This window comes from Sus scrofa, chromosome 6 (assembly GCF_054392235.1).
Source record: "Sus scrofa isolate SSC_HxYL_T2T_F1_AM1 chromosome 6, Sscrofa_HxYL_maternal_Yorkshire_Landrace_v2.0, whole genome shotgun sequence".
NCBI lineage: Eukaryota > Metazoa > Chordata > Mammalia > Artiodactyla > Suidae > Sus > Sus scrofa.
Genome location: NC_139388.1, coordinates 167,703,490 through 167,825,385, shown reverse-complemented (window position 1 = coordinate 167,825,385; position 121,896 = coordinate 167,703,490). Strand labels below are relative to the sequence as shown.

The following is a 121,896-nucleotide window of genomic DNA, read 5'->3' as shown; positions in this document are numbered from 1 at the left end:
CTAGATAAGATAAACAGTCAAGGAGATGAAAATAAAATTACAAGGTGATTAAGGCAGAAGATTCCTAGAGAGCGCCTGTCCTTGGACTTGGCAGCTAGTGATATGAGAGAGATGTGACAGAGTGTCCTCTCATATCGGCATAGGGGCTGTGATTGTGCCGCAGAGCTGTGACTTTTAGCATATTGCTCTCTTTTCTGTGACTGAAAAAGAAAGCTTGCCCATGATCATTTATCCTTTGAAGTAATACACTTACTCAGGTCTAACTACTGCACTCAATTAGAACCGCCTGTTTTTTTTTTTTAAAAAAAGGAATACAGATATTGATGACATCAAATGTTTTCATTGAGAAGTTGACAAGGACACTCATACAATTTACCGTGGCGGGTCTCAGAAGCTTTCCTGTGTGTGAGACACAGAACCACAGGCCTTTTTGTATAAGTTCCTGTACATCTTATCCATGCTGTTCTCAAAGATGGGTCGGTGAGATTTGCCTTTGTAAGAGGCTGCCCTGTTGGACCAGTATTCGCCATCATCCAAAGGGCCAGTGCCACGAGGCCGCTGAAATGAGCTAGAGACAAGGATACAGAAGATTAGAACACGGATGAAACCAAATGAGAGGTAGCACCACGCAAGTCAAGTATTTCCTAAGAACTTTATGGGATACGCTGGGCTCTGAGCGAGAAAATACACTGAGGCCTGGACCTTCAAAGAGTGACACTGTTTGCCTGAAACAATACAAAACAATAAAAGGAAAACGGTCTGTGAGAGTCAAAAAGTACCTCAGAGAAGAGAGACAGGAGCAGTCTGGCAAAAGCTGAGTCCAGATGGTGCAGGGTGGCTGAGTCTGAGAGTGCCTGGCCTCTAAAGTCAGGCAGATCTGGGAGTTCCCGTCGTGGCGCAGTGGTTAACGAATCCGACTAGGAACCATGAGGTTGCGGGTTCGGTCCCTGCGCTTGCTCAGTGGGTTAATGATCCGGCGTTGCCATGAGCTGTGGTGTAGGTTGCAGACGCGGCTCGGATCCCGCGTTGCTGTGGCTCTGGCGTAGGCCGGTGGCTACAGCTCCGATTCAACCCCTAGCCTGGGAACCTCCATATGCCGCGGGAGCGGCCCAAGAAATAGCAACAACAACAACAACAACAAAATAAAATAAAAAAATAAAGTCAGGCAGATCTGGAAGTGAATTCTGACACAACCTTCATAAGCTGAGGGACCCTGGGTAATTAATTGTCCAGAGTCTCAGCTTCCTTAACTGCATTTCTGCAGCATTGTTTTAGTTAGTTTGTTTGTTTTGGGCCATGCTCACGGCATGTGGAAGTTCCCCCGCCAGAGACTGAACCCATGTCACCGCAGGGACCCAAACTGCTACAGTGACAACACTGGATACTTAACCCACTGTGCCACAAGAGAACTCCATTTTTGCAACATTGTCTTAAAAATCAAAGAGAATATGTGTAGTGTCCACAGTACAGGGCCTACCTTGCACACAAAAGTTATTAAACATGAGGGACCAAACCACTGGGTACTTTATCTATGTTTATACATGTTTATAAAAGATCTTACAGCCCTCTGAAATTGCCATTGCGGAAACTGAGACACTGAAGTCAGGTGACTTGCCGAAGACTATGCAGCCAGCAAGTGGCAGAATGGAAAGGGAGCCGCGCCTGTGGCTCTAGGCCCTTCCCACCGCGGCGTATGCTGCGGTCCTCAAGGAGGAGGAGAAAGTTAGACTGACGATGAACCACTTCTGGAAAGTGGAAAACAACGTGGGAAAGTCTGTATTTGAAGTGATAGAGATGTACGGCAATTCGGCGGGTTCTGAAGGAAAAAGAGGGAGAGAACAGACAGGAAGCTATAAGATAGACCAAGACCAGACTAGTTGTCAGGGGACCAGAGAAGAAAAGACAACTCTTTCTGAAGGCTTGATGGTACTTTTTTTTATTTGCTAGAAATAAAATACTGACTTTTTCAAAGACGGAAATTTATTTAGTTAACTAAATAACCCACTTCAATAAAGTAAGTACATGTTATAGATAAGCTCTCTCAGGTGCCTTAGAGATTATGCGTTTTATACCATGGAAAACTGTCTGTCCTTGGCATCAAATGTTACGAATATTTTCTTCCTATGTTTGGAATCTCACTCCTTATGAAACAATTTCTTCCCTGACGTATAAATCCCATGATGTTACTTCTATTGTCAGTTGGGAAATAGGAACTGGTGGAGCTGTATTATCTGTACAAAGAATGTGCTGTTTCACATGAAGTCAATCTATCACCTGAACACTGTAAAAGGGGTCACGAAAAAAGGCACGAAGTGGCTGTGTTACTGTTCTTAGAGCCTGGCACAACATCAAGGAGGATGTAAAGTAATAAAAATACTTGTACATTCACTTTGTAAAAAAGTTTGGCCTGACTCAGGAAAGGTTAAATACGCAACTTCTACCCAACAACTCCACTCCTAGCAAAGTTCTGCCATACGGGTACCAGGAGCCATGGACAACATGTCCATAATAACACTCTCTGTCGTAGAGCTAAGAACTTCAAGAAACCTCAACATCCATCTACCTTAGAACAGAGACATCATGTTGTGGTGAACGCATACAATGGTATAGTACACAGCAGGGAAAAAGAACGGAAAAATCAACCGAGTAGACGAAAAGCAAGCTTCAAACAATACACGGTTATAATGACATTTCTATAAAATAGTTTAAGACAAGGAAAACGAAATAATTCATTCCTTAAGGATAGGTACATGGGCAGTATAACTATAATGAAAAAAAGAGAAGGGTTATCAGAAGAGTCTCTCGAGCAGTTATCTCTATGGAAAGAGATGCAACGGGTTAGGGACATAAGGCGGCTTTATTGGAGTAGATTATGTTCTATACCTCAAGCTGAATGATGAGTAAACGCACATTCATTTTGTGGTTGTGGCTGTTATTTCGGACAGAGTCTTAAGAATATTCGTCTGTTACAGTTGATATATTTTACTGTAAGTTTTTAAAAATTCACTTCCTTGAATCATGACAACCTGCCTGTTTCCTAATGGCTTTGCTAAAATGGGATTCTGCTTCATATTTTCCAGCACTATTTCCTAGAGCCTGTCAAACTTACTTTATCCTTGGTATCATCTCTTTCACCCTGGAAAATGTGGAAAAGGATTCGGTCTCTGCGGGACCAAACATGATTATCCTTACTTTTACCCTGTCCATTCAGCTTCAGAGAGGTAATTAATACAATTTCTAATAATATTAGGATCATCTTTAAAGCCTTTCCAAAGGCCTTAGCCAAGTGTCAATGCTTTCACATAGTTTCCACCTTTCTTTCATCAGCTTTGCTTCAGAAGGAATCTAGCCAACTGAACACAATTTCTTTCATACAATTTCTTACCAAGCCTAACTCCTGCTTAAAACCAGTCACTCAAAACTGTAAAAAAAAAAATTTTTTTTTTTTTTTTTTTTTTACCGTCTCCGTCAAGTGTTAGGGAAATCACACACACAACATACACAATATACATTAACAGAACATGTTCTTTACGTAGTTTGCACCTCTGTACACACAGCGACCAGCCTACGTGCCCGCCTCTGCCCTGTTCCCCATACTTCTTCAGGAGTCCCACATGTTTTGTTTAGTTCAGTTGTCTTTGGTTTATTCGTTGCTTTGTTCTGCTTGTTACAGTGCCATGGACTAATTACTATTTCACAAAACGCAGATTGGTCCCCTCTCTCCCTCTTGTCCATAGTCATCAACTTTATTCCAAACGGATGGTCAGACAATGCCCTTTTTTCAACTCTCTATTTTGCCAGGCATCTACTGCAATAAACCTACTCAACAGAAATGTGAATTTCTACAAGCCACCGTCCCACTCAGAAAGGTAAGCAACAGGAGGGTTGTTAACTTTAAAAATCATCGTGTAGGTTTTTCTGAGATTGTAGATCAAATTCCTCATCCTTATCATAAATTATTATACTTAATGGTATCAGGCATAGATTGGCTACTGCTTTGGTATCATTAGACAATACTTTTTTTTTTTAAGTCACAAAGCTACTTTAAAATATCATCTCAATGATATTTGCAATGAATAAAATAAAAAAATGAAAAAGCTTTTTAGGAGCAGCATGAACCAATAAGGTTTTGTAAAAAAGAGCTTAAGTGGCCAAAAAGACATTCTGATGCTTTTAAGATCTTGCAAAATTTGACAGGGAGTTTATTTCTATTTAAAATTGTACAAATTTTCTGTTTAGAAAACAGTATTGTGGTTCTCTGGAGACAATTTGGGAATTGGTTCATCCTGGACATCTGAACTGCAAAGCAGATGTTTGCAGAACAGGTCTTAATACGGTCCAGGATGGGTGCAAACAAAGAGTAGCAGAATCTTAAAAAGCGACGTGTATTCCAGACATGGAAGCACCGACTATTTAATAAACTGTAAACATACTGAGTCAGTTCTGATTTTCTATTACTGTGAATGTTAACAAGTTTAAAATGTGTAAGCAACACTTTTAAAAGCCTTATTACAGTAATAGGCTTTTAAAGACCACACTTCTATATTTTACCATGAGTACCCCCAGCATTCATTCACTCAGAGCGTTCAAAGTTCCTACATACAAATCACTGCATCAGGGCTATATAACAGAAAATGGCTCTCTTCAAAGCAGGACAAAACTGCTATTTTATTACATGCATTTTTTAGTAATTTATTCTTGCTACCTGAATAGGGAGCTATGTAATTATGACAACACTATTAAGAAAAAAAAAAAAAAGAACAGGCTCAGGATATTATCTGAGAACTGGGTACTTTCAAATCTTGTGTTGCTAAGGTACAAGTTACAAATTTATTTTTTAAAGCCTAGCATATATGCAAATAAGAGAAAAGTCCTAGGCAGCTTAGAATGGACTCAAATGCAAAGGGCATGATTAGCTTTTTGCTTAGAAAAGGGTGAACTCAGAGTTCCCGTCGTGGCTCAGTGGTTAACGAATACGACTAGGAACCATGCGGTTGCGGGTTCGATCCCTAGCCTTGTTCGGTGGGTTAAGGATCCGGCGTTGCTGTGAGTTGTGGTGTAGGTTGTAGACGCGGCTCGGATCCCACGTTGCTGTGGCTCTGGCGCAGGCCAGTGGTTATGGCTCTGATTCGACCCCTAGCCTGGAAATCTCCATATGCCGCACGGAAGTGGCCCAAGAAAAGGCAAAAAGACCAAAAAAAAAAAAAAAAAAAAAAAAAGAAAGAAAGAAAGAACAGAAAAGGGTGAACTCACTTGAAACCTTAACAATGTTTTCTACATCAGTATGAAACAAAGGCCAAGTATACAGTACTTCATACGTAGTCTTCAGATAAAATATCTGTAAGTTGATATACATGAAAAAGCAGGTAGAGGGTAAGATGGATATGCCACACAAAGAATATTAATTCCAATAAATCATTAGAAGGCCATGAGAATAAAAAAAATGGTCATTTGACATTTGTACTCAAAGAACTAGAGTTGAAAGTGACTTTATTTTTTTATTTTTATTTTTATTTTTATTTTTGGCCACACCCAAGATGTGTGAAAGTTCCTGGGTCAGGGGGTGACCCCAAGCTGCAGCACTGACAATGCCATATCCTTAACTGCTAGGCCACCAGGGAACTCCAAGTGTGACTTTAAAAGATGATGATGCATATTCTATACCTTAAACTTGTGACCTAAGATTCAGCATAATCACAGACAAAATACAGGAGATGAATTCCTTCACATAACACTCAGTAAAGGTTCTTATCAACAAAACTTTGACAAAACATGTAAACAGCACGGATGTGATGTATGTTCTATAGACATTGGATGGATGGATGAGGGACAATGGATGGACGGATGGAGGGAAGTAGTCAAAGTCCTGAGTTCAGAATAGATGATAGTGAGACTATATCGTGATCTAATAAAATCTGAAAAGAAGTTTTTTTTGTTTTTGCCTTTTAGGGCCACACCCACTGCATATGGAGGTTCCCAGTCTAGGGGTTGAATCAAACTACAGCTGTCGGCCTACATCACAGCAACATGGGACCTGAGCCATGTCTGCGATCTACACTACAGCTCACGGGAACACCAGATCCGTAACCTACTGAGCGAGGTCAGGGATCAAACCTGCAACCTCATGGTTCCTAGTCAGATTCGTTTCTGCTGCACCACGATGGTAACTCCTGAAAAGCATTTTTAATCCTTAAAGATACCACATAAGGGGAAAATGTCATTAAAGACATTAAAGTTTACAAATAACAAGTGCTGGAGGGGGTGTGGAGAAAAGGGAACCCTCCTGCACTGTTGGTGGGAATGTAAGCTGGTACAACCACTATGGAGAACCGTATGGAGGTACCTTAGAAATCTATACATAGAACTTCCATATGACCCCACAATCCCACTCTTGGGCACATATTCGGACAAGACTTTCCTTAAAAAAGACACATGCAACTGCATGTTCGTTGCAGCTCTATTCACAATAGCCAAGACATGGAAACAACCCAAATGTCCATCGACAGATGACTGGATTAGGAAGATGTGGTATATATACACAATGGAATACTACTCAGCCATAAAAAAGAATGACATAGTGCCATTTGCAACAACATGGATGGAACTAGAGACTCTCATCCTGAGTGAAATCAGTCAGAAAGAGAAAGACAAATACCATATGATATCACTCATATCTGGAATCTAATATACGGCATAGATGAACCTTTCCACAGAAAAGAAAATCATGGACTTGGAGAATAGACTTGTTGCCAAGGGGGAGAGGGAGGGAGTGGGATGGATTGGGAGCTTAGGGTTAACGGATGCAAACTATTGCTTTTGGAATGGATTAACAATGAGATCTTGCTGTGTAGCCCTGGGAACCTTGTCTAGTCACTTACGATGGAACATGACAATGGCAGAAAAAAGTATGTATACATGTATGTGTAACTGGGTCCCCATGTTGTACAGTGGGGAAAAAAAATTGTGTTGAGGAAATAACAATAAAAAATAAAATAAAAATAAAAAATAAAAGTTTACTGATAAATTATAGCACTAGTTATAAAACTTTGATACACATCAGAGTCATCCAGAGGGCTTATTACAACTCACATGATTGAGACTCACCCCCAGAGTTACTGAGTATGTCTGAGGTGGGGTCCAAGAATTTGTACGTCTAACAAGTACCACAGTGATGCTGATGCGGATGGTCTACGAACTACACTTTAGAAAGCACTTACATTAGCGGCTTTTCTACAGAATTTTAAAAGTGTAGAGGAAAAAAACTGCGTGCTGTCATTTTCTTTTATTATTCACAGAAACTACACAGTATACATCGATAGAGGTCTATTCAAAGGAATTTCCTGAAGACCGGTTACTTAGAGGTTACTTAAAAGGTCACTTGTTTCCCTTCCCCGGGTAAGGAGGTGCAAAAATGAGCCACTGACAATGCATAAGGTCTAATAGCTTTCGTTAGTAATTCCACTGTTCATTCATTATCTAGAGATGTTATTAAATATCAGACCATAAAATGAGTTTAAGTAATGCCTTAAGAGTTTCAGAAAATGCAATAGATCATTATTAATAAAGAACCCAATTTTAATATGTGAACTACTTTTTTTAAAATCAAGCTTCCCGTACATAACAGAGACCTTGTTGAGCAGCCAAAAACAAAAGTAAGAAAAACATCTGCACCCTCAAGGAGCTCTCACCTAATAGAAAGGGGCAGGACAGACTTGAAAAGACCATTTTGAGACAAATATTGCTAATTGAAATTATATTTGTGAGAGGGAAGTGGCAGGATGCAGGAGAACATGACTAACGGTCTGCTGAGGTCACAAAAGCTGTCTCAGAAGAGGGAATAATTTGAGCTCAGTCCTAAAGAATGAGTAGGCATTCAGCAGGTAAACAAGACCAGGGTTCTTCCAGGCATCATATTGCAACAACCACAGCACAAATTAGCCTGAAATATCATAAAACCAAGTATATCTGCAGAGATAAGAATGAAGTCAGATTTACCTCTTAAGAGTCCAACAGGGAATGCTATCCTGCAGGGAAAAAGGAACCTACACTGGGAGGATACAGAAGGGATGTCTACTATGGGCGGGAGACTACAATTGGATTACTTTAAAGTCCCCTTAACTTCAAATATTATTTGTAGTGTATATCTGGGTAAAGAGGACAAGTGCTTTTTATTTAAACACGCACTCACAAAATTAGGTTTTTTCTCTTCTGTTTATGGCCGCACCTGCAGCATATGGAAGTTCCTGGGCTAGGGGCTCAACTGGAGCTGCAGCTGAGGCCTATGCCACAGCCACAGCAATGCCAGGCCCACAGCCTGCAGCGATGCCGGATCCTTAACCCACTAAGTGAGGACATGGATCGAGCCTCCATCCTCAGAGACGACGTCAGGTCCTCGACCTGCGGAGCCACAACAGGAACTCCAAAAACCAGTATTTTTAAACTGATCTTTTAAGTCATCGTTCTGGTTTCACTAATGCAGGTTAAACACACTCTCATGTCCGTACCCACAGAGAACATCCCATTTGTTCTCATTACTCTTCTTTGAATCACTTCCCATGTGAAAAGCACTAGATGTAAAACTAACTCTAGTATGGACTACAGCCAGAATATTTCAGAGCATTTTCATGTCTCAGCCCAGTCAAATAAAATAATGAACATTTTTATTTCTAAAGACAGTTATCACTAAATCTTAAACAACTACACTTTTAATATCATGAAATACTGCTTATTCTGGTTCCCCAAGCTGGCTGGGGAAGCTGCTAACGATCTTCTCCGCTGTCATCAGGCAGCAGCCCACCACCTAATGATGTCTAGCTAAGACCCTAAGTGCCCATTTGTTTATGAGAAGGTCATAAAATCATAATCCTTACTGAAAGTTGTGTTTAATGTATTACGTGCTCACAATCTATGTAAAAATTGAATTATAGCCTGGCAAGAATGACTGGTCGTCAAGCCACATTCTGGATGCCCTGCTAACGTTCTTTAACGGGGCTACAAGTTGAACACTGGCTATGCCCTGGTACTTTCCAGATGCCAAGCATCAATATTAAGTAGGCTAATCTGTCAAGGTCATATTTTTGTCTTTAAAGATGAATACACCGTTTCCCTTTTCTAATAACCAGAAACTTTTCTAGACCCTTAAGCTAAAATTTCTACACTTTGGAAAAGTAACATAAATATGCAGCAAACCCAATATTTCTGTATATCAATATAGCTTCTAGATAAAAAAAAATCAAGTCAGAAAACAAAAAAGTCTTAAGTATTTAAAGAAAAAGAACATTATGATACTTGTTAATAACATAAAATCCATATAACTCAAAATAAATCAACATCTTCTTAGTTAAAACTGAAAGCTTATTCTTAGTTATTCAAGAAACTTTAAGTCCATCTGTTATTTAGATTTTTTTCTTTCATTTATTAATATTAAAGACAGGAGTTCCCGTCGTGGCGCAGTGGTTAACGAATCCGACTAGGGACCATGACGTTGCGGGTTCGGTCCCTGCCCTTGCTCAGTGGGTTAATGATCCGGTGCTGCCATGAGCTGTGGTGTAGGTTGCAGATGTGGTTCAGATCCCGTGTTGCTGTGGCTCTGGCGTAGGCTGGCAGCTACAGCTCCGATTAGACCCCTGGCCTGGGAACCTCCATATGCCGTGGGAGCAGACCAAGAAATGGCAAAAAGACCAAAAAAAAAAAAAAAAAAAAAAAATTAAAGACAGCTTTTTCACTAGGGTATTACATCTTGGTAAAGTCATCAAATTAATCAGAGCAATGATCAAGAGATGAAAACTACAGCCAATGTATGTTACTTAAAAATATACAGTCAAGAGGAGTTCCTGTCATGTCTTAGCGGTAACGAACCCAACTAGTATGCTTGAGGACTCCCTGGCCCTGCTCAGTTGGTTAACAATCCAGTGTTGCTGTGAGCTGTGGTTAGACCCCCCGTTGTGGTGGCTGTGGTGTAGGCTGGCAGCTTCAGCTCTGATTCAACCCCTAGCCTGGTAACTTCCATATCCCACTGGTGCGTCCCTAAAAAGACAAAAAAAAAAAAAAAATTATATATATATATATATATATATATATATATATATATATATAGTTGAGGGAGTTCCTGTTGTGGCTCAGCAGTTTAAGAACCCACCTAGTATCCATGAGGGTGAGTATTCGATTCATGGCCTCACTCAGTGGGTTAAAGGATTTGGTGTTGCTGCAGGTTGTAGAGTAGGTCACAGATGCGGCAGATCTGTCATTGTTGTGGCTGTGGCGTAGGCCAGTGGCTACAGCTCCGAACTGACCCCTAGCCTGGGAACCTCCATATGCCATGGGTGCAGCTGTAAAAAGACAATAAAAATAAAACTAAATCTAAAAAATAAAAATATATCGTCAAAGATAAATTATTCAGTTTGAGGTTCTGTTATAAATAATTTCAGAAGTAAAACATTTAGTTTGAGCATACTCCTACTGCTTGTAACCTGCAAAACATGCACAAGTGAATTGAAAACAGTTATATCAATAGCTAGTTCCATAAGAGAATTAACATATCTAAAAATTTGGGGTGATAGTCATAAAATGCCAAGTCACGTTCTAAACATGAGCTTAAAATTGTTTTTATCCTCTCTTCTCTCTTTTTGTGGCCAATTCCCATAGACACGAAACATCACTTCATGCCTGGACTTTAGCCAAGATCTCAAGCTCCCTCTTGATCGCTGCCGAGGGAAGCCTTAATGCAAGCAAGTGGGAGATTACTTTGCGTGGGTTCTCTCAGCCTTGAGTTGGAAAGTAGAATGGGAGGGACTTCTTGGCCTACTATATAATATAGGACTTGGAGATAAAACTAAAATAATACCCGATCAGTTTAGTAGCTTCTGGAGCTAATATCAAAGATACTCTTACAAAATGTATTAAAGGACTAACCACTCTCCTACTGGGCCAGGTATGTTGTCCTACTGGGCCAAGGAAAGTGGCAAAGAACAGAAAGGAATCTCAAAAATGGGTAAGCGGGGCTTTTCTGATGCTCTGCTTAACTCTCTCGCTTGAGAGGCACTAAAACCGTCTCAAGTGACCAAAAGTTTAGCCCCTGACATTGCTTGGTGAACTGGCAAATGAACTAATGCTAAAGTTTATGGCAAACTTTAAGTGGAAACTGCTTTTCAAAATATGGTCCTTACGCCAGCTGTACTAGAATCATTCACGATAGTTTTTAAAAGGCAGATTTCCAGGTCTCACCCCCATATACATAAGGAACCAGAATCAATGGAGGAAGAAAGAAGAAATCCACATTTTAAAGAAGCATATTATGCATATAAACGTTTCAAAACCAGACCCTTTGGTTTGTTAGCCCTACTCACTTCTTATCTGAATTAGAATTAGTGACATGGATACGGAACCCAAAGTTGGGATGCTAATCCATGTAACAGCAATCTAGGGATTAGAACTGTAGCAACAATAAAGGGTAAAAATTCTTCCTTCCTCAAGGTATGCACGTTCTTGGATCCTCCTTCTCCTGTTTGGATTGCTTCTTCTCCAAACTCATTTACAATATGCTTTCTTTCATGAGAGGCCCTAGGATGGGAAGCAGTAACTTTGGACAGGAGGCCACACTTACACTCTATACAAAGAAAAAAGGAGGGAAGTCCTCACACGTTCATGCAATGCCTAGCCTAGCTGACCAGGGCAAAGACCAAGATTTCAGTCCAAAACACCAGTTAGCAACAAAACGTATTTCATTATCTGCAGCTTTTTTCCTTATAATTGTTTTTCAGGGAACTCAGGAAGGTAGAAGCCATATCAACGGTACAGCACCAAAGGATTCAGAGACACTTCAGTTATATAAAGTCACAATTTACATTCGGAGGGTTTTTTTTTTTTTTTGGCCACATCCCACTGCATGTGGAAGTTCCCAGACCAGGGATGGAACCCACACCACAGCAGCAACCCAAAGCCGCTTGCAATGACAATACTAGATCCTTAACCCGCTGCGCCACCGGGAATTCCTACATTTGGTTTTCAATATCCCATTTTATGTCAATTAACGCAGAGGTCTCAAAAGTCTTCATGAGATTTGCTAGTATAATCTTGCAAAAATTTTATTATTACTAACATTTCTGAAACTTTAGGCTAGAAGAACTGAATTATTCTTATGTTATTTAAAAAGGCTCACTCAGGGTCTAAAGTCATGAAACCTGTTGTTTTGATGAGAATAAACCTGAAATAAGTCCTGAATACACAGATTTGCAAGGCAGCCAAATACACTATAAATGAGGATGAAAGGCATCACCACCAATTGACTATTTTTGTTTTCATTGAGAAGTTTCAGTAATGCAAACATTAAAATATTTCAATAGGATTTTATATAGTTAAAATATAATAACTATAAATAAATAAAGAAATACTGAGTCTAAATTTGCCACAAATCCTGCAGATTAAAAACCAGGCTATTTTTATACCAACTCTGAGAAGATCTCTACACACTGCGTTAATCAAGCTCATACCTATACTCTGGGTCGCTGTCATAGGCAGAGTCTCTATATAAAAGACCTCTTTTCAGTTCCGGTTCATCTTCTTTCTCTGGGTCTCTCTCATCCTGAAAAATGTAAAGATTTCCATTAATTGATTTTATAATAAAAATGACACCCATTGTTTTTTTTGGTAACTAGTCTCCCCCTCCCCTAGTGAAAGAAACAGAATTAAATGCTGGATTTCTTAGGGAAGAAACAAAAGAGTAAAAATTTACTATTCTGCCCAATAAAACTAATATAGTTTTATTATAGTTTTGCTATTACTGCTTATCAAAGAGTAGAAACACAGGAGATGTTTCTTGCATCAGTGAATGAACAGAAATAGATACTGTGTCAAGCTATGTAGTAAGATGTGTAATAAGTAATATCTAACACGCTGCTGTGTGGACTTCTAAAAGATTATACCTGTGCTCTGAAAAATAAGTATTTGGGACCATGTAGAGGTTAACACTTTAACAGATATCTATGACTTACAAAGGAAGTGACTTAAAAATATTGCTCACATGCCAAAATGCAATAACAAGACATAAGAGGGGGAAATGAAAGGCAAGGTAGTTGGAATCGACACGCCTTCTCCTCCTTCTGTTCTTCACTTCTGACAGACACACCTCAAGGGAGTAAGAGAGTTTAAAGGGATAGCTTTGTTGTGAGCCACACAAAACTCTACTTAAAAGAGACACATGCAACCGCATGTTCATTGCAGCACTATTCACAATAGCCAGGAAACAACCCAAATGTCCATCAACAGATGATTGGATTCGGAAGATGTGGTATCTATACACAATGGAATACCATAAAAAAGAATGGCATAATGCCATTTGCAGCAACATGGATGGAACTAGAGAATCTCATACTGAGTGAAATGAGCCAGAAAGACAAAGACAAATACCATATGATATCACTTATAACTAGAATCTGATATCCAGCACAAATGAACATCTCCTCAGAAAAGAAAATCATGGACTTGGAGAAGAGACTTGTGGCTGCCTGATGGGAGGGGGAGGGAGTGGGAGGGATCGGGAGCTTGGGCTTATCAGACACAACCTAGAATAGATTTACAAGGAGATCCTGCTGAGTACCATGGAGAACTTTGTCTAGATACTCATGTTGCAACAGAACAAAGGGTGGGGGAAAAAACGTAATTGTAATGTATACATGTAAGGATAACCTGACCCCCTTGCTGTACAGTGGGGAAAAAAAAAAAAAAAAAAAAAAGAAATAAAAGAAACAATGTTAATATGTTTTCAATCATTTTTTGTGTGTGTGTGTGTCTTTTGTCTTTTGAGGGCCACACCCATGGCATGTGGAGACACCCAGGCTGGGGGTCCAATTGGAGCTGTTGCTGCTGGCCCACACCAGAGCCACAGCAACGCCAGATCTGAGCCGCATCTGCGACCTACACCACTGGATCCTTAACCCACTGAGCGAGGCCAGGGATCGAAACTACAACCTCATGGTTCCTAGTCAGATTCGTTTCTGCTGCACCATGACAGGAACTCTGTTTTCAATCTTCAGAAATAAATTATATTACAGGAAGAACTGAATGAAAGAGATGCAAATAATGCTAAATTTTGGAGTTCCCATCATGGCTCAGCAGAAAGGAATCTGACTGGTATCCACGAAGATGCAGGTTCGATCCCTGGCCTCATTCAGTGGGCTAAGGATCTGGTGTTGCCATGAGCTGTGGTGTAGGTCTCAGATGTGGCTCACATCTGGTGTTGCTATGGCCATGGTGTAGGCCGGCAGCTGCAGCTCCGATTCAACCCCTAGCCTGGGAACTTCCATATGCCTCGGGTGTGGCCCTAAAAAGACCGAAAAAAAAAAAAAAAAAAAAGGTTGAATTTTAAAATTCTATCCTTGGAAAAGTTACTAATTTCTAAATCATATAAGTAATATCACACATACATAAATCAATATTCCTTGTTTAACTTTGTTAATTTAGTTGAAAAAATAATATTTGATCAAGAGTAATAAAATGTTGACTAAATTTTAAGTTATATATGAAAAAAACAAACGTCCCTTAAAAAACGGAACCTCATTTATTAAATACCCCTATTTTGAGCTGAGAACCTACTAGCCTAAGACTCTGAGGACAGAAAGATGACTAGGACATAAAGCTTGTACACATGTGGGTACAGTTTGTCTGTTCAATGAAGCTCTGTTGAAGAGCATGGATCAAAGAGTAGAATTATTAGGAGACACAGCAAAGGACAAATGAGAAAGGGCTTTCTACTTAACGGAGCATTCTAGAAACAGAATCACAACACTAAAGCTATTCATACAGAGCACTGGTCCCCATCTGGAATCAAGGAGCTCAGGGAGGGGAATTTGGTTTCAAGAAACAAAAAGGACTAGATGGTCTTCATGGTTACGCTCTTCAGATTTTAAGACTACATTTTGTGGAGTTCTCTTGCAGTATGGCGAGTGAAGGATGTGGCATTGTTACTGCAGTGGCTTGGGCTGCTGCTGTGGCACAGTTGCGTCCCTGGCCTGGGAACTTCCACATGCCACAGATGTGGCCAAAAAAAAAGACTACATTTTGGACATTTTATATATATTCAAACACATACATATCTCTTATAAGAGTCCTTGTGTAGACTTTTTTTCAAGGTCAAGTTATACAAAAGCAAAGAGGCAGCAAACATCCTACCTTATCATAAGCTATTAACTATGAGTAAAGCAGGTATTTGAAGAGAAGTATTGTTCTCATTTGTGCCAGAAAATACATTTCCAGAGCATGGCGAAGTGATTCCCTCTTATTCCTCACTAACATTCCCGTTTGCTCACATGTAAATACAGAAAAAGATGGAAGACACCAGTATTTTTTGAGTTCCTTCAAGATATCTAGGACTGAGTTAGGTATTTCTTATGTGACTATCTTGTAAGCCTTCAATAACCTTATGAAAAAGGCCCTCCAACTTTGAAAAATTAATAACTTGCCCAAAGATATAAGTTATCAAGTGGCAAAAGAAGAATTTAAACCCAGATCTATCTTGATTTATACTACACTGTCTCCTAGAATGCATATAAACCAGACTATAAAATCAAAATCTCCATTCCAAATTGATTATTCTCCTAATGTGAAAATTAAGCTTGAACTCTTTCAGCTAATACCTATTCAGTTAGATTCTTATGAGGGTATTCTGAAATAATTTAGCCCAGAAGAAACTTTTTCAAGATTTCCATGAAGAAATATTTTTCTTTCAGCAAAAGTCATGAATTAAAATGACACATTATTAAAAGAAGTTGTGGGCCTTCCTTCCTTGAAACTGGCAATAAGTTCAATGTTCTCAAGATTTCTGTCATCAGTGATCAGTATCTTACACATGTAACTGACATCATACTTAGAACATATCTGGAACAAAGAAATAAAAGCTATCCATGCTTTCAAACTGAAAAATTTATGACAAAAGTGGTTCAACAGCCTAAGATAAAGCCAGAACTAAGTCAGTAATCTCACTAATTACATAATATTTAATAAAACATACACCTGTCATTCTCAAATGAAATTCTCATAAATAGTGAAAATACCTATAAAATGTGTTCCTATTTAGTGTTTTAATTTTCCCTTTTTGTAGTTTATTTTTTTCACTGTTATGAATAGCAATTTTTTTAGATCTAACATTTTAAAAATTAAAGTATAGTTGATTTACAATGCTGGACCAATTTCTGCTATATAGCAAAGTGACCCAGTAATACATATATATACACTCCTTTTCTTACATTATCTTCTATCGTGGTCTATCCCATGAGACTGGATAAAGTTCCCTGTGCTATACAGTAGGACCCCATTGCTTATCTAGTCTAAACATAATAGTTTGTGTCTACTAACCCCCCAAACTCCCAGTCCATCCCAGCCCCTCACCCCTCTCCCTTGGCAACCATAGTCTGTTCCCAATGTCCACTGTGAGTCTGTTTCTGTTTTGTAGATAGGTTCCTTTGTGCCATATTTTAGATTTCACACATAAGTGATATCATATAGTAATTGTCTTTCTCTTTCTGACTTACTTCACTTAGAATGAGAATCTCTAGTTCCATCCATGTTGCTGCAAACGGCATCATTTCATTATTTTTTAGGGCTGAGTAGAATTCCATTGTATATGCATACCACATGAGATGTGCATTACTGTTATCAAATCCAAAATATTATTTATAATGATTGTGTACACAGATAAGAATTCAAATAGAATTTAATCACTAGTTCTAATTTGCATTATCATCCTGGGTAATTAATGGTTTTACTCTCCTAAATAATAACATAGAGACAATTCAGATAGAGTTGTTGAAAATCACAAGGATAAGAAGTTATAGAGCTTGTCTTGAACCAGGTTTTTCTCATTCTATAACCTGAAGGAAGACTGCCTAAAGACCACATCAATGGTAATTTTGACAAATTTCCAGAGGCAGAGTGTGAAGAAACATGTGTGATGGTCAATTTTATGTGTCAACTTGGCTCAGACAAGGTACTAGATATGTGGTTAAACATTATTCTGGACATTGCTGCGGGGATTTTATGGATGAGATTAACATTTAAACCACTGGATTTTGAATAAAGCACATTGTCTTCCATAATGGGGGTGGGCCTCATATAGCAGGTTGAAGGCCTTAACAGAACAAAGTCTGACCCCCCTCCCACCCCGAGGAAGAGGGAATTCTGCCAGCAGACTGCCTTTGGATTTGAACTATACCTCTCCCCTGAACAGTCAGTCTGCCAGACTATCCCCTCAGGTTTTGGACTTGTCAAGTATCTGCAATCATATGAGCTAATTCTGTAGAGTTCCCTTTCTCTGCTGTACACACACACACACACACACACACACACACACACACACACACACACCCTGTTTTTCTGCTTCTCTAGAGAACCCTGACTAACAGAGCATGAGAATGATAAACTTCTGCCACACATCAGTTGGAGGCTTCAGCACCTCACTTTAGACAACGGATAGAAAATCAGAAGACCAACCAGTAAACGGATGACTTGAGCAACACTATAAACCACCTGGACCCAACAGACATCTACTGAACACTCTACCAGACAAGAGCAGAACAGGCATTCCTCGCAAATACACAAGGAAAACTCTCCAGGAGAGACTATATTGTTTCGACTGCAAAATAAGGCTCAATAAATTCAAAAGAAATAAAATCATGCAGAGATGTTTTCTAGCCACAATAAAATGAAGTTAGCTAATTAAATCCATTACTGAAAACTGTCAAAGAAGGGCTTATTTAAATATTAAAGAAATAAATAATCCTACATAGACTCTTCTAAAGAATGAGTGGAAATACTTTCCAACTCATTTTTATGAGCCCAACCAAAACCTGAAAAGGACACTACAAGAAAGGAAACATACAGACCAACCACTATCATTAATTTAAATGTACAAATCCTAGGGAAAAAAATATATTACCAATGGAAACTAGTGATACATATTTTAAAAGGAATCCAAATTGGAAAGAAGTAAACGATCACTATCTGCAGATGACCTGATACCATGCCTAGAAAATCCTAAAGATTCTACCAGAAAACTGTTAGACTTGATCAATGGATTTGGCAAAGTCAGAGGATACAAAATTAATACACAGAAATTGACTGCATTTCTATATACTAACAATGAAAGATTAGGAATAGAAATTAGGGAATCAATCCCATTTACCATCACAACAAAAAGAATAAAATACTTAGGAACAAACCTACCTAAAGAAACAAAACACCTGTAGTATGAAATCTGTAAGACACTGATGAAAGAAATCAAAAATGACACAAACAGATGGAAAAAAAACACAATGCTCTTGGATTGGAAGAATCAATATTATCAAAATGACTATACTACCCAAGGCAATCTACACATTCAATGCAATCCCTATCAAATTACCAAGGACATTTTTCACAGAACTAGAACAAAATATCTTAAAGTTTGTTTGGAAGCACAAAAGACCCAGAACAGCCAAAGACATCCAGAGATAGAAAAATGGAGCTGGAGGAATCAGGCTCCCTGACTTCAGACTATACAGTCATCAAAACCATACGGTACTGGCACAAAGACAGACATATAGATCAGTGGGACAGGATGGAAAGCCCAGAATTAAACCCACGCACCTACAGCCAACTAATACGTGACAAAGGAGGCAAGAATATACAATGGAGAAAGGACAGCTTGTTCAATAAGTGGGGCTGGGAAAACTGGACAGCACATGGAAAAGAATGAAATTAGAACACTCCCTAACACCATACACAAAAATCAACTCCAAATGCATTAAAGACCTAGATATAAGACCAGACACTACAAAACTCTTAGAGGAAAACATAGGCCAAACACTCTCTGACATAAATGACAGCAACATCTTCTCAGATCCACCTCCTAGAGTAATGATGATAAAAACAAAAATAAACAAATGGGACCTAATTAAACTTAAAAATTTCTGCACAGCAAAGGAAACCCTAAACAAAATGAAAAGACAACCCATAGAATGGGAGAAAATCTTTGCAAATGAATCGACTGACAAGGGATTAATCTCCAAAATTTATAAACACCTCCTACAGCTCGATACCAAAAAAACAAACAATCCCATCAAAAAATGGGCAGAAGATCTAAACAGATGATTCTCCAAAGAAGACATACGGATGGCCAAAAAACACATGAAAAGATGTTCAACATCCCTAATTATTAAAGAAATGCAACAAAACCACTATGAGATGCCACATTACACCGGCCAGAATGGCCGTCATCAAAAAATCTACAAACAATAAGTGCTGGAGAGGGTGTGGAGAAAAGGGAACCCTAGTACACTGTTGGTGGGAATGTAAACTGGTGCAACCACTCTGGAAAACAGTATGGAAAGTCTTCAGAAAACTAAAGATAGAACTGCCATTTGATCCAGCAATCCCATTCCTGGGCATCTATCCAGAGAAAACCATGACTTGAAAAGATACATGTACTCCAATGTTCACTGAAGCACTATATACAATAGCCAAGACATGGAAACAAGCAAAATGTCCATCGACAGAGGAGTGGATGAAGGAAAGGTGGTACATATACACCCTTAAAAGGAAAGAAATACTGGCATTTTTAGCAACATGGATGGACATAGAAATTATCATGCTAAGTCGTCAGACAGTGAGACACCAACATCAAATGCTATCACTTACACGTAGAGTCTAAAAAAAAGGACACAATAAACTTCTTTGCAGACAGATACTGACTCACAGACTTTGAAAAACTTTTGGTTTCCAAATGAGACAGGTTGCGGGGTGGGGGATGGGCTGGGTGTTTGGGATGGAAATGCTATAAAATTGGGTTGTGATGATCATTATACAACTATGAATGTAATAAGATTCATTTACTCGGATCCTGTGTTGCTGTGGCTCTGGCGTAGGCCGGTGGCTATAGCTCTGATTGGACCCCTAGCCTGGGAACCTCCATATGTCGAAGGAGCGGCCCAAGAAATGGCAAACAGACAAAAAAAAAAAAAAAGATTCATTTAAAAATTTAAAAAATGTACATATAAACAAATATAACCAACAGTTTTGTTTCAAGTATGCTTTAACACTTGAAAATCAATTAGGTAATTTACCACATTAAAATAAGGAGAAAAAGCATAAAATTTCCTGAACAGATGCAATGTGATAAAATTAATAATTTATAATTTTAAAAAACTCTTAAAAGGAATACAAGGAATTTCTGTCATCAGATGAAGAATGCCTCCTAAAACATCTAGAAATCATCATACATAATGTTCAATTATAGAGAAAGCTTTCTCCTTTGGATGGCAAACAAGACAAGATGCTCTCTCTATCACCATTTCTATCTGATACTGGGAACCTGGATAGTGTAATAAGATATAAAATAAAATAAATATAAATATATAAATATATATAAATATAAAATAAAAGGCATAAGGATTAAAGAGGAAGAAATTAAAATGTCATCATTTACAGATTTTATGATTTTATGTGTAAATATTCAAAACTTACCATCTATTAACATTAATATGTGAATGTAAGGAGGTCAGCGGGTCCAAGATCACTAAACATAAAATCTGTTTAGTCATCACCAAGAACAAATAGATAACAGAATATTAAAAGATACAATTTATAATAGCATAACAGTATCCAACACCTAGAGATAAATCTACTAAAACACATACAAGCCTTCTAAAGTGAAAACTATGACATAATTGGAAGAAATTAATGACCTAAATTAATTTTAAAAATCACCATTTTTATGGATTGATAGACTCAATACTGGTAAGATATCAGTTCTCCCCTAATCAAAGCACAGATTTAATGTAATCTCAATAAAAACCATAGCAGGTTTTTTTTTTTTTTTAATACTGACAAGTTGATTCTGGAAGGTAGATAAAAAAAATACAAACAAACAAACAAGAATAATCACAGCAATTTGCAAGCAAGAATAAAGCTGAAGGGCTTATGCCATGGGATATCAAGAGTTATTATAAACCTGTAGCAATTGAGAAAGTATGGTATTGACACAAAATTAGAGAATTAAACCACTGAAATAGACATAAATGCAGAAACGAACTCATGTGTCTAAACTCCCAGTGGAACAAAACAGAATCCAGGACTATCTCCATATAAATACAGTGAGAAAAGAATGGCAGTTTAGAGAAAGATACTGGATTACAATCATAAGGGCATAAAATGAACCTTGATCCGAATCTCACATTACACGAACAAATCAAATCCACATGCATTGTTGCTCTAATGTGAAAGGCAACATGATGAAAGGCTTTTTTTAAATAGGAGGCTATCTTTAGAACCATGGTTAGCCCAAGTTTTCTGACATGGAGTAAAGAAAATGCAAACCAGGAGTTCCCATCGTGGCTCAGTGGTTAACAAATCCGACTAGAAACCACGAGGTTGCAGGTTGGATGCCTGGCCTTGCTCAGTGGGTTGCCGTGAGCTGTGGTGTAGGTCGCAGACTCGGCTTGGATCCCGCGTTGCTGTGGCTCTGCTCTAGGCCAGCGGCTGCAGCTCTGATCAGACCCCTAGCCTGGGAACCTCCATATGCCTCGGGAGCGGCCCTAGAAAAGGCAAAAAAAAAAAAAAAAAAAAAAAAAAAAAAAGAAAATGCTAACCAAAGCACTAACCAAAAGAAGAGAAAAACTGGGCTACATTAAATTAAGAACTTCTATTCACAAAAGGTCTGTTATTAAGAAAATAAGTGTGCAAGTCACAGACTGAAATATATTTGTAATATAAAACATGCCCATCAGAAAATGTCCAGGAATGAAAATAAAAGACCTAAGAGACATATGGCATACAGAAAATAAGTCTAATGTGTGCTTTTTGAGAGGCACTATAAATGCTGAACTGAATAAATACAAAGAAAACCAACCTAAGTGTATGATATTTAACTGCTGAAAATAAATGACAAGGGAAAAAATCTTTTCAAAATTGCCAGAGAAGGGAATTACAGAAAGATGTTAGTGGCATTGTGGCAGGCAAAATAATGGTTCCTTCCCAGTGATGTCCAAGCCTTCACTCCCAGAGCCAGTGAATATGCTACCTCACAGGGCAGTCGGGAATTTAGGGCATCCGATTAAGGTTAATGGATGCTGGTCAGATTTGTTTCCATTGAGCCACGACAGGAATTCCAGAAAGTAGAGGGTTTTGTTTTTTTTGTTTTTTTGTTTTGGCTTTTTAGGGCCACACCCTTGGCATGTGGAGGTTCCCAGGCTAGGGGTCTAATTAGAGCTACAACTGCCAGCCTACACCACAGCCACGGCATCGCCAGATCCCAGCCGCATCTGCAACCTACACCACAGCTCACAGCAACGCCGGATCCTTAACTCACTGAATGAGGCCAGGGATTGAAACTGCAACCTCATGGTTCCTAGTCAGATTCATTTCCACTGTGCCATGACAGGGACTCCAGAAACTTGAGTTTTATTAGGCCTTAGATATACAGCCAGTTTCTCAACCTGACATTTATTGATTTATGAAGCTACATGGGACCACTGGGTGGCTAACTCAAAAATATCTCAAAGTAGCACATACATTAGTACGGTTTCATGGTGCTTAAGAAAGAAAAATCTAGGAGTTCCTGTTGTGGCTCAGTGGTTAACGAATCCGACTAGGAACCATGAGGTCGAGGGTTCAATCCCTGGCCTTGCTCAGTGGGTTAAGGATCTGACGTTGCCGTGAGCTGTGATGTAGGTTGCAGTCATGGCTCGGATCCCATGTTGCTGTGGCTCTGATTCGACCCCTAGCCTGGGAACCTCCATATGCTGCGGGAGCGGCCCAAGAAATGGTAAATAGACAAAAAAGAAAGAAAGAAAGAAAGAAAAATCTACCAAGGCAAGAGGCACAAGAATCAAAAACACAATCAAACAAAAGAATCAAATATCCTAAAAATAATACTGTCAATTAAGGAACTATAACTATTTTTAAACTGAAGACTCTTACCAATCCGAACTAGCAAGGTTCAAATACTTGGTCTTTGCTCAGGCAAAGGCTATTTCTGGGGACAGAGCACTCAGCAGAATTTTTTTGAATCACACTAGGATAGAGAGGTAAAGTGAAGACTAGAAGAGCCTCAAACACGTAAAAGGTACTTGTCGGGAGTTCCCGTCATGGCGCAGTGGAAACGAATCCGACTAGGAACCATGAGGTTAGGGGTTCGATCCCTGGCCTCCCTCAGTGGGTTAAGGATCCGGTGTTGCTATGAGCTGTGGTGTAGGTCGCAGAAGCGGCTCAGATCTGGTGTTGCTGTGGCTCTGGTGTAGGCCAGCAGCAACAGCTCCAATTCGACCCCTAGCCTCGGAACCTCCACATGCCAGGCCCTAAAAGGACCAAAGACAAAAAAGTGAAATAAAAAATAAAAAAATAAAAGGACCTTGTCAAGTTATTTGCTAAATTTTGAGCCTCAGTCAGATTGGGAGCAACAAGCTCATCTAAGAGTGACTGAAAAGCAAAAGAACTATTATCATATAATCAGATGGTACTTTAAAAAGACAAACATCAGGAAGAAAGACTTTGATAACAAAGCAAGTGAGAGTTGAAAGCCCAAGAAAGTGGGGAACTGACCATTTGCAACCCCCATTTCCCCGGCAGCACCTGACTTCTGAGAACAGCTAGACTAGAGCTGGTACCAGTGGACACAGAACCCAGCAGACACCTTGGTGACTCTGTAGAACTGATGTCACGGGAACAGACAAGAAGACCTAACAGACGGGTGAACAGCAGATAAGACCACATCAGCGAAGCAGAAGACAGGTGCACAGCAAACATTCACCACCAAAGAGAAACCAGAATGATAAGGAAAGAAAGGAAAGCCAGTCACATGCAGGAGACGATCAGAAGGATAACTGGACACCCAAAAAGGAAGGAAGAAAGGAACGCTCATATTGCACATATGAAGAGATAACAGGCTAGAATTTCCCAATTTAACTTTAAGTCATGAATTTACAAATTCAAAAAGTTCTAAGCATCCACCCTGAGCAGGGTTAACACATAAAACCAAATCTTTGAAAACAAAGGTAAGAGAAAATGTTAAAAGAAGCCAGAGATAAAGGAAATTACCTTCAAAGCAGCAAGGATAAGACTGACAACCAACTTCTCAAGGAAATCATAAAAGCCATTAGATAAGAGAATGGTATGTTTAAAGTGCAGGAAGAAGAATATCTACCAACAAACAATCCTTTACAGACTTAGCAGATATGTAAGTAAATTAATACATAAGTAGACAGAAAGAAAAATTTCCAATAGCCGGCCTGACTCAGATGCTGTTCCCACATGGGTTCACCTGGTGAAAACTCGCTGGGCTGTACAATTTAGAATTAAAGTATATTATACTGAAATTTTCTTAAAAATTAAGCATCTAGGATGTAGTACTTTTTTAAAAAATCCACGGATAACATCTGCAACAAAATGATGTGACAAGATACTTGCATGAACCTCCAACTATGAGGAGATGAAAACAAATCACCAGTAGTTACAAGAAATGGTAACATTATCTCTGGAGGAGAAATCAGAAGAAAACATTGAGGCACCTGATACATTGGGTAACTTCAAAATAAGAAAAGAAAGTTTCACTCAAAAGCTCAGTGGGAAAAAACAAACAAAAAACAAAACAAAACAAAACCTCAGTGGGCCAATTTAAGAACAGCAACTGAAACTGGAAGAGGTTTTCCTACTTCCATAGTGATGAGTACAAAGGGTTTACAGAACATTCTGAAGGAGCTAGAGCAGTCTGGGACACATTAACTATCAAAACGAACATGCCAAAGTCACCTTCCAAGATAAAACTTTACACTGAATAAAAACATCTGGGAAAAGAATCCAAATTCAGCAGGAAATCAAAATTAAAGGGAGAATAAAAATCTATATAATAGCTGCAAGAGAAAGAAAGCCAGGAAGCCTATAAGCTGCCATGTTTTGGAACAAATGAGAAAAACAGGGGGAAAAAAAAAGAGCTCTCAAGCTATGGATTTAGAAAAGTTAATCTAAATCATATGTCCCTTCTCAAAGCCTAGGAAAAAAATAATTCACACACACAAAAATCTTTGTAAGTGGGTTAAACTTCATAAAAAGTTTTAATTTAGGAAGGGGGAAAATAGACCCAATTAAGGAGCTCTCAATGAAAGCACGCCAGCAAAGACATGCTCACAAAACAGATCAAAAATGTACTCAGTTACCTATGTCCTCACGACCTGACGACTGACTTACCAAGAGTAGATGAGCTTATGGAAGAACAAGACAGAAACCAACATCTTTTATGATCTAGCCTTGGAAGTCATACACTACAATTTCTGCAAGAGCCTATGGTTTACACAGATGAGCCCTATTCATGGAAGGCGGGAGGAGGTTACCAGGGGTGAGAATTCCGGTAGGCAAGAATCACTGGCAGCCACTGAAGAGGTCTATTCCACCCTAATAATTAGTAAAAGAAATAAAACTAAACGTCCTTAAAAATGAGACAGGAGTTCCCGTCGTGGCGCAGTGGTTAACGAATCCGACTAGGAACCATGAGGTTGCGGGTTCGATCCCTGCCCTTGCTCAGTGGGTTAACGATCCGGTGTTGCCGTGAGCTGTGGTGTAGGTTGCAGACGCGGCTCGGATCCCGCGTTGCTGTGGCTCTGGCGTAGGCCGGTGGCTACAGCTCTGATTCAACCCCTAGCCTGGGAACCTCCATATGCCGCGGGAGCGGCCCAAGAAATAGCAACAACAACAACAGACAAAAGACAAAAAAAAAAAAAAAAAAAAAATGAGACAGTATTTTAAGAAATCAGAAAAAAAAAAAAAACCTAAATGAGATGGTAAAAATCAGAAAGAGGAAATTAATGGAAAATAATTAATAATAATAATAATAATCTCTCCTTGAGAAAGGAGAACATGAAAAGAATTTGAGAGAGGATGAAAAATGCATACCATATGCAAATAAAATCCAAAATACATATAAATAGAAATTATAAAAATCTAAAAAATGGAAAAGAAACTGAAGGCCAGGAGAATAGAACAAGCCCTAAAAATCATAATTAAAAGGAAATTTTCAACAAAAAATGAAAACATAATGAAAGGCACACAACACACACTGGGAAAAAAGTCAATCCAAAATACCTAACATCATGCTGTTTTCTGGTTACTGAACTGTAAAGACGAAGAAAAAAAAAATTTTTTTAATTCCCAGGCTAAAAAAACCAAGGCACTTACAAGGGAAAGAAACTTGGATTTTAAGCAGAATTTCAAAGTGACATTCTGTGTCTGAGACAATCAAGTAACATATTCAAAATAAAGAAAATGTAAGCTAGGATTTTTATATGCAGCCAAACTAACTTTTAGGCATAAAGGCTACAGAAAAAAAATGTCACTATTATGCGACTCTGGGAATATGTGTCCCATGAGTTTTTGTGAGGAATCTACTAGAGAAAAAGCTTCAGGAAACTGAAATGAGGGTGTTTCCGTCACGGCTCAGTGGTTAACGAACCCAACTAGCATCCCGGAGGACAAGAGTTCGATCCCTGACCTCGCTCAGTGGGTTAAGGATCCGACATGGCTGTGAGCTGTGGTGTAGGTCGCAGACACGGCTTGGATCCCAAGCTGCTGTGGCTCTGGGGTAAGCCATCGGCTCCAACTCCATTTGGACCCCCACCTGGGAATCTCCATATGCTGCAGGTGCGGCCCTAAAAAGAAAAAAAAAAAACAGTATAAGAAAACTGAAATGATTGGAAAAGTCACTGACGTGAAATAGCGAACAGGAAGTACTTAACATGCAGAACTAAATCTAAGTGAAGGATACAAAGGACAGAGTATAACATATAAGGGTATATCCTCGGAAAATGTAGATGGGTATAATTGCAAAAGAGAAGAAGAGAAGAAAATGCAGAGGGAATATGCAAAAAAAAAAAATTTAACTGTTTTTAGTAATCTCTTGTGGTACATTGCTATTTTTGTCCTGAGAACATCTTGCTGACAAAGCAAATGAGGACCTGGGCTATATTCTGATTTTATCTTCTCTGATGTCCTTGAGAAATGAGACTTGATATACAAAAAAAGAAGATACATATGGAGTTCCCATCCTGGCACAGCGGAAACGAATCCGACTAGGAACCATGAGGTTGTAGGTTTGATCCCTGGCCTCGCTCAGTGGGTTAAGGATCTGGTGTTGCCGTGAGCTGTGGTGTAGGCCAGTGGAGGTCGCAGATGTGGCTTGGATTTGGCGTTGCTGTGGCTGTGGCGTAGGCCAGTGGCTAAGCTTTGATTCCACCCCTAGCCTGGGAACCTCCACATGCCGCAGGTGCAGCCCTAAAAAGACAAAAAAAAGAAGAAGAAGAAGATACATATAAGATATAAGAAGTTAAGGAAAAAAATCTTGCGGGCTTAATTTAGAATCTGAATATATGAGGAATTATATGCTTAAAAATATGTCTTTTCTAGTTCCGTCCGTTAAAGAGACTTAAAAAAACATGACATGCTCTGTAGCATGAGCATTACTAGCACACAGGTTTGGGTCTGAAAATATAACTTATCAAAACAAAACAGAATTTTTTAGAGAAATGGCTGATGTGAGAACTGGGTGAGGAAATGCGAAAGATGAGTCTGGGGCTGTTAAAGACTACCAAGGTCACATCAAAAGGACTGGGGAGGAGCTCCCGTCTGGGCTGAGTGGTTAATGAACCCGGCTCACATCAAGAGAACATGGGTTCGATCCCTGGCCTCACTCAGTGGGTTAAGGATCTGGAGTTGCCATGAGCTGTGGTGTAGGTCACAGATGCGGCTTAGATTCCATTGCTGTGGCTGTGGTGTAGGCAGGCAGCTACAGCTCCGATTAGACCCCCAGCATGGGAACCTCTATATGCCCCAGGCACAGCCCTAGGAGAAAAAAAAAAAAAAAGACTTGGGAGTCAACTTGAAGGGTTTCCCATTGGCCAAAGTTATGCTCATTTGAATACCAATAAGAATAACAGCTGATATACACCAAAATCCATCAAGTATGTTCAAATCCATGAGTTTACAATGATCTAAAAAAAAGACAAATAGGACTTCAGGTTAAGAACCTGACTAGTACCTATGAAGATGCGGATTCCATCCCTGGCCTTGCTCACTGGGTCAAGGATTCAGCATTGCTATGAGCTGCGGCACAGGTCACAGATGTAGCTCAGAGCCCACATTGCTGTGGCTGTGTAGGCCAGCAGTAGCAGCTTTGATTTGACTTCTAGCCCAGGAACTTTCAAATGCCATGGGTGGGCCCTAAAAAGGAAAAATAATCATAACAAATTTAATTTAAAAAATAAAAAAAGATATATAAAAACTAGTTGGTCACTTTTGGAGTATATTAAAGAACAAAAAATCTTCATTATGAAAACTAGAAAAAGAGATCATTTATTTTGCCTTTCAAATATGGACAGTGCCATGAAGTAACCAAACAGATGAAGCAAAGCTTCTCAGAAGTATTCCAGCAAATAAACGAAGAATGGATAGCAGAGTTGTATTAGTACGTTTTTAATGCCTATGTAATACATCTTGGAATTGGAGCTGCTAACATGAAAGAGAGAAAGAGGAGAGAGAGAGGGAAGGAGAATAATATAGATACATACAGTGGCATACTACTCAGCCATAAAAAATAAGAAAATGTTGCCATTTGCAGCAACATGGATGGATTTGAAGGACGTTATGCTAAGTGTAATACATCACACAGAGAAAAGACAAATACTGTATGTTATCACTTACATGTGGAATCTAAAAAATATAACTAGTGAATATAACAAAAAAGCAGCAGACCAACAGATATGAGAGAACTAGTGGTTTCTAATGGGGGGGGAGGGCAATATAGGGGTGGGAGAGTGAAAGGTACAAATTACTGGGTGCTAAGATAGGCTAGAGGATGCAGTGTCTAACAGAGAGAATACGGTCAATATTTTGTAATAACCGTAAATGAAGTGCAGCCTTTAAAAAATGTATTAAAACTATTTAAAAAAATTTTTTATAAGGAAATAAATGCTCACTTTGGGGGATAATTATTATAAGGAAAGGTAGGGAAATAATTTTCATAAAAATTAGGATCCTGGATTCTTCTTTTGATTGAGGGAGGCTTGTTATTTTGCGGGACTACGAAGATGACTACAGGGATGGCTGGCTGGATTACACATCCTGATGCAGTAAGTGGTTCAGAAGGTTCATCTTAGGAGTTCCCTGGTGGCTCAGGGGTTAAAGATCTGGCGTTGCCACTGCCATGGCTTGGGTCACTGCTGTGGCATAAGTTCAATCCCTCGCCCCAGAACTTCCGCACACCACAGGCATGGACAGAACAAAACAGCAATGACAAAAACAAAAGAATGCCAGCAACATGTATCTTAGGCAACTTTCTGTATTTGAGTTACAGTCCTCAGTTTTAAAAGCCTAAAAATTAAAAATGATATGTTCAAAGTAGCAACAAGACCAATACCTTTACCAAAACAATAGAATAGTAGCTTGAAAGTGCGGAAAGAAAATAACTGCCAAATTAGCATTCCACAACCAGAAAAAGAATCTTTCAAAAACTGAGGCAAAATGAAGAAAATTTCAGACAAAAGAAAAAACCAAACAATAATCCTGTTAGAATTCATCTGCAATAATACCTACACTAAAGGGAATGCAAGAATATTATGACAGAGGAAGCTTGGAGATGCACTGTAGAACGAAGAGCAACGAAATGGTAAAATACGGTTAGAATATTTGGAAATGTAGCAATATGCTTTTTTTTTTTTTTTGCTTTTTAGGGCCGCACCTGCAGCATATGGAAGTCCCCAGGCCAGGGTCGAGTTATAGCCGCTGGCCTATGCCACAGCCACAGCAACGCGGGATCTGAGCCACGTCTGTGACCTACACCACAGCTCAGGGCAATGCCAGTTCCTTAACCCCCCGAGCAAGGCCAGGGATCAAACCTGCATCCTCATGGATCCTAGTCGGGTTCGTTAACTGCTGAACCAAAAAGGGAACTCCCTAGCAATACCTTTTTAAATAACACAAGGGTAAAGGAAAAATTACAATGGAAATGAGAAATGGTAGTGAAAATACTACCATTGCTTAGAAGGAAATCTATAGTCTTAATTAAATACATGTACATATTAGGAAAAAGCCCAAATGTAATCATGTGAATAGTTACTAAAAGCTTTTAAGAGAAAGAACAGCGAATTAATTCCAAAGAAAGGAGAAGGAAAGAAATGATATAGACCAAAATTTAATAATGTAGAAAAAGATATATACATCAGAGCCAATAAAAGCATAAATCGACTTCTCAGGGGATAAAGTAATGAGTCCTTTGTGAAAATGACTTCTTCATTGCTTATAATAATCTTCATTTTATTACTACCACAGATGAGTGATTTTTTAATAGCAAACCTTTATTAAACATTTTCTATCTGCCAGTATCATTCTAAGTGTGTTACATTCTAACTCTACTAGCACAAGAAACCTATGAGGAAACTACCAGAAGAAAAGACTGGTTCCAGACAGAGCCTTCATAAAACAGCACATAATCCAGTGGCTGGCATATAGTAGCAATTCAGTAAAGCTTAGCTAAACTTACTAATCAATTTTAAAATATTAAAATTTATGGAGTTCCAGTTGTGGCTCAGAGGGTTAAAAACCAAACATAGGGCCCATGAGGACACAAGTTTGATCCCTGGCCTCACTCAGTGGGTTAAGGATCCGGCATCGCCATGAGCTGCAGTGTAGGTCACAGACGCAGCTCGGATCTGGTGTTGCCCTGGCTCGGGTCTGTGCCACAGCTACAGCTCCGATTTGACCCCTAGCCCAGGAACTTCCATACGCCCCAGGTGCGGCCTTAAAAACAAAAATTTAAACCATAATATTCCCTGGCAAATCACATACCCTTCCTGATTTATTCTTTCATTATGTTGGAAAGTCTCACTCCAAACTGTTTTTCTTTCTCCAAGCCAACTGACTACTTAATGCTATCAAATTCATTTCCTTAAAGAAAAACACTGATTATACACTGATCACACAAGGAGAGGCTGCCAACTAACAGTGGGTGTATGTGCTTTGTTTGGCCCATGAAATGTTTTATGTTTTTAATTTGAATTAAAGGCAACAAATTTACATAATAATCAGTACTTTTAAAAATAATTGGAAGACCTGGCAACATCGTGCCTGAATTGCCGTATGGCAAAATTTAACTAGGTCTGAGGCGTGGCTTTCTCCTTCGAAGAGGTTATAGACCTTTTTCTATTGGTCACAGTACTAACACCTACCCCAGTTCTCGAATGCATCTGACTTCCTGACTCCGGGATTTTGGATAAAGTCTGTGCTTCCTATTTTGTTTTTCCATGATTTGGCCCAAATATTTTCTGCTTTAGCTGAACTATACCTCATAATTTCCAGAACAAGTCTCAAGTAAAAACATGAATTTCTAGACAATATAGGCAGAAAGGATTAAGTCACATTCTCTAACTTCTTGCCAAAAGGCGCCAGAAACTGGGATTCAGGGGTAACAGCAAAGGACTAGGGTCTTTGTTGAAATGATCTTAGATTTTCTTGAATGTGGGAGTCAAAACATTGAATATTTTCTCCTTACTTGACTGGTTTTTTTTTTGTTATTGTTTTGGGGAATTTCTGTTTTGTTTTGTGGTTTGCAGTGCCCCCAGCATGGAGAAGGTCCCAAGCCACAGCAGTGGCAACGCTGACTCCTTAACTGCTAGGCCGCCAGGGAACTCCCTGACTAGGTTCTATTTTCAGCAGAATCTTCTGTGATCACTGACTTCATTAGCTAGTTTGAGATGGGTGCTCTCCACCTATAAATGTTTACCAAACTTTTGACATAGTGTGTGTTCCTCTCCTCTGCACTAGCCAAAGATTTCATAATTCATGGAGGACTTGTTCACTGGCCCAGAAGAGGTTGATATTTAAATAAATTCTTTGAGAAGTAATTTTTAAAAACACCCTAATGCTTCTCTTTAAGCTGGTGAAGCTTTGTTTGTGAGTGTCCTTCACGGAGGACCCACGAGGGCTTCTGTCTGACCAGTGACGGGGGAGCATGTCTCCGTGTCCACCTCGAACGGCCGTCTCTGGTTATGTTACTGTTTCTTTCTATGGATCTTGTGTTTGCATGTTTGCATATGTTTATGTTTAGGCATAGTATTAGGCTTCTATGTGTCGGATGGTGCTTTGTGGGTTTCTCTCTGCGGGGCTCAGTGGTTTAGATCAAAGCGTATTAATCCAGACTCAAATCTTGGCTCCAATCATCCTAAGTAGCTATGTGACTTTATATGCAAGTCTCGACTTTTCTGAGGCTCAGTTCATCTTTGAAACAGTACTTCTTAATAGTACTTACTTTGTAAGATTATTGTGAGGATAAAATAGAATAATAAATACATGCACTGTGCCAGGGAATGTTTAATAAAGTTATTATTCCTAGGTCATCAATTTCAGGTTTTCTCTGAAAGAACGGTAACATTTCCTGCTTACGCCTTCTAATTCTTATACTTAATCAGATACTGTGCCACGCTGCTTTTTAATTTTTCATATCCATTTTTTGGTTTATAAAATGATCAGTGGATCATATTAGTTTCTCATGGAAAATTTAATTTCATGAAAATATCCCCAGTGCTTTGCAAGGTACAGACCATGCAGATATTTGATGAAAAATGTTCTGTATATACTATATGAATGAACATGGGCCAAAAAATATGACTAATTTCAAGGGCTTATGCTCAGGCTGCTGCCAGTGTAAAACAATTTAAGATACTTAGATTTAGTGTCTAGTGTAAGCCAACAGGGGCACCCTTGCCGCCTTTCATCCCGGAGAGTCGGGGCAGGGACAAACACAAATTAGGGTAATTAAAAGAAGTGACGTGAAGGTGTCCCCTTCTCCGTGGCAAGGAGTGGGGTGTGTGTGGGGTGTGTGTTGTTTTTCTTGAAAAGCATTAGGAAGCTGCTTAAACAATAGTACTTGTGATGCCAAGATTCCTGAGGGGAGAGGTGAGCTAAGAGTCTGCAGCTGCAATTTTCCTGGGGGCATTTGTGGATTCTGAGAATAGAACAAAATGTTGAGAATCTATGCTTTGTCACAGGTCCACTTCTGGAGAACAAATAAACCAGCATGTTTTGGCAGTCTTGCTATGCTCCATGTAAACATCTGAAAGGCAAAAACCAAGTGAGACACGATGGGTGCAAAACTGAGCTGACTGTTCCCTCAAGACACTTGCAGAATGTCTGAAACTATGCAGGGTGAAGGGACAAAAAGCTCAGCAAAAAGCCTCTGCCAAGTAAAATGGATTTTCTGCTGTCTTGCTTGAGAAGAGTTAGACATAGAACCTACGAGAAGGAAGGGGTCTGTTATCACACCAACTTTCAGGTAAAAGCCCAAAGGTCCGAGATTGAAGAATTCAGTATTTGGGGGATTTGAATATTTATATTTAGAGAAAAGCTGCAAAGACAAAGAATTCCTGTACACAGGAACTTCACCCTTCATGCAGGTTCTCTTGATGTTAACATCTCCTAGTACCACGGAAAATTTTGCGAAACTAAGAAATTAACATTGGTACAATACTGTTACCTAAAGCGCCGACTTTATTTGGATGCCATCGGTTTTTCCAGTAAAGCACTTTTTCTGCTCCAGGACCCAATACAAGGTAACACGTTGTAACACATTTCTCCTTAGTCTCCTCTGATCTGTGACAAGTTTCTGTCCTCCCTGCTTCTCACGACCTCGACAGTTTGGAAGAGTACTTGTCAGGTACCTTGTAGGAAGTTTCTGAGCTTCATCCATTGTATTCTGAGACTAAGATTAGGTTTGAGGGGTCGATGTGATACAGACATGCCCCTCGCATCACGTGCTGTCTAGAGACACATGCTCTCCACACGAGTGACCACTAGGGATGTCATTACTTTCTCGAGAAGATGGTGTCATTCGCCTGAGTTCCTCACCTAATTACTATTTCTCAAGTCCAGCCCACGCTCAGGAGGAGGGGCATTAAGCAATATCAACAATTATTTTTAGGAGTCTTCTGTAAGGAAGATGCGTCCATTCTCACGATGAGTCATTCATTGTGGATTCATGGATATTCATTTTTATTGATTGGATTATAACCCAGTACTGTTGCTATTTATTTTGTTTCGCAAAATATTCTAGAAATGGTCACCGCAGGCTCATTCAGGTAGGCTCCTGTGTCCTTTTGATTTGCCCTTATTCCCCTTACCCCCCGCCCCCACTTTTTTTTTGGCTGCACCCATGGCGTGTAGAAATTCCTGGGCAGGGATCAAACCTGTGCCATTGAAGTGACCGAGTCACTACAGTCTTAATGCTGACCCTTAGTCCACTGCACACGAGAGCACTCCCACCTCGTCTCTTCCTTTTTTTTTTTTTTAGCAACTTCTCATTTTCCACACTGCAAGGTGTTTCGTGCTAATCTTTTGTTTTCTTTGACCCATCCCCAGAAATAGCTATTGCTCCAAGAAAAAAAAAAAAAGAAAGAAAGAAAGAAAAGAAAAGCCCTGGTAACTTTTATAGAAAATAGGTATTTAGGAGTTCCCGTCGTGGCGCAGTGGTTAACGAATCCGACTAGGAACCATGAGGTTGTGGGTTCGGTCCCTGCCCTTGCTCAGTGGGTTAACGATCCGGCGTTGCTGTGAGCTGTGGTGTAGGTTGCAGACGCGGCTCGGATCCTGCGTTGCTGTGGCTCTGGTGTAGGCTGGTGGCTACAGCTCCGATTAGACCCCTAGCCTGGGAACCTCCATATGCCGAGGGAGCGGCCCAAGAAATAGCAACAACAACAACAAAAGACAAAAAAAAAAAAAAAAGAAAATAGGTATTTAGAAACACGTATTACGTATTAGATCTGGGGAGCTGGGTGTGATTTTGCTATTGGGTTGTCACTCTTCCTAGGCCTTTCAAAGGACAAAGCTAAGAAATAGGTATGTGTACGAACCTATGCATATTCTTACATCTATTTCTCTGTATCAGTCTACCTGTACCTATTAAAATAAAAAGGAAATGAAACTGTCATCTTGGACTTTAATCCAGCTTCACAGGGTTCACATCTAGCTTTTACCCATCTTGCTTCTTTATAAGCTTTTTCCGACAATGTGAAATCTGGTTATTTTATCTACAGTTTATTTACTTCTTTATCTAACTCTCATACCCATGCAAAGTATTTTCAGAATCATTACTCTACATCCCTGTGTGAAACACTTCTGCCTGCCAGAGCAGGGCTGGCAGAGAGCTCTCAGGGCAGTTCTGGCCACTGGCCTGTTTCGGTAAGGCCTGAGAGCTAAGAGTAATTTTTACATTTTTAAATGACTTGGGGAAAAAATCAAGACTATTTCATGAAAATGACATGAAATTCACATTTTAATATGCATGGATAAAGTTTTACTGGAAAACAGACATGCTTGCTTATGTGTTGTCTATGCCTGACCACTTCCACGCTACCTCAGCAGAGCTGAGCAGTACTGACAGGGACCCTATGTCAAATACATACTAAATATTTACCATCTGGCTCTTTCCAGAAAGAGTTTGGTGATCCCGAAATGAGAATACAGTGATTACGTAGTTCTTTTTGGCTTCAGCTCTACTGTATCCAGCCAAAATGTCGTATTAGGTAAGCTAATCTAAAGACAAGTCTTGTATTTTTAGCACTGCTAGATTTCTTGCAACCTGTATTAAATCCTCGGAAAATCTAACACCACAATCAATTCAACTCTTTCTAAAGTACATTTTTTTCTAGGCGTTTTGATAAATTCCTTAAGTCACATACCAGTCACATCAGTATATCAATCAGTTCCTGCACCCTAAAAACTCCCGAGAGGCTGGTTTCTTTGCCGTTAACAGCTTCTGCACCTCCTAGCCTTTGCTTTTCAACAGTGTCATATAAATAAAATCATACAACGTGCAGCTTTGGGGTTCTGGTTTATCAAACTAGATTTAAGAGTCATCATGTTGTAGTATCTGCGAATTTCTCATTCTTTTCATCACCGAATACATTCCACTGAATGGCGATACCACAGTTGGTTCACCAGTCGCAAAGAGCATCTTCTTTGCGCCAGCTTTTCGTGGTGATGCATAAAGTTTCCATCAACGTTCATGCACAGATTTCTGAGTGGAGATACGCTTTCAGTTCACTTGGGTAAATAGCTAGGAGTAGGACTGCTGTGTCATACAATAAGTGTGTTTAAACTTACACAAAACCACCTTCAAACTGTACTATAGTATAAGTAGCTATCTATACCTTTGGGCATTTCCAAAGTTCCTGTGCTTTTCCATACACACTTTTTTTTTCCCATATACATTTTTTTAATTTTATTTTCTCCATATACATTTTAGAATCAGCCTGTCATCCATTTAAAAGCCTGATGGAGTTTTATTATTTCATTGAATCCAGAGTTCAAACTGAGGAAAAATGACTCTTAATATTGAGTCCTCTAATCTATGAATATGGTGTATCTCTCTGCTTAGTTCTATCTTTGATTTCTTTTAACAGAGCTTTGTAGTTCCCAGAATGCGGAACCTGTATTAGGTACAATCTGGTTAGAAGTATACCTAGGCACCTTAATTTCTGCTGCTATTGCAAACTGTAGAGATTTTCTAATTTAGAATTCCAGGAGCTCCCGTTGTGGCTCAGTAGTAACGAACCCAACTAGGATCCATGAGGATGCAGTTTCGATCTCTGGCCTCGCTCAGTGGGTCAAGGATCTGGCATTGCCATGAGCTGTGCTGTAGATCGAAGATGCAGCTTGGATCCTGCATTGCTGTGACTGTGGTGAACACAAGTGGCTACAGCTCTGATTCGACCCCTAGCCTGGGAACCTGCATGTGCAATGGGTACAGCCCTTAAAAGACAAATAAATAAATAAATAAATTTTTTTAAAAAGGAGCACTGGGAACTATGTCTGCTCACTTATGATGGAGTATAATAATGTGAGAAAAACGAATGTATACATGTATGTGTAATTGGGTCACCTTGCTGTATAGTAGACAATTGACAGAACACTGTAAGCCAGCTATAATGGAAAAAAAAATCAAAATTATGTTAAAAAATTCAATTGTTCATTGGCATACAGAGAAAAAATTATGTTCTTTATATTCTGTAACATTGCTAAACTCACTTCTTAGTTCTAGGAGGTTTTCTCTAGTTTGGAATTTTCTACACAGATAACCATATCCTTTAGATAGATACAGTTTTATTTCTTCCTTTCTAACCTATATGCCTTTTATTTACTTTTCTTGCCTATCTGAATTATCTAAGATGCCCAATATGATGTTGAAGGAATTGTGAGAGAGAGCATGTTTGCCTGGTTTCTGTCTTTCAACACTCAGTAAAATGTTAGCTGTAGGTTTTCAAAGACGCTCTTTAGTGACTGAGAAAGTATCCTTCTACCTCAACTTTACTAAGAGTGTTTATCATGCATAGAGTTTAACTTTACTGGATATTCTTTCTGTGTCTATTGAAATGACACTGAGAACAAATATGTATTTAGTCTACTAACGGGATGAATTTACATTGCATTTCTGGAACAAGCCCACTTGATTATGATGTATTTTCTTTCTTTTTTTTTTTTTTTTTTTTTTTGCTTTTTAGGGCTGCACCTGCTGCATATGGAGGTTCCTAGGCTAGGGGTTGAATCGGAGCTATAGCACTGGCCCGTGCCACAGCCACAGCAACTCAGGATCTGAGCCACGCCTGTGACCTACACCAGAGCTCATGACAATGCCAGATCCTTAACCCACTGATCAAGGCCAGGGATCAAACCCACAACCTCATGGTTCCTAGTTGGATTTGTTTCCTCTGCACCATGATGTGAACTCCTGCATTTTCATTTTTATATACTGCTGGTTCTAATTTCTTAGTTTGTTGTTAAGGATTTTTATGTAAATGTTCATGAGGGATTTTGGTCTGTATTTTTCTTTTCTTATAACATCACTGTCTGGTTTGGGCATTAGACTAAATTGTTGATCTCAAGACAACCTGGAAGTATTCTTTCTCCTATTTTCAGGAATGCGTAAAACTGGCTCTACATTTTCCTTAAAGGTATGTGAGAGTTCATTAGAGAAAGCTTCTGGGCTTAGGGTTCTCTTTCATGGAAGATTTCCAACCTTAAATTAAATTTCTTTAATAGACATACAGTCACTGAGATTATCTACTTTGCCTTGAGTTAACTTTGGTAGCTTACATCTTTCAATAAGTCCTTGAAAGTTATGTCTTTCAAGAAGTTTCAAATAGTTTCAACAGCAATATAAACACAGTAGAAGATAGGACTAGCAAACTAGAAGACATTTCAAAATAAAGTATCTAAACTAGAGAGAGAAAAAAAGAATGAAAAAACGTCAACATAAGCATAAGATACATATGACATACAATCTAAAGACCTTATATAAATATAATTGGAAATTCTAGACAAAGAATAAAGAGATACTGGAACAGAAGAACTGTTTAAAGAATGAATAGACTTTCCAAAACAGATGAAAGATATCAATCTAAAATTTAAGAAGCTCTGCAAACTTAATGTAGAATTAATTCAAGAAAACTACATCTGCGTATACCATAGTAAGATTGCCAAGCAAAAAGAATTGAAGAGCAAATCTTAAACGCAATAGAGGGGAGAAACTTCGCCTCACTTCAAAGGAATAACAGCTGACTCATCAACCAACATAAAAGAAGCTAGAAGACAATCTCAACAGCATCTTTTAAAGGACAAAAGAAATAACCACCATTCTAGAATTTTATATCCAGTAAAGCAACCCTACATAGAAGTAAAACTGCTATTTTCAAACAAACAAAGTCAGAATTCAAAGCCAGGAGAACAAAATAAAAGAAAGTATTAAAAATCAGTACAACACTGTAAATCAGCTATACTTTTTTTTAAAGAAAAAAGTATTAAAGGGAGTTTTTCAGGCAGAAGGAAAATGATTCTAAAATCCACATGGGAACACAGAAATACAGGAAAGAATAAAGAATAACAGAAAGTAAATATGTGATTAAAATTTATAAACAGCACAATAATAATTTGTCAGGTGTTTTATATTTGTAGAATTAAAATGCATGATAAGATGAGTTCCCGTTGTGGCTCAGTGGAAATAAATCTGACTAGCATCCATGAGGACACAGGTTCCATCCCTGGCCTTGATCAGCGGGTTAAGGATCCAGGGTTGCTGTGAGCTGTGGTGGAGGTCACAGACGTGTCTCAGATCTGGTGTTGCTGTGGCTGTGGTGTCGGCCAGCGGCTACAGCTCCAATTTGACCCCTAGCCTAGAAACCTCCATATGCTGTGGGTGCAGCCCTAAAAAGACAAAAGACAGAAAATAAAATAAAATACATAAGAGATGTGCAAAAAAAGAGGTGGGTTAAAAAATAGTTAAATGGTTTTTAGGTCCCTACATTATTTGGGAGGTCAACAAAGAAATAATTTCTTACATAAGCAAGGTGAAATCTCTAGGGAAACCAACGAATAGTAAAAAAAAAAAAAAATTAACTACAAGTTAATAAAAAAGAAATGGATTATTAAAAAGTCACTAATCTAATCCAAAAAAAGTTTTATCAATCTACATAAAAATCTAGATTTTCACTACTGGAAAAAATTCTCACGTGCTATTCAGAAGATAAGCACTTTAAATACACTGATAAAAAGCAAAGGGATGGAAAAAATACACCATGGATATACCAGCCAAAAGAAAGCTGCTACTAGCAGACAAAACATACTGTGAAGCAAGAGACATTATTAGAAATAAAAAGTGACACATCACAATAAAAGGTTTGTATTATAGTCTTAAATCTGTATCCAACCAATTATACGGCTCCAAAATATACAAAATAAAATTATCAGAAATAGAAAGAAAAATAAACATGTCCACAATGATAAAACTTGAAACTTTCTTGAAATTTGTCACCTACCTACCACTATACAGAAAAAATAATTCCAACTAGATCATGTATTTGAATGTGGGAAAAAAAAAAAAAAAACCTTCAGAATAAAACCAAGGATGAAGTCTTGAAGTGGACTGCTGGAAGAAATTTTCACATATTGAGGTATGCAGAAGTCCTCCTGGCTCCTGGCTTGTGTATATGATTTGGGCTGAACTTTATGCTACCTAGAGCAGCCTGTCTCCTGGCCTATCAAACAGCTTTGTACAACTGCTTAAACCAAAAAATAAAAATAAAAAATAAAAAAAGCGCTATACACTTACCTGACTATCTAGAATGTCCACTTGGAAAACCAGAATAAATGCTCCCCCCTTTCCGTAACACCAATGCTAGTCATACTCCTTTGACAATGAGGTTCCCTTATCAGACACCAAGTGATGCTGACTCACTGTATATGTGCTAATCTCCTTCGAAACCTTGAAGGACTGTACCCCTGTCATGTTTGATGTTTGTTCTTTGTTCTGATGATAGGAAACTGTGGTTCGGGCACCCAAAATGGAGCCAGGTGGTCACTGAAGAGGTAGTTTCAAACAGGTTCCAGCATCACTGAGTATTTGAAATAACTATATCAAATTCAAGGACACCACCAGCCGGTCTCAAAACATTAGGCAGCAGCCAGCTGCAAACTTAAGGTCTCCAGGTCTCCTCTTGAAACTGCACAATCATTTAGGACCCCAACCAATCCTTACTTGACAAGAGAGCACTTTACTTCCTGCCAGCTCCAACTATAATTACTGATAAACAACTCATGTAACTAACAGTAACTCTGTGGCTTTTGCTCATATAAGCCTCCTCCATTTCATAGTCTGGACAACACAATTCAAGTGGTTCTTCACGAGTCAAGTCTCCTATGGTATAGTCCTCAGTGTGGCTCTAATAAAACTCTTTTCTATTCCTGTTATAGATGAAGAAGACAAAAATTCTAAAAATACTAATAAAAGAAAAGATAAATTGGATTCACTGGACTTAAGAACTTCTTTTCATCAAAAGATATCACTAAGGAGTTCCCGTCGTGGTGCAGTGGAAAAGAATCCGACGAGGAACCATGAGGTCATGGGTTCAATCCCTGGCCTCGCTCAGTGGGTTAAGAATCCGGTGTTGCCGTAAGCTGTGGTGGAGGTCGCAGACGCAGCTCGGATCTGGCGTTACTGTGGCTGTGGTGTAGGCTGGAGGCTACAGCTCCAATTAGACCCCTAGCCTGGGAACCTCCATATGCCTCGGGTGCAGCCCTAAAAAAAAGAAAAGACAGAAAAAAAAAAAAAAGATATCATTAAGACAATGAAAAGGCTAGACCCAGAGTAAAAGAAAAAATTTCAAAACATATATCTGACTAGGAACTCATATCAAGAATCTATATGGAACTTTTAACAAACCAAAAAAGAGACAACTCAGTACAAAAATTGGCAATTTACTTGAACAACTAATCACAAAGAAGATATCCACCCTCACACCATGCACAAAAATAGGCTCAAAATGGCTTAAAGACTTCGACATAAGACAAGACACCATCAAACTCCTAGAAGAGAACATAGGCAAAACATTCACTGACATCAACCATACAAATGTTTTCTTAGGTCAGTCTCCCAAGGCAACAGAAATAAAACAAAAATAAACCAATGGGACCTAGTCAAACTGAAAAGCTTTTGCAAAGCAAAGGAAACCATTAAAAAACAAAACAAAACAAAACAAACAACAACCTACAGAATGGGAGAAAATAGTTTTAAACGATGCAACTGACAAGGGCTTAATCTCTAAAATATACAAACGACTTAGACAATTCAACAGCAAAAAACCCAACAACCCAATGAAAAAATGGGCAAAAGACCTGAATAGACATTTTTCCAAAGCAGATGTACAGATGGCCAACAAGCACATGAAAAAATGCTCACCATCACTAATTATTAAAGAAATGTAAATCAAAACTACTCTGAGGTACCATCTCACACCGGTCAGAATGGCCATCATTAGTAAGTCCACAAATAACAAATGCTGGAGAGGGTGTGGAGGAAAGGGAACCCTCCTGCACTGTTGGTGGGAATGTAAGCTGGTACAACCGCTGTGGAAACAGTATGGAGGTTCCTTAGAAAACTACACACAGAACTACCATATGACCCAGCCATCCCACTCTTGAGCATATATCCGGACAAAACTTTCCTTGAAAAAGATACATGCACCCGTATGTTCACTGCAGCACTATTCACAATAGCCAAGACATGGAAACAACCTAAATATCCATCAACAGATGAATGGATTAAGAAGATGTGGTGTATGTATATACAATGGAATTCTATTCAGCCATAAAAAAAGAACAAAATAATGCCATTTGCAACAACATGGATGGAACTAGAGATTCTCGTACTGAGTAAAATAATCAGAAAGAGAAAGACAAATACAATATGATATCACTTATATCTGGACTCTAATATATGGCACAAATGAACCTTTCCACAGAAAAGAAACTCATGGACTTGGAGAACAGACTTGTGGTTGCCAAGGGGGTGGTGGAAGGAGTGGGATGGACTGGGCATCTGGGATTAGTAGATGCAAACCATTGCATCTGGAGTGGATAAGCAATGAGATCCTGCTGTATAGCACAGGGAACTATATCCAGTCACTTGTGATGGAATGTGATGAAGGATAAGGTGAGAAAAAGAATACACATATGTATGCATGACTGGGTCACTTTGCTGTACAGTCGAAATTAACGTAACACTGTAAATCAACTATAATGGAAAAAATAAAAATCATAGAGAAATTTAAAAAAAAAGATATCCAAACAGCCAATAAACATATATATTAGTCATTAGGAAACATTGGACCATGTCATGATATGGAAACATTAAAATCATTATGTGACAAACTACTTCTCACCTATCAAAATGCCAAAATGAAAACACACACAAACACACACACACAAACCTATCAAGTAATAGTTAGTATGTGAAATAAATAACACTCACACAGACACTGGGTAGTAGGAGTGTAAACTATTAAAATCTCTTGGTAAAGTCTTTGGCAGTAACTAGTAAAGCTTAATATTCACACATCCTATGACTGAGCAATTCCACTGGTAGGGACTTATCCAAATTAAACATATACAGTGTTACCTGAGGATACATAAGCTGCTCATAGCGGTTCCATAATGGTGCAAACAAGAAACAAGCCATAGTCCGTCAACAGGGCATGACTAGGATTTCTCTGGTGGCTCAGTAAGTTAAGGATCTGGCATTGTCACCGCTGTGGCCCTGGTCACTGCTGTGGTGCGGGCTTAACTCCGGGCCTGGGAGTTTCCACATGTGGTGGGTGCAGCGCCCCCCAGCCCAGCCCCACCAAAAAAAAGACGAATGAGTAAATCAGTGTTAGTATTTTCACACAATGAAATACCATGCAGCAGTAAGAGCAAAGAACTATATAACAAGATTTCTGCATTGCAAAAATGTCTAAATTGTAAAAAAAAAAAAAAAGAAAAGAAAAGAAAAAAGAAGTGAAATAAGCAATAAAGAAGGAAAAAGACAAAGACATGCTAGGATGTTATTTGTACAAAGATCAAAAATACACAATATGGAGTTCCCGTCGTGGCTCAGTGGTTAACGAATCCGACTAGGAACGATGAGGTTGTGGGTTCCATCCCTGTCTTCGCTCAGTGGGTTAAGGATCCAGTATTGCCGTGAGCTGTGGTGTAGGTCGCAGACAGGCTCAGATCTGGCGTTGCTGTGGCTCTGGCGTAGGCCGTTGGCTACAGTTCTGATTTGACCCCTGGCCTGGGAACCTTCATGTGCCACGGGTGCAGCTCTGAAAAGACAAAAAGACAACAACAACAACAACAACAAAACACAATATGACTCTTCTATTAGAGGTTAAGATGATGTTAAGCCTGGGAGTGGCAGTCAGAGGGTCTATCTATGTATATATACTATACTTTGAAAATAAGTTTAACTTAAAAGTGATATGCATATAGAAACTTTTCAACATACAAACTGATGCCAGTGTCACATAATCCAGTTATATCCCCAGGACCAAGCCTGCTGTCCAACATGGATCCTGATTTTACAAAACTGTTTTTAAACTCATGACTGAAATAAGAATCAAACACAAAAAGAACAGTACACTGTGATTATTCCCTAGCTGTAATTCATATGTACTTTTCTGCCGTATGTCAGAAAGTATTCTCATAATGGTATTCTCTAATATTAAACCTGATACACCTGATTTCTTTTTCTTTTAAGTATGTAACTAACAAAAAAATCAGCTAGGAAACTTCCCTAAAATACGTATGTCTCATCCCCCTCTCTTATTCTACCATCTAAATCAAGTCTATTTGCAGGAAATGGAATTGCTTTATGCTGGGCTACAAAACAAGAGTTCCCGTATTTCGAAGGTTATAAAAAAAAATCATAAAATCACTATTTACTGACTCTTAATGAGAAAGTTATCACTAACATTCTTCATCGTTCACAAGATCTGTGTCAAACATTTTGCTTACTGACTCAGGTCAAGCGGGAAGTTAAATACACTGCCTTTAGCATAACCATTGACTTCCAGTAAATGGGGGCTTTATCTTTTCCTTCCCAGTGATTAGGTATAGTGAGCTTTAAGCATCTTGGGTGGTTTTCATGCCTAATTATAAAAAGCCTTCAAGAGAAAAATTTAGAAACTAACGTATGAATGTCTTTGATGAGCCTGATGTGATTTCAAGACATTTTTTACCCGGTCATGGATCTCATCGCAGTTTGAAGGTGAACACCAATCAGAATGGAATCTGCAGGCATAAAAAACAAAGGTGACTTGTAGCCGGAGGGAGAGAGAAATAAATCTTTCCAAACGCCAGACACAGAAGTCATGTTTTTCTTATCCCTATGTGATGGCGTATAAAGATTATAATAACATTTTTCTCTCTTTATCCAAGGATGACAGGCAGATATAAAATCAGGTACCAATTCTCAACTGCAGTATGAAGTCCTCACAATACATTTGATAAATAATCTTAATAATAAAGTTTGGGGGGGGGGAGGAGTTCCCGTCATGGTGCAGAGGAAATGAACCCGACTGGGAACCATGAGGTTGCAGGTTCAATCCCTGGCCTCGCTCAGTGGGTTAAGGATCCCACATTGCCGTGAGCTGTGGCGGAGGTTGCACACAGTTCGGATCCTGCCTTGCTGTGGCTGTGGCGCAGGCCAGCAGCTACAGTTCCGATTTGACCCCTAGCCTGGAAACCATATGCCCTAAAAAAATCAAAATAAATAAATAAGTAAATAAAGTTTGACAGGCTTTTGAGGGAACATCTCTATATATCTGACCACTTTAACAATTTCCATACCCAACTTTTTAGAGCTTTAATCTCTAAATAAAGATATAGATTTTCATATTAGAGCAGTAATTCCACATACAGTACCTTTAAAATTAGTTCTTATTTTCCAGTATTGGAGTTAAAGATGTCAAAGAAGAAATATAGCAATGATTCCTCTTTCTCATGTTCTTCCCAAACTCAAAACTGGCTTAAGTATAATTAAGCTACTTTGTTTTATTCGAGCAATAATGAAAATTTCCACATCCATCAGATTATAATGCATCTCTATGACATGTTCTTGATAATTCCGTAACAAAGGAATGAGTACTAAAATGCTAATAGAGTGCTTAAAACTTTGCCTCTTTAGCTCCGAGTTTTTGTTCATACAAAGTTATAACTGTGTGTGTTTATACAAAGTATAACCTATTACACAGGATAAATGACTCACATAATCTGTTTTAAAGAACGCCATCAACGATGGATGATCTAAATTTTAATCATCTACACTTGTAAAAGGAAGTGTTGATGCATCTATGGAAACATATTGGCAGACCTTGTTATTTGCTACACGTGTAACACATCTTCAAAATCAGACACCCAAACGCCCAGCTCCAAGAGGCTCTCTTCAAGGACACTGTGAGAGGATCCACTAGTCTGTGCTGTGGTATAAGGAATGATTGCCTAACAGTCTGTTTACAAAAAGCAAAACCTCAAGGACTGAAAAGAATATCAGCTCCTTCTAAATTAGATTCGCTATTTCTTAGTCTGATTTTAGTAATAACTCAACAAGCTAATACAAATTAGAAGTCATAATATTAATATTTATACTAGTAGGGAAAAACTGCTTGTGAAATGTAACACTTATAATCAAAATTGAAATCCTTTGATGGGATGCTAACTCTACCGGAGGTATTCTTTATATAGACTTCAAACAAAAAGGACCTTCACTATAAATAAAGAAATTCATCTGATTAGAGTCATCGATACGGTTTGAAAAAGTCTGTTTATTCATATACATGATTAAGGAGTCAGCATTTTATAGCAATCTTAGAGGAAAACGTATTTGATTTTAATGAGTATTTACCCAGATAAACTAGAGCTATATGTTCTGCCACACTCCCAATTTTGTCTGGGAAATACAATGTACATTTACATCGGTTTGAATTGTTTATTGATTCCAGTGGATTGTATGAACACCCCGTGAGTGTCTCTCTCAGGGACCAAAAGCCAGATCAGAGAACGCCTTCTCTTCAAAGCCATGGCACTGACTGGGCTAAAAACACACAAAATATTTTTGTTCCTAGTAAGACAATATGTAGAGACATATTGTTTGATGCGTTTTACTTTCCTTTACAGGATAGGTCTAGATTGTTCTTTAGAAAACACACTCGGAGTAGAGATGTTTTACCTTAGTGAATGTAAAAAAGTTTATTTACCCTAAAAAGAACCTCAACACATTTTTTTTTTTTTTTTTTGGTCTTTTCTAGGGCCAAACCCACAGCATATGGAGGTTCCCAGGCTAGGGGTTGAATCAGAGCTGTAGCTGCGGGCCTACATCACAGCCACAGTAACGTGGGATCCGAGCGAGCCACATCTGTGACCTACACCACAGCTCACGGCAACGCCAGATCCTTAACCCACTGAGCAAGGCCAGGGATCAAACCTGCAACCCCATGGTTCCGAGTCGGATTCATTAACCACTGAGGCACAACGGGAACTCCTTCAATAAAATTTTATTAACCTATTCAGAATTTCAAAACTAACTTGCCATTATACTCTTTTATTTTCAAAGCACCACAAATTTCTTCAAGTCATAGGTGAAATATGTAATTTTTAATATCTGAATCGCTGACTTCCTTCTAGCAAAGAATTTGTCCACATCTACTATCTGACAACAAAATAAATGTGTAAATGCTGCTATCTACTCTAAACCATCCCCTGCAATGAAATATGACAAAGGGACAGCTGACTTTAGCTATCCTCGATGAAGAATTTTTGAAAATAGCCTCAAAGAAAAATTTATCAATCTAGCTTCAAAAGCTGGGACAAAATAACATACAGGGATAAAATAACAAAAGACTAAAATTGACATTTTACTACAGTAGTAGACAATTGGAGGGTTCTGCAAAATATAGAAAAAAGTAGAAAAATAAAGCAATATTTATAGAAATACATCTAAGGACATACAGGTTAAAAATTCTTGAACATCTACAAATATGGCAGAAAACCAAGTGCTTAATTCTAAACGTAGGTAAAAAAAGAGAGCAGCACCAACTGAGTGTCTGAACTTCTGCGCAGACATGGAAATGGAAGAAACGCCCTGATAACTGAAGCCAAATTTACCAGACTTCAGCAGCAAAATCCCTCTTTAAGAGCTTTGCTGGAAGTTTTAAAGCCAATGATACAGAGATACATCTCCCTGTATAAATATATAGATCAATGGATCAATCCATCTATCTACCTATCTGAACTTGATCTCCACAGGCATGATTCTAATGCACCTGAAATATTAATCAAAATTCCCTGTCTTGGGATGAGGGTCTCTCTAGCACACCTTCATATATCCATTTTGAATGCTTACAGGACTAATGAGGAAACAGACAAATCTACCTGTTCAGAACAGGCATGTTTTAATATAGTTTCCTTGTTTGAATCATCAATTTCAAGAGAAACTTTTTGCTAGGCTCTCTACGGCTATTTTAAACTTTGTTATTTATGTCCAATGGCCCTAATATGCTGCAAGAATTCAATGTGCTACTTCAGCTTTTTGATACCATCTGTAAAGATAGATTTTATTTCTTGGTGTTGATGGTATATCTCTTAAGTTTTCAAGTTTCTGTAAAATTTCTTAAATACACAGGTTGGGTTTCTGGTTTGGTTTTTTTAGTTTATGACAACTCTTGTGTTCTGTGCCAACTATGTAACTGTGAGGGAGGTAAGGAATTTCCAGTTTGGATTCAACAACAACAACAAAAACAGATGAAGAGAAGTGATTTCTTTCACATTCAAATTATAACAAGTATCTAACTTTGGGTGCCAAAGCATTTTCCAAGGGGGACCTAGAATCTTTACATGATGAAGATTATCTTGGCAAGTCAGGGACAGGTAATCTGAGGAAAACAGGAACCACGCATCAACAAAATACCGTATTGTCATGACTAAAAGGAAACAGAACCTATGCTGTTTTTATACATAAGCCATGACTGTAATATTAAATCCCTATGAATCTATTAAAAAACAAACTAGCACATACTCTACTTTTCACTTTGTGAACTACAATATAATTTTTCTTTTTAGGCCATACCCGTGGCATATGGAGGTTCCCAGGCTATTGGAGCTACAGCTGCCGGCCTACACCACAGACACAGTAACACAGGATCCAAGCCACGTCCGCAACCTACACCACAGCTCACGGCAATGCGGGATCCTTAACCCACTGAGCGAGGCCGGGATCAAACCCATGTCCTCATGGATACTAGTCAGGTTCGTTCACCACTGAGCCATGATGGAAACTCCACAATATAATTTTAAAGAGGGTTAAAGTGACCCAAAATTAATAAACTCACTTCAGAAGAAGAACTGGGCTGGGCAGGAGAATCTGACACCATATATTTAGTATGCTCTAAACAAACACAAATTAAGCCTCTTAAAACAAACTGTTCTTTAACAAATAATCACTTCACGTACATAACTGCTGCCTGCTCTTTTCTAATGACCATTATTCCAAAGTTTAGTACAGCAATAGAGACTAAGCATTACCTTTCCCTGAGAGAAGCGCGATTTAACACAGGGCTTGGAGAGTGCTTCGGCATTGTCGAGGGTGCTGAATGAACGAGTAGGGTCCTGGCCGAATGCTGGGGCTTGCTGCATGACCTGGAGCTCAAATAGTCATCACACCTTTCCAAAGAGTCGTCGAAGTCTCTCCCATGAGGTGTTCTGATAACCTGTTTAAAAATTATATGTGTGTGTTCAAGATATATTTAGTGATATTATACACACATACATAAAACCTTTGTAAAAGTAAAAATATATATATATATATATAATGTCACAGCTATATCTGAAGGTAAATTTCAGAACACAGCAATCCTTATTACTACTGTATGATTAAACATTAAATACATCTGATTATTCTTTCTACATGTCTAACATTTATGAAACTTTATCAGTTCTAAGGGGTTCTGAGTAGGGATGGAGGGAAATGTAGGATGTACATACATATAAAACAAAGGACAAATACACTGGAACTAATGAGGGCCTAGGTTAGCTATGAGGTCAAAGAGAAGAGAATTCTAGCCCTAACGTTTGTTCATTGCTTCATAATAAATCCGGATAAATTAATAAATTCCTACCCTTGTGGAATTTATATTCTAGTAAAATTTACATTCCAGTAAGGAGAGAGAGATTTAAAAACACCTCACTCCCCAGATAAATAGGTAAAACATACAGTTTGTCACAGGATGGTAAATACCACAGGAAGCAGATAAAGGAGGTAGAGGTGCTGCTGGGTGGGGGGGGTGGTATGTGGGAAGGTGCTGCACTTTTAAATAGAATCGACAGTGGGACCTCAGGGACAAGACAGTCCTAGGAAAGATCTAAGGAGTAAAGGCCTGAGTAAAGACCACGGGATCTGAGGCAGGGGACACCTGCGGGACAAACATCCCGGAAAGAGAGAAAAATAAGCACAAAGATCCTGTGGGTAGGGTAGGGGGCGCGCCTGATCGTTAGAATAGCAAGAAAACCAACAGGGCTTGACTGGAGAGTAGAAGATGAAGTAAAAAAGGTAAATTTTAAGGATTTGGGCTTCTATTCTGAAGAGAGAAAAAATAAGATTCTTTTTTTTTTTTTTTTTTTTTAAATAAGATCTCCGTGGCTACTGTGGTACAGTCTATAGTGAGGCCAAGGGCAGAGGCAAGGAAATGAATTAAGAAACAATTACAACAAAGTATGGAAAAGAATACTGGCTAGATCCTGAGTGACAGCTGTGGAGGTGAAAGCGATCAGATTCAGTTCAGCTGGAAGATGAGGCCAACAGGATATGCTGATAGATGGCCTGTCAATGGTAACAGCCACGTTGTTTTTGCCAAATTGACTGCAAGAGCTGTGTGCGCATGAACTAGTTACACCTTTCCAACTGGACGGGTAGGAGAGTAAGGCACTAGGAGTCTGAACTTCACCTGTCTATTAATCATCCAAACCATTAGCATAGAGTTGAGAGGAAGAGTCCAGGATAAAGATACAAATTGGTAATTACCAGAGTCTAAGAGGCACTTAACGATACGACGTGAGGTGATACCGCCAAGGAAGTGAGTGTAGATAGGAAACAAATGAAAACTGAGCCCTGGGGATACTCCATGGTTTAGAGGCTGGGAAGGTAAGAAGGAAACTGACTGAGGAATAGCCAGGGAAGAAGGGGAAGAAAAAGGAGAATGTGTTGTTTTGGAAAGTCAATTAAATAATGCATTTCAAGGAAAGGGAGTAACTAACTGGGTCAAATATGACAGATCGGTCAATGTCGAAAAGGCTAGGAATGAACCTCTGGATTTTGACAACAGGGAAGGTCACCAATAATAGCAATAAGAGCAGCTCTGGGGGAGTGACAATCTGGAGTTAAGTTCAAGAGAGAAGGAGAGAGGAATTGCGTTTAAAAAATGAAATATTTAACTTCCAGTCACCACGTGAAGTATTGGGACTACGACAGGGAACACACCAAAGTCCCCTACATCCCAGAGGTTACTATCGGCTACATATTTGACCTTTAAGAAAGTCAACTGGACCTTTAATCTTTCGCAGACTCGTTTTCCTCCTATGTAAAACAGGGTTAATAATAGCTACCTTAGAGGTCTTCCATCATTTATTTAAAGTATCTCGCAGAATGTCTAGGTGCATGAATTAGTTATACAACAAATATAAGTCATTTATTATTAAAACGCCATTCCAACATTGCTTTTTCCTTCAGCAGTACCACAATTTTCACTGCTTTCCAGAATTACAGCAACATATGGTGAGTCAGCAGTCAGCTGAATCAAGCTTTCACCCCAGATCCAAATGGCATGTAATTCAAATGACTCAGTTACAGTTCCAAAGAACTGACCAAGAAATAGGTGATCCGGATGGAATAAAGGGGAAAAAATGACAAAGGCTCTATTGTTCGCTGTTCGCGGAGACGAAGTAAAAACAGTGAATGTCAAAAATAAGGTCGAAGAGGTCCAAAATCAACGAATACGCGCGTATACATTAAGAGACCGCAGGAAAGGAGAAGAAGTGCTATAACGCTGGTCCTAGAACACTGTCCAAATATGAGCCACTTGGCTTAAGCAGAGAGATTATTTTCACCTCATTAATTTCAATGTCAATTGAGTCATGTTGGCTGGGGAACCATTTCATTTTTTTGTTTACGAAAATCTCTCCCCAAACTCATCAGCAATGCTTTCAATAAAGCCTCTTCCAGGTGACTACAACTGACTTTTTCTCCATCAGAATAATCACTGAGAATGTTTTAAGTAACACGTTAGCGAACACACGGATCTAGAGAGGTACAGGGATTTGAACTCAAAATCCAGATGAGACAGGTATTAACAGAAAACCGACAGTGAGACATGCTCAGTGGCAAACACCCCCTGATGACAGTATCTGCAGAAGGAAACTGAAAGACCTCTAAGGGCCTAAAGGGTGGCGGCCTCTTGGAGGAGGTGGGATTGGAATCAAGCCATAAGTAGAGACAAAGGGGAGAAGGGCACTTCGAACGGAGGGAAAGGCAGAAGAAGGAAAGATGCACAATGACTACAATCACTTGGACAGCGTGACAGAAAAGTAATCAGAGAGACTGTCACGGGGGTGGAGAGGGCAGGCTGCAGAGAACCTTGCCACTGTAACTCAGCACCAGGCAGCACGTATTAAGCATCTTCTGTGCGTGACGACCCGAAGAAGGCAGGAGACAATAATCACAGGCAAATACAAGAGGAGACCTCAAAGACAGGATACTTCAAAAGGAGAGGCATGAAAAAACAAGGAATGAGAAAATACTGAGAAAGGAAATCGGAACGAAACAGATACCCAATAAGTAACTGCGCAGAGGGAACAGAGCGGGGATGTATTCCTTCCACGGAATTAGAATAAATATTTGTTTTGGAAAGTTTTATATCTACATGGTGGAATGGAAGGCATAATAAATAATGGAATTAAGTCTTTGAGAAGAATCCACTTCAACTTTTCAACCTTAATGAAGCCTTAGCTTAAGAAATGTTTTCATAGCTTTTGTGAGTTTTCTAGGTTGTTTATTCACGTCCAAAAACCAAATGGAATGCTCTCTTTGACACATAATAGAAGAGTTGCATTTCTCGAAGGGACCCCTCAAGAACCCTGGCTTAGAGTGTTCAGAGAACCGGTGCAAATCTCTGCTTGTTATGTGACCCTAAGCAAATCATTCACGCTAAGCTTTTGTTGTTTCCTTGTCTATACACTAGGGAAATCATCTTACGGGTTTTGCTACAGAAAATAAATGAGCCAAAATTAGTACGAACACAAAGCAGAAAGCATGAGTTAGAGAGACAACAGTATTTATTTCCTCTATAGCAACCTTCCTATTTCAGCATAAAGAGGTTTCTTCTTTTTTTTTTTACACATTTAGGGAAATAATTCTTTAATGCCTTTTATAGATCTCAGAAATGTAACAATTCCAAAATTGCAAATGTTGAAATGTTTTAAGATAAAATCTAATATTTCTAAAGCAATTTGTAATTATTACAGGTAGGAAAAAAAACATCATAGACTAAATTCATTATAATTACATAAATGTAATATACTTACGTAAATGACATACTTTTCAAATATGTGACATGCAAGGATTTTGCATGCTTATGAAAGAAATAAGCTTCCTGAAAAGTTGCTTATACAGTAAGTTGATAACTTAAATCATATTGATGGCCATAACACTTATATTTATAGGAACTTCAAGGCCAAAACAATACAAGAGATAACAAACCACTAATTATAGGAACCAGGAAATTCACTTTTTCAACAAATGTTTCTTGAAAGTCCATTTAGTGCCTGTTACTATACAGCATGCTTTAAAATTTCTCCTTTGTCGTGGGACATAAACCTAAGAAATAAATAAAAATAATGCGAATGGAGCTTGCTGGGAAGTAGCTGAGAATGACGACTACAGGCGGAAGAGCAGCAGAGGTACTCCTCTCAGGAGAGTAAGAAGGAAGTGCCGTCCTGATTCAAAGGGGGAGAGAAGCAGGTACGGGCAACCCAGATCAGTTTCTCAGTCTGTGGAAAACACTCCTGTTGAAGGCTCCTCAAGTCAATGGTCAGATTCTATCCTACCCACTTTAAAAATCCATAGGCCCTACTATCTGGTTTGGTTGAAGAAAGATGTACTTTATTGACACTGAAGAAAAATTTAGAAGAAATTCCAAAATAATGCAGTGAAAATAATAAGTAATTCCTAAATACATCAATCTTTAGGGAGCAGGGGGAAATCGCTTCCTTCTTAGACCTATATAAATAGGTGCTGTCGTACGCATCTATATAAATAACTTGTTTAATCCTCACAGCCATCTTATGAGGTATTTTTATCATCCACACCTTTCAAGAGAGGACACTGAAGCAAAGTCAAAGAGCTCTTAAGCAGTAAGGGTCCCAGGCCAGTGGCCTACGGGATCTACGGCAGGAAACAAATGGAGAACGCCCACAGCCCAAGGCTCACAGGATGCCTGTGCGGGATGGGCCACAGAAGATAGACTAACAATCCGATGTGCGGACAACTCAGTAAATAGGGTCAAGGAAAACTGACGACCTTTCTAATGAGGAAAGAAAATATCCCCAAATTAATTTTATGATGTGATCATAGCATAGCACCACATCACCCACGAAAAGGAGGAGAAAGGTAATTACACACTACCCTTACGAGTGACCATATGTGGAAAAATAACTTAAAAGATTAACCAATTAAATTTGGTAATGTTGAAAAGAAGAATACAATATGATATTATTCAAAGACTATAAGGATGGGTTATCTTTAGAAAGTCTATTAATTCACTACAGAAAAATTAGAAAAAAGTATTTAATAATATCCAGAAGTTCCTGTCGTGGCGCAGCAGAAATGAATCTGACTAGGAACCATGAGGTTGTGGGTTTGATCCCTGGCCTCACTCAGGGGGTTAAGGATCTGGCGTTGCCGTGAGCTGTGGTGTAGGTCGCAGACACGGCTCGGATCTGGCGTCGCTGTGGCTGTGGTGGGGGCCAGCAGCTGAAGTTCCGATTAGACTCCTAGCCTGGGAACCTCCACATGCCGCAAGTGCGGCCCTAAAAGGACAAAAGACAAAAAATGAAAAATAAAATTAAAAAAAATAATATTCAACATCCACTCATAATTAAAATTATATATTCCTTGCAAACAAGGAATTTCAAAGCAAACGTCCTTAACTCGCTAAAGGATATCTAACAAAAATCTACTGCAAATAACATTCATGGTTATGAAAGCGTTGACCTGATCCTATCAAAGACGGATCGAGACAAGAATGCACATGGTATCAGAATGTGATTCAGAGTAGCAGGCTGCACTGCAATAGAAAATTAAGTTTGAAAATTAGTGGCTTAAACATAATAAAGGTTCACTTTTCCCTGTGCTTTATGGTAATATATAGGTTAGCAAGAGAAATCACACTTCACAAAATTGTCCAAGGACCCCGGCTGATGAGACAGGTGGAAGAGCTAATAGCTGCACCATCTAGAACACGAGACCTCACTGCCACTGTAACAAGAGAAAGTTCGTATCAATTCCTCTATGCTTCACCCTGGAAAAGATCCACATAGTTTCCATTTACAGCCCATTGCTTGGAATTAGGCACCATATGCCTGCAAGAGGACTTGAAAATATGAAAGAGGACGTGACTAGCCAGTAAGAAATACGTCTGCCACATGCACTATCACCATTTTCACTTAACAGTAGGTTGAAGACCCTAGTAAGTCAAGACAAAGAAATACTGTGAGAGGCAGAAATAAAATTCATCATTTGTAGATGATACGGTTCCCTCTTTTTAAAAAAGTTTTTAAGTATCTAAGAAGGTAATAAAAAATCTATTTCAAACCAAAATGTAATTTTACATAAAAGACTATTTACAATGGCAACCAAAACTACACAGTTTCCTGGAATAAGTCTAACAATAATGCAGAGCACATTAATGGAAAAGTGTATATAACTTTAGCAAGAATGTGAGAACTGAGACCGCCTGTATTCACACGGCTTAACTAACAAAACCTCTATATGACTTTACCACGAATTCAGGAAATTCCTGTCAGGACAATAACGCTATAAACCAGTAAACTGCTTCATTATGTGCTTCAGGACATGCCCATGAATCATTTGCCTGAAAAACAGTCTGCTCAATCGTCAATCAGCTCCCTTCTCAAAACCACAGATTCTTAATCTGAGCAAACAGTCCCCTTCTCAGGACAAGAGATCAGGCCACTGGACAAACCCCTTCCTCATCAAATACCTGTCGACTTATCAAGACTTTGCTTTAAGACTCCAACCTTTGCGTCCCTTATTCTCAGGACTTTGACATCACAAACTTTACAACTACATCCCTCATTAAAAGCCCGACCTTCAAACACTCAGAGCTCAGATCCCCCAAACCCTGTCAATAGCTCCCCCTCACCTCCAGAGACGCTGCGAAGGCTGTGAGGGGGTGCTCTCCCTTCCTGCATAATCACGAGCTCAGCTTTGCCTGTTATCAACGCATGCCTCAGTTACTGGTGGCTTTTTCGGTGAGTTGATGGCTGACAATCCTAGAAGTCCAGGAAGATCTGAACACACCCCCGCTGGTGCCACATCTAAGACACTCAAGTTAGAAACAGCTTTTTCCTCTGAGACTTCTCGGGCCTCTCTCCTTGGGGGTGTCTTTGACTATGACGGGGACTTAAGGGAACCTTCCTGCTGGTCTGGGCTCGGATCGCCCAGCAACGCTCGTAAGCTCCATGTTACTCTGTCACGTAGGGATGCAGAAAACCTGTATCCCAGGTGGAAATCTGCCTTATTGCTCGGAACAGTCTCTGCCTTGGTCAGCTGTGTGGGGGTCTAAGAGGAGTGAACAGGCACAAGCTGCCAAAGCCCATCCTCAAGCCCGGCCTGAGGACTGATGGGTTCAGATGTTCTCATTACACCAGAATCCTCAGTAAAAACTTGGCCGCGGGCCGCCTGTCAGAGTATCATGACCACTTTCCACAGTTTTTCTAGCTCTGTTCTCCCCGCTGGGAGAAACTGCCTCGGGGAGAAGTCATTACCAAGCCTTCCATCTTCCTAGAATTACAGATTTCTAGGTCTCCAATTTAAGACACCAACCACCCTTGGTTGGAGACCGAGACACAAGGTGTGCAAGTAGCGTATGACCAACACGGCCAGACTCTCAGGCCTGTATTTCAGGTTAGGCCCACACTCCCTCCAAGTGAGATTCAAACTTTCAGTCTTTTTACATGTATTTACACCATGATTTTAAATTGTACACTTATGGAGTTCCCGTTGTGGCGCAGTGGTTAACGAATCCGACTAGGAACCATGAGGTTGCGGGTTCGGTCCCTGCCCTTGCTCAGTGGGTTGACGATCTGGCGTTGCCGTGAGCTGTGGTGTAGGTTGCAGATGCGGCTCGGATCCTGTGTTGCTGTGCCTCTGGCGTGGGCCGGTGGCTACAGCTCCGATTCAACCCCTAGCCTGGGAACTTCCATATGCCGCGGGAGCGGCCCAAGAAATAGCAACAACAACAACAACAACAACAAAAGACAAAAGACAAAAAAAAAAAAAAAAAAAAAAAATGTACACTTATTATCTCAAATAGCAAAATTTCACTAAGCTTTTTTTTTTTTTTTTTTTTTTTTTTTTTTTTGGCCATGCCTACAGCATGCCGAAGTTCCAGGGCCAGGGACTAAACCTGGGTCATAGCAGTGACAATGCCAGGTCCTTAACCCACTGAGCCACCAGGGAACTCCTCACTAAGCATACTTTAGAATTACAGTGGTCATTTTGGGTTTTTTTTTTTTTTTTGTCTTTTTGTCTTTTTGCCATTTCTTGGGCTGCTCTCACGGCATATGGAGGTTCCCAGGCTAGGGATCTATTCGGAGCCGTAGCCACCGGCCTACGCCAGAGCCACAGCAATGCGGGATCCGAGCCTCCTCTGCAACCTACACCACAGCTCATGGCAACGCCAGATCCCTAACCCACTGAGCAAGGGCAGGGACCGAACCTGCAACCTCATGGTTCCTAGTCGGATTCGTTAACCACTGCGCCACGACGGGAACTCCTTGTTTTTTTTTTTTAATGAACAAAAGTATTCATGTGAAAATGTCTTTTCAAAGAGCGAAATCCTACACATCCAATGATCTGCACTTAACTGAAATAAAAATTCCACAAAGAATTTCAGAGTTTACAAAATTGCTTCCTTAAATGATTTTCTGGTCAAGACAAATTTTTTTAAAAATGTGAAAATTTAAAACTATGTCTCATTTAGATAACCCCACATCCCACTGAAAGAAATAGGCTTTATCCCACTATTTTTTCCCTCCTATCCTGTGCTCCTCCGTTACCTCAGATCCCTATCCTTCTTCCCGTCTGCTTTCATTCCCATCTGCCCTGCCATAAACAAAAGCTCAATGACTTCTTAAAGTTAAATTCCCTTCGGAATACATCAAATGCCAAACGGTTGATTTTTAAGCTCTGGACTATTTCTGGGCTGAAGAGTCAGACACACTTCAAAGTCTAAACAAGATAAGCAGGAATTTGCAGCAAATTTAGAATTCTTTGAACTTTAAACTATCCTTTGCACATCTCCTCTCTCAATAAACGGTGTCATCAAACACTGAGTTGTGAAAACTGGAAATAATAAGAGTCATTCCTAACACTGCATAGTTAAGCCCCTTTCAACCCTCTCTGTTTTCAAAGTTTTCCTGGCTATTTTTGCCTAGTTCCCGGAATTAAAAAAAAAAAAAAAAAAAAAAATGCCTGGAGATATTTTAGTTGAGATGCTGTTAATTTTCAAATTATCCGAAGTAGAAGAATGTCTTTTTGCTATTGACTCTTTCTCTAGGAGAACGCGGTATATTTTTCCATTCGTCAGGCCTGTGCTTCTATCAACATGAATTCTAAACACCTAATAGCTCCGCTTGCAGCAGGAATGGCTGGCTTTCCACTGCAATTCGTCTCTCCCTCCGCCCGAGCAGAGCTAGTGCTGAGACGCAAGCCTGGCACCACGGTGTGGCCACCTCATTAGTTCTTGGCAACAGAGTGTAGGCAAAAATGTTATGCGTCAATTCTAGGACAAGGTTTTTGCGAAAGAGACGTTTTCTCTTTTTATTTTCTACCATGTGAAGAAAACAGCGAAACCCTCAAGCATAAGGCAAAGGCACAAGATAAGGTCACCGCGTGGAGAAAAGAACATGCAGAGCAGAAGCATCCTAAATTCAACTATTATGTGAATAAAAACTAAATTTTTATTAGGGCAACCTTCTCAAGTTTGGAGGTTTAGTTCTACAGCAAATAGCATTACTCTAATCAATTCAGAAATCAAATCTTACTGTACTGGCCTTAACACAGACCCAAATATGCACTGGCCTGTGGGTCAGGAGCAGGAAACAAGGGAACAGATACTTGAGGATCAAATATTTAAGAACCCGTAATGCAGCAGCAAAATAAAACTGTGGCCGGCAACGGCTTGGAAGACAGACCACATAACTTTCAAGGTTGTTATCTCTAGGAAAATAGCTGGAGAGGACAAGAGCAGTGGTGTGTTGGCTTCTGCTTGTATTGAGCAAGGGATTTCAAAAATGATGAGCTCAGGAAAGATTGATTTGAGAGCAGAAATGAAACAGTATCGAAAGATTCTACTAGTTGACGGGCTCTCGAGGTCAGGAAAAACCTCTGCCAACTGCTTGTGGACCCTGAAAGGTAGATATTTCAGACGGAAAAACGCTTTCGGCTTTGAACAAAGGCCCAATAAAACTTTTTAAACAGAGAAACTAAATCCTAAAACAAAAATCTGATTGAGGGAGTTGCTTCCCATCTGAGCCTGCTTCAGATAACCTCAAGGCAAGTGCCATTAAAAGGCATGAGAACTAAAGAAATAAATCAGACCCTAGAATTATATTTGGAGGGAAGAAACAGCTTCGGGTGTATCTGCTCCTACATTAAACTGACTAGAAGCAAATAAACAAGAGGCCTATTTGCCTTATTGCCTCAGAAATCAAGACCGTGGCCTTTAAGAGCCCAAGTCTATAAAAGTCTCAGGCCCCAAAACTTTTAACTGCGAGAAGTGGCTAGAAAGCCATGCAGTCCCAAGAGACGAATATCCTCCAAACGCACTTCAGAGAGGATAACTCACGGCTGTGTAGGATAATAAACAGAGATGGGAAAGCCGGCTGTAGGGTGGAGCCAGGGCTCGTGGAAAGAAAGGCTGAAGAAAGAAAACGTGTCTACTCCCGGGGCAGCAGGGCCTCTGCCAGACAGATTCACAAAACTTGCCCGGCAGGACTGGTCAGTGCTGTAGACGAATAACTGCTCTTCATTCGCTGTTTCTCCCTTTTGCAAGTAAGAGCACCGTTTTCCTCAGGTATCCTGTCCCTGCTCTAACAAAACACAGCAGAAACACGGTTCAGGTAGAGTGAGAAGGGGCGGGAGGGGGCGCGATGACTTGGCTTGGTTCGCGGGTCACTGGGTCATCGGGAGCCCATCTGGATCTGATGGACTGGCCTATTCATCACGCAAAGACCCTGACCTTCAAGCTAGATTCAAGGGACTGCATGGAGCTTCCAGCGGTTTTCCTTGAAGAGGACAAAAGCACGTTCCGTGTGAGGGAGAAAGGTATACGGGGATATTTTGGGGGTCAGAGGGGCAGACCGTGACAGATAGCTGTCTCCCAAAGTGCATGACCCTCTTTAGTGGAAACCAGCTGCCCAACCAGAATCTCTGTTTCTAGCCCGTGTGACTGGTTCTTGCGGAATATAACAAGTGGCTCTTTCACGTCAAGGCTTTTAAGAAGCAGGCGTGCCTTCACGGACGCACCAGACAGTTAGTGAGAAACCACTTCTACTGTGTTAAAAGAGTGAAATATTCGAGTTAGCAGAACATCTAGCATTACCCTGATAAACTGGGTGAGTTAAAATACAGAGCTAGAAATACAAACATGACTTAGAGGAGAAGGATCATGACGATATGATGGGAACGGAGCGCGCAAGTTCAGGAGCAGCAGCAGGAGCTAAGTCACAGGCAGTACAGAAATCTAAGCAGAGAGCTCTGCCCTTGAAGCGTAGTCCCCCACACAGTCAAACAACAACCCAGTGTTCACCAGTTATCATACACCTTGCGAGCCAGCAAGGACAGAATGAGCGAGACGTTGCACTTAGCTTCATGAATCTAGGAAGACATATTAAGTCCTTATTCTGGTAGTCAGAGAGGCACCCAGTGTAATAAGGAAATGCTAGGGAGGTGAGGATTTTAAAAGTGATATAAGGCTACCAGGAATCAACCATACATTCCACGCGTATCTCACAATTTTGGCTAAAGCCAGTTCTGTTTCCCAATTGCATCAACATGGTTTCCTATCCCTTTCAAAGAGTATAAGGACTCTTTAATTTTGAAAGCTCTCATAAAAATTTGCTTTCATCAAATATTTTAGAAGTAATGGATAAAGAAGTGAAAGTGATGCTCATTTAAGTCTATCAATGAAAAGACAAAGAAGGGATAAGAAAGATGTAGGGAGGCAGACTGAGCCGTGTGTAGTTTTTCAGAGAGCTGTGTATTTATAGAACAGCTGATTGTAAAGCATCAGGAGTGAAGAGAGTTGACTTTGGCCAAAAGAACAGCTAATGACAAGAGTTCCCGTCATGGCGCAGTGGTTACCGAATCCGACTAGGAACCATGAGGTTGCGGGTTCGGTCCCTGCCCTTGCTCAGTGGGTTAACGATCCGGCGTTGCTGTGAGCTGTGGTGTAGGTCGCAAACGCAGCTCGGATCCCGCGTTGCTGTGGCTCTGGTGTAGGCTGGCAGCTACAGCTCCGATTAGGCCCCTAGCCTGGGAACCTCCAATGGCAAAAAGACAAAAAAAAAAAAAAAAAAAAAAAAAAGAATAGCTAATGACCAAGGAACGAGAAATCTTAAAGAGGGAGGCAACAGATACAATAGGTGTGGAGAAGCAGGAAAAACAGAAACTAAATGGGTTAAGTAGCCATTACCCCTCAACAGGTGTTTTTTGTTTTTTTTTTTTTTTCGTCTAAGACAATGACTTATTCCACACGCCAAGGCTTTATTTAATAATTGTCTCCTTCGAACACAATCTTCTCTCTCTTATGCAGAATATATTTTTCAACAGAACTCTGGCCAAGTCCTACTTTTCTAGAAAAATTTTTGCAAGCACTCCTTGTTTCATAACACTTTTCCTTGAAGAAGTGCTACAGTGCTCCACTACGAGCTACTAAATGTCCATGAGAAAATAATCCTTTCTATTTCCCATAGAAAAGACAGCAGTGTTCAATGATGCATATGTATTTCTAGGAAAATCTACCTCTTCAATACAAAAATAATCCTCGAGTCCACTTACTACCCACAGCCTTAGAGAGGAGTATAAATGATCCACTCCTCCTCTACCCCTGAAAGTGCAGAATACAGAAGTGAGGGCAGGCAGATATCAAAGACAGGGAGAAGTGAGGTTCTTTAAAATAAATCAATCAGAAAAGAGGAGTCTAAATTTTACACATAGCTGCCTTTAAATGGACCAGTCAACATAGAACTGGATTAGATAGTTACCTTAGGATAAGGATTAGTGTCCTACAGACTTCATACCTTTCTTTCCATTCTATATGTTTAAATATTTGGTTTACTTGTTTTCTTTTCCACTCACACAGTACACATAATTTAGGAATCCACACTCTACAGCAGACAATATACTAGGTACGAGTAATTATTAACAAGCAAGATCAATAAGATTCTTGCCATTCTTGAAGTTAGATTAATAAAAAAGGCAGACTTCAAACAAAGATGTAAATAAATAAATAAATAAATAAATAAAAATTGTGAAACATGGCGTGGAGAACATGTACAAAGACTGACTTGTCCCTTAGGTATTATAAATAAGGCAGCTTTACCGTAATAAGGCCTTACCACAAGGCCCCGCACGAGACACTGAACGTTACACTTTTTGACATGCGTGCATGTGTGTGTGTGTGTGTGTGGCAGGCATGTGCACAAGTATATATACTACACACATCTGTACACATGTATGTGTTTGAGTAAATTCCACATAAGAGGTGGGTGTGCGTCAGGTGAATTACGTCAGAGCCATACTCCTCTAAGGACAGCCTTAAACAAACAATGGCGCGACCCTATACAAAAACCACACAAGGACTGGTTCTATTTAAGGGCTTTCTCAAATGCTAATCCTTGGATAGACAGCAAAAGAGTTGCGTAAGAATCACCTGGAAACTTGTTGAACATAAACATTTCCAATTTCTATTCTCAACTATTTTAATTTAGTAGCCCTGGGATGAATTTTTATAAAGTTTCGCCTGGATGATTCTGACACTCTGGTACATGTGGGCCCTTAGTCACACGGGGCCTGGACTTGTTACGTAACAGTTCCATGCTTCTCTGATCACACTCAAAGCATGGCAACAGCACCAGCATGCTGGTACTGTTCAGGGCCAGTTAGCATGCAATGGATTATTTTCAAGAAAACAAACAAGGTATTATAAAGTAAGTTACGTCTTTTTGTTTTATCTTCCTTTCCCAAACATAATGCCACTTCTTAACAGGAAGCTTTCACTTAGGCACAGAAAAGAGAATCTCTGGAGTAGCACTTCTCAAAATGTAGGGCATGAACTGCTAGGGGTATAGCAGGTAATGTGGTGCCCAGAACGAATGGAGAGGATACACACGATTATTTTACATGGCACATGGACACACACTAAAAACACCGAATCACAGAGGGAAAAAATATATTTTCTTTTCAACTCTCTTTCAATCAGAAATCCTCAGTTAGCCACTGGTATGTCTCCTACGCCTATCATTGCCTATGTCATTTTAAGACATAGAGGACATGCCTCAGAGCCTTTGGAAAACAAAGTTATCTAGCTAGAATGTAGTTAATACTGTTCTGTTTTCACTGTAGTTTTAAGGCCATCAGCCATTTAAAGCATAAGATTCTGATTTTTTTCATTTACACTGGTAAAACAAAGAGGAAATTAATTTTTCTAAGTAGCATATATTATATTTGGATATTGAAAAAATTATGAGGATGCTCTATAAATGGCTGAAATATAGAAATACTACTGTGTGAGCGAGTTCTCTTGAGGTGCAATGGGTTAAGGATCCGGCATTGTCAACGCAGCAGTTTGGGTGGCTGCTGTGGTGTAGGTTTGATCCCTGGCCTGGGAATTTTCACATGCTGCAGATGCGGCCAAAAAAAAATACTACTATGTGAGGTATCATTAAAAGTAACAACCAATTTCTTTCTCTATCTCTCTCACACACAAACACAAATACACATTAATAGTTAATCAAAAAATCAAAAGCCACAAAACACTTGTAGGAAGACATTCAATGAAAAAGCTATTCTACCACTTGACAACATAAATAAAATAATAACATTCCATAACACGACAACTCCCGTTTGTACATTTTCTTGAATAAATGATGTCATAATATCTGCCTATACATTTAAGAAATGTACTTACTATGCGCTTATCTCAAAGCCACGATAATTATCACTCTGTCATTTATACCTCTTACCTTATAATCCTTGGGTCGGTAGCACCCAAGATGAGAATGATCTGAAAAGGATATATAAAAGAAACCATAAATATTGCCCATCAAAAAAAAAAAAAAGAAAAAAGAAAAGAAAATTTGGTTTTATCTTTGGTTTTTTGCCACAATCACTGTTTCTATGATTATAATTCATACAGAACTTTCCAGAAATATCTTTTAAATCCTTCAGTAATGTTACAAAGATGATAAGCAGCAAGTTAAAATCTTACCAGTTCTTTAGCAATTAAGTGGTTTCACAAATAATATTTTCTTTAGGATAGGAGATATCGGATATAGACCAGAATAATTTTTAGTGGACAATCCAGCTTATGATGAACTGTCATTTGAATATGTAGATTTGATAGATATTGCCAAACGACATGTGTCCCTTTTCCTGGAGTCTATGCTCAAATCAAGCGAGTGTACTAGAAACAGGACCAGCGTTAGAGGTGGCAGCATACGGTACAGTAGTGAACAGGCCTTGTTGACAAATGGATCTGCATTACAGTTCAGGCCTGAGCACTTCCTATACGGCCTTCCCAAGTCTCAAATTCCTCAACTGTCTGAGGAACCTCTCTCATAATACTATTTTAAAGATTACACTCGATGTGACATGTAAGGCAATAAAATAAATGTTAACTATTATTTCTAACAAGCATCAACATCATTACTATTGAATTCTAAGTCAAATAAGGTCAGGTTCAACTTCTACCACTTATCATACACGTCTGTCAAGTTATACAGTTAATTTGTATTTCATTCATTTTAAGAGTATGGAGATAACGCTTACCTTATGTCAGAGGTACAGTGATGATTAAACTACACAGTTTATGAAAGTACCTAGGGCAAAGTATCTAAAACACTGGATTATAAACCTATTCCAAATCTCTCCCTGAGACAAAGACCATGAGACTGCAGATGCAGATCTTGGGTTTTACCTATTACCTAACTTTTAATTATTCAACTTTTTTTTTTTTTTTTACTCAACTTTTAACTGTTCTAAATCTCTATTATATTGATAGATAAGAAAATCAGAACCCTAATTTGTTTTTGTTGTTGTTGTTTTGTCTTTTCACGGCCGCACCCGCAGCATATGGAGTTTCCTAGGCTAAGAGTCTAATCAGAGCTGTTGCTGCTGGCCTACACCAGAGCCACAGCAACACCAGATCCAAGCTGCGTCTGCGACCTACACCACAGCTCACGGCAACGCCGGATCCCCAAGAGGAGGCCAGGGATCAAACCTGCGTCCTCATGGTTCCTAGTCAGATTCGTTTCAGCTGAGCCATGACGAGAACTTTAGAACCATAATTTGTAATTCTACTTCTTTACTAATAAATTATGGTCAAACATTCTATATTTTACTTTCCCAAACCATCTTGTATAGGAAAAAAAAGGCTATATGGATAGAGACCCAGGAAAGTCTACATTCAGGCAATTAGCTTTCTTATATCACACTAGATGTTTGTTTCCCGAGTGTCCTGAGCCGTTTTAGAGGACAGCTAAAACATGAATATCTTTCACATAAGGCCAACTTCACCATTCAATTCAGACTCCAACTTACTTCAAGCGCTCTTCAAAACTCAAAATAAAACTAACTCCCAGCCCAACTCTCTTCTAGAAAGTCTAATGCACATCACGGCCACAAGTGGCAGAAGAAATAAAGGAATGATAAGGCCATACTAAGTCTAATTCTTCAGAAATGCTAACTTTGAAAATTAAGATTATAATTTCTAGATATGTATATGTTCTTTCTGGCAGCTAATGTACTATTCGAAATATCAATATAGTCAAACACTGGTTGTATCTTCTGCTTTCCACAAACCATTTAGAAACGTACCCTAATTCAGACAGATTTATGTAATTTTCTCTCATTGTCATAAATGAAGCTGTTACTTTGATCTGAGGTTTCCTAATGTTCACGTGGAATCACCCTCACCCACAACTAGGCACGAACTATATTCTGCACACAGGAGATAAAGGAAATAAAGTCATGGCCCATGGTGGTGAAGTGCTGACGACTTAGTGAAGCCATACCAAGCGGGAGGACGGCAGCATGAAAGAACATGCTACAGCAGAACGGCACAGGCAATTAATGCTATGAAAAGGGCCTGTCAGAGATCAACGGCTCAAAGCTGAAGGCGATCAGGCAAAACTGCCTGGAGGAGGAGAAAGGTGAACCGGGCCTTAACGAATGGGTCACACTTAAGAAAACATGAGGAGAAAGAGCTAATTTAGTTGGTGTGTATATGTTGCGTGTGTGTGTCATCTTGAACACCTTACTCTATTTCCTTAAATCTCGGATGTTTTCATCCATAAAATGGGAATAAATAATATCTAAAATTCTTGAGGACACCGTATAGAAGTAATCAATGAAATGTAAGGACTTAGAATAGTGGCCAACAGAAAGTATAATAAATATGAGCTATTATTGGATTTTCCAATAATCTCATGATATCTGTGTCCTCCCAAAATTCATGTGTTGAAGCCCCACCCCTCAAAGTGACGGTATTTGGAAACAAGACCCTTTGGTGGTAGTTCGGGTTAGATGAGGTCATGAGGATGGGGCTGAGATAGGCAGGGACCCAGAATCCTGTGCTGCAGTGTTTGCACCTGGACAAACATCTTCTTCAGCAACAAAAATACAAAGAAATGATAAGGGTCTAAGAATAACCACGTGCGCGCAGCAGCTGGGGTAAATTAGGGACAACAAGACAGAGAAAGATCAAAAACCCAAATGCCACTTCTGAAGAGCCAGGAGCAAAAGCAGGTACTGCGCATGCCCCCTGTACAGAGCAGCACCAAGGAGGTGGGCAGACCACCGAAGCTACCCTGCTGGTCTAACCCCTGGGCCCACCCCTGCCCTCACCCCTACCTCACCCCTTATAGGAAGCAGTCTGCCTTCCCCTCAGGGATCCAGCAAGGGAATCTGTTAATTTTCATTCCCCTCTGCTGCAGCAGGGCCTTAATAAAGCCCTGCCTGAATTTCTTGTCCGGCCTCTTATCAATTCCTAATGATTAAGGAAGGCCAAGAACACTGATCCTGTAATAGACTTAGTGTCTGAGGGGTAGCTGAGGTGGTGATCAGGGTAGAGGTGCAGATTTTACTGCAAATGGGTATAATGAAACTCTTTAGGATGATGCAAATATTCTAAAAACATATAATTTCACAACTGTGCAGGTTTATTTAAAATTATTTAATTGTACACTTAAAACAGGTGAATGTTATGACATACAAATTACATCTCAATAAAGCTGTCAAAATGTTAAGATAATAGCAAAATAGGATCCGGTGTTGCTGTGAGCTGTGGTGTAGGCCACAGATGTAGCTCGGATCTGGTGTATGTCATAGGTGTGGGCCCCCAAAAGCAAAAAAAAAAAAAAAAAAGAATAGGAGTTCCCATCGTGGTGCAGCGGAAACAAATCTGACTAGGAACCATGAGGCTGCGGGTTTGATCCCTGGCCTCGCTCAGTGGGTTAAGGATCCGACATTGCTGTGAGCTGTGGTGTAGGTTACAGACGTGGCTCAGATCTGGTGTTGCTGTGGCTCTGGCGTAGGCCGGCAGCTACAGCTCTGATTTGACCCCTAGCCTGGGAACCTCCCTTTGCCGCGGGTGCAACCCTAAAAGGGCAAAAGACAAAAAAAAAAAAAAAAATAGAGAAATAAAGAAACTAAAAATGACACTGTTCAACTGCCTGCTGTCCTGTAAGACAAGGAGACATACAAATTTAAATGAAAGCTGAAATAAATGAGATATTTTGCTCATAAGTATATACAAGATGACTATATGCATTTTATTCAGAAAAGATTAAGATATCACCATTTACCACTACTCAAGATATAACCTATTAGGATTTGGGATGTTATTTCTAATTTATTTTACTTAAAAAACAATAACCATCAGCAAAGGAATTAGTAGAAGCTCATAAAAGATTACAACCTTATGGAGAATTGAAATATGACAGAATCTTCAAATGAAGCAAATAAGAGAAGTTTCCTATAAGGAGGAGACAGAGCCTAACATCTTTCCTAAATCCTAAGCAAATAAACTAAGGGCTAAGATGATGCCCTTGATTTTGCCTTCAAAATACGCAAATAATTGGATAAAGCTTCCAAATATTCTTGAGGAACAAAAGATACTGAATTTCTTCAAAAGGACTGTGCAAATTACAATTAGTATTATATACCACAGAAATTCCAGATAGAGAATATTTGAAAAATTTACCTAAAAAAATACACCTGGATGAAATTAGGGAAAGCAGTAGGAGAGTGGTGGAAAAGAAAGGAATTTGGGGTTAGAAGACCTGGACTCTAGACTGAGCACCGCTATTGGGAACTCCCAGCCCATCACGTAACCTCTCTATGCCTGTCACTCTTCCTGATTAAATACAGTTAAATCGTCTTCACATGATTACTACAAGACTCAGTCAATCGATGCTGGTGAAAATGGCATCCTACAGAAACTGAAGAATTATTAGGCAAGATAATTTGGTAAGAAAATGTTCAAGAATTTCATTAAAGAGAGTCACAAGTGAAAATGCACTATGTGTAAAAGAGTCTGTCATCAATTCCCATATGTGTTTAAATAGCTGATCAGAAACCAAAGCACAACTGCTCAACTGTCAGCCAGAAAAAAATAAATGAGAAAGGAAAAACTCTTTATAAAGTAAAAGGCAAATAATAAATGTATAGGGAGTTCACTTGTGGCCTAGAGATTGAAGATCTGGCATTGTCACTGCTGTGGCTCAGGTCACTGCTATGGCACAAGTTCAATCCCTGGCCCAGGAATTTTTGCATGCCACAGGTATGGCCAAAATAATAATAATAACAAATGTATAAAGAACAATAGGGGGCAGGGCAGGGATAAAAAAAAAAAAAAAGAACAATGGAATTTTTTTTTTTTTTCTTTTTAGGGCCACACCTGCAGCATATGGAAGTTCCCAGGCTAGGGGCTGAATCAGAGCTGCAGCTGTTGGTCTACACCACCACCATGGCAATCTGGATCCGAGCCACGTCTGTGACCTACACCACAGTTCACTGCAATGCCAGATCCTTAACCCTCTGAGCAAGGCCAGGGATCAAACCCATGTCCTCAATACTAGTTGGGTTCGTTACCACTGAGCCATAATGGGAACTCCAAAAAAAAAATGGAATTTTTTAAAATCACTATTTGGTAAACATCACAGTAATAAATTGTTTCAGGCAAGACTCATCAATGTTTGCCAAAAGGGTCAAGTCAAGGAGTATTAACATACTCTCAAACTATCTCCCCATAATTAGGGAAGAAATGGCACCTTGATGCTGGAGAAAGCCAGCAGACACCATTTTACCCAAGTGAGTAAATTAACATCACCAGTAACAAAGCAACATCACATACTCCTCACATGAGGCACTGAGAATAATATATTACCTTCTGCTGTATTCTGGGGGCAATGAAAAATAAATCTAATTATGAGGAAAAATCAAACAAACTGAAACTGAAGGACATTCTACAAAATAACTGGCCTTAACTCTTTAGCATGTTATTAAGCACAAAGAAAGACTATGAACTGATCCATATTAAAAGAAAACTAAAGAGACATGGCAACTGAAGCTTATCCATGATGTGGGATTATTATTAGAAGAAGTGGTAAAATCTGAGTTAGGTTTATAGATTACTTAATACTATTATATCATTAATTTCCTTTTTGATAATTGCATCATATATGGTAACGGTATTAGTTTCCTCAGGCTTCCCTCTACCTTAGACTAGCTAAGTTTAAGCCTAAACAACAGATACTTATTTCTCACAACTCTAGAGGCTGGAAGTCTGAGGTGCAGGGGCCAGCACAGTCAGTTCCGGGTTCTGGTGAGAGCTCTCATTCTGGCTTGAAGAATGGCCGCCTTTTGTTTGTGTCCTCACAGACAGAAACCCAGAGGTCTGGTGTCTCTACTTAAAAGGGCACTAACCCCATCAGGAGGGCCCCACCCCATAAACTCATCTAAAGCTAGTTACCTCCCAAAGGCAATGATCTATCTCCAAATACCATCTTTGGAGGTGAGAGTTTCAACATATGAATTTTGAGGAATACAACGTCATGGCAAAGCCCTTATCAAAAAAGGTTTATACACAGACACACCTAAAGAGATGGAAGCAAGGAGGAGAAAGAGGGAAAGGGTAAAGCAAGTACTGCTATTTGTGGGTTCTTTTTTTTTTTTTTTTTTTTTTTGTCTTTTTGCTATTTCTTTGGGCCGCTTCCATGGCATATGGAGGTTCCCAGGCTAGGGGTCTAATCGGAGCTGGAGCCACTGGCCTACGCCAGAGCCACAGCAACGCGGGATCCGAGCCGCATCTGCAACCTACACCACAGCCCACGGCAACGCCGGATCGTTAACCCACTGAGCAAGGGCAGGGACCGAACCCGCAACCTCGTGGTTCCTAGTCGAATTCGTTAACCACTGCGCCACAATGGGAACTCCTATTTGTGGGTTCTGAGTAAAAGGTATAGGGGAATTTTCTGTACTATCTCAACTTTCTATAAATCTGAAATTATGTCAAAATAGAAAGTTTTTTAAAAGCACCTCTTTATTGACCTCTCTGATTTCACCTCTACATAGGCAGCTGACGGCCTTGATTAGAAGCTGCTAGAAACTAACAGTTCTGCTGGCAAATACATAATAATTGTCATGGAAATTAGACTTTTAAGTACATTCCAAAAACATATTCCCATCTTCCAAAGAAATGTCTATGTTGAAGATATTTTCGATTTTCTTGTTCATAAATTTCCTCCAAGAGGGGAAACAGAGTGTAACATCTGTTCCTAATTCGAATAATCTGCTATTCTGAGTACAAAAGACACATTGAGCATCCCTCTATCTCCCTGTTAGTGCTAAAAAAGCAAACAAGTGGACAGAATCTTCATGTTCTCAGAAACCAATGTTTCATTTCCCAAGTTAAAAAAAAAGTTTAGAAACAGAGAGACAGACCTCAGTACATGTTGATTGTATTTTTTTCATTCACTCATTTTTCTATGCCTTTTCTCAGTGTGCAGTAAATTAACTTAAAGATTGTTGCTGAATGCTTGGTGAACTGACTAGCCTATGTTTATAGATACTAAAACTTAAATATCCCTAACTATAAAATACCATTTAATCTTCTTCACAAAAATCATCTTCATATTGCACTTAAGAAATAATTTATCAGGAGTTCCCATCGTGGCTCAGCGGAAACGAATCCAACTAGGAACAACGAGGTTGCAGGTTCAATCCCTGGTCTCGCTCAGTGGGTTAAGGATCTGGCGTTGCCGTGAGCTGCCATGTAGGTCACAGACTCATCTCGGATCTGATGTTGCTGTGGCTGTGACTCAGGCTGGCAGCCGTAGTTCTGATTAGACCCCAGCCTGGGAACCTCCATATGCTGCAGGTACAGCCCTAAAAAGCAAAAAAAACCCACAAAAAACAACAACAACAAAAAAAGAAATAATTTATCTAACCATTAGGCCTAAAAATGAAAAAAAAAAAATTCTTATAAACTAAGCCTAAATGACATTATCTTTTCAGAAATGTAAATAAGTATTATTATGACAGCTGATATTTTATTAAGTGTCCTGTGTGCAAGGGCATTTTACATGATAACATTTACCATATTATCTTCATCTTCAATAAATAAACTGATAATAGATAAATAAATAAATGAACTTCATAAATTTATTATTTATATATGGTTATTACATATTATTATCTATTGTAAATAAACTCCATTATCAAAGTAGTTAATAATAAATTAATAAATTAAAATGTAATAAACTGATTATCAAAGTAGTTAAATTATTATCAAAGTAGTGAAATGACTTGTTTCAGAATACCCATTTTAGGGAGTTCCCACTGAGGGTCAGCAGCAATGAACCTGACTAGTATCCATGAGGAGGCGCGCTCAATCCCTGGCCTCGCTCAGAGGGTCAAGGCTCCAGCATTGCCGTGAGCTGTGGTGTAGGCCACAGATGCAGCTTGGACCCAGAGTGGCTGCGGCTGTGGCACAGGATGGAGGCCACAGCTCTGATTCAACCCCTAGCCTGGGAACTTCCATATCTGCAGGTGTTGCCCTAAAAACACACACACACAAAGAATACCATTTTATAAATAAGCAGAAGAGTTAAGTATTCAAATATATATATGTATGTCCAAAACCTATAACCCTGAACACTTTTTGCAATGGTGTTTCCCAAAGTCTGTTCCATAAACTAATAGGTAATTAATGTAATAATATATAGTTAAGGTAAGAACAGAGTTTCATATTCAAAGAAATTTAGAAATTGTTGAGCAAAAACAAAATCAAAGATTTTTTTTATTAAAATGTATTATAACCTTTCATATGCTAATATGTGTTTTGAATATCAAAGAGGGAAATGGTTTATAGCAGTACAGAAACTCTATTTTTAGAGAGTACTTACTCAGGTGTCCCACAAGTTGTAAAAAGTGGCATTATACCACACTTTCCAATGCAGCAAAGATTGTTTTTGTTAACTGATGCCAAGATAAAAACCTGATTGTAGCCAAGACAACTAAAACAAGGAAGAGAGAGAACTTGCAGCTTACCATTGTGCATCCTGGACCATCCATCTCTTTCACAGTCTCTGCCAGAAGATCCAAATAAAGCATCAGTCCTAGGACTTGGGGGATCAACCTAGAATAAGGAAGATTTTGATGTAAAAAAGAGCTTAAGGTTTTTTTCAGTCCCATGGCACCAGAAAATCAACTGTTAGTACACAGACCACATGTCATCAAATTAACATGATGTTCAGGCATGTTCCAAAATTGGAGTGTAGGTGAGCACTTTGCTGTTTGTTTTCAAATAAAATTAAATTTCAGAAATTTTTAATGATGTTTGAGTCTACTTTAAGATGACAGATCACAGAGTTCCCGTTGTGGTGCAGTGGAAACGAATCCGATTAGGAACCATGAGGTTGCAGGTTCAATTCCTGGCCTCGCTCAGTGGGTCAAGGATCCGGCATTGCCTTGAGCTGTGGTGTAGGCTGCACACATGGCTCGGATCTGGCGTTGCTGTGGCTCTGACGTAAGCTGGCAGCTTACAGCTCCAATTAGACCACTAGCCTGGGAACCTCCACATGCCTCGGATGCGGCCCTAAAAAAAGACAAAAGACAAAAAAAAAAGATCACAATTGAAACGTCCATAACTCTATTGCCTAGTGTGCTTTCCATTATGAAGTTAAAAAAAGAAAGAAAGAAAAATCTTATTTGCCACATTTAAAAAACAAGTTTAGCGATTCACTACTATCTCCTTAGCATACAGATTTTGAATTGAAACAGCATCCTTGCTTGGCTTGCTCACAGGCCCGGATTCCAAGTATAATAATTACAGATAATGAGTCATCCAGGTTTGCTAACAACAAAAAAAGTCAGAGGAGTTCCCACTGTGGTGCAGTGAGTTAAAAATCCAACCGCAGTGGCTCAGGCTGCAATGGAGATCCAGGCTCTATCCCCGGCCTGGCACAGCTCAAATTTAATCCCTGGCCTGGGAACTTCCGTGTGCCACAAGGGGCCATTAAAAAAAAAATCAGAATGATATATATCTGTGCAAGAAAGACAGCTCTATTCACCAAAATTTTAAATGTGTTTATAGGGAGTTCCCACTGTGGCTCAGCAGGTTATGAACCTGATTAGTATCCATGAGGATGCACACTCAGTGGGTTAAGGATCTGGCATTGCCGTGTACTGTGGTGTAGGTTGCAGATGCAGCTCAGATCTGTCATTGCTGTGGCTGTGGTGTAGGCCAGCAGCTGCAGCTCCAATTCAAGCCCTAGCCTGGGAACTTGCATATGCCGCAGGTGCAGCCCTGAAAGTCAAAAAATAAATAAATAAATAAATAAGATGAAACAAAATCTGTACATAAAAGGACAGTATCAAGAGAGTGAAAAGATGACCCACAGAACAGGAGAAAATATTTGCAAAACATTATCTGAAAAAGCATTACCATCCAGAATACATACAGAAACTTCTAAAACTCAATTTAAAAACTTAAATAGCAGGCAAAGAACTTAAAGACATTTCTCTAAAAGAGAGACAAATGACCAATAAGGACATGAAGAAATGTTTATTATCATTAACCATTTGGGAAATGTAAATCAAAATACTATATTTTACTCCCATCAGGATGGCCATTATGAAAAAACAGACAATAACAACCATTGTCAAGGATGTGGAGAAACTGAACCACTTGAGCACTCTTGGTGGGAATGTAAACTGATGCAGCTACTACGGAAAATAGCACGGAGGTTCCTCAAAAAATTCAAAATATGACTGTCAGATGACCCAGCAATTATTCTTCTAAGTATACGCCCAAAAGAACTGAAAGCAGGGTCTTGTTACACCATGTTCACAGCAGTACCATTCACAACAGCCAGAAGGTGGAAGAACCCAAGGTGAATGGATAAACAAAATATGGTATACACATATAAAAGAATATTACGCAGCTGTAACAAGGAGGAAAATTCTGACACATTCTGTAACATGAATGAATCTTAATGACTTTATGTAAGTGAAATGAGCAACTAACAAATGGACAAATATTGTATATTTTGGGTTCCACTTATATAAGGTGCTCAAATATAGTCAAATTCATAGAAACAAAATACAGAATGGTAGTTACCAGTGGCTGAAGGGAAAAAGGAATGGGGAGTTATTGTTTAAGGGGTACAGAGTTTCAGTTTAACAAGATGAAAAAAGTACAAAAATGAATGTACTTAATGCATACACTTAAAAATGGTTAAAATAGTATATTTTATTTTGTGTGTATTTTACTTTTTTTTTTTTTTGTCTTTTTAGGGCCACACCAGTGGCATATGGTAGTTCCTAGGCTAGGGTCAAATCAGAGCTGTTGTAGTTGCCAGCCTACACCATAGCCACAGCAATTCAGGATCTGAGCCTCATCTGCGACCTATACCACAGCTCACAGCAACACTGGATCCTTAACCCACTGATCAGGTCCAGGGATCGAACCCACATCCTCCTTGGTACTAGTTAGGCACCGACATAAAAATTGGGATGGGACCTCCCAATTTTTAAAAATTTAAATTTAAAAAAAGGAATCTGAAAAGACAAGCCACAGAATGAGAAAAAATATTTGCATATCACACACCTGATAAGGATCTAGAATGCTAAATATATAAAGAAAATTCACAACTGAATTCAACAAAAAGGCAAGCAACCCAATTAAACATGGGGGGATGGTAGCTTTATGTTTACAAATAGCATTGGAAAAATCTAGTCCTATACAGCAATGTAAGCAATTTTCTAACTACAGGCTTAAAGGTATGTGCTTCTTTTCTGTTCATTTTAAAGCTGAAAGAGAAATCATTTAAATAAAAATGTCAAGGTTTATATTAAGCAGTATTAAAATTATTTTGTTTTGAACACTTACATGAAAATTATAAACATTTTAAGAGCAGTTATTTCCCTAAACAATTTTTATGTGGCTAACCCTCAAAATATTCCTAGTTATCTTCGTACACAGGCATTTTAATTAAAATGCTAATATTCCCTCAGATTAACAATTAGTATGTCTTTTCAATTTAATTTGCAATTATGGGCAAATATAAAATTAAAGGCATTCTGAAACTGCCATCAAACAAGCAAGTAAATATTATCTGGATACTGTTTCAACAACAACAAAAAAGTGACCAGAAAAAAACAAATTCTATAAAATAAGGCAAGTATAACCACAATAATCTCAATAAAATGTTACCATTTAAAAGTATCCATTATATTACAATTTTTATAATAAAAATTAGTTTAGACTAAAATAATAAAGGATTCATAGTCAAAATATGAAGATAGAATGAAATGTTGCTTAAGGCACATCTAATTGCTAAAAAAAGTATCTAAAGAAATTTGAATGTACAGGTGGTGCACATTCAAAAAGCTATCAGACCGTGAAAGGAACATGTTTACATGTTTGAATTTATATATATATTTTAAAATTTGGAAAAATGAATTAGACATTAAAATCAGATAGCTTTATAGATATCCCCAAAAGTTGTTTTGTTCCAAAGGTACTAAAATCTTCAAGTTTATTATTATTATACCAACTAGTTTTTATTAATTGGTAAGATTTTGTTAAGGAAATACTTCTAAGGTAAACATTTTTATTAAAACTCAATAAATTTTAATATTCATTAAATATTTTGATAATAGACCCTTCAAATTAGCCCAAGACCATTTGACGATTATCACATGGACACAAGCTCTAAACTTGAACCACACCGAAAGCAGGTTTCCATATGGAAAGATTAAAACTATGTTACCTTGAAGTTACCTCTTCACTTTTAAAGGCCTTCCCATCCCCACCAAATAATGATTTGCTTCAAAGATCCAGGACAAAATTTCAAGGCAAACTTACTTTTCCATTAAAAGACTTTGAGGGGGGAGCGCTCCTTTCACAAAGAAAACTTAGTCCGCTTTTAAAGCCCTACTCTGCCATTTCAGCACTAATGTCAATTACATTTCTGCTCAATTTGTAAAATTATTATGCTGTCCACCGTCTAAGAAGAAAGGAAATGGGTAGAGAGGATTTAACGTGGCATTCATAAGGACACTTGATCTCTGCCAAGATACATTCTTTCATAGAGTTAATTTTCCGTTTTTAGATTGCTAGGCTAACAGACAATTCAGGAAAGCAAATTATTACTATAAGCTAGAAGCTGAAAGAAGTTTGAGAATAATATTTTAGGGAAGAACAGATTAGATCAATTTCGGGTGGAAATGTTTCAGAGAACACGTACATGTCTAATCACAAACGGAGGCTTATCTGTTTCTTTTTTGAATTCATAGGGTCCAAGATTTAAATGGGCCAGCCGCCGCCTGGTGTCTTCAGACAGCTCACACATGCGTCTTTTCGTGTAAGGAGATGGAGAGTGTGATTTTGAAGAAATTGTAGGCTGTTCGTAGTTTTTTGCATTTATGCAATATTTACTTCTCTCGGGTGACTTGGATTTTTTCTTCGGGGGTCTCGATGTTCTGCTTTGCAGTCTGCTGTGTGATTTCTCTACTGGAGCCGTATGGTAAGTAAATTTATCCTAAACGTAAACAGTAAAAATTAATTTGGTCAGGAGAGATATATTCCTACATATTATGTCCCTTGGGGTAAACCATAGATATAACTACAGATAGAAAAAAACTTTAACAAGTAATTTAAGGCACATATAATCTATCAAAGCCAACTAGATCAGTCTCTCTCATAGCACAGATTCTGGGGGAAGTCAAATCTACAGTCTCCTAAATAACTCTGTCTTGTAGTTCATAAAGTATACTATACCACACTTCTTAAGTATAATAATTTACTTTATGAATGTTGAAGCCCGATATTTAACCATTTGAATAATCTTAGGAAAAAATACAGAATAATTGCTTTTCAGTATACCAAAAAATGAATGCAACCATTGGTTTATCATTTATAATTATGTATTCAAATAATTGGCTATATAATTTTAAAGGGTTTATTTAGTAATATTATAGACAGACATGTCTAATTGTTGATAATAAAATCTTTATGGAGGAGTTCCCATCGTGGCACAGTGGAAACAAATCCGACTAGGAACCATGAGGTTGAGGGTTCGATCCCTGGCCTCGCTCAGTGGGTTAAGGATCCAGCATTGCCATGAGCTGTGGTGTAGGTGGCAGATGTGGCTCGGATATGGCATTGCTGTGGCTGTGGCGTAGGCTGGCAGCTACAGCTCCGATTATACCCCTAGGCTGGGAACCTCCATATGCTGTGGGTGCGGCCCTAGAAAAGGCAAAAAGACAAAAAAAAAATTTTTTTTTAAATTAAAATCTTTATGGAGAAAACTATTTTAAAAAGTTTCATTCATACTATGATTACATATATTTGTACAATGTGAAAATCTGAAGAAAATCTTTATACATATTTTCATAAAATGTATTATTTGGCTTATACAAAGTGATTACGATTTTAAGATCTCTTCCAAACTTAAACTTTACAATTCCATGAGATAACCAACCGTAACGTCTTAACTCTATACTTTTATAAAGGGAATAATCATAAAAGACATGCTACAAACTTTAATGATGAGGACTCTATCTTCGAATAAAACCGGCCAACAGTCTAAAACTTCAAAATCAAATGGGATATTTCTAAATTTTTGGTATTAGGATAACATTTATTTAAATAGTCTCTGTCTTATAAAAGTTAGATACACGTAAATAAGACCTCTTTGGAGCATTATCTAGATGTATAAGCTTTCAAATATTAGAGAAAATGGACAGTTGAGAATCTCTGAACGGCCTAACTTTAACCACATTATAAAACCACCCAATCCTACCTCTCTTTCTCTGCTTTCTCAACCCTCCTCCCTACTTGCTAAGGGTATCTATTTCTAAGTAAATAACATACAAATGTGAAATAAAAGGGGTAAGAGTCAAATATTTTTTAAAAAGTAGATAAACAGGGAAAGAAAATAGGAAAACCAGAAAACATATTTTCCTAATGAGAAAACTAAGTCCACAAGACCAGCAACATCAGATTATTTCATCATCTTTCTTCTTCAGCTCGTGTTATGCTCCTTGACCTTCTCTCACCTTGTTCAAGGACTTAGACAAGTAATGTAGAATTTCTTCCTCCATTTCACCCGTCTCTATGACATCATGCTGACTCACAGAGGAGGCAGTGTTAGTTAGCACGTGAAAAGAACCTTCGAGGTTTAGTAAGATGTTCAAGCAATGAATCTTTCCAAGACCTTAGACTTGGACTTTCCATTCCCGAGCTTTGACCGTCTTTTTCTGCTTCATCTTAGACTGGATCATTGTAGAGACCCACTGTGCCCTAACCTCTGAAAACCCCTTGCGGACCAAACCTTTTTCTTTTACTTTCACTGAATCTGTTGCTTGTCTTCCTCACCTCCTCAGCCCCTAGATCTCTTTCCCTCAGATCCGTACACCTTAGAGTCTCTTCCCTTCGGACCCAGATGAGCCCGTAATCACCTATTTCAGCAATGCTGCAAAATTCCTTCTTGCCCCCCTCTGTTTATATGAAACCTGCAGTGACTCCATCTTCTTTCTCCGTGACAGAGTTTGAATGCTGAACACTGCTAGAGGAAGTTAGAGACTGCGCTGTAGCCACCACAGATACATTCTTTCTAACCTAATCAATTCTTAATGTATCCTATTAACAATGCCCAATGAAACTTAAAATAGTAGTTGTTTTACACTGTTTTAGACAAAACAGCTGCTTATACTGGCCAACAGGACAATAACACTTGTGACACAAGGAGACTTGAAAAGTGCTTGTCCTCTTTTACTCCTGAAAACCCTCCTGCCACCATGAGGAGGAGCTGAAATTAGCCTGCTAGATGGTGCGAGTCCTGTGGCCATCAGTGTAGCTGAAATCAAGCCAGACACCAGAAATGAGGGTCCCTCTCGACCTGGAAGTCAGCCAGCTACCAGACATGCAAGTGAAGCCACTCTAGATCATTCAGTCCTGGCCTAGCCAGTTCAGACCAAAAGAATCACCCAGCCAATTCTGTTCTATACATTACTAAGTTAGTGTGGCTTGTTACACAGCAAAACTACCTGATATAGATGGGCAAACTCACACTGATAAAGTTAACAGTAATATTTAACTACTTAATAATAAATTATACTTTGCAATCAGTAAAAGAGTAAGCAGAAAACTAGATTTATTCCAGAAAATTCCAATAATATAATTTTTTTCAGTCCATTCAGTTGGTGACAAAACATCAGTTGTGACAAAAAAAAAAAAATTGAAAATAATAGGCCAAAAGAAATAAAGATGATCATGAATACTTATAAACCTAAATGATTTTATAAAGTTTATTTCACTCACCCCTCTCTTAAAAACTAAAATGGTTTGTTTTGTTCATCAGCTGTATTTGAACCTGAAAATGCTGCTTTATAGCCATTGAAATTTTAATTGTAACTAATATTCACTTGGGAAAAAACTGGATTTATCAAGGTCTCAAATAAGATAAAACAAGATTAAAATTCTGGCTGTTACCATTCAGAATTTTAATGTCAAAGTGTATACTCTGTTGTGCCTACAGGACAACGTTTTCTATCTTATATATTTTCATCCATGTCTTCTATTATCTCATCCATATTTTTTTTTCTTTTTAAGGCTGCACCTGCAGCATATGGAAGTTCCCAGGCCAGGGGTCGAACTGGAGCTGCAGCTGCCAGGCTACACCATAGCCATAGCCACACTAGATCCGAGCTATGTCTGCAACCTACACCACAGCTCACGGCAACGTCGGATCCTTAACCTACTGAGTCGGGCCAGGGATCAAACCTGCATCCTCCTGGATACTAGTCAGGTTTGTTACTGCTGAGCCACAACAGGAACTCCTCATCCAAATATTTTAATTAAAAAAATAAGCCTAGTAACAGCCACAGAATTTACTATTATATATTATGTGCCAAGCATGCGTAGTCTCTAATTTAATCTTTAAACCAGTTTTTCTAAGGATCTTGAACTCAAATCTATCTGCTTTTCAAGAATATTTTCTTAAACACTGACACCAAAGCCTATTCTCTCACATCTCTATTCAAAAAAGAACAAATGGCAAACAATGAAATAAGAAGTTAGCCAAAAGTTACAGAGGAAAAGGCTAGTCTAGTGAAACTGCCAGTGGGGTGGCAGGTCTACATTTAGTAAGGAGTCTTTCACTAAGCTGTACACTTCCATGTGCCCTCTTCTGTGTGTATGTTATATTCCTGACCAAAAGGACCATTCTACCCATCGACTAGGAGGGCGTACCCCCCAGTGTGGAGAGGAAATTTTTCTGAGTCTGGGGGAAGCATTTCTGACAATTTACAAAGGGACACAGTACATAACAAGTCAATAACACCGTTCTGCATTTGCAAGCATGGATCTCTGATGGCAGTGTTTCAGCTTGCATTTGAAAGATAAATAACTAGGCCAAGCTTTGACATACCAAGTATTTTGCTAAACAAAATAAGAATAATCCCCTTGATAATCTTATAACTATATTTTACCTCTCTTAGCTTGTCACAGGTTTCACCCTGAGCAATCTACTCTAAAACTGATAATGCAGGAAATCAACATTCTACGTTATCACCATAGGTCTAGTCCTGCCCTGTTTGGGCCCTCTAGGCTTTATACACTACTGTCTTATCATCACAGGCTGGCCATTGTTACCTGGTCATAACGCAGCTGCTTATGTATGAGTGATGCCAAGACATTATTAGATAACCTGGCAAGATGATCCTGGCAACTCAGTTGGAGGTTAGACCAAAACAAAATATTAGATCTAAATATCTGAGTTTACTAAAGGCAGTTTTTACAAACATAGAAGGTACTTAGGCTGAGGTGTCCAAGCTTCCCTTGATCTGACAGCACCAATACAGCCACCACACTAAGCAATAATCCCTTAAGAAATTAGAGACAGTCAAGAAGCTATACCCACTAACACCAATATCCTTGGTGCTAAAAAGGTATCCTTCGAATTTAACCTCTTTAGGATTTATAGAAGCATCCAATCTAATTCTCTTGAGCCCAACATCTTTCTTTCTAGCAGCCTTATTTCTTTCCACCAAAAAAATAAATAAATAAATAACATGTAACCAAACTGCTCAATACCTATGATAATTATTTTTACTTAAAGATTGATCAAAAAAAAAGGAAGAGTTGTTGCCGAAATAAAAGAACAATGCTTGCCAAATGCCTAATACATGTGAACAAATAAATTAAACCATTAGACACTTTAAATAAGGGGTTTTAACCTGAGTGCGGCACTTCCTTGAACTTATCAGACATTCGGTAATCACCGAGGTTGTAGAAAATTCAAGCTTTGGAGCAATTCCCTGAGGAGGAAAGAGAGGATATTATTAGACGCTTTAGTTTTTAAAGAGACAATTATTAGTGATGCAAATATGACCTACAGTAACAAACACTCATCAAGGTTCAGCTGCTTTGTTAGTTTGAATTTCTTATTAGGGATAAAGACAACATAGTAACACTAAATATTATCAAAAACAGTTTCATTGCTGATGATTCACTTACAAGTGATATCACTTTTACAGAAAAAGAATATTTTTTCATTTTTCAGATATTTCCCTGTCAAATTTTAAAAGATTTTTTAATAGTAATATTAAAGTCCTAAATATATGAAAATACTTAACAGATTCCAGCTCTTTTTAGTTTTACAAATTAAGATATATTTACTACAAAATCAAGAAATATTTTGCATAGTCTCCACATATTAAAAAAAACACAGTTCCTGATTATGTAGTTCTTTTTTTTTTTTTTGTCTTTTTAGGGCCGCACCTGTGGCATAATGGAGGTTCCCAGGCTAGGGGTCTAATTGGAGCTGTAGCCACCAGCCTATGCCAGAGCCACAGCAACGCAGGATCCAAGCCGTGTCTGCGACCTACACCACGGCTCACAGCAATGCTGGATCCTCAACCCACTGAGCGAGCCCAGGGATCGAACCTGCAACCTCATGGTTCCCAGTCAGATTCGTTATCCACTGAGCCACGACGAGACTTCCTTTTTTGTTTGTTTGTTTTTGATTATGTAGTTCTTGAAAATGGAAGAGAGATATGTCTCTGCCAATTCCTCCAGCAATTCTTCCCACAATATAGCTTACATTCAGATCCATGATGAATGAATCTGGCTTCTACTTCTTGTAGCATTTCAATCATCAGCCTTAAACACTGTTTTGATGTAAGTAGAGACAAAGAGTAAAATTCAAAGGAACAGTCACAGAGCACCTAAGAAAACATTTGGACGCACACAAAGCACACGATCACCTAAACATGAAAATGTACGCTACTGCCTGTGCGCAGGGCAGCTTCACTCGAGGATGGTGCAAGTCAGACATCCACCCTCTACAAACCCAGCCTTTGACCTACTAGCTTTAAAGTTTCAAAAATTACACACTACAGAAAAGGTAAATCTGAGTTACCCATAAATTGACTGGATTACTATGTTTCTGCAAACACACTTTTATTAATGATATCCAGAATGATTATTTGTTAGTTATCTACGGCCGCAGAGCATATTACGTAAGCAGTTTAAACATCAGTAAATATTTACTACCTCACGACTTCCTAAGGGTCAGAAATCTGAAAGGGGCTGAGCTAGATGGTTCCAGCTCCAAATCTCTCATGGGATTGCAGTCATGATGCTGTTTGGGCTGCAGTCGTCTGAAGGCTTGGCTGAGGCTGGAGGATCTCTTTCCCGAGAAGGTTCATTCGCACGCTGTTGGCTGGAGGACACAGTTCTTTCCTAACTTCTAGCAAGAGGATTCATCTCCTTAACACATAAACCTCTCCGTGGGCTGCTTGAAAATAACTAGTCTTCCCAAAGAAAAGCGAGGAGGAAGACACCATCCTTTTTAAGACTTCGTCTCGGAAGACTAACGCTATTGCTCCTGTCACATTCAATTCATTAGCATCCCTAAATTCAGCCCACACTCTAGGACAAAGAAATCGGACGACCTTTTTAGTAGAGGGTCATCAAAAATTTGGGGGCTATGTTTTTAACCACCACAGTTCACTCTCTGACCACAAATTACTTGCATTCCTCTCATGTGTAAACTCCACTCATGCCTTAACAAAAGAAAAAAAAAGGGAATAAAAGCTTATATTTTATAAATTTAGCTTGAAATCCAGAATGTTGTCTAAATCAAATCATTAGTCAGCCTTCTCAGGTATGGTTTTTTAAGTATAGTTACTAGAACACACTTCTTTGCAATTAGAAGACCTATGAACTAAAGAACCAAGTTAAGTACCCCACACATACCCAATGTACACACATGCAGCAGGCAGAGGATAATCTCTACAGACATTCCTGTTCAAAATGGGAGAATTTGAGGGGCAAATAGGAATCACTGGTCCACAGCAATTCTGAAATCAGCCAGGAAATTGTTAGAGAGGTTCCTTATTGAGAGGTTTAGTCCTGTTCCTGCTCAGAAATAACCAACCATGGTTCTTGGCTCCACTCTCTGGGCTCCTATTTCCATCGTTTGAATTATCATTCCTTTGCCATGAGAGGTAGACCATGTTTGGAACTGTACACTGTAACAAGCTTGAGTCTCGTCAATAGAATTCTGGGGGTCTGAAAGCCTCTTCATTTTGCAAAGTCACTCCCACATTTCAAATCACACTGATGGTGCATCTCTCAATAAAATGCTCTTAAAAATTTTCTTGGTTCTCATGTGAATTTGATTGGAGTTCACTTTCGTTAGCCACGCTCATCTCTACAGGGCCTCTACTGAGACTGCTGAGGGATAACGCCCTTAAGCATTCTCAAAAATCTGTGTTTAAGCACCACTGTTTACAACTGCCAAGATATGGAAGCAACCTAAGTGTCTATCAACACATGAATGGATAAAGAAGATGTGACACACATAGTGGGATACTACTTGGCCACAAAAAAGAAAGAAATTTTGCCATTTGCAGCAACATGGATGGACTTGGAGGGCATTATGCTATCATTTGGGGGGGCAAATGAGTCAGAAAAAATAACTACTGTATATCACTTATATGTGGAATCTAACAACAAGCTAGCAAATATAACCAAAAAAAAAGCAGACTCAGATACAGAAAACAAACTAGAGGTTACCAGTGGCTGTGGGGAGGGGCAATATGGGAGTAGGAAGTGAGAGGTACAAAGTACTGAGAGCAAGGTAAGCTCAGGGATGTACTGTATCATATGGGAAATACAGCCAATATTTTATAATAATGGTGAAGTAATCTTTAAAAATTCAGTAAAATTCAACATCCACATACGATAAAAACTCTCCAGAAAGTTGGCACAGAAGAAACATATTTCAGCATAATAAAGGTCATATATGACAAACCCAAAGCTAATACCATCCTCAACTGAAAAGTTGAAAGCATTCCCTCTAAGATCAAGAACAAGACAAGAACGCCCACCCTCACCACTTTCAGTCAACATAGTTTTGGAAGTCCTAGTCACAGCAATCAGAGAAGAAAAACAGAAGAAAGAAACCCAAATCGGAAGGAAGAAGTGAAACCACCACTGTTTGCAGATAATATGATATTATACATAGAAAATATTAAAGATGTCATCAAAAAAAAAAACAATTACAGATCACCAATGAATTCAGTACAGTTGCTGAACACAAAATTAATACACAGAAATCTGTAGTATCTCTATATACTAACAATGAACTATGAGAAAGAGAAATTAAGGAATCAATCCCATTTACCGCCACATCAAAAAGAATAAAACACCTAGGAATAAAAACTATCAAAGGAGGTAAAAACTACCAAAGGAGGCAAAAACTGGAACTCTGAAAACTACAAGCCACTCTTGAAAGAAACTGAAGAAAACATAAACAGATATAAAAATAGTGTTCTTAGACTAGAAGAATTAATATTGCTAAAATGATTATACTACTCAAGACAATCTACAGAATCAAGAATCTCTATCAAACCACCAGTGGCATTTTTCACAGAACCAGAGCAAATAACTTTAAAATTTGTACGGAAACTAAATATCTAAAACAATCTTGAGAAAGATTGAACAGAGCTGGAAGAATGTCTCCCTGACTTTGAACTATACCTCAAAGCTATAGTCATCAAAAGAGTATGATATTGGTGCAAAAACAGACAGATAGATCAATGGGAAAGGATACAAAGCCCAGAAATAAACCCATGCACCGATGGTCAATTAATCTATGACAAAGGAGGCAAACGATGGAGAAAAGACAGTCTCTTCAATAAGTACTGCTAGGAAAGCTGGACAGTTACACGTAAAAGAATGAAATTAGAACACACTCTTAACACCATACACAAAATAAACTCAAAATGAAATAAAATCCTAAATATAAAAGCAGATACTATACACCTCTTAGGCAGAACACTCTCTGAGATACACCACAGCAATATCTTTTCAGACCCACATGCTAGAGTAACAAAAATAAAAACAAAAGTAAACAAATGGGACCTGATTAAACTTAAAAGCTTTTGCACAGCAAAGGAAACCATCGACAAAATGAAAAGACAACCCACACAATAGGAGGAAATATTTGCAAATGATGGAACCAACAAGGGTTTAATTTCCAAAATATACATATAACAGCTCATAAAGCATAACATAAAAAAAAGACCAAATAATGGGCTGAAAACGTAAATAGATATTTATCCAAAGACAACATACAGATGGCTAACAGGCACATGAAAAGATGCTCAACATCACTAATTATTAGAGAAACGCAAATAAGAACGACAATGAGGTATCATTTCACATCAGCCAGGGTGGCCATCAACAAAAAAAAGAACAAAATAATACCATTTGCAGCAACATGGATGGAACTAGCGACTCTCATTCTGAGTGAAATAAGTCAGAAAGAGAAAGAGAAATACCATATGATATCACTTATATCTGGAATCTAATATATGGCACAAAGGAACCTTTCCACAGAAAAGAAAATCATGGACTTGGAGAATAAACTTGTGGTTGCCAAGGGGATGGGGGAGGGAGTGGGAGGGACTGGGAGCTTGGGGTAAATAGATGCAGAATGTTGCCTTCGGGATGGATTAGCAATGGGATCCCGCTGTGTAGCACTGGGAGCTCTGTCTAGTCACTTATGATGAAGCATGTAATGTGAGAAAAAAGAAGGTATACATGTATGTGTAACTGGGTCACCATGCTGTGCAGCAGAAAAAAATATAAAGAAATAAAGAAAAATAAAACTTAAAAATATGACCATTAAAAAAAAAGTTTATAAATAATAAATATGGGAGTTCCCCTCGTGGCACAGTGGAAATGAGTCCCACTAGGAACCATGATGTTGCGGGGTTCCATCTCTGGCCTCGATCACCGGGTTAAGGATCTGGCGTTGCTGTGAGCTGTGGTACAGGTTGCGGGCGCAGCTCGGATCCTGCGCTGCTGTGGCTCTGGCATAGGCCTGCCGCTACAACTCCGATTTGACCCCTAGCCTGGGAACCTCCATATGCCTTGGGTGCAGCCTTAAAAAATAAATAAATAAACAAATAAATAAAAAATGAGGAGAGAGTGTGGCAAAAAGGGAATCCTCCTACACCGTTGGTGGGAATGAAAATTAGTGCAGTCACTATGGAGAACAGTATAGAAGTTCCTCCAAGAACTAAAAATAGAGCTCCCTTACGATCCTGCAACCCACTCCTGAGCATGCAGCCAGACAAGATGAAAACTCTAATTCGAAAAGATACATGCACCCCAATGTTCAGAGCACTGTTTACAAGAGCCAAGATATGGAAGCAATGGAAGTATCCATCCACAGGTGAATAAGTACAGAAGATGCCTTGTACATATAGTGGGATATTAACCATACAAACAATGAGGAATTCCCTGGTGGCTCAGTGGGTCAAGGATCTGGCGTCGTCACTGCTGTGGCACGGGTTAGGTTCCTGGCCTAGAACTTCTGCAGGTGCAGCCAAAAACAAACAAACAAACAAAAAAAAACATAAAAAGAATGAAATAATGCCATTTGCAGCAACAGGGATGGACCTAGAGTTTATCCCACTAAGTGAAGTGCGTCAAAGACAAATATCATATGATACCACTTATATATGGAATCTAAAAAATAAAATGATACAATTGAACTTATTTACAAAACAAAAACAGACTCACAGACATAGAAAAGAAACTTAGTGTTACCAAAGGAGAAATTGGGTAGGGGACAAATTTGAGTTTGGGATTAACATACATACACTACTATATATAAAAATAAACAATAAGGACCTGCTATATAGCACAGGGAACTGTATTTAATATCTTATAATAACCTAAAATAGATAAAGGATCTGAAATAGATATACAGATATAGGTGTAACTAAATCACTTTGTATAAAAATTGTATAAAAAATTTAAACATTTTAAAAATTAAATAAAATGTAAAAAATCAAAATAAAACCTATGTTAATTATTTTCTGAGGCACCTTGAATCTTTTGGTGATTTTAATAAGGGATTTTACAGTAATTTCACCATCAGGCCACAATTTCCTGAAAGCGCCCTGGAATGATTTTTGTTCATCAGTCATTCCTTATTTTCAGCATTATTTGCCATTGGGGAAGGCTGAAAATCCTCAAAAAAAAGTAAGTTTCAACTCTTCTTTGTGTTATTAATGGCCTTTATTTTGCTTCTCTCTCTCCTCTCATATTTTGCTTTAAGCAGCACGAAGAAACCAGACAGCCTCTCGAACACCCTGTCTGAAAGTCTCCGTACAAAGACCAGCCATTTCATTACGTATTTTTTCTATATCCCGCACTACTGCTAAACTTCACACCATTACATAACACGGGTCCCTTTTCCCCCTAACTTCCAATAACATTTACCTCACTCTCCTGCAAACACTCATCTGACAGTTTGTTCAAGGCTCTTTGGCTTTCATAAACACTCCAGCAAAGCTGTTCCAAGCTCTGTCCTCTCCAGAGAGTTGCTTGAGTGTCCTACACGTGGCCATTGGCTTCCCCCCAGAGTGAGTGAGAGCAAGGAGGAAGCCACAATGTATCTAATGACCTGGTCCCCAAAGTCGAATACTGTCCCTTCGTCATATTCCATCTGTTAGGGCCACTATGCAGAGTCCACACCTAAAAGGAGCAGAGTTAGCTCTGCCCTTGGAAGAGAAGAGTGTCGAATCATTTGTGGACTGCAGCTCGCTTTACCTCTCCCCACATATTGCCAATCACATAGTAAATACTCATTATTTTAGCTGTTATTTTTACTGATCTTTCAAAACCCATATGTATCCGTTGGGGTTTCAGGAAAACAGATAAGATATATACAGAGAGAGCTTTTTATTTTAAAGAACTGGTGCATGAAACTGTGAGAGTGACAAGCCCATCATCCACAGGGAAAGCTGGCAGGTTGGAAGCTCAGGCCAAGGTGAAACTGCAGTCTTGAGTGTGACATCTGTAAGCAAGCCAGCAGCCTGGAAATGGGGTTTCTATGTTAGAGTCTTGAGGCAGAATTCCTTATTCTTTGAGAAGCTTCCAGTTTTGCTCTTCAGGTCTTCAACTGATTGGATGAGGTCTACCTACGTTACCAAGGGTAATCTCCTACACGTAAAGTCGACCGGGGTACAGGCTAATCACATCAACCAAATACCTTCACGAGACCATCTAGATTAGTGTTGGGCACTAATAACCTAACCGGGCACCATAACCTAACCAAGCTGACACACAAATGTCACCACTATACATCTGAAATGTCAGTTTCCTCTATGAAGTTTACAATAAAGTGTAATTCACTCATTCAATTCAATCAAGAGGCGTTCAGTACCTACTCCATGCAAAAAACTGCGCAGAGTTAAGATCAAAGATGAGAAAGTCACAGGCTGTTTTTATGAAGTTCACATCCTAAAGGAAATACGAACAGCAACACCCGCAGCACCTTGTCGTGACTCCACAGCCGTCATCATGTCACTGATATTTACTGAGCATTCTCTAAGCACCAGGTGCTGCAACTAACCATTTATAAGCTTTTGTTAATCCAGCCAACGATGTTACCTCCACGTTGGAGCGGTTTGCTCAAGTTTACCCAAGTGTCAGTGACAGTGCCAGGATTGACGCCAGATGTGACTTGAATCCTTGCCACAGTGATGCTTTTGGGAAGAAAGTCTAAGACTCAGGCAGATTCTATGCAGAATCACCAGAATTCTGAGGAAGGGTGTATTGCTGTTTGCCAGGACAACAAACTACTGATTAGAGTCTATTGTCCACTCATATTTAAACACAGTGACCAATATAACTGATTTAAATCTACTATTTTGCTGTTCAATTTATTTTTCTACCATGTCTTTTATCTTATTTTCATCTTTTTAGAGCCCTACCCAGAGCATATGGAAGTTCCCAGGGTAGCGGTGGAATGAGAGCTACAGCTGTTGGCCTATGCTATAGCCACAGCAATGCAGGACACAAGCCCAATCTGCGACCTACACCACAGCTCACAGCCATGCCAGATCCTTAACCCGCTGAGCAAGGCCAGGGATGGAACCCAAATCCTCACGGATACTAGTTAGGTTCATTACCGCTGAACCACAACGGGAACTCCCTAAAACATTCTTTGAAGACATTTTTGTCTAATAGACAATGAAAATATCCCAAGGGAGGTATATTTTAATAGATTTTCTAGTCCCCGTCTATACTTTCAGCATGCTGAAATTTACAACTCCTAGGATACAATGAACCATAAGCCTAGACCTACAGGAAAAATTACTTAACTCACAATATTGGCTCATCTATCACCCCAATTTCCTTATTTAGACCACTTTAATATTTTATCAAGTTAATAAAAAATATTCCAAATAATTTCAATCTAGACAACTTTTACTTTTTTCTTCTTTGAAACAGCAAAGGCTTCACTAAATCTAAATGGAGGGCATTTTCAGGAATAGAAATATCATTAAATCACCCAATAAAAATTGAAGAAGTTGGAGGAAAAGATGCATCAACTATAACAATGCGTCTTTCTCTTTTAAGCGTAAGAATGCGTATTTCCATTACATGAACATATAATAATTATTCTATCTAAACTCCTACTAGTGGACATTTCAATTATACCCATTTTTCTTTATTATGAGCAATGCTACAAATGAACATTCCAAAAAAGGCTCTCAGTACACCAGACAGAATATATCTCAAAGACATATATATATACCTAGAAGGTCACAGGCTATGAGAATCTTCGCCTTCAATAGATAATTCTGAATTGTGGTTGTTCCAGTTTACATGGTATAATGACATACAAAAGTTTCCATTTTTCCACACTTTGATATTTGTCATTTTTATTCAATTTTACCAGTCTTATGGCTATAAAAATGACATCACCTGATTGTTTTAATTTGCATTAAAAAATCACCCGATTGTATTAATTTGAATTTTCCTAAATGCTAGTGGGAATGTACACCTTTTCACATGTACACTGGTCATTCCTTTGAGAGAAAAATATAGAGAAGAGAGACAAAGAGACAGATAGGGACAGTGGGGAGGGGAGAAAAGGGGGCGAAGGAGAGGAGAGAAATCCAAGGACTTTTAGTCAAAATAATACTTGTTAGTTTTGGAAGGTAGATGCATGCATTTTGGTAAATTATTTTCATTGAGAATTTCAGTATGTTGAAAATAATAATAAAGCAATGATGTTTTACACCAAATTAAACTCTGACTTAGTTTTTCACATTTCAGGTACCGAGGACTATGTGGTGGGTGTTGACCGTGACCCTGCATCACAGCTTGATTTAAAAAACAGTAAGCACTCACTCGAAGGCCAGAAATCCTCCTCATGGTAACCTGGCGGTTTGAATCGTGGTGTCCAGAAATTTGATTTGGACCCGGGAACATGAAATCTCGTGTGTTCTCATCATAGGTCGACAGTGTTTCACCCACTACAAGAAAGATACCCTATGATTCAAATTATAACAAAATACGCTATTTAGAAACAATATCAAGTATAACTATATAATGCCTGATGCCTTACTGAAATACCTGCTTCAGGGCCATGTTTTTAAAATTTTTTTCTATGAAGGGAAAGTTAAAGTTATATTAAATGAGTTAACACATTTCCATATTCAGAAACGTCATGCAAATTACTAAATCTCTCTTCCCTTTTCATAGAAAGGGAATATTCCTGTCAATTTTATAAATACCTTTGAGTTCCTAGAAAAGAACGTCCTTTTAAACATATCAAACTGATGGAGTTCCCATCGTGGCTCAGGGGAAACAAATCTGACTAGCAGCCATGAGGCTGCAGGTTTGATCCCTGGCCTCATTCAGTGGGTTAAGGATCCAGTGTTGCCGTGAACTGTGGTGTAGGTAGCAGACACCGCTCAATCTGGCATTGCTGTGGCTTTGGTGTAGGCTGGCAGATGCAGCTCCGATTCGACCCCTAGCCTGGGAACCTCTATATGCAATGGGTGAGGCCCTAAAGAGACTAAATAAATAAATAAATAAATACATAAATAAACAAACAAACATATCGAACTGCCATAACATTTACAAATCTAAAACTTAATTACCATCTCCACAATTTTTTTCTATCTTCCATTCTTTTCTCCCTGCCATTATTAGATACTGGGTAACATGTTGGGGAAAAAAGTAGACATTTTTTAAAATTTGTGGTTATATATATGTGTGTGTGTGTGTGTGAGAGAGAGATATTCAAAATTTTTAGACTACAAGCTTTCAACAAAATATAGATCCCCATTTCTCAGGTAAAATAAGGATTTAAGATAGATTGCTTGTATAATCACAGAAATCAATAATAGAAATAAAACTATCCTTTAGGCTTTATTTAACTCTCCCTATGGCAAGGATCTGTACTATTTATTAAATAGGTATAGTTTTAATTCCCTTACATTCCCAATAAACATCAATATACAAGAACAAAGACAATGAACTACTTTATCAGCAAAAGCATATTGTCTTAGAAAAATCACAAAAACTTAAAAGCCAGTTTTTATGAACATCACAAAACAAGCTAGGATATCAGGTTATTTTCCACTTTCAATTAGAACTATTTAATTTTTGAACAATATGTTCAAATATGACTTATGTCAAACTTTCTGTATATATTATTTTGGCCTACCAACATTTTCCACATAGTAGACCAATGCTAGAAATCAGCATTGCTCTTAATCTGGGAAGAATGGGAAAAGAGATTTTTAAAAAGCATTTCATTGAAATGAGTTCACATGTCAATCATCTTATCAAAATACAATACAGTACCTGGTGGAACAAGCTGAATCAACTCAAACAATGCTGTATCATCTGAAAGTTTAAAGAAAAATTTCCTTAAATAAACAAATTAAAAATAACTACCACAGAAGTACCTAAAAATCAAAGTAGGGAGTTCCCGTCATGTCTCAGTGAGTTACAAACCCAACCAGCATCCATGAGGATGCAAGTTCAATCCCTGGCCTCGCTCAGTGGATTAAGGATCCCGCATTGCTGTGGCTATAGCTCTAATTCAATTTGACCCCTAGCCTGGACTTCCACATGCTGCAGGTGTGGCTCTTCAAAAAAAAAAAAAAAAAAAAAGCCTTTTTCAATTAAAAGACATGCCAAAATATTTGCAGTGAAACAATACACAGAATTTCCTTTTAAATGGTCCAATATTTTTTAAGTGGCAAGGTAAACACCTAATACAATTGGCCAAATGCTGAAAACTGCTGAGGTTGATAGGTATATGGGATTTCATCTTTCTACCTTTTCTACTTTTAGCATGTTTTCAATTTTTCATATTAATCAGGTTAGGGGACAACAGAAAAACTGCAAAACTGAATGGATAGGTAAAAAGAAAAATGGGCCCAAAGCTCTCAAAAAAGGTCAGGAACAAAGACTGCTATGGAAGCCACCAGAAGATAGGTAAACAGGAAGCCAAGTCTTTGGAGAGTATCACGTAAAAGGAGAGAGCAGAAACTAAGTATGAAAAAGATCAGCAGTTCCTGCTCTGGTGCAGTGGGTTAAGAATCCAACTGCAGCAGCTTGGGTGGCTGTAGAGGCACAGGTTCGATACCCAGCCCAGCACAATGGGTTAAAGAATCCAGCATTGCCAGAGCTGTGGCTCAGATTCAATCCCTGGCAAAAAGGAAAAATTATGTTCTTTTAACAGAGAAATTTCAGAATGATGAAATAATTATCTTCATATTCTCTAAGATACACAATTTCCCAGATACTAAACAAGATGTTCAAGAAAATTAAAAGTCAGTCACCCTCTGGCACCAAGTTACCACCTAGCTAGTCTGCCACAGAGGAAAACAGAATACCAAGTGCAAGAACAGCTGTAAAAAAATAAATCAGATGTTGACAATGGCCATATAGAGTTCTTTAAACTATTAGCTCCCTCAAGGCAAGACAATGAGCTGGCCCTGTTTCTACCTGCAGGCCCAGATTCTAGCACAGTGCCAGGCTCCATGCTTCTACATTGCTAGAGTCCCAGTGGGGCACAGAGGGCAAAGGTGTGGAAGGGACAGTTGACACTGATGATCCTGAATATTGTTGGCATTTTGAGCCACAGTTATATATTAGACCAACCTGGTGACCCCCAATCCCTCTCTAATTACAAGGATAAATAACAGGGCTTTTCATTCCATACCTAGGGCCTGAATAACATTCCTAAGTGTTTACCTTTGCACTACTGTTCTCACAAACAGCAGGATATTTTTATAGCTGATTCCTAGTACTTTGAAGAATTTGCTAATTATCCACAGCCTTGAGAATGTCACTTTCAAATAGTTCATTAACGTATTGAATGTAATACAAAATGCCAGAGCATATATGTATGTTAAGCTACTCCTACTTCAGTCCTCTGATATGGACTTCTTGATGTACAACACAAGGAGGCTAAAGAAATATTTCTGTTTGCAGGGCCAAGTCCCATCTAACATGAGTCTCAATCCTTCCACCATTAATAGCCTGTATCATTTTAATCAATAAAAAGTTCAAATGTCTTTTTGTTATTCACAGATTAAACACAGAAAAAGGAAAAATTCCCTTTCTGCAGCACATGTATTTTTTTATTATTTCCAGGTAGATTCTGAAATTCTAAAAAAGTGTAAAAAAAAAAGTCTGACCTCAAGATTTTTGAAATTCTTCTTAGACTGGTTTTTACATTTATCTAATTTAGGATTAAAGAGTATAATTCTAAAATCTCTTAGTGGAGTTCCCTTGTTGTGCAGTGGGTTAAGGAAACAGCCGGGTCACTGCAGCACTTAGGTTGCGGCTGTGGCACAGGTTCGATCCCTGGCCTGGGAACATCCACATGCTGCAGGCATGGCCAAAAAAATAAAATCCCTTACAATCGGGAATTAAAAGTTAAAAACTTACATTCAAGCTGTGCAACCACATCTCCAGGATCTACTGCTTCAGGGAACACCTACAGTGAGAAAAGGTAGAAGGAAGCAGGATAGAGAAGGGAAAGGAAGAGAGAGACATATATGAAAGAGCCTCTGTGTTTTCCTTCTCATTCCCAAAATACTCCTTTCTCAACCAAAGAACCTTGGACATAATTGAGAACTGTCACTTCCTCTCTGTTTCCCATGATTGCTGTGCAAGATTTTACAAACAAACACTACAGCTGGCTCTGCCTCCTTCTCCAATTTCACCTGCAAGCACTCTTCCCTGTGCTTGTTACCATGGTCATACTTCTTGGTATTCCTCCAGCTCATCAAGCTTATTTCCCAATAAGACACCTTCATTATTTTTTAATGTTTTTATTTTTATTTTTTGCAAATAAACAAAGTCGTTATTACAGGAAAGCAAACAGCTCCCAGGACAGCTGGGAGGGGGGAGAAGAGCCCCCGTCTCTATTGTCCTATAGGGGTTTTTATCCCTTAAAGATGGGGGTTACCAACATGGGTCCAGAAAGATGTGGTTTTCTCCCATTGGCCTTGCCCAGTTACCTATATCAGTCCTTGTCCAAGAGAGGTCTCAGGGGTGGGAATGTCCCTAGGTCTCAAGGTGTCTCTGCCCTTCTCTTCCTGTAGACTGAGTCACGGGGGTTAGAGATTAATATTCAGCTGGGCGTAGGTACACTCCCTAGAGTAAACAAGGCCTGTGGAGATGTTACTCCCTGGAGCCCTTAAGCCACAAAAGTTAATCAATAGCCACATCAAAGACCGCATCCAAGCCCATGCTCCTACGCTGACCACCGGAGTTAGTATTCTGCCTCAACACCCCCCCGCCAGAGTTGGAAACTCTAACTGTGGTGGGGGGGGGAAGGGGCAACGCGCTTCCTGCTGAAAAGGGGTGTCATTAAGGGAGTAAGACACCTTTGTATTTGCTGTTCCTCTGCTCAGAAAGGAATGCTTTTACCCTAGACCTTCAGATAACTGATACTGTCTCACAACTGCTTTCTCTGACCACCCTTTAAAACAGACAATCCTCCTAATCCCTCTGCTTTACCCTCCCTTTATTCTCTTCATGACACCTACGATCTAAAATTACATACTCATGCATTTACTTGATTATTGTCCGTTTCTTCTATTAAAATAAAAGCTCTCAAAGGGGCAAAATGTTTGTCTTGTTTACCCAGTGCCTCGAACAGTTCACGGACTAAAGCAGGTACTCAGTGATTATTTGTAGAAAGAAAAGGAAAAGGAGTTCCCATGTAGCTCAGGGGTTACAAACCTCACTAGTATCCATGAGGATGGGGGTTGATCCCTGGCCTCACTCAGTAGGTTGGCATTGCCGTGAGCTGCAGTATGTGTAGGTTGCAGACATGGCTGGGATCCCACATGCTGTGGCTGTGGCTGGCAGCTACAGCTCTGATTCAACCCCTAGCCTGGGAACTTTGGGGTATAGCCCTAAAAGGCAAAAAAGGAGGGAGCAGGAAGGAAGGAGGGAGGTAAACCAAGAAAGAGGGAAAGAAAAAAAGTGAGAAATATAACTGGTAATAATTAACCCAAAGCATCAGTCTCAGAGAAAAAAGACACCTATAGAAAGAAGTACCACAAGACAGCCATAAGTAAAACATGACCTCTTCTTACTTATTAATATCCCCCCTTCTCTCTTTCTTATAAAAATGATTACTTAGAATTCAAGGTGCTATTATTTTTTTTTTTTTTTTGGTCTTTTTTCCTTTTTCGAGGGCCAATCCCGCGGCATATGGAAGTTCCCAGGCTAGGGGTTGAATCGGAGCTGTAGCCACCGGCCTACAAGAGGGCCACAGCAACGTGGGATCAGAGCCGCATCTGCAACTTATACCACAGCTCATGGCAACACCGGATCCTCAACCCACTGAGTGAGGCCAGGGATCGAACCCTCAACCTCATGGTTCCTAGTCGGATTCGTTAACCACTGAGCCACAACAGGAACTCCTCAAGGTGCTATAGTCTACATAAAGCCCACTAAGACAATTTTAAAAGTAAACTGATCCATATGAAAAGAGGCAACTAATTAATGTATAATATAATGCATATTTATTTTCAAGCCTCTATATTTAAGTTGAAAATCTCCTTCTGGGGAGTTCCCATTGTGGCTCAGCAGGTTACAAACATGACTAGTATCCACAAGGGCATGGGTTTGATCCCTGGCCTTGATCAGTGGGTTAAGGATCCAGTGGTGCCGTGAGCTCTGGCGTAGGTCACAGATGCAGCTCAGATCTGGTGTTACTGCGGCTGTGGTGTAGGCTGGCAGCTGCAACTCCAATTTGACCTCTCGCCTGGCAACTTCCATACATCACAGGTATGGCCATAAAAAGCAAAAAAAAAAAAAAAAAAAAAAAAAAAAAAGAAAGAAAGAAAAGAAAATCTCCTTCTGAATTATCAACAATAATATGTGTTACTCAAAATGTGGAACCACTTTGACTTTTCCTTTTTTTTTTTTTCTTGGCTGCACCCACGGCATGCAGAAGTTGCCAGGCCAGAGTTCGAACAGCAGTGGCAATGCTGGATCTTTAAGCCTCTAGGCCACCAGGAAACTCCTGATGCTTCATTGGGTAACACTGGGCTGGATATGCGAACCCACCTTTTCAAACACCATTCTGGCATTGAAGACCAGTGGGAAGTTGGCTGGGACACATTGTGTCTTTTTGTACTGGCCGAACACACAGATGCTAAGATAGATGTCCTCCTTGTCTTTCAGCACCACTCCTGGGCAAGTTACCTGGAAGATATTAGACAGACGGACGTGACTGCTTCATGAATTCCCCGAACGAGCCTACTAAAATAACGTACCAAACATTGCATAAAAACACTAGTCTGCTAATAAAAATATGCACAAGTAAAAAAAAAAAAAAAAAAAAAAAAAGAGAGAGAGAGAGAGAGATTCTAATGTTTACAGAGTTAAAAGAAATGCCTTTATAACTTCCATCCCTCTGAGAAATCTATGATTTTCCACTTGGTTATTTGTGCCACATTTTGAACACTACGTACTGGCTCCTGGGACAGACACTAACAGTTTTTTAAACAGTCAGCCTTAGGCTCCCACTGTATGTAGAATGCTGACATAAACTTATTCAGCATCATTTAATCACAAAGGATTAAGACTCAGCAGAAATAAAACACTACACTAGAGGACAAAAAAAAAAAAAAAAAAAAAAAATCCAGAAAAGCACAAAGACCTGTTTCAACCTAAATAGCAGCCCACACACATCCTCACGATGGGAAGAAAAAAAAATACATATATATATATATGACAAACTTTCAAAGCAAGTGAATTGCAAGTTTCAAGCCCAATAAGTATTTTTAATATAAAACTGCACTTAACTATTCTCATGACTGACACAAAGTATAGGTATAAAATGTGGGTTTTCTAAGAAATACATAGCACAGTCTCTCCAGTTCCGCCGTATTTCATTAGCAGTGATCAATCATACCCTGACTAGGATATGAAAGATTCTCTATCATTTGAATCCAACCTATCACAGAGCAAATATGACTCAACACCTCCTAAAAATACAAGCAAAGTATATTTGTTATTGTTTTCTAAACACACACGTTGCTTTCTTGCCTCACATTCTTCCACTCTCTTATTACTACTCAGTACTATTCCAGTCCGTCTCTCCTCATCTCCTTCCACCACTTCCCAAGGCTTACATTAGCTGCCACCCCATATATAAAACTTCCCATGACTGGAGTTCCCGTCGTGGCTCAACGGCTAAAGAACCTGACTAGTATCCATGAGGATGCAGGTTCAATCCCTGGTCTTGCTCAGTGGGTTAAGGATCTGGTGTTGCCATGAACTGTGGTGCAGGTTGCAGACGTGGCTCAGATCTCAAGTTGCTGTGGCTGTGGTGTAGGCCGGCAGCTACAGCTCCGACTCAACCCCTGCCCCGAGAACCTCCATATGCCACAGGTGTGGCACTAAAAAGACAAAAACAAAACAAAACAAAACAAAAGTAATTTACCAGCTATCACTATTCAATTCAATCTACTTTAAACATTTACTGTGAATTTATTATAGTCAAGTAAATAGGTTTTAGATTCTCATGGCATTTTATAGTTCTCTTCAGGCCCTAATTATTTTCTCCATGCATTTTAATTAAGTGGGTACATCTCACCTCTTTTATTGATTATAAATTCCCTGAGAATAGAAATTCTAATTTCCTCATCAATGTACCCAAAACACAAACTTGAAGTATTAAGAAGCAGCTTAGAAATTATCTGGTACAGCTTCAGATTATTTATATAGGAAAATAAAAGTAAAGGTGATTTGCCTACTTAAAGTCACCCAATAAATGAGTCAATACAATACATTCAAAGTGCTTGGAACGGTGCCTGACAGTGCATTCGATGAATACTAGCTATAGTTATTATTAGACTAAAAACCACTATCATCTCCCATCTTCATATAGACTACTGCACTGAACGCACACCAAGACTTCATGTCCCCTTTGTACGCAGCAGTCAGGATCATTTTCCATGCCAGCTATTCGGACTCCATTTACCACTTTCTTATTCTACTTTCTATTTGTGTCCCAACATATTCACTATTTGTAAAGTCAAAGTCTTCAGTAAATTTCATTCTACCCATCCGCTTCATTTTCTACTCTGATTCATGAAAACCAAACCTGGTAGAGTCCCTCTAAATCCACATTATGCCTACAGATGTGACTGGTCCAAATCGAGAGAGACCGTAAGTGTAAAATACAAGATTCTGAAGATTTCTGAAGACTGTTGAAAAAGATTTTTAAAGACTTTTTACAAAAAAAACTGTGAAAAAGCTCATTGAAAACTTTTAAATTAATTACATGTTGAAAGGATAATACTTTGAAAATACTGATTTAAAATTACTGTTAAAATTAATTTTATCACTTTTAATTTTTTAATGTAGCTAGTAAAAATTTTAAACTCCATCTTTGGCTCAGTTTTGGCTCAAATTACATTTCTATTACACATCACAGATCTAATTGTCTTCAGTGGCAATTACTGAGACTCTTTCCAATTTGTAATGAATGTAGGAAGACATAACATTTTTTCTCATCCACAATTCTACAGCTTCTACCATTCTTTAAAGGAATACCATGGAACATTTCAAAAAGGCCACAAGAAAAGGGGGATTAAAGAAAATCCAATCGAACAAATAGAAAATAAAGAGCAAAGGAGCTGACTTAAACCAGCATATGGACAATTACATGAATATAAATATCCTAAGTATTGTAATCAAAAGATAGAAATTATCAAATTGGATAAAAAAGCAAGACATGATATGCTTATTTGCAAAGAAAAAATTTTTTAAAGATTAAGACACATATAGAAAAAGTACTTTTAGAATAGTGGAGTAAATATCTCAAAAATAAGCCCCTCCACAGAGGATCTGAACAGACATTTTTCCGAAGAAGATATACGTATAGCCAACGAGCACATGAAAAGATGCTCCACATCACTAAGCGTCGGGGGAAATGCAAGTCAAAACCACAGTGAGGTACTACCTCCAACGTGACAAAATTGGCTATTCTCAAAATGACCAGAAACAAGTGTTGGTGGGGATGTAGAAAAAGGGACTCCTCAGGCATTGTTGGCAGGAATATAAATTGGTGCAGCCACTGGGGCAAACAGCATTCTGGAAGTCCCTCACAAAACTAACAGAGGATCCAACGATTCCACTTCTAAGTATTTCTCTGAAGAAAATGAAGACACTAATTTCAAAAGATGTATGTACCATGGTCATTGCAGCCCTACGTACAATAGCCAAGGTATGGAAGCGACCTAACTGTCCAAAAATAGATGAATGGATAAAGAAGGTGTGATACATACTAGAATATAACTTGGCCATAAAAAAAAAAAAGACATATTGCCATTTTCAACAACATGGATGGACGTAAAGGGTACTGCGCCAAGTGAAATAAGTCGGATAGAAAAAGACAAAAACATAAAATTTCACTTAATATGTGAAATCTAAAAAACAAATGAACAAACAAAATAGAAACAGACTCACAGATACGAAGAACAAACTGGGAGTTTCAGGGGTGGGTGGCAGGATGCAGACAAAGTGGATAAAGGGCTCTAAGAGGTACAAACCTCCAGCTATTAGGTAAATAAGAAATGGAATTAATATACAACATCGAGAATATATTCAATAATATTGTAATAATTCCGTGTGGAGACAGATAGTAACTAGACTTCTCATTATGAAACATTTTATAATGTATAAATATATGGAATCCGTATGTTGTACACCAGAAACCAATATAACACTGGATGTCAATTATAATTCTATAAAAAAAATTGTTGTGACAAACGGTGAACAATGAATAAGATTCCTAAATAGGACATTATTGCCATACAAATGCTTAATTTATTGTGTGGGGGAACTGCATTATAATTTATGCAGCAGAATGTTCCTAGGAGTTTTATACTGAAATATTTAGTGTCTGAATGTAAATAATTTACTTTCAAATAATTCATCAAGGAGTTCCCTTCATGGCTCAGTGGAAACGAACCCGACCAGCAACTATGAGGTTGCGGGTTTGATCCCTGGCTTCGCTCAGTGGGTTAAGGATCTGGCATTACCGTGAGCTGTGATGTAGGTCACAGACATGGCTCGGATCCTACGTTGCTGTGGCTCTGGTGTAGGCCAGCAGCTACAGCTCCAATTCGACCCCTAGCCTGGGAACCTCTATATGCCGTGAGTGCAGCCCTAAAAAGCAAAAGCAAAACAACAACAACAAATAATTCATCAATACATTTGTATGTTTATATCTATACTTATAGAGATAAATCAGATGTGAAACAAGCAAAAAAATCAGCCCATCTGTAAAGGCAATGAGAATATTACCAAAGCTGTCAAAATCAACGTTTTAGAGCTCTGGAAATTAACCAGAAGTTTGCAACAATCTAAAGAGCACTTTTTCAAGAAAAAAAGCTGAATTTTGGTAAAAACAATGATATTGTGTTTAATATACTTTATTCCCCAAATCCTCCACTCAGGTCTGCTAGAGCCTTGAAAACCAAAACACTTATAATCATGGTAGCCATGAAAACTAGTAGCCTCACAGCCGCAGTAGGAAATCAGGTTTAGAGCTACCTAAAAGCCCCATCCCCAGGGAACTGTCATTATCTGACCTGTCTGACAATACCCTAGAAACCCCCTTTCGCAGGGCTTCTCTTTATTTGTCTTGAATCCCTGCTTAGTCACAACAAACATCCTTCACCTGAAAGGTGTTTGTCAAAAACAATAAGCAGCTCTTGTTTAACAACACGGATGCATGAGGCAGTGATCACAATTACAGCAAACAATGAGTGAACAAAATACTTAAAAGGCAAAGCTGGAGAATCTGAATCGTGTGTGTGTGTGTGTGTGTGTGTGTGTGTGTGTGTGTGTGTGTGTGTGTGTTGGGGGGGGGGAGCAATCTTTGACAAGTTATGATATATTCTTGGCAATTTAGAAGGTCATGCACTCACACAAGGCTATGCACATGCCCAGAGAGAAACCCTGATCTCTCACCTCTGGCTGATCTTGAAGCTTAGAAAATGCTGGAAGTGGGGAGTTCCCACTGTGGCTCAGCAGGTTGCGAACCCGACTAGTATACATGAGGACAGGGGTTCAATCCCTGGCCTCAATCAGTGGGTTAAGGATCCGGCACTGTCATGAGCTGTAGTGTAGACCACAGACACAGCTCAGATAGTGTTGCTGTGACTGTGGTGTAGGCTGGCAGCTGCAGCTCTGGTTCAACCCCTAGCCTGGGAACTTCCATGTGCCATGGGTGCAAGCCTCAAAAAAAAAAAAAAAATGCTGGCAGTAAAGACTAAGACAGATTATAAACTCCCTTCAGGGCATGGAAAGCCTTTCCCAACATGCAACAGAGATACTTGGCAAAAGCAGGGGGACTCACTGGTTCAAGGCATTTAAGGAAATACAAGTCTAGTCATTAGAGGGCCATGAAGCTAACTGAGCAGAGACTTCAGTGGCCACACACAACAAAGACAGACTTTACAGAATACAGACCTCAGCTCAAGAAAGTAACTAAACCAATGAAAAGCAGCAACAACAACAGACAACAAAACAAAACAAACACACACACACAAAACCAGTAAACCCTGGGAAATGGGGGGGGTATGATTTACACAGTTCCACATTATGTTATTTAAAATGTCCAGTTTTCAACAAAAATTATGACATGTAAAGAAACTAGAGCATGACCTAAACACAGGAGAGAAGGCGGTCAATAGAACTGTCCCTGAAGAAGTCCAGAAGTTGGGATTACTACACAAAGTCTTTCAATTATCTATTTTATGCACATGAAAAAACAGAACACCAGTAAGGGAACTATATAGGTAAATCTAAGGCAGAATAAATATCTTTTTCCTCTCGTTTATCCATTCTTATTTAAAATAAAATTGCATAAGGCAGCAACAATTATTAAACTGTACTGATAATTTCATATATATATAAATAATCACCTGAAAAAATAAAGATATCATCTGTATAATAAAATTATAAAGAAGAGGAGAGAAAATAGAAACAAATAAAAGCAAAAGTTTTATGTATTATTCAAATTAAACTGGTAGTAATCCGTACTAGATTGTTCTAAATTAGGATGTTAATTGTGTACCCCAGAACAACTTATAACTCAATTGTAAATTAACTATACTTCCACAGAAAATTTTAAAAATTAAAATTAGGAGTTCCCGTCGTGGCGCAGTGGTTAATGAATCCGACTAGGAACCATGAGGTTGCGGGTTCGGTCCCTGCCCTTGCTCAGTGGGTTAAGGGTCCGGCGTTGCCGTGAGCTGTGGTGTAGGTCGCAGACGCGGCTCGGATCCCGCATTGCTGTTGGTCTGGCCTAGGCTGGCGGCTGCGGCTCCGACTGCACCCCTAGCCTGGGAACCTCCATATGCCGCGGGAGCGGCCCAAGAAATAGCAAAAAGACAAAAAAAAAAAAAAATTTAAATTAAAAAGAAAGAAAATAACTCAAAAAATATGGTAATAGAAACAAGGGAATTGAAATGGTATACTAGATAATAGTTAACAGAAGAAGTCACTAATACAGAAACAGAGAAACAAAAACACATCGAGGGAGAAAAGACAGAAAAAAACAGCAAAATGAGAGAGGTAAACCCTACCTTATCTGTGATTACACTAAAGGTAAATTGACTAAACACGCCAATCAAAAGGTAGAGTTTGGCAGAATACATTTAAAACAATAATCCAACTATGTGTTGTCTGTAAGGGACACACTTTACATTCAAAGACACAAATGAGCTGATAGTAAAAGAATGAGAAAAAATGAACTATGCAAGCAATAGACAAAGGAGAGGTGCAATGGTTATACTAACATCAGACAAACTAAAAATTAAAACAAAAATTGATTCCAGAAACAAAGATATTTTATAATGACAACAATTAAAAACATAGGTAAGAAGTATATTTCAAAAAGACACAACAATATAAAACATATGCACTTAACAGAGTCCCAAAAATACATGATACAAAAACAAATAGGCATCTCTCACAAGAAGATTAATAAATGGCTAAAAAGCACACAAAAACATGCTCAGCAAAATTAGTCACTAGGGAAATACAAATCAAAGTCACAACGAGGGACTCTTTACACTCACTAGGATCGCTACCAGTAAAATGATGGACAAAACAAGTGCTGGAAAGGATGCCAAAAAAACCCTGGAAAACAAGAATCCTCATACTGTGCCAATGGAAACATAAAATAGCCACTGAGGTAAAGAGTTTGGTAGTTCCTCAAAAAAATTAAACAGTTACCATGAATTCAGCAACTTGCTAGGTATACACCCAACAGGACTGAAAACCTATGTCCACACAAAAATACGTACAAAAGTGTAACAGCATTATTTGTAATAGCCAAAAAGTGGACACAACCCAAATATACATTAACTGATGAGTAAGCAAAATGTAATATACCCAAACAATGGAGTATTATTTAGTCATAAAAAGGAATAAAATAATGATATGTACTGATACATAATATAACATGGAGGTATTTTAAAAACATTATGCTAACTGAAAGAAGCCAGACACAAAAGGCTGCATGTTATATAATTCCACATATAGAAATGCCCAGAAGAGGCAAATCCGTAGACCTAGAAATTAGATTAGTGGTAGCCAGGAGCTAGGGGTAGAGGAGAATGGGAGATGATCCTGATAGGTATGGGATTTCTTTATGGGGTAATGAAAACGTTATGGAATTAGTGATGGTTGTTAAGCAGATTTATGAGTGTAAGAGAATTTACTGAAGAGCACACGTTAAAAGGGTGGATTTTATGGTATGTGAATTATATTTCAATTTTTTTTAAAAAAATTAATGATTCAGAATAAAGTAAAATTATTGAACAATATATACCATGCATTCACTAATCATAAGCTGAAGTGGCTATCTTAATATGATATAAAGTTGACTTCAGAAAAAGAAAGATTACCAAGGTTAAAGTAGAAAAGTTAAAATTGATTAAAAATATGATTTATCAAATGATATATAAAATTAAATTGTATGCAATAATACGATGCCAAAGTAATGAAGCAAAAATTGATACAACTGAGTTTCGACACTTCCCTCTCAGTAACTGATAAAATAAGCAGTCAAAAGGGTATAGAAGATGTGGACATCAACTTTCAAGTAATTTACCAAACTGACATTTACATAATACTCCATCCAACAACAGAAGGATACACATTTTTTCCCAAATGTGAAATGCATGAATACATTCATCAAGACATATGCTATCCTGAGCCATAAAACAAGTCTCAAAAAACACAAAAGGATAAAAGGTCAACAGGCAAAACATTTTTCTATGTATTAGCAACAACATTTTAAAAAATTTAATACCACTTATAATAACATTAAAAGCTTAGGCATGTGCTACTTAGGTATAAATTTAACAATATATGTGTAATATATGTATTGTGAAAACTACAAACATCACTGAAAGAACCTGAAAACCGAAATAGATGGTAAAATATACCAGGTTAATGCACTGAAAGAGTCAATATTGTTAAGATAGCAATTCTCCCAAAATTGGTCCATGATTTCAGGGCAATCCCAAGTGCTAAGAAAACCAGCAGAATTGACAACCATGAGATAAATTCACTTCAAATGAAAATTAAAGTAATTTACACAATCCAAAAATAATTGTAAAATAAGTATTTCATGTAATAAGAGGAGAAAGGTTCATAAAACATAAAAATTGTGAGATTAAAACAGGGAAAAATGTAAATATTCGGCATATGCTTAAAAAGACACACCAAACGAGAAATTGTGGAATGAAATGAAATTAAATATCTCAATAAAAGAGATTTAAGAATTTAACTTAATAAGTAAATAAGAGTAATGAAGACTTATCCCAGAACAAAAAGATATAAAAATAAAAATTATGCCCAAAAATCACTTAAGAAAGGAGAATAGATAAAAGTTCCAATACATGTCGAGTACTACTGTCAGAAAAAAAGAGAGAACCGCAGAAAAACAACATTCAAAGATATAAAAGTGAAGAATCTCCCAGAACTGCAGAGACCCATAAATTCTCAGGTGTTACAGTACATACCCAGTGCAAAACAGAACAAAGAGAAATGAATCCATAGTTCTATACATCACAGTGTACTAGAATACACCAAGGATAAAGTGAAAATGTGTTACCTTAGTGAAAATTTTAATATATCCATTATAATCTGGCAGAGGTTGCACACAGACAAAAAATTTAATACAGAATTGAAGATACTTCAGAGAAAATAAATTTGATCTGATAGTGGCAGATAGAGCCCTACATCCAACAAATAAAGCTACATATTATTTTCAAGTAAATACAGAATATTCACAATAATTAGATAATTACTCAAAACATATATTATATATAATAACTGGATAATAATACATAGGAAATCGCAAAAGAAATAATATCATCAGACTTCATTCAAGACCCCCAATGCAATTAAGTTAAAATACCACAATAAAAGATGGACTGTCTATATATGCATTGTGTATATGTGGGGGGGGCAGAGATGAGGGTCTATATACACATGTAAATCCTATACATCTTAAAATTAAAACTCACAAGCTAAAGTAAAAGGTACAAAATAAATTTTATAAAAAGTATAAAATATTTAGAAACAAACAGTCTTATCAATCCCCTTAGGATGCCAGTTAAGCAGCACTTGCAAGTAAACCCAGTACCTTAAAGACAAATACTGGGAGAGATACTGAGAAAAATACTGGGAGAGATACTGAGAAAAGTACTGGGAGTTCCTGGAGATACAGTGGTTAGGACTGGGTGCTTTCACCATTACAGGTTCAATCCCTGGTCTGGGAACTGAGATCCCACATCAAGCTGTGGCACACCACAGCACCCCTCCCCCCCAAAAAAAGAGAGAGACAGACAAACAGAGACGGAGGGAGAGAGAAAGACAGAGAGGGAGAAAGAGAAGTACTGAGAAACAGAGAGAGTAACACAAACTTCAGAGTAGTGACAAGCCAAAGGAAGGAAGGAGGGATTCTGTTAGAGAAGGACAGGAGTCTCCCCTTCACCTAAATGTTTTTTTTTTACTTCTTAAGCTGATGGGTGGGAATCCAAGTGTATTCATTACTCTTTGTAACTTTTTCTATGTCTGAAATATTTCAAACTGTTTTAATAATTTAACGTAAATGTCCATGGACAGATGAATGAATTAAGAAGATGTGGTATATATACACAATGGAATACTACTCAGCCTTAAGAAAGTACAAAATAATGCCATTTGCAACAACATGAATGGAACCTGAGACTCTCATACTAAGTGAAGTAAATCAGAAAGAGAAAGGCAAATACCGTATGATATCACTTATACCTGGAATCTAATATACGGGCACAAATGAATCTTTCCACAGAAAAGAAACTTTGAAGAACAGACTTGCAGTTGCTGAAGTGGAGGGGAAGGGAGTGGGATGGACTGGGAGTTTGGGGTTAATAGATGCCAACTATTGCATTTGAAGTAGATAAGCAATGAGATCCTGCTGTATAGCACAGGGACTATATCTAGTGACTTGTGATGGAGCATGATGGAGGATAATGTGAGAAGAAGAATGTATGTATATATGTATGACTGCATCACTTTGCTGTACAGTAGAAATTGACAGACACTGTAAATCAATTATAATGGAAAAAATAAAAATCATTTAAAAAACTAAGGAAGGATTGACTTAGTAAGCTAAAATCTCATCTATGAACACAAATAGATCTTTAAAAAATTGCAAATCATAACAAGAAAAAAAAGGGGGGGGAGGAATTCCCATGGTGGTTCAGCAGGAAAGAACCCCGCTAGTAACCATGAGGATGCAAGTTCGATCCATGGACTCACTCAGTGGGTTAAGGATCTGGCATGGCCATGAGCTGTGGTGTAAGTTACAGACACTGCTTGGATCCTGCATTGCTGTGGCTGTGGAGTAGGCCGGCAGCTGCAGCTCCGATTCGACCTCTAGCCTGGTAACCTCCATGTGCCACACATGCGGCCCCCAAAAACAAAAAACGACAACGAAAAAGATTGTGAACCAAATCCATCAAAAATATAGTAAAAATAATATATCCTGACTAGAAAGATGCTATCATAGGAATAGAAGGGGTGCAACATCACAGAATGTGTCCTTTCTATACAACATGGAGCAATGTTATAATCTCATTAAACTGAGGAAAAGTATTCCATACAATTCAAAGTTCGGGATATTTTTAAAATCAGGTATAGAAGGGAACCTTCTTATTAAATGAAAATCCTATAGCCAAAATTATATTGGGTTGAAATAGATAAGATTGTCATCATTTTTTTAAAAGTCAAAAAGTGGCCCACTGTCAGCAATTTCATAGGATTCAGTCTAATACTGATGAAACTTCAGCAGCATAACTTAAAAAGACAATTATATGTACTATTGTTCTACTTAGCATTATACTGGGGATTCTAGTCAAGGACATATAGGCAAGAAAAAGGAAGGAAAAGAAAAAAGATTATACAGGAGAAGTCAAAACTGACTTTATTTGTGAATGTGATTTTCCACACAGAAAAGCATATAACTAATACGAGATTTCAGAAACGTCGCTGAATTGAAGTTCCCGTTGTGGTGCAACAGAGACTAATCTGACTAGGAACCATGAGGTTACGGGTTTGATCCCTGGCCTTGCTCAGTGGGTTAAGGATCTGGTGTTGCTGTCAGCTGTGGTGTAGGCTGCAGACGTGGCTCAGATCCTGCGTGGCTGTAGGGAGACCAGCAGCTGTAGCTCCGATTCGACCCCTAGCCTAGGACCCTAAAATGAAAGAAAGAAAGAAAGAAAGAAAAAGAAAGGTTGTTGAATAAAAAATATCGAACAAAAACATGTGCAGGAGTGTTCACAGGAGCACAATGTATAATATCTTAAAACTGTAAAAATGGAAAATGTTATTAACAATAGAATAGAGACAGAGGAACTGAATAGTTTTCCAAGGAAGACACACAAATGGCCAACAGGTGCCAACATCACTAATCACCTAATCCTCAGGAGATGCAAATCAAACCACAATTAGATATCACCTCACACCTGTCAGAATGACGTCCATGATGAAAAAGACAAGAGATAACAAGTGTGGGTGAGGATCTGAAGAAAAGGGAAGCCCCCACTGCTGGTGAGAATGCAAACTGCATACAGCCGCTATGGAAAAGAGTATGGACACTGCTCAAGAAAATCTGAAATAGAATGACCACGTGATCCGGCAGTCGAATTTCTGGATGTGTTTCCAAAGAAAATGAAATCAGGATCTCATAGAGATATGCATACTCCCGGGCTCACAGCATTACTCCAAACAGTCAGAATATGGAAACAATCTAAGTGACTATCAATGGAGAGCGGATGACTGGACAAAGGACATGTCACACACACAGCAATAGTACTGAGCCACCAGAAGAAAAGGAAATCCTGCCATTTGTGGCAGCGTGATGGACTTCGAGGGTACGAGGTTAAGTGAAACAAGTCAGAGAAAAACAAATACTAAAATATATCGCTTACATTTATAGATTTGAGGACCCTACAAAAGACAAATTCAGAGAAACAGAGAGTAGAGCGGTGGTTATCAAGGGGTGGAGAGGGGGGGGAAATGGGGAGATATCGGTCAAAGGGTATCCACTTCCACTTCTAAGATGACCAAGTTTGGTAATCGATTGTACAGCATGCTGATGATAACTAATAATACCTATTATATGTAGACCTGAATGTTGCTAAGAGAGTAAACTTCAACTGTTCTCACCACAAAAAGAGAAGTAGTAAACTATGTAATCACTCTGTAATTTACAAACATGTCAAATTGACATATGGTGCAGTCTAAGCTTATGCAGGGCTTTGTGGCAATTCCATCTCAGTAAAGCTGGGCGGGGGGGGGGGGGGGGGGGGGAACAACAGAAAGGACAAAGAATTAGTGCCTCACACGACATGGAGGAGTTCTCACAAAGAAGTTATTCAATAAAAAGTTCACACCGTGGGCTGTTCCCTGGAGGCCTAGCAGTTAAGTGACATTGTCACTGCTCTGGCTCAGGTCACTGCTATGGCTCAGGTTTGATCCCTGGCCTGGAGAACTTCTACATCTGGCAGCTGAGGCCCCCTGCCCCCAAAATAGTCCACTTTGTGGAAGGAGAAAGGAAGCAGAGGGAGGAAGTGGGAGAAAGACAGAGACGGAGACAGGAAGAAAGGAAGAACAAAAGAAAGAGGAAGGAAGGAAAGGAGAGATTTCAAAAGCTCAAATACGTTGCAATAGGCAGAGGTCAAGACAGCGCTGACCTCGGTGTAGTGATGGGAAGGGGGCAAGTGGAGTGGCTGGAAGGGATAGGTCACAGCAAGGCAACCTGGGGTGCTGACAGTGCTCTAATTATCCATCTGGGTGCTGATTACACGCCTTGGCTTTGCACATTTTCTGAATATATGCTACAGTTCCATGAAAAGTTAACTGAAAGACTTAGTAGCATTCTTTATTTACCAGCAACAGCAACAACAAAAATAGAAAATGGAAAAAAAAAAAGCATCACTAAAGCGAGCAAACACAAAGTGAGAAAAAAAATAAGCTTCTATTGGAAGATCTCTGAAAAGCACATTACCTGTGTCGATGAGAAAAATGTTGGTTGTTACATCAGTACACAAAGGATGCTGCAGCCATACAGCCACCCCAACAGTGAGCCCAGGGGGAACTCAGGGTAGAAAAGAGAAGCAGTTGCTGCAGCCACTCCCGGTGGTGTACCCTGAGGAGACCCAGCATGAGGAAGCACAGGACAATCGCCTGGATGGCAGAGGTGCATATCAAAGGAATGATACGCATTCAAAGAGCCCAGACTCTTCCACCTCCCTATACAAAGAAAAGCACTGAATGCCTTAACTTGAGACCTTTAATTTTGTTAATTTCTTTAATTAACAGTAATCGTTTGACCTTCTGCCCTCTTGGTCTTTGTTGCCAACTCTCCAAAAATCCTGGCTCCTCCCTGACCTCTTTGGAGCAATTCCTCAGAGGTATCTGAGGGGTAGTGTCCCTAGCTTAAACCCTCAGTTTCGTCAGCCAAGGAAAACATAATTCTCAACTTTTAGGGTGAGCATTTTTTTCGGGTGACACCTATAACCAGCAGAGGTTGTTGTCCAAAATATATTCAACAAGGTACGGAAAACAAAACACCCCCTCGTATGTTCCTAAGGGGCAAAGGAAATGAACGGACTATTCAGACCAGGACTGGAGACTGGAGTTATGCAGCCACGATCTGAGAAAGGTTAGAGGCACCAAAAGCTTAGAAGAACAAGGACGGCTTGTCCCCTGGAGCCTTCTGAGGGAGTGCTGCCCTGCCGGTTACCTTGGCTTTGAACTTCTGGCCTCCAGAAATGCGGAGGATAAATTTCTGTCCTTCTAAGACACCAAGTTTGAGGTTGTTTGTATGCCAGTCCTAAGAAACTAATACAAGTCTCTAGTCAGTGGTTTCATTTCTATCTATTCCCTAGAGCATTGGGTCTCTATAAGATCTAAAACTCGCCTTTTACAACTAGTAGTTTGCAATTTATCTATACACATAACTAAAAAATTAAACCAATGCTATAACTGAAAAGACACAGAAATAATTTATAATAAATTATATATTTCTACATGTAAACACACAGGCAAGCCTAAGCTAGAAGATGCAGTATGTGCACCCATTCACAGAATCAACACGAACTGGGCAGTTTCAAAAGCTGAATGAGGTGTCGCATATTGGCAACTCAAACACAGGCAGAGCTGCCACTGATGCCGTGATTGTCTGAAAAAGTAAACTCTTAGCAGAGTTCTAAGCAAAACAAAGTACATGCTTTCCTCAATTTACATGGTAATTGCATTCCTGGAAAAATTCACTGTATTTAAGACTTCTCAACAACAACAAAAACGTTCTGTTTATATATTAGGTTCTTAATCTCTAAAAATTATAAACAGGCTTCATCTACATATTCAATGGCACATTCAAGTCACACAGATCACGAGACAATTAACACCCATAGAACCCCCCAACCGCAATGGCAAACAAAGGTAACACAACAAATTTCCAGAATGCTCCCTAGATACAGTACTTGCCCTTGAGAACAACTCACTCATGGACACAGAAGGTATGTACAAATATTCTGACAGCAACATTGATTATATTATTTTTTTTAAAAAAGGAAAACTGATATTTATTTCTTTGTTTATTTTTTAGGGCCGCATTCTTGGCACATGGAAGTTCCCAGGCCAGGGGTGGAATCAGAGCAAAAGCTGCTGGCCTACACCACAGCCACAGCAACGTGGCATCTGAGCTGCATCTGCAACCTATACCACAGTTCACAGCAATACCAGATCCTTAACCCACTGAGCGAGGCCAGGGAATGAACCCGCATCTTCTAAGATCCTAGTTGGGTTCCTTTCTACTGAGCCACAAAGGGAACTCCCAAACTGATATTTAAAAGTCCATCAATAGGGGAATAAGAATTAAATCACTGTCGTTTAAATAAACAGCATACTCTAGCTCTTAAGGAAATGAAGTAGGTCTGCAAGAAATAACAGGTACATATTTTTCCAAAACAGTGAAGTGGAAAAAACACATTTGCAGAAGGATGTCCACAGTACAACACCACGTGTGTAAAGTTTTAACACAGAACAAGAGTATACGTAGTACGCAGGCATACACAAATATGCAGAAAATGCACAAAAATGTGAATGAAAAGAACAGACTCCAATTTCAGATCCTGATGACCTTACCTCGAGGAAGGGAGGGAGGAAGATCGGGGTCAGGAAGAGGTGCAAGGGGCCTTAACTAGATGCGCAACCTTTGATTTCTTTAAAACAAAAATCTGAAGGAAACATGTCTAAGGAGCATTTATTAAATCAGGGTGAGGGGAAAGATCACAGTACTAGTGGTTTTCTTTCTGTAAGTTTGAAGTAGTATATAAAGTTTCTAAGAGTCTGGATTCCAGGTACAGGTACCACTAACTGTAGCTTAACTGAGTAAAGAAACCAGATAAGGATCACATTTATTCAGAGGAGTAGCGACTGAAAAATCTAGGTCTCTTTGGCCCAAGGCTATCAATAACGTCTATGAAGTAATGAGGGGAGGTGAATACAGAGAAGAAAAACTTGGCACGAGGTAATATAAACTAACCCCAAACTGACACTAATCTAGGAAGGTAAATTAGCCAATTTTATTGCCCAGCATTGGGCTTTACTCTTTTTTTTTTTTTTTTTTTTTTTTTTTTTTACTATTTTCCCACTGTACAGCAAGGGGGTCAGGTCATCCTTAGATGTATACATTGCAGTTACAGTTTTTTCCCCAGGGCTTTACTCTTGAACCTCTAATTTCTTCCTCCTATATTCCTAAACAATCTCACGAAAGCTCACTACTAAGAAGGAGGAGGTAGAGAGAAAGAGCTGCAAATATCTTTTTTATATCAGAGATAAGACATTTCAAGTATTAAAAGTGTAAGTGATAGGAAATATATATATACATTTTTTTTTTTTGCTGCTCTTTAAAAATAAGTTACTTGGCATATTACATCATTCTCCAAAGATTCCTTCAGAGAAGTCACACTTTCTTCCCAGCAATACATTTTCTCTCAAGTCATGACTCTCTGTTGAGCAACACAAAATACTGTGTTATACACCAAAACCTTTCATGTTTACTATGCGTTTGCTCTTGTATTACCACAGTACCAAACATGTCTTTATACCACAAATATACACAAATGCAAGACTGAAAGTTAACAAATAAACATGGTGAAGGGAGAAGCGAGTGAAGTGCCACATGTTCAACAGGCAGGTGGAAATAAAACAGCTAATTTCCAGTTTAAAAGAACAAATTCAATGGCATCACAATGGGAAAAAATTCCAACAATCACACAACCTGGACTATTCTTTACCTGAGCCTGGTCTCCAAAGGGTAATGTCCATAAAAACACTTCCACAGGAATGAAGGCTCATAGCAGCTTTATCCCTGACAACCACAACCTGGTAACAGCCCAAATAATCCACAGTAAAGAGAATGGATAAGCATGCTGGGGTGTGCAACAGACCATGACACAAATCTCATGATAGATGCTACGCCACGACTTGAAGGAACCAACTGCCGATACCCACGGCGACACGGATGAGTCGCAGACAAAACATTACACACTACATGGCTCCTTTGATAGGAAGTTCAAGTAAACGGACAGACTAATCTTCAGAGACGGAAATCAGAATAGGAGTTCCTTCTGTGTGAGCTTTGAAAGGAGGGCAGTGGAATTGACTGGGGTGATGGAAGTGTTCTAAATTTAGATCCGAAAAATAGTTGCATGAGTGTGTGAGTTTATCCGCATCCACGCTGTGGGAGATAAAAAGCAGAACTGCTCTCTATTAAATGGACTACAACATCCTAATGATCAGAAGGGACAGGTAGTCTTTGGTTGGATCCCAGTTTGGAAAAGTTAACCATACAAGTCATTTTTGTGACAACTAGGAAAACTTGAAAATGGACTTGATACTAAGAAAGTATCGGTGATTACCTTAGGTTGGATAACAGTACTGTGGTTATGAGAACAAATGTCCTTATGTTTAGAAGATGCTTGCTGAGGTATTTAGGAGACTCATAGTAACACATTATTTTCTAACTTTTAGCAAAAAAAAAAATTATACAGACACATATGCATGAATATATCAAATTAATTACATAGGTCATGGGATATAATTATTTATTGTACTATTCTTCCAGCTACCTTGTTATGTTTGAAAAATGTCGATTAAAAGTTGAAGGAAAAAGAAGATGTCAAGTTTTTTAGATCTAGAGTGATCATAAGAACATATTAACAAAAAAAATCAAAGTGCACACTAGTTTACATGCTACCTTCTGTGAAGGAAAGAAAAATATATATATGGGGAGGGGAAGAATACTGTGTGTGTGTGTGTGTGTGTGTATTTGATTACACTGCAAAAGAAAATACTGGAAGAATAAATCAGACACCAACAAAAATGATTACCTATAGCAGATGAAAATAAATGAAAAATAGGTTGGAACAGGGTTGGAAGTGAGACTTCTTCTTCTATCATTTTATATAGCTTTTTCTTTTTTTTTTTTCTTTGTCTTTTTAGGGCCACTCCCACAGCATATGAAAGTTCCCAGGCTAGGGGTTGAATCAGAGATGCAGCTGCTGGCCTACACCACAGCCACAGCAACACTGGATCCGAGCCACATCTGCAACCTACACTGATGATCATGGCAATGCTGGATCCTTAATTCACTGAGTGAGGCCAGGGACCGAACTCGGGTCCTCATGGATACTAGCTGGGTTCCTTATGGCTGAGCCACAACAGGAACTCCCTAGCTTTGACTTTTATACCCTATAAATGTGAAGACTTAAATTGAGAAGAAAAAATGAAATTGAAAAATGTTGAAATGTCTATGCTAATAAAATTCCTCTGTTCAATCAAAACCAAATTAATAAAGTTTGTTTAATCTGCATTGTCCTTTTTTTTTTTTTTTTTGTCTTTTTAGGGCCGCATCCTTGGCATATGGAGGTTCCCAGGCTAGGGGTCTAATGGGAGCTACAGCTGCCGGCCTACGCCACAGCCACAGCAACATGGGATCCAAGCTGCATCTGCGACCTACACCATAGCTCATGGCAACGCCAGATCCTTAACCCACTGATCAAGGCCGTGGATCGAACCTGCAGCCTCATGGTTCCTAAATCGGATTGGTTTCCGCTGCGACACAACGGAAACTCCTGTTTTTTTCTTAAGAGTCTTTTTTGCTCCTTCTGAACACTGGAGCCTTTTAACAGGGTTTTTGCTGGTCAGAAAACATCATCTTGTTGAAAATCTGCTGCTACAGAGTCGTGCAAACATAGAAAAATAATCAGCCATGCTATGCCTTAATATTCTCATCTGTAAAAAGAAATTAAAACCAATGATAGCTTCGATTTCTTAGAATTGTGAAGTTCTGTGACTCAAATGTTTGTTGAAAAAAAAAACAGGAAGGTCTCCACCTGCATAATTTCTGAAGCGCCATCATACAGTCATGCACTAAGACTGAGAGAAAGGGTAGTGAAAGAACTTTTCTTTCTCCCCGTCTTTCAGGCAGTCATCAGTTTCCACAAAGTACTTCCTCTCAGCAAGGCTGGATCTGCCAAGAAGAGAAGCCAGCCTGTCAGGCAGCGGCTCTCACCAGGCTGCTAAATGCCATTGGTCAGCAGAGGAGGAAGCAGCAGCCAGTAACACAGGCTCGGGAACTCCGGAGTCTTACTAACCGCACGGAGCCAGCTGAATTAGGAGGCTTTGTGTATTCTTGTGTTTAATGAATCCTACTTTACAAAAAGGCTGCCAAACGTTGGCAGCTGTGAGATGAAAAAGAAAAGAAAAAAGATCGGAAGCCAGAATGACAGTTTCGGACACAGTAGCGAGTAAAATCTCTGCAGCCTTAATGCTAAAGCAAGAGGGCGAGAAACTTTCTTCTCCACTCCGGCCTCATTCTCTGCCCCACCCAGCGTTCCTGCAAGACCTAGCCCTAGGCAAAGACCTAAAGGGGTCCTGTGCTGCAGGGGTGTCACTATAACGTCGGGGAGACCACAGGAAAGCAGCGGATGCTTGAAGGAGGGGGCAGGAGTGGAGGAAGGAACTGGGGAGGGCTATCTGACATAGCACTCAGAGGAGCGGCCTTGGCAATTTAAGTACACACACACACACACACACACACACAGTTTTATTGGGAGATGAAAGGGTTGAGAAATAAATAACTAAGAGAAGTAGAAAGAGGGAAAAAGGACCGAGAGAGAAATCTTGTTACCAAATGCCTTGCAGTGGAGGGTGGGAGGGGGGTATCCTCTACAAGAGAGAGGCTGGAGCTTTCATTTGGAGAGAATGAGAGGGTTCTGGAGAGAATGAGGGGGAAGGACTTCAAAATCCCTTGGAAGAGTCTGCTGAGGTTATTCAGAGGGATGCGTTTGCTCATAGCACGGAGAGGAGGGCCAAGGCGCTTCTCTTGAGGAAAGACATGGGGGTTCCCTGCTTTAGCTGGATTTCCAGAGCAGGGCAGGGGAGCAGGATGCTCTTAGCATGTGCGCAGAGTGACCAGGACGGCCCGCAGGTCCCCTCCAGCAAGTTTAGAGAATGATTAGTTTGCCTCTAAAAGTTGGTGCCTTTCTTGGAGTGAAGGGGAGGAGGAGGGATCCCTCTGAACGTGGGGAGAGTTTGGGGACTGGAGGGACCTGACCCGGCTTCTGAAAGGTTTGCCCTGGTGGGGGAGATGGCAACGTGCCGTGTGCAGTGATGGCACATTTCAGTTGTGGAGTGTGGGGATTCTACTTTGACGACTTAGAGAAGAATCCCCTTCACTGATCAGAAGCTTGGAAATTTGTCTGAAAAAATCCTCCAGCAGTGATTTGGAAAGAAATCTACACACACACACACACACACACACACACACACACTCACTCCCGAAAACTGGGCAGGAGCCTGGCCAGTAATCCTCTCTCACTACAACAGGAGCAGAGAAGAGAGATTAAAAAAAAAACCCAACCCACCCCAATTCACTGGAAAGTTTAGAGCAGAGAGAGAACTTTCTAAAGTGGTATGAAAAGAACTTGAAGGAACCCGAACTGGAAGTTGGGAGGAAGCTAGGGGCTGGGGTAGGGGATCTGACCTCGATATAGCTGGAGTGATTTTGAGGTTGGGTAAGACCGAGGGGATACGGGGTCCAGGGTCCCTAGGGAGGGATGATTCGGAGGGAGAAGGTTTCGAGGTGATCCGGGGTTCTCGGAAGTGAATGGAGGCAGCGTCCAAAGTAAATTCCGGGGGCTCAAGACACCCAGGCAGATGCGTAGGGGGCGCGACCGGTACTCACAGAGCGGATCTCCAGCGCCAGGGCGCATTGCAGCGCCTTCACCTTCGGCATCCGCGCGAGGTGGGGCGGCGGGGAGGGACCCCGGCCGCGGGCCCGAGGGAGGTGAGGAGACGCGGGGCGGGGCGGGGACGGGGAGGAGACGAGGTGGCGGCGGCGGTGGCAGCTGTGGCCCCCAGGCCGGGGCCCGCGGTCCAGCCTGGGTCCCGCCGGAGCAGCAGCTGTGCGCGAGGCGCGGACTCGTTGTCATGGCAGCCGGGAGGGGAGGGGCCGGAAGAGAAGCCGGGAGGGGACGCGCCTGAGCAGCCGCAGCAGGGGGTGGGGCTCGGCGAACGCTGGGGGAGGCGGGGCTTCCGAAGGGGCGGGGCGGGCAGTTTGTGACGTCAGACTATGGGCCCAAAGCCACAAGAAGAGAATATCCCTACAATGAATAGATCAGTGGGCAGGTGGTGAGTTGGAGTCAGGAGCGCGGAGTTCCAAGGTGGCGGTGGCAACTTTGCCAGTGGCCTCCTTCTGCTAGTGGCCTCCTTCAGTTTCTCTAGCTGTAAAGAATCATAATGATTTATTCGTTCTCATATTTGAATCTGATACAGTTTTCAAAGCCAGCCTGAGAAAACTGAGGCCTGGAAAACAGACTTGCCCAATTTAAAGGCAGAAGAAAGACTGGACCTCGGGAACTCTCAAGTAAAACTCCGGTTGCCTCCCTGAGAAGAGAGGCTTCAGTCAAATCACCTTCCTCTTCCTAGTGTCTTGTTCTATGATTCTCTGTTAGTGCGACCCCCCCCCAAGGTTTCCTGTTTAATTCACCTGTGTATGCACTTCAGTACACATTATTTAAATTGAACTGTCAGCGAAGGGTCTGGGCCATAGGCCATCAAAGATTAAAAGAATCGAAGAGCTTTTCATCGTTTTAAAAATCATTTTTGGAGTTTGCATTGTGGCTCAGCAGGTTAAGAACCCGACTAGTACCCATGAGGACGCAGGTTCCACCCCTGGCCTGGCTCACTGGGTCAGGAATCTGGTGGTGCCTTGAGCTCTGGTGTAGGTCCAGAGGAGGCTCAGATCTGGCTTTGCTGTGGCTGTGGTGTGGGCTGGCAGCTGCAGCTCTGATTTGAACCCAAGCTTGGGAACTTCCATATGCAGTAGGTGCAGCCCTAAAAAAGCAATATCATCATCATCATCATCATTTTTATTGCAAAATATATTATACATACAGACATTTATAAAACATGCTTATCTTCAGCTATAACAAAGCAAATGCCTGTGCAACTAACACCCAGGTTAAGAAATAGAGCACGACCAACACCTTAAAAATGTCCCAAACGTTGTGTTACCTTCCTTGCCCTGAAAGTAACTGCTACCCTGATTTCTGTTATAATAGAATCCCTTGCTTTTCTGAATCCTTTTGTTATTCATGAATGAGAATATTGTTAAGATATTGTTTAACTTTTCCTCCTTATTGATGTTATATAAATGTAATTAATACTATACATACTCTTCTGTGATTTGCTTCTCTCTTTCTTATGTTGCAGGATTCTCCCAGTGTTGCTGCTGTGTAACAAGATGGTTTTTCCATTGTTGGACAGTGGACTATGCCCAACATAATATATGAACATGCATTGATTTATTTGTGCTTTCTACTATTTTTGGTCATTTGTGCTGTTTCCATTTTTAGCTGTTATTAACAATATTATGTACATTCTAGTACATGTCTATTGGTGCACGAATGCTAGAATAGCAGTGGATTGAGTGGGTATTGAGTTTTGTACATGCGGGACTTTAACAGGTAATGCCATACCATTTTCCAAAGTAATTGTACCAATTAATGTTCCTGCTGAGAGTGTATAAGAGCTTTTATTTGTCCACATCCTCACCACCATTAGGTATTGGTACTGAATGTTTATTTATTTTTTTTTTTTAGGGCCACACTTGCAGCATATGGACGTTCCCAGGCTAGGTGTCAAATTGGAACTGCAGCTTCCAGCCTACACCTCAGCCACAACAGCATGGGATCCAGGGCCTGAGCCCCATCTGTGATCCACACTGCAGCTTCAGGCAACATGGGATCCATACCCACTGAATGAGGCCAGGGACCAAACCCACGTCCTTACAGACCCTGTGTCAGATTTTTAACCTGCTGAGCCACAATTCCCCGAATGTTTAATTTTTGTATATTTGGGTTCGTGTAGTCTAGGTCGTCTAGATTTGTGTAGTCATTGCTCATTTATTTTGCATCTCGCTACTTTGGTGGTTGAGCGCCTTTTCATGGTTTTATGAGTCTTTCCACTTCTTCTTTGTGAACTGCCTCATAATTCTCTTGTCCATTTTTCTATTGGATTCTCTCCATCCCTCTCTCTCTCTCTCTCTCTCTCTCTCTCTCTCTCTCATTTTCTCTCTCTCTTCTCATTGATAGTAGTTCATATGTTCTAGATAATCTTTGTTTCATGTATGTTGCATTTATCTTTCAAGTTTCTGCTTAGTCGTTTAAGTTTCCATATAATGTGTAATGGAAAGAACATAAATGAAGGCATGGAGTTCTTTGGCCAGATTATTCCAAGTTGCCGTCTGGAATGCCATACAGTCTACACTGCCCCAACCACTGCTTCAGGTTACTATGCGCCCACATTCTTCCCAGTCTTGGCTTTGCTGTTTCCCTCAGTATGAGAGATATAAAGTACCATCTCATTAGTGAACTTCTCAGATTACTGATGAGTCTGAGCCTATCTTTATGTAAGATATTCTGCTTTATTATAAATTGCTCATGTGCTTCCCCATTTTTCTATTGGAGTTTTTGTCTATTTTTCAGGGTAAATAACTCTAGCTATTTATCTCCTGTCAATTTTAGACATACGAATATCTTCTCCCTCTGTCATCTGTTTATAAACTTTGTTCAGGTTATATTTGGTTAATAGAAAGTACCCATATTATGAGCCAAGAATGACTCACAACACACATAAGCATCAGACAGAAAAGAAGCACAAGAATAGAAGAGGAAATCATATTTCAGAAAGTTTTACTAAACTGGATCAGCTGGGGGATTCTTCGAAACTGCTTTGCAGCTTCAGTTTCTTCAGCCTCTGCTGTAGCTTTGCTTGCAGTTAGGCCTCACACAGGATTATTCTTCTTAGCCACTTTGTGGCTCCCAGCAAAACTTTGTTGTAAATCAATAATTTCTGCCTTATATTTTGTGTTTGTGTTTCTGTTATTTTAAAAAGTGTTCCCCATTCCTAGGTGACAGAAACATGTCCTATATTTTTTTCTATCAACTTCATAGTTTTACTTTTCACATTTTGAAGTTTAATCCGTCAAGGCTCAATTTTTGTACATAATGTTAGATGGGAAGCCAGGATCCAGATCTTATCTAGTTTTGTTTTGTTTTTCCCTGTAAAGAGCAAGACAGAGGCGTGTTGAGGATTTGCTGTTGTCACCGCAGCGGTTTGGGTCACTGCTGTGCTGTGGGTTTTATCCCTGGCCTGGGAACTTCCACATGCTGTGTGCTCTGGGCACAACAACAACAACAACAAAATAGTTGTTGAGATTTCCCAACAATACCCACTAAGCATTCTGTACGTCTTTTCATTGATTTGTGGCCCCACCTGTAACTACCTAAAGTTCTGTCTTAAAGCTTTCTATTCTGTTCCCCGGGTCTATTTGTCCACTTTCTTGCAACCATATCCCACTGCTTTTTTTTTTTTT

The 121,896-nt window shown here is 39.2% G+C and overlaps 1 protein-coding gene across 4 annotated transcripts; it reads right to left on the bottom strand.

The window, feature by feature from the left end:
• Positions 1-320: 320 nt before the first annotated feature.
• On the bottom strand, positions 321-118,453 carry SPATA6 (spermatogenesis associated 6). Of its 4 annotated transcripts, none has more exons than XR_014804811.1 (13): positions 118,204-118,453; positions 97,431-97,568; positions 94,791-94,839; positions 92,691-92,732; positions 91,227-91,367; positions 81,737-81,817; positions 76,744-77,037; positions 72,542-72,629; positions 63,955-63,995; positions 48,940-49,124; positions 44,553-44,652; positions 12,489-12,580; positions 321-568 (listed from the first exon to the last, which is right to left on the bottom strand). XR_014804811.1 is itself a non-coding variant. In XM_021093282.2 (13 exons), the coding sequence occupies exons 1-13, from the start codon at positions 118,252-118,254 to the stop codon at positions 388-390; spliced, it is 1,419 nt and encodes a 472-aa protein (XP_020948941.1). In that variant the 5' UTR covers positions 118,255-118,453; the 3' UTR covers positions 321-387. The 4 variants fall into 4 exon arrangements, 2 of the variants coding, with proteins under 2 accessions (XP_020948941.1, NP_001171388.1); XR_014804812.1 differs by having other exon boundaries at positions 44,601-44,652; XM_021093282.2 differs by having other exon boundaries at positions 44,601-44,652; positions 91,227-91,351.
• Between the last annotated feature and the right edge of the window lie 3,443 nt (positions 118,454-121,896).

What these genes read in the sequence shown, in the direction of transcription:
- SPATA6 (NM_001177917.1), bottom strand. Translation starts at nt 118,254, where the DNA reads ATGCCGAAGGTGAAGGCGCTGCAATGCGCCCTGGCGCTGGAGATCCGC. An exon ending in CCAGAATGGTGTTTGAAAAG is followed by an intron (nt 94,840 to 97,430) that starts GTGGGTTCGCAT and finishes TTCTCACTGTAG; the next exon opens with GTGTTCCCTGAAGCAGTAGA. An exon ending in GACAGCGACCCAGAGTATAG is followed by an intron (nt 569 to 12,488) that starts GTATGAGCTTGA and finishes CCTTGTCTCTAG; the next exon opens with CTCATTTCAGCGGCCTCGTG.